Genomic DNA, 144,179 nt, shown 5'->3' with positions numbered 1-144,179 from the left:
TTCGCCATTAGGGGGCGCCATAAACGAGGAAATTGTATATCTTCTAATTGGCCAAAGGAATGTTCTTCAAACTATGAGGGAACCATCACGGGGCAAACCCGAGTCTATATAAAAATTATGGTCAAGAATTATTAATGTGGGCGGGAGTTATTTGGAAAAGGAAAATTGTCTTTGGAAAATTTCGCCACAAGAGGGCGCAAAAAAACGACGAAATAATACATCTCCTAATCGCCAATGGAATGTTCTGAAAACGCGTTTTGGGCTATAACTCCCACACCGAAGCTCCCACAGTCAAAACCTTTATATCCACATGTTGTTCACGGTAGCGTTTTGAATACTTGCTTTGCGTTGTGCCGGCGAAATGCACATTTCTTGTCACGTTGTGCCGGCGAAATGCACACTTCTTGGACCCCTGCATAACTGCTTGCAGTTCTAGTTAGGGGTCCAAGCCAACAGGTTGGATCCCTATTGTTTTTGTAAGGATTTTTCCTATTATTAGGGGTCCAAGCCAACAGGTTGGATCCCTATTGTTTTTGTAGTGTTTATTATTATTATTATTATACTTACCTCCCTGAAACTGTGCCCACAGCCCAAACCGTAAATGGTGCCGACACGCCAATTGCATGACTAGATCCAGATCCGTGGGGACTACGCAGACGACAAAATCCAGACATGCCGGCCACTAGGTGGCGCTATACCAAGGAATACGCGTTTGGGGCTATAACTCCCACACCGAACCTCCCACAGTCAAAAACTTGTACGCACATATTCACTGGAGTCTGCTGCATCTTTTGGCATAGGCCACGCCCATTTGCGTCTATAATTTTTTTTCGCAAAATCGCGAAAACCGCAAAACTGTTTTTTCGCTACTCCTCCCATATTTCTTGACCAATCAACACCAAACTTTGCACACGGCATCTTCAGACGCACACGCAAAGAAATGATAGACACTTTTTTGATCCGACCCTCGACGACGAAATGGTAGCGTTTTGAATATTGGTTTATGAGCTAAATTAGACGTGGAAAATCAAAAATCCAAAGAAATCCAAAATTAGACATCGGAACGAGTCCAAATTTTACACACATGTTGGTGCTAACCTTAATGTCGTACGATAAAAAATTCGGAAAATTTCGCCATTAGGGGGCGCCATAAACGAGGAAATTGTATATCTTCTAATTGGCCAAAGGAATGTTCTTCAAACTATGAGGGAACCATCACGGGGCAAACCCGAGTCTATATAAAAATTATGGTCAAGAATTATTAATGTGGGCGGGAGTTATTTGGAAAAGGAAAATTGTCTTTGGAAAATTTCGCCACAAGAGGGCGCAAAAAAACGACAAAATAATACATCTCCTAATCGCCAATGGAATGTTCTGAAAACGCGTTTTGGGCTATAACTCCCACACCGAAGCTCCCACAGTCAAAACCTTTATATCCACATGTTGTTCACGGTAGCGTTTTGAATACTTGCTTTGCGTTGTGCCGGCGAAATGCACATTTCTTGTCGCGTTGTGCCGGCGAAATGCACACTTCTTGGACCCCTGCATAACTGCTTGCAGTTCTAGTTATACTTCCCCCCGTACTTGTGGGACCACAGCCCAAACCGTAAATGGTGCGGACATGCCAATAGCATGACTGGATCCAGGTCCGGCACCGCTACTCAGATAACAAAATCCAGACACGCCGGTCACTAGGTGGCGCTATACCAAGGAATACGCGTTTGGGGCTATAACTCCCACACCGAACCTCCCAGAGTCCAAAAACTTGTACACACAGATGCACTGGAGTCTGCTGCATCTTTTGGCCTAGGCCACGCCCATTTGCGTCCATAATTTTTTTTCGCAAAATCGCGAAAACCGCTAAACAGTTTTTTCCCTACTCCTCCCACATTTCTTGACCAATCGACACCAAACTTTGCACACAAGATTTTCAGACGCACACGCATAGAATTGATAGACACTTTTTTGATCGGACCTTCGACGACGAAACGGTAGCGTTTTGAATATTGGTTTATGAGCTAAATTAGACGTGGAAAATCAAAAATCCAAAGAAATCCAAAATTAGACATCTGAACGAGTCCAAATTTTACAGACATGTTGGTGCTAACCTTAATGACGTTCGATAAAAATTTCGGAAAATTTCGCCATTAGGGGGCGCAATAAACGAGGAAATTGTATATCTTCTAATTGGCCAAAGGAATGTTCTTCAAACTCAAGGGAAACCATCAAGGGGCAAACCCGAGTCTATATAGAAAATATGGCCAAGAATTATTAATGTGGGCGGGAGTTATTTGGCAAAGGAAAATTGTCTTTGGAAAATTTCGCCACAGGGCGGCGCCAAAAAACGACGACATTGTCTATCTCCTATTTGGCCAATGGAATGTTCTGAAAACGCGTTTCAGGCTATAACTCCCACACCGAAGCTCCCACAGTCAAAACCCTTATATCCACATGTTGTTCACGGTAGCGTTTTGAATACTTGCTTCGCGTTGTGCCGGCGAAATGCACATTTCTTATAGCGTTGTGCCGGCGAAATGCACACTTCTTGGACCCCTGCATAACTGCTTGCAGTTCTAGTTATTATTATTATTCCCGGCTAGAAGTGGTACCACAGCCCAGACCGTAAATGGTGCCGACACGCCAATTGCATGACTAGATCCAGGTCCGTGAGGTGACGGGAGACGACAAAATCCAGACACGCCGGCCACTAGGTGGCGCTATACCAAGGGAAAACGCGTTTGGGGCTATAACTCCCACACCGAACCTCCCACAGTCAAAAACTTGTACGCACATATTCACTGGAGTCTGCTGCATCTTTTGGCATAGGCCACGCCCATTTGCGTCTATAATTTTTTTTCGCAAAATCGCGAAAACCGCAAAACTGTTTTTTCGCTTCTCCTCCCATATTTCTTGACCAATCAACACCAAACTTTGCACACGGCATCTTAAGACGCACACGCAAAGAAATGATAGACACTTTTTTGATCCGACCCTCGACGACGAAACGGTAGCGTTTTGAATATTGGTTTATGAGCTAAATTAGACGTGGAAAATCAAAAATCCAAAGAAATCCAAAATTAGACATCGGAACGAGTCCAAATTTTACACACATGTTGGTGCTAACCTTAATGTCGTACGATAAAAAATTCGGAAAATTTCGCCATTAGGGGGCGCCATAAACGAGGAAATTGTATATCTTCTAATTGGCCAAAGGAATGTTCTTCAAACTATGAGGGAACCATCACGGGGCAAACCCGAGTCTATATAAAAATTATGGTCAAGAATTATTAATGTGGGCGGGAGTTATTTGGAAAAGGAAAATTGTCTTTGGAAAATTTCGCCACAAGAGGGCGCAAAAAAACGACGAAATAATACATCTCCTAATCGCCAATGGAATGTTCTGAAAACGCGTTTTGGGCTATAACTCCCACACCGAAGCTCCCACAGTCAAAACCTTTATATCCACATGTTGTTCACGGTAGCGTTTTGAATACTTGCTTTGCGTTGTGCCGGCGAAATGCACATTTCTTGTCGCGTTGTGCCGGCGAAATGCACACTTCTTGGACCCCTGCATAACTGCTTGCAGTTCTAGTTATTAGGGGTCCAAGCCAACAGGTTGGATCCCTATTGTTTTTGTAAGGATTTTTCCTATTATTATTAGGGGTCCAAGCCAACAGGTTGGATCCCTATTGTTTTTGTAAGGATTTTTAGGGGTCCAAGCCAACAGGTTGGATCCCTATTGTTTTTGTAAGGATTTTTCCTATTATTATTATTCTTCCCCCCGTACTTGTGGGACTACAGACCAAACCGTAAATGCTGCACACGCGCCAATTGCATGACTAGATCCAGGTACGGCACCGCTACTCAGATAACCAAATCCAGACACGCCGGCCACTAGGTGGCGCTATACCAAGGACAGACGCGTTTGGGGCTATAACTCCCGCACCGAATCTCCCACATTCAAAAACTTGTACGCACTTATTCACTGGAGTCTGCTGCATCTTTTGGCATAGGCCACGCCCATTTGCGTCTAAATTTTTTTTTCGCAAAATCGCGAAAACTGCAAAACAGTTTTTTCGCTACTCCTCCCACAATTCTTGACCAATTGACACAAAACTTTGCACACGGCATCTTCAGACACACACGCAAATAAATGATAGAGAGTTTTTTGATCCGACCTTCGACGACGAAACGGTATCGTTTTTAATATTTGTTTATTAGCTAAATTAGACGTGAAATATCAAAAATCCAAAGAAATCCAAAATTAGACATCGGATCGAGTCCAAATTTTACACACATGTTGGTGTTTACCTTAATGTCGTTCGATAAAAAATTCGGGAAATTTCGCCATTAGGGGGCGCAATAAACGAGGAAATTGTACATCTTCTACAAAATATCGCTGCGAAAACGCTACACTGACTTCTCGCTACTCCTACCACAGTCAATCCACAGGTTCAGGGTAGCGTTTTGAACACATGCTCCGCGTTGTGCCGGCGAAACGCACATTACTTGTCGCGTTGTGCCGGCGAAATGCACACTTCTTGGACCCCTGCATAACTGCTTGCAGTTCTAGTTATACTTCCCCCCGTACTTGTGGGACTACAGCCCAAACCGTAAATGGTGCACACGCGCCAATTACATGACTAGAACCAGGTCCGGCACCGCTACTCAGATTACCAAATCCAGACACGCCAGCCACTAGGTGGCGCTATACCAAGGAAAGACGCGTTTGGGGCTATAACTCCCACACCGAACCTCCCACAGTCAAAAACTTGTACGCACATATTCACTGGAGTCTGCTGGATCTTTTGGCATAGGCCACGCCCATTTCCGTCTATAATTTTTTTTCGCAAAATCGCGAAAACCGCAAAACTGTTTTTTCCCTACTCCTTCCACATTTCTCGCCCGATCAACACCAAACTTTGCACACGACATCTTCAGACGCACATGCAAAGAATGCATGAAACACTTTTTTGATGCGACCTTTGACGACGAAACGGTAGCGTTTTGAATATTGGTTTATTAGCTAAATTAGACGTGAAATATCAAAAATCCAAAGAAATCCAAAATTAGACATCGGATCGAGTCCAAATTTTACACACATGTTCGTGTTAACGTTAATGTCGTTCGATAAAAAATTCGGAAAATTTCGCCATTAGGGGGCGCAATAAACGAGGAAATTGTATATCTCCTACACAATTTCGCCGCGAAAACGCCACACTGACTTCTCGCTACTCCTACCACAGTCAAATCCTTTGTATCCACAGGTTCAGGGTAGCGTTTTGAACACATGCTTCGCGTCGTGCCGGCGAAACGCACATTTCTTGTCGCGTTGTGCCGGCGAAATGCACACTTCTTGGACCCCTGCATAACTGCTTGCAGTTCTAGTTATTATTTTTAGGGGTCCAAGCCAACAGGTTGGATCCCTATTGTTTTTGTAAGGATTTTTCCTATTATACTTACCTCCCTAAAAGTGGGACCACAGCCCAAACCGTAAATGGTGCCGACACGCCAATTGCATGACTAGATCCAGATCTCTTCGGACTATGCAGACGACAAAATCCAGACACGCCGGTCACTAGGTGGCGCTATACCAAGGAATACGCGTTTGGGGCTATAACTCCCACACTGAACCTCCCACATTCAAAACCTTGTACACACAGATTCACTGGAGTCTGCTGCATCTTTTGGCATAGGCCACGCCCATTTGCGTCTAGAATTTTTTTTCGCAAAATCGCGAAAACCGCAAAACTGTTTTTTCGCTACTCCTCCCACATTTCTCGACCAATCAACACCAAACTTTGCAAACGGCATCTTCAGACGCACACGCAAAGAAACCCTCAGACAGTTTTTTGATCCGACTTTCGACGACGAAACGGTAGCGTTTTGAATATTGGTTTATTAGCTAAATTTGACGTGGAAAATCAAAAATCCCCAAAAAAACAAAATTAGACATCGGATCGAGTCCACATTTGACACACATGTCGGGGCTAGCCTTAATGTCGTTCGATAAAAAATTCAGAAAATTTCGCCATTAGGGGGCGCAATAAACGAGGAAATTGTATATCTTCTACAAAATTTCGCCGCGAAAACGCTACACTGACTTCTCGCCACTCCTACCACAGTCAAATCCTTTGTATCCACAGGTTCAGGGTAGCGTTTTGAACACATGCTTCGCGTTGTGCCGGCGAAATGCACATTTCTTGTTGCGTTGTGCCGGCGAAATGCACATTTCTTGGACCCCTGCATAACTGCTTGCAGTTCTAGTTATTATACTTCCCGCGCTAAAAGTGGGCCCACAGCCCAAACCGTAAATGGTGCCGACACGCCAATTGCATGACTTGATCCAGGTCCGGCACCGCTACTCAGATAACAAAATCCAGACACGCCGGCCACTAGGTGGCGCTATACCAAGGAAAGACGCGTTTGGGGCTATAACTCCCACACCGAACCTCCCACATTCAAAACCTTGTACACACATATTCACTGGAGTCTGCTGCATCTTTTGGCATAGGCCACGCCCATTTGCGTCTGGAATTTTTTTTCGCAAAATCGCGAAAACCGCAAAACTGTTTTTTCCCTACTCCTCCCACATTTCTTGACCAATCGACACCAAACTTTGCACACGACATCTTCAGACGCACACGCAAAGAATGCAGGAAACACTTTTTTGATGCGACCTTTGACGACGAAACGGTAGCGTTTTGAATATTGGTTTATTAGCTAAATTAGACGTGGAATATCCAAAATCCCGAAAAATTCAAAATTACACGTCGGATCGACTCCAAGTTTTACACACATGTTGGTGCTAACCTTAATGTCGTTCGATAAAAATTTCGGAAAATTTCGCCATTAGGGGGCGCAATAAACGAGGAAATTGTATATCTTCTACAAAATTTCGCTTCGAAAAACGCCACACTGACTTCTCGCTACTCCTACCACAGTCAAATGATTTGTATCCACAGGTTCAGGGTAGCGTTTTGAACACATGCTTCGCGTTGTGCCGGCGAAACGCACATTTCTTGTCGCGTTGTGCCGGCGAAATGCACACTTCTTGGACCCCTGCATAACTGCTTGCAGTTCTAGTTATTCTTCCCCCCGTACTTGTGGGACTACAGACCAAACCGTAAATGCTGCACACGCGCCAATTGCATGACTAGATCCAGGTACGGCACCGCTACTCAGATAACCAAATCCAGACACGCCGGCCACTAGGTGGCGCTATACCAAGGAATACGCGTTTGGGGCTATAACTCCCACACCGAACCTCCCACAGTCAAAAACTTGTACCCACATATGCACTGGAGTCTGCTGCATCTTTTGGCATAGGCCACGCCCATTTGCGTCTAGAATTTTTTTTCGCAAAATCGCGAAAACCGCAAAACTGTATTTTCCCTACTCCTCCCACATTTCTTGACCAATCGACACCAAACTTTGCACACGACATCTTCAGACACTCACGCAAAGAATGCATGAAACACTTTTTTGATCCGAACTTCGACGACGAAACGGTAGAGTTTTGAATATTTGTTTATTAGCTAAATTAGACGTGGAAAATTAAAAATCCAAAAAAATCCAAAATTAGACATCGGATCGAGTCCAAATTCTACACGCATGTTGGTGCTAACCTTAATGACGTTCGATAAAAATTTCGGAAAAATTCGCCGTTAGGGGGCGCAATAAACGAGGAAATTGTATATCTTCTAATTGGCCAAAGGAATGTTCTTCAAACTCAAAGGAAACCATCAAGGGGCAAACCCGAGTCTATATAGAAAATATGGCCAAGAATTATTAATGTGGGCGGGAGTTATTTGGCAAAGGAAAATTGTCTTTGGAAAATTTCGCCACAGGGCGGCGCCAAAAAACGACGACATTTTCTATTTCCTATTTGGCCAATGGAATGTTCTGAAAACGCGTTTTAGACTATAACTCCGACACCGAAGCTCCCACAGTCAAAACCTTTATATCCACATGTTGTTCACGGTAGTGTTTTGAATACTTGCTTCGCGTTGGGCCGGCGAAATGCACATTTCTTGTCGCGTTGTGCCGGCGAAATGCACACTTCTTGGACCCCTGCATAACTGCTTGCAGTTCTAGTTAGGGGTCCAAGCCAACAGGTTGGATCCCTATTGTTTTTGTTTTTGGATTTTTATTATACTACCTCCCCGTGAAAGTGGAACTACAGCCCAAACCGTAAATGGTGCACACGCGCCAATTGCATGACTAGATCCAGAATTGGCACCGCTACTCAGATAACAAAATCCAGACACGCCGGTCCCTAGGTGGCGCTATACCAAGGAATACGCGTTTGGGGCTATAACTCCCACACCGAACCTCCCACAGTCCAAAAACTTGTACGCACATATTCACTGGAGTCTGCTGCATCTTTTGGCATAGGCCACGCCCATTTGCGTCTGGAATTTTTTTTCGCAAAATCGCGAAAACCGCAAAACTGTTTTTTCCCTACTCCTCCCACATTTCTTGACCAATAAACACCAAACTTTGCACACGGCATCTTCAGACGCACACGCATAGAAATGATAGACACTTTTTTGATCGGACCTTCGACGACGAAACGGTAGCGTTTTGAATATTGGTTTATTAGCTAAATTTGACGTGGAAAATCAAAAATCAAAAAAAATCCAAAATTAGACATCGGATCGAGTCCACATTTTACACACATGTCGGGGCTAGCCTTAATGTCGTTCGATAAAAAAATCGGAAAATTTCGCCATTAGGGGGCGCAATAAACGAGGAAATTGTATATCTTCTACAAAATTTTGCCGCGAAAACGCTACACTGACTTCTCGCTACTCCTACCACAGTCAAACCCTTTGTATCCACAGGTTCAGGGTAGCGTTTTGAACACATGCTTCGCGTTGTGCCGGCGAAACGCACATTTCTTGTCGCGTTGTGCCGGCGAAATGCACACTTCTTGGACCCCTGCATAACTGCTTGCAGTTCTAGTTAGGGGTCCAAGCCAACAGGTTGGATCCCTATTGTTTTTGTAGTGTTTATTATTATTCCCCCCTAGAAGTGGGTCCACAGCCCAAACCGTAAATGGTGCCGACACGCCAATTGCATGACTAGATCCAGGTCCCTGAGTTCTAAGCATACGACCAAATCCAGACACGCCGGCCACTAGGTGGCGCTATACCAAGGAATACGCGTTTGGGGCTATAACTCCCACACCGAACCTCCCACAGTCCAAAAACTTGTACACACAGATGCACTGGAGTCTGCTGCATCTTTTGGCCTAGGCCACGCCCATTTGCGTCTAGGAATATTTTTCGCTAAATCGCGAAAACCGCAAAACTGTTTTTTCGCTACTCCTCCCACATTTCTTGACCAATCGACACCAAACTTTGCACACGACATCTTCAGACGCACACGCAAAGAAATGATAGACAGTTTTTTGATCCGACCTTCGACGACGAAACGGTAGAGTTTTGAATATTTGTTTATTAGCTAAATTAGACGTGGAAAATTAAAAATCCAGAAAAATCCAAAATTAGACATCGGATCGAGTCCAAATTGTACACACATGTTGGTGCTAACCCTAATGACGTTCGATAAAAATTTCGGAAAATTACGCCCTAAGGGGGCGCTATAAACGAGGAAATTGTATATCTTCTAATTGGCCGAAGGAATGTTCTTCAAACTCAAGGGAAACCATCAAGGGGCAAACCCGAGTCTATATAGAAAATATGGCCAAGAATTATTAATATGGGCGGGAGTTATTTGGCAAAGGAAAATTGTCTTTGGAAAATTTCGCCACAGGGCGGCGCCAAAAAACGACGACATTGTCTATCTCCTATTTGGCCAATGGAATGTTCTGAAAACGCGTTTTAGGCTATAACTCCCACACCGAAGCTCCCACAGTCAAAACCTTTATATCCACATGTTGTTCACGGTAGCGTTTTGAATACTTGCTTCGCGTTGTGCCGGCGAAATGCACATTTCTTGTCGCGTTGTGCCGGCGAAATGCACACTTCTTGGACCCCTGCATAACTGCTTGCAGTTCTAGGGGTCCAAGCCAACAGGTTGGATCCCTATTGTTTTTGTAAGGATTTTTTAGGGGTCCAAGCCAACAGGTTGGATCCCTATTGTTTTTGTAAGGATTTTTCCTATTATTATTATTATTAGGGGTCCAAGCCAACAGGTTGGATCCCTATTGTTTTTGTAGTGTTTATTAGGGGTCCAAGCCAACAGGTTGGATCCCTATTGTTTTTGTAAGGATTTTTAGGGGTCCAAGCCAACAGGTTGGATCCCTATTGTTTTTGTAAGGATTTTTCCTATTATTATTATTCTTCCCCCCGTACTTGTGGGACTACAGACCAAACCGTAAATGCTGCACACGCGCCAATTGCATGACTAGATCCAGGTACGGCACCGCTACTCAGATAACCAAATCCAGACACGCCGGCCACTAGGTGGCGCTATACCAAGGACAGACGCGTTTGGGGCTATAACTCCCGCACCGAATCTCCCACATTCAAAAACTTGTACGCACTTATTCACTGGAGTCTGCTGCATCTTTTGGCATAGGCCACGCCCATTTGCGTCTAAATTTTTTTTTCGCAAAATCGCGAAAACTGCAAAACAGTTTTTTCGCTACTCCTCCCACAATTCTTGACCAATTGACACAAAACTTTGCACACGGCATCTTCAGACACACACGCAAATAAATGATAGAGAGTTTTTTGATCCGACCTTCGACGACGAAACGGTATCGTTTTTAATATTTGTTTATTAGCTAAATTAGACGTGAAATATCAAAAATCCAAAGAAATCCAAAATTAGACATCGGATCGAGTCCAAATTTTACACACATGTTGGTGTTTACCTTAATGTCGTTCGATAAAAAATTCGGGAAATTTCGCCATTAGGGGGCGCAATAAACGAGGAAATTGTACATCTTCTACAAAATATCGCTGCGAAAACGCTACACTGACTTCTCGCTACTCCTACCACAGTCAATCCACAGGTTCAGGGTAGCGTTTTGAACACATGCTCCGCGTTGTGCCGGCGAAACGCACATTACTTGTCGCGTTGTGCCGGCGAAATGCACACTTCTTGGACCCCTGCATAACTGCTTGCAGTTCTAGTTATACTTCCCCCCGTACTTGTGGGACTACAGCCCAAACCGTAAATGGTGCACACGCGCCAATTACATGACTAGAACCAGGTCCGGCACCGCTACTCAGATTACCAAATCCAGACACGCCAGCCACTAGGTGGCGCTATACCAAGGAAAGACGCGTTTGGGGCTATAACTCCCACACCGAACCTCCCACAGTCAAAAACTTGTACGCACATATTCACTGGAGTCTGCTGGATCTTTTGGCATAGGCCACGCCCATTTCCGTCTATAATTTTTTTTCGCAAAATCGCGAAAACCGCAAAACTGTTTTTTCCCTACTCCTTCCACATTTCTCGCCCGATCAACACCAAACTTTGCACACGACATCTTCAGACGCACATGCAAAGAATGCATGAAACACTTTTTTGATGCGACCTTTGACGACGAAACGGTAGCGTTTTGAATATTGGTTTATTAGCTAAATTAGACGTGAAATATCAAAAATCCAAAGAAATCCAAAATTAGACATCGGATCGAGTCCAAATTTTACACACATGTTCGTGTTAACGTTAATGTCGTTCGATAAAAAATTCGGAAAATTTCGCCATTAGGGGGCGCAATAAACGAGGAAATTGTATATCTCCTACACAATTTCGCCGCGAAAACGCCACACTGACTTCTCGCTACTCCTACCACAGTCAAATCCTTTGTATCCACAGGTTCAGGGTAGCGTTTTGAACACATGCTTCGCGTCGTGCCGGCGAAACGCACATTTCTTGTCGCGTTGTGCCGGCGAAATGCACACTTCTTGGACCCCTGCATAACTGCTTGCAGTTCTAGTTAGGGGTCCAAGCCAACAGGTTGGATCCCTATTGTTTTTGTAAGGATTATTATTATTATACTTCCCATCTAGAAGTGGTACCACAGCCCAAACAGTAAATGGTGCACACGCGCCAATTGCATCACTAGATCCAGGTACGTGAATACTACGCAGACGACCAAATCCAGACACGCCGGCCACTAGGTGGCGCTATACCAAGGAAAGACGCGTTTGGGGCTATAACTCCCACACCGAACCTCCCACAGTCAAAAACTTGTACCCACTTATTCACTGGAGTCTGCTGCATCTTTTGGCATAGGCCACGCCCATTTGCGTCTGGAATTTTTTTTCGCAAAATCGCGAAAACCGCAAAAGTGTTTTTTCCATACTCCTCCCACATTTCTCGACCAATCAACACCAAACTTTGCACACGACATCTTCAGACGCACACGAAAAGAAAAACTCAAACACTTTTTGATCCGACCTTCGATTACGAAACGGTAGCGTTTTGAATATTTGTTTATAAGCTAAATTAGACGTGGAATATCAAAAATCCAAAGAAATCCAAAATTAGACATCGGATCAAGTCCAATTTTTTGAGACATGTCGATGCTCCACTTAATGGCGTTCGATAAAAAAATCGGAAATTTTCGCCATAAGGGGGCGCAATAAACGAGGAAATTGTATATCTTCTCATTTGCCAGAGGAATGTTCTTCAAACTCAAGGGAAACCATCAAGGGGCAATCCCTAGTCTATATAGACAATATGGCCAAGAATTATTAATGTGGGCGGGAGTTATTTGGAAAAGGAAAATTGTCTTTGGAAAAATTCGCCACAAGGGGGTGCAAAAAAACGACGACATTGTCTATCTCCTATTTGGCCAATGGAATGTTCTGAAAACGCGTTTCAGGCTATAACTCCCACACCGAAGCTCCCACAGTCAAAACCTTTATATCCACATGTTGTTCACGGTAGCGTTTTGAATACTTGCTTCGCGTTGTGCCGGCGAAACGCACATTTCTTGTCGCGTTGTGCCGGCGAAATGCACACTTCTTGTTATTCTTACCCCCCTAAAAGTGGGCCCACACCCCAAACTGTAAATGGTGCCGACACGCAAATTGCATGACTAGGTCCAGATCTGTTCGGACTAAGCAGACGACAAAATCCAGACATGCCGGCCACTAGGTGGCGCTATACCAAGGAATACGCGTTTGGGGCTATAACTCCCACACCGAACCTCCCACATTCAAAACCTTGTACACACAGATTCACTGGAGACTGATGCATCTTTTGGCATAGGCCACGCCCATTTGCGTCTGCAATTTTTTTTCGCAAAATCGCGAAAACCGCAAAACTGTTTTTTCCCTACTCCTCCCACATTTCTTGACCAATCGACACCAAACTTTGCACACGAAATCTTCAGACGCACACGCAAAGGAATCCTGAGACAGTTTTTTGATCCGACCTTCGACGACGAAACGGTTGCGTTTTGAATATTGGTTTATTAGCTAAATTAGACGTGAAAAATCAAAAATCCAAAAAAATCCAAAATTAGGCATCGGCTCGAGTCCAAATTTTACACACATGTTGGTGCTAACCATAATGACGTTAGATAAAATTTTTGGAAAATGTCACCATTAGGGGGCGCAATAAACGAGGAAATTGTATATCTTCTAATTGGCCAAAGGAATGTTCTTCAAACTATGAGGGAACCATCAAGGGGCAAACCCGAGTCTATATAAAAATTATGGTCAAGAATTATTAATGTGGGCGGGAGTTATTTGGAAAAGGAAAATTGTCTTTGGAAAATTTCGCCACAAGAGGGCGCAAAAAAACGACGAAATAATACATCTCCTAATTGGCCAATGGAATGTTCTGAAAACGCGTTTTGGGCTATAACTCCCACACCGAACCTCCCACAGTCAAAACCTTTATATCCACAGATTCACTGGAGTCAGCTGCATCTTTTGGCATACGCCGTTTCTCAATTTCGAACACATGCTTCGCGTTGTGCCGGCGAAATGCACACTTCTTGGACCCCTGCATAACTGCTTGCAGTTCTAGTTATTATACTTCCTACCAAGAAAGTGCTACTACAGCCCAAACCGTAAATGGTGCACACACGCCAATTACATGACTAGATCAAGGTACGTGAAGACTATGCAGACGACAAAATCCAGACACGCCGGCCACTAGGTGGCGCTATACCAAGGAACGACGCGTTTGGGGCTATAACTCCCACACCGAACCTCCCACAGTCAAAAACTTGTACGCACATATTCACTGGAGTCTGCTGCATCTTTTGGCATAGGCCACGCCCATTTGCGTCTAAATTTTTTTTTCACAAAATCGCGAAAACCGCAAAACTGTTTTTTCCCTACTCCTCCCACATTTCTTGACCAATCGACACCAAACTTTGCACACGACATCTTCAGACACACACGCAAAGAATGCACGAAAGACTTTTTTGATCCGACCTTCGACGACGAAACGGTAGCGTTTTGAATATTGGTTTATTAGCTAAATTAGACGTGGAATAGCAAAAATCCAAAGAAATCCAAAATTAGACATCGGATCGAGTCCAAGTTATACAGGCATGTTGGTGTTAACCTTAATGTCGTTTGATAAAAAAATCGGAAAATTTCGCCATTAGGGGGCGCAATAAACGAGGAAATTGTATATCTTCTACAAATTTTCGCCGCAAAAACGCTACACTGACTTCTCGCTACTCCTACCACAGTCAAATCCTTTGTATCCACAGGTTCAGGGTAGCGTTTTGAACACATGCTTCGCGGTTGTGCCGGCGAAATGCACATTTCTTGTCGCGTTGTGCCGGCGAAATGCACACTTCTTGGACCCCTGCATAACTGCTTGCAGTTCTAGTTAGGGGTCCAAGCCAACAGGTTGGATCCCTATTGTTTTTGTAAGGATTTTTCTTATTATTAGGGGTCCAAGCCAACAGGTTGGATCCCTATTGTTTTTGTAAGGATTTTTATTTTTATTATACTTCCCGCGCTAAAAGTGGGCCCACAGCCCAAACCGTAAATGGTGCGGACATGCCAATAGCATGACTAGATTCAGGTCCGGCACCGCTACTCAGATAACAAAATCCAGACACGCCGGTCACTAGGTGGCGCTATACCAAGGAATACGCGTTTGGGGCTATAACTCCCACACCGAACCTCCCACAGTCAAAAACTTGTACGCACATATTCACTGGAGTCTGCTGCATCTTTTGGCATAGGCCACGCCCATTTGCGTCCATAATTTTTTTTCGCAAAATCGCGAAAACCGCAAAAATGTTTTTTCGCTACTCCTCCCACATTTCCCGACCAATTGACACAAAACTTTACACACGTCATCTTCAGACCTACACGAAAAGAATTCCTGCATTACTTTTTTGATCCGACCTTCGACGACGAAACGGTTGCGTTTTGAATTTTGGTTTATTAGCTAAATTAGACGTGGAAAATCCAAAATCCCAAAAAAATCAAAATTACACATCGGATCGACTCCAAATTTTACACACATGTTGGTGCTAACCTTACTGTCGTACGACAAAAACTTCGGAAAATTTCGCCATTAGGGGGCGCCATAAACGAGGAAATTGTATATCTTCTACAAAATTTCGCCGCGAAAACGCTACACTGACTTCTCGCTACTCCTACCACAGTCAAATCCTTTGTATCCACAGGTTCAGGGTAGCGTTTTGAACACATGCTTCGCGTTGTGCCGGCGAAACGCACATTTCTTGTCGCGTTGTGCCGGCGAAATGCACACTTCTTGGACCCCTGCATAACTGCTTGCAGTTCTAGTTAGGGGTCCAAGCCAACAGGTTGGATCCCTATTGTTTTTGTAAGGATTTTTTTTATTATTATTTTTATACTTCCCGCCATAGAAGTGGTACCACAGCCCAAACCGTAAATGGTGCACACGCGCCAATTGCATCACTAGATCCAGGTACGGCACCGCTACTCAGATAACCAAATCCAGACACGCCGGCCACTAGGTGGCGCTATACCAAGGACAGACGCGTTTGGGGCTATAACTCCCGCACCGAATCTCCCACATTCAAAAACTTGTACGCACTTATTCACTGGAGTCTGCTGCATCTTTTGGCATAGGCCACGCCCATTTGCGTCTAGAATTTTTTTTCGCAAAATCGCGAAAACCGCAAAACTGTATTTTCGCTACTCCTCCCACAATTCTTGACCAATTGACACAAAACTTTGCACACGGCATCTTCAGACCTATACGAAAAGAATTCCTTCATTACTTTTTTGATCCGTCCTTCGATAACGAAACGGTAGCGTTTTGAATATTGGTTTATTAGCTAAATTAGACGTGGAATATCGAAAATCCAAAGAAATCCAAAATTAGACATCGGATCGAGTCCACATTTTACACACATGTTGGTGCTAACCTTAACGTCGTTCGATAAAAATTTCGGAAAATTTCGCCATTAGGGGGCGCAATAAACGGGGAAATTGTATATCGTCTGCAAAATTTTGCCGCGAAAACGCTACACTGACTTCTCGCTACTCCTACCACAGTCAAATCCTTTGTATCCACAGGTTCACGGTAGCGTTTTGAACACATGCTTCGCGTTGTGCCGGCGAAACGCACATTTCTTGTCGCGTTGTGCCGGCGAAATGCACACTTCTTGGACCCCTGCATAACTGCTTGCAGTTCTAGTTATTATACTTCCCATCTAGAAGTGGTACCACAGCCCAAACCGTAAATGGTGCACACGCGCCAATTGCATCACTAGATCCAGGTCCGTGAACACTACGCAGACGACAAAATCCAGACATGCCGGCCACTAGGTGGCGCTATACCAAGGAATACGCGTTTTGGGCTATAACTCCCACACAGAACCTCCAAGAGTCCAAAAACTTGTACACACAGATGCACTGGAGTCTGCTGCATCTTTTGGCCTAGGCCACGCCCATTTGCGTCTGGAAATATTTTTCGCAAAATCGCGAAAACCGCAAAACTGTTTTTTCGCTACTCCTCCCACATTTCTTGACCAATCGACACCAAACTTTGCACACGACATCTTCAGACGCACACGCAAAGAATGCATGAAACACTTTTTTGATGCGACCTTTGACGACGAAACTGTAGCGTTTTGAATATTGGTTTATGAGCTAAATTAGACGTGGAAAATCAAAAATCCAAAGAAATCCAAAATTAGACATCGGAACGAGTCCAAATTGTGCACACATGTTGGTGCTAACCTTAATGTCGTACGATAAAAATTTCGGAAAATTTCGCCATTAGGGGGCGCAATAAACGAGGAAATTGTATATCTTCTACAAAATTTCGCCGCGAAAACGCTACACTGACTTCTCGCTACTCCTACCACAGTCAAATCCTTTGTATCCACAGGTTCAGGGAAGCGTTTTGAACACATGCTTCGCGTTGTGCCGAAGAAATGCACATTTCTTGTCGCGTTGTGCCGGCGAAATGCACACTTCTTGGACCCCTGCATAACTGCTTGCAGTTCTAGTTAGGGGTCCAAGCCAACAGGTTGGATCCCTATTGTTTTTGTAGTGTTTGTTATTATTCCCCCGTAGAAGTGGGACCACAGCCCAAACCGTAAATGGTGCACACAAGCCAATTGCATGACTAGATCCAGGTACGTGAGATGACGGCAGACGACCAAATCCAGACACGCCGGCCCCTAGGTGGCGCTATACCAAAGAATACGCGTTTGGGGCTATAACTCCCACACCGAACCTCCCACAGTCAAAAACTTGTACCCACATATTCACTGGAGTCTGCTGCATCTTTTGGCATAGGCCACGCCCATTTGCGTCTAGAATTTTTTTTCGCAAAATCGCGAAAACCGCAAAACTGTTTTTTCCCTACTCCTCCCACATTTCTTGACCAATCGACACCAAACTTTGCACACGACATCTTCAGACGCACCCGCAAAGAATGCACGAAACACTTTTTTGATGCGACCTTTGACGTCGAAACGGTAGCGTTTTGAATATTGGTTTATGAGCTAAATTAGACGTGGAATATCAAAAATCCAAAGAAATCCAAAATTAGACATCGGATCGAGTCCAAGTTTTACACGCATGTTGGTGTTAACCTTAATGTCGTTCGATAAAAAATTCGGAAAATTTCGCCATTAGGGGGCGCAATAAACGAGGAAATTGTATATCTTCTACAAAATTTCGCCGCGAAAACGCTACACTGACTTCTCGCCACTCCTACCACAGTCAAATCCTTTGTATCCACAGGTTCAGGGTAGCGTTTTGAACACATGCTTCGCGTTGTGCCGGCGAAACGCACATTTCTTGTCGCGTTGTGCCGGCGAAATGCACACTTCTTGGACCCCTGCATAACTGCTTGCAGTTCTAGTTAGGGGTCCAAGCCAACAGGTTGGATCCCTATTGTTTTTGTAAGGATTTTTAGGGGTCCAAGCCAACAGGTTGGATCCCTATTGTTTTTGTAAGGATTATTATTATTCTTATACTTCCTACCAAGAAAGTGGTACCACAGCCCTGACCGTAAATGGTGCCGACATGCCAATTGCATGACTAGATCCAGGTCCGTGAAGACTATTCAGACGACAAAATCCAGACACGCCGGCCACTAGGTGGCGCTATACCAAGGAATACGCGTTTGCGGCTATAACTCCCACACCGAACCTCCCAGAGTCCAAAAACTTGTACACACAGATGCACTGGAGTCTGCTGCATCTTTTGGCCTAGGCCACGCCCATTTGCGTCTAGGAATATTTTTTGCTAAATCGCGAAAACCCCAAAACTTTTTTTTCGCTACTCCTCCCACATTTCTTGACCAATCGACACCAAACTTTGCACACGACATCTTCAGACACACACACAAAGAATGCATGAAAACACTTTTTTGATCCGACCTTCGACGACGAAACGGTAGCGTTTTGAATATTGGTTTATTAGCTAAATTAGACGTGGAATAGCAAAAATCCAAAGAAATCCAAAATGAGACATCGGATCGAGTCCAAATTTTACAAACATGTTGGTACTAACCTTAATGTCGTCCGATAAAAAATTCGGAAAAATTCGCCATTAGGGGGCGCAATAAACGAGGAAATTGTATATCTTCTAATTGGCAGAAGGAATGTTCTTCAAACTCAAGGGAAACCATCAAGGGGCAAACCCGAGTCTACATAGAAAATATGGCCAAGAATTATTAATGTGGGCGGGAGTTATTTGGCAAAGGAAAATTGTCTTTGGAAAATTTCGCCGCAGGGCGGCGCCAAAAAACCACGACATTGTCTATCTCCTATTTGGCCAATGTTCTGAAAACGCGTTTTAGGTTATAACTCCCACACCGAAGCTCCCACAGTCAAAACCTTTATATCCACATGTTGTTCACGGTAGCGTTTTGAATACTTGCTTCGCGTTGTGCCGGCGAAATGCACATTTCTTGTCGCGTTGTGCCGGCGAAATGCACACTTCTTGGACCCCTGCATAACTGCTTGCAGTTCTAGTTATTATTCTTCACGCCTTGAAAGTGGAACCACAGCCCAAACCGTAAATGGTGCACACGCGCCAATTGCATGACTACATCCAGAATCGGCACCGCTACTCAGATAACAAAATCCAGACACGCCGGCCACTAGGTGGCGCTATACCAAGGAATACGCGTTTGTGGCTATAACTCCCACACCGAACCTCCCAGAGTCCAAAAACTTGTACACACAGATGCACTGGAGTCTGCTGCATCTTTTGGCCTAGGCCACGCCCATTTGCGTCTAGGAATATTTTTCGCTAAATCGCAAAAACCGCAAAACTGTTTTTTCGCTACTCCTCCCACATTTCTCGACCAATCAACACCAAACTTTGCACACGACATCTTCAGACGCACACGCAAAGAATGCACGAAACACTTTTTTGATGCGACCTTTGACGACGAAACGGTAGCGTTTTGAATATTGGTTTATTAGCTAAATTAGACGTGGAATATCAAAAATCCAAAGAAATCCAAAATTAGACATCGGATCGAGTCCAATTTTTACACACATGTTGGTGTTAACCTTAACGTCGTTCGATAAAAAATTCGGAAAAATTCGCCATTAGGGGGCGCAATAAACGAGGAAATTGTATATCGTCTGCAAAATTTCGCCGCGAAAACGCTACACTGACTTCTCGCTACTCCTACCACAGTCAAATCCTTTGTATCCACAGGTTCAGGGTAGCGTTTTCAACACATGCTTCGCGTTGTGCCGGCGAAACGCACATTTCTTGTCGCGTTGTGCCGGCGAAATGCACACTTCTTGGACCCCTGCATAACTGCTTGCAGTTCTAGTTATTATTATTCCCGGCTAGAAGTGGTACCACAGCCCAGACCGTAAATGGTGCCGACAAGCCAATTGCATGACTAGATCCAGGTCCGTGAGGTGACGGGAGACGACAAAATCCAGACACGCCGGCCACTAGGTGGCGCTATACCAAGGGAAAACGCGTTTGGGGCTATAACTCCCACACCGAACCTCCCACAGTCAAAAACTTGTACGCACATATTCACTGGAGTCTGCTGCATCTTTTGGCATAGGCCACGCCCATTTGCGTCCATAATTTTTTTTCGCAAAATCGCGAAAACCGCAAAACTGTTTTTTCGCTACTCCTCCCACATTTCTTGACCAATCAACACCAAACTTTGCACACGGCATCTTCAGACGCACACGCAAAGAAATGATAGACACTTTTTTGATCCGACCCTCGCCGACGAAACGGTAGCGTTTTGAATATTGGTTTATTAGCTAAATTAGACGTGGAAAATTAAAAATCCAAAAAAATCAAAAATTAGACATCGGATCGAGTCCAAATTTTACACACATGTTGGTGTTAACCTTAACGTCGTTCGATAAAAATTTCGCCATTAGGGGGCGCAATAAACGAGGAAATTGTATATCGTCTACAAAATTTCGCCGCGAAAACGCTACACTGACTTCTCGCTACTCCTACCACAGTCAAATCCTTTGTATCCACAGGTTCAGGGTAGCGTTTTGAACACATACTTCACGTTGTGCCGGCGAAACGCACATTTCTTGTCGCGTTGTGCCGGCGAAATGCACACTTCTTGGACCCCTGCATAACTGCTTGCAGTTCTAGTTCTTATTATACTTCCTACCAAGAAAGTGGTACTACAGCCCAAACCGTAAATGGTGCACACACGCCAATTACATGACTACATCCAGGTACGTGAAGACTATGCAGACGACAAAATCCAGACCTGCCGGCCACTAGGTGGCGCTATACCAAGGAATACGCGTTTGGGGCTATAACTCCCACACCGAACCTCCCACATTCAAAAACTTGTACCCACATATTCACTGGAGTCTGCTGCATCTTTTGGCCTAGGCCACGCCCATTTGCGTCTAGAATTTTTTTTCGCAAAATCGCGAAAACCGCAAAACTGTTTTTTCGCTACTCCTCCCACATTTCTTGACCAATCGACACCAAACTTTGCACACGGCATCTTCAGACGCACACGCATAGAAATGATAGACACTTTTTTGATCGGACCTTCGACGACGAAACGGTAGCGTTTTGAATATTGGTTTATGAGCTAAATTAGACGTGGAAAATCAAAAATCCAAAGAAATCCAAAATTAGACATCGGAACGAGTCCAAATTTTACACACATGTTGGTGCTAACCTTAATGTCGTTCGACAAAAATTTCGGAAAATTTCGCCATTAGGGGGCGCCATAAACGACGAAATTGTTTATCTTCTACAAAATTTCGCTTATTATACTTCCCGCCTTGAAAGTGGGTCCACAGCCCAAACCGTAAATGGTGCACACGCGCCAATTACATGACTAGAACCAGGTCCGGCACCGCTACTCAGATAACCAAATCCAGACATGCCGGCCTCTAGGTGGCGCTATACCAAGGAGAAACACGTTTGGGGCTATAGCTCCCACACCGAACCTCCCACAGTCAAAAACTTGTACCCACATATTCACTGGAGTCTGCTGCATCTTTTGGCATGGGCCACGCCCATTTGCGTCTATAATTTTTTTTCGCAAAATCGCGAAAACCGCTAAACTGTTTTTTCGCTACTGCTCCCACATTTCTTGACCAATCGACACCAAACTTTGCACACGACATCGTCAGACGCACACAAAAAAGCACATTTCTTGTCGCGTTGTGCCGGCGAAATGCACACTTCTTGGACCCCTGCATAACTGCTTGCAGTTCTAGTTAGGGGTCCAAGCCAACAGGTTGGATCCCTATTGTTTTTGTAAGGATTTTTCCTATTATTATTCCCCCGTAAAAGTGGGAATACAGCCCAAACCGTAAATGTTGCACACACGCCAATTGCATGACTAGATCCAGGTCCGTGAGGACTACGCAGACGACAAAATCCAGACACGCCGGCCCCTAGGTGGCGCTATACCAAGGAATACGCGTTTGGGGCTATAACTCCCACACCGAACCTCCCACAGTCAAAAACTTGTACGCACATATTCACTGGAGTCTGCTGCATCTTTTGGCATAGGCCACGCCCATTTGCGTCAATAATTTTTTTTCGCAAAATCGCGAAAACCGCAAAACTGTTTTTTCCCTACTCCTCCCACATTTCTCGACCAATCAACACCAAACTTTGCACACGACATCTTCAGACGCACACGAAAAGAAAAACTCAAACACTTTTTGATCCGACCTTAGATTACGAAACGGTAGCATTTTGAATATTTGTTTATTAGCTACGTTTTACGTTGAAAATCAAAAATCCAGAAAAATACCAAAATTAGACATCGGATCAAGTCCAAATTTTACACACATGTCGGTGTTACCCTTAGTGACGTTCGAAAAAGATTTCGGAAAGTTTCGCCATTAGGGGGCGCAATAAACGAGGAAATTGTATATCTTCTACAAAATTTCGCCGCGAAAACGCTACACTGACTTCTCGCTACTCCTACCACAGTCAAATCCTTTGTATCCACAGGTTCAGGGTAGCGTTTTGAACACATGCTTCACTTTGTGCCGGCGAAACGCACATTTCTTGTCGCGTTGTGCCGGCGAAATGCACACTTCTTGGACCCCTGCATAACTGCTTGCAGTTCTAGTTATTATACTTACCTCCTTGAAAGTGGTACCGCAGCCCAAACCGTAAATGGTGCCGACACGCCAATTGCATGACTAGATCCAGATCCGTGGGGACTACGCAGACGCCAAAATCCAGACATGCCGGCCACTAGGTGGCGCTATACCTAGGAAAACACGTTCGGGGCTATAACTCCCACACCGAACCTTCCAGAGTCCAAAAACTTGTACCCAAAGATGCACTGGAGTCTGCTGCATCTTTTGACCTAGGCCACGCCCATTTGCGTCTATGAATATTTTTCGCTAAATCGCGAAAACCGCAAAAATGTTTTTTCGCTACTCCTCCCACATTTCCCGACCAATTGACACAAAACTTTACACACGTCATCTTCAGACCTACACGAAAAGAATTCCTTCATTACTTTTTTGATCCGACCTTCGACGACGAAACGGTTGCGTTTTGAATTTTGGTTTATTAGCTAAATTAGACGTGGAAAATCCAAAATCCCAAAAAAAAAAAAACATCGGAACAAGTCCAAATTTTACACACATGTTGGTGCTAACCTTAATGTCGTTTGATAAAAATTCCGGAATTTTTCGCCATTAGGGGGCGCAATAAACGAGGAAATTGTATATCTTTTAATTGGCCTGAGGAATGTTCTTCAAACCCGAGGGAAACCATCAAGGGGCAATCCCGAGTCTATATAGAAAATATGGCCAAGAAATATTAATGTGGGCGGGAGTTATTTGAAAAAGGAAAATTGTCTTTGGAAAATTTCGCCACAGGGCGGCGCCAAAAAACGACGACATTGTCTATCTCCTATTTGGCCAATGGAATGTTCTGAAAACGCGTTTTAGGCTATAACTCCCACACCGAAGCTCCCACAGTCAAAACCTTTATATCCACATGTTGTTCACGGTAGCATTTTGAATACTTGCTTCGCGTTTTGCCGGCGAAATGCACATTTCTTGTTAGGGGTCCAAGCCAACAGGTTGGATCCCTATTGTTTTTGTAAGGTTTTTTTTTCCTATTATTAGGGGTCCAAGCCAACAGGTTGGATCCCTATTGTTTTTGTAAGGATTTTTCCTATTATTATACTTACCTCCCTGAAACTGTGCCCACAGCCCAAACCGTAAATGGTGCCGACACGCCAATTGCATGACTAGATCCAGGTCTCTTCGGACTATGCAGACGACAAAATCCAGACACGCCGGTCACTAGGTGGCGCTATACCAAGGAATACGCGTTTGGGGCTATAACTCCCACACTGAACCTCCCACAGTCAAAAACTTGTACCCACATATTCACTGGAGTCTGCTGCATCTTTTGGCATAGGCCACGCCCATTTGCGTCCATAATTTTTTTTCGCAAAATCGCGAAAACCGCAAAACTGTTTTTTCCCTACTCCTCCCACATTTCGACCAATCGACACCAAACTTTGCACACGACATCTTCAGACGCACACGCAAAGGAATCGTGAGACAGTTTTTTGATCCGACCTTCGACGACGAAACGGTAGCGTTTTGAATATTGGTTTATGAGCTAAATTAGACGTGGAAAATCAAAAATCCAAAGAAATCCAAAATTAGACATCGGAACGAGTCCAAATTTTACACACATTTTGGTGCTAACCTAACTGTCGTTCGATAAAAATTCCGGAATTTTTCGCCATTAGGGGGCGCAATAAACGAGGAAATTGTATATGTTCTAATTGGCCCAGGGAATGTTCTTCAAACTATAAGGAAACCATCAAGGGGCAAACCCGAGTCTATATAAAAAATATGGCCAAGAATTATTAATGTGGGCGGGAGTTATTTGGCAAAGGAAAATTGTCTTTGGAAAATCTCGCCACAAGGGGGCGCAAATAAACGACGAAATAATATATCTCCTAACTGGCCAATGGAATGTTCTGAAAACGCGTTTTGGGCTATAACTCCCACACCGAAGCTCCCACAGTCAAAAACGTTATATGCACAGATTCACTGGAGTCAGTGGCATATTTTGGCATAGGCCACGCCAATTGGTTTTGAACACATGCTTCGCGTTGTGCCGGCGAAATGCACATTTCTTGGACCCCTGCATAACTGCTTGCAGTTCTAGTTATTATTGTTATTCTTTGAATATTGGTATTATATGATGGAAAATTAGTTTAATTAGTAAAAGTGGTAGATTTACTGTTATTTTGAAATATAAATGTCTATAGCATGTAACAATGTCTTACTATTATTAGTGTAGTTGAAACGTGATCAGGATCACGTATTTTCAAAATGTTCGTGTTTTAAAGCACAAATTTCAAACCCATGTATTTCAATTGGAAGTGTTTGTCGTGTCACCAGCACGACTTCCAAACTAAGGTTCTGTGCGGGAGCGTTCTCCCTAATGTCCCTTAAGGAGCTCCGTACAGAACATTTATTGTTAAAAATTGTCTGTGATGATAACTAACAATATGACAGCTTTTGGCCACCCATTTCGACTTAAACTTGTCTGTGAACAATATGACAGCTTTAGGCCACCCGTTTCTACTTTCACCTTTGATTCTGAGAAATTGTGACAATTCACGGATATATTAAATGCAGGTGCGCTGTATGTCTTGATGTTTATTTTATCTAGCCATCTACTGTCTTGTTTTTGGTTATGTGAATGAAAGTCCGCGTCGACGCCTCGCAAGTCCAGTGTCGCGAGCGGACGTTGCCATGGCATCTAGAAATCATATCGTATTTAATGGGTTGTCACTAATATTGATGTGTTGGGCTTGATTATAACTCTTGAATAATATTGTTTGCACCACGGCCTGGGGGGAATACTCGTATTCTGATACCTGCTGAGTAGTTCCAGTCAGCGTTTGGATTCTCTGCCCGAACCCGAGCCCGACCAGACCCGACCCGCGGGCCGGGTCTGGCCGATATTTCCCACCACTATCCTCGGGCCGGGCCTTTGATCGCCTCCCTAAAAGTGTGCCCACAGCCCAAACCGTAAATGGTGCAGACACGCCAATTGCATGACTAGATCCAGATCCGTGGGGACTACGCAGACGACCAAATCCAGACATGCCGGCCACTAGGTGGCGCTATACCAAGGAATACGCGTTTGGGGCTATAACTCCCACACCGAACCTCCCAGAGTCCAAAAACTTGTACACACAGATGCACTGGAGTCTGCTGCATCTTTTGGCCTAGGCCACGCCCATTTGCGTCTAGGAATATTTTTCGCTAAATCGCGAAAACCGCAAAACTGTTTCATCGCTACTCCTCCCACATTTCTCGCCCGATCAACACCAAACTTTGCACACGGCATCTTCAGACCTACACGAAAAGAATTCCTGCATTACTTTTTTGATCCGACCTTCGACGACGAAACGGTAGCGTTTTTAATATTTGTTTATTAGCTAAATTAGACGTGGAAAATTAAAAATCCAAAAAAATCCAAAATTAGACATCGGATCGAGTCCAAAATCTACACACATGTTGGTGCTAACCTTAATGACGTTCGATAAAAATGTCGAAAAATTTCGCCATTAGGGGGCGCAATAAACGAGGAAATTGTATATCTTCTAATTGGCAAAAGGAATGTTCTTCAAACTCAAGGGAAACCATCAAGGGGCAAACCCGAGTCTATATAGAAAATATGGCCAAGAATTATTAATATGGGCGGGAGTTATTTGGCAAAGGAAAATTGTCTTTGGAAAATTTCGCCACAGGGCGGCGCCAAAAAACGACGACATTGTCTATCTCCTATTTGGCCAATGGAATGTTCTGAAAACGCGTTTTAGGCTATAACTCCCACACCGAAGCTCCCACAGTCAAAACCTTTATATCCACATGTTGTTCACGGTAGCGTTTTCAATACTTGCTTCGCGTTGTGCCGGCGAAATGCACATTTCTTGTCGCGTTGTGCCGGCGAAATGCACACTTCTTGGACCCCTGCATAACTGCTTGCAGTTCTAGTTTATTTTTATTTTATCATTGGTTTATTGGCCTAATCTGAGGAGTAATCTATGCCATAAACGGGAACGTTATAGGCCTTTATTACACGGGTCTTCTCAATGCCGTGGCCCGTGGAACACTCCGTTCACACGTTTGTTGAGGGGGGGGGGACACACGATTGTAGGGGGGGGGGGGGGACACGTTAGTTGAAGGGGGGGGGGGGGGGGACACGTTTGTTGAGGGGGGGGAGACACGTTTGTAGGGGGGGGGCACGCTCGACAACGAGAGTTGGTTTTTATTGAACGCTCGACAACGAGAGTTGGTTTTTATTGAACGAGACTTCAACACGGAACAGCTGCACGAAACGATGGTCACGTCACTCTCGGTGACGGTGTCGACAATAATGAACACACGAACAATGTTAATAGAACACCACACAACCACATAACATCCCGAACCCATTAACCCCACTTAATCCTAACAACAAAACAAGTTAAAAAAAGCCCCATTTGTCAACTGAGAACCCCAATTTCCAGAATCCCCCGCGGCTCCGGAACACGGCGTAGCTTATATTAATCTTTATTATCTGAATGGGAAATGCAATATTTTAGGACAGATACACCATTAAACGCGTTTCTAATGATATTTCTAGCGAGAAATGTACATTTTCCTTACATAATCTTCAGTCAGTGAATGTGTATGATCTTTATTAATCTTTATTATCTGAATGGGAAATGCAATATTTTAGGACCGATTCACCGTTAAACGTGTTTCTAATAACATTTCTAGCGAGAAATGTACTTTTTACTTGCATAATCTTCAGTCAGTGATTGTGTCTGATCTTTAGTTTTATGGTTATTAGGATTTGATCGGCTCGCTCGCATGTTTCAACGACGTCAGGTTGCTTTCGCTAAACTAGCAGCTCACGTGCTTCCTGCGTTTGTGTTATTAAACTGTTACTTTATGTAACTTTTAATGATATCATCTTGTTAGAAACACGTATATCTGAGAGCCAACCCAGTCGCCAGAAGCATACCTACGTTGACAGTGTACGTTTCGTGAACACTGGATTACGTCGCATTTCAACATAAAATAGCGTGTTATACACACACACACACGCACGCACACGCACAGACACACACACACAAGCACACACAAGCACACACACGCACGCACAGACACACAGAGACAGACAGACACACACACACACACACACACACACAAACACACACACACACGCACACGGTGCATTTCGCTGCTAAAACAACAACAAAAAAATATTCCCTCAAATATTATTACTTTCAAAACGTTGGCCAAAATGGCCAATAATATCATTTTTTATTTGGGATGCTTCTAGGACATTTTGGGTGGATTTTGAACGGTATGTGGGGGGCACGTTTTTTGCAGGACCTGGCAACCCTGCGCTGTTGCCCGAGATCTGGATCCACCCCGGCGTGGTGCCGTCTCCTTTTGACCTTTTGACCCCAGACTTCTGGGGGAATAGCTGAATCAATTCATTAGTCAATCAGAAGCATGTAAATATCTTCCCGGTGGCGTAAGAGGACGAACAAGGTGTCCTTCAACATCTACGCTTCCAGGCGATTGCAACGGTGCCACACATGAGCATATTCGAACATGTTTAATGGTAGTAATTAGCTGTCGAAATTGGAGGCCTTAATCAATACTGAGCAGCTATTGATTTGCTTCCCGGTAAAGATTTGTCACAAATGACATGTTATTTAGCATCTACACGTTGAGCTGAGTCCAATGACACCAAGAACGACACTAGCTAATGGTAACATGTATTTTACATGGTACACCTAGGTCTAGGACATGATCTCGGTGTAGCAAGAGGCCGAGCTTGATCTCATTGGACTCAGCTTAACGTGTAGATGCTAATTAACATGTAATTTGTCAAAAATCTCCATCGGGAAGCAAATCTATAGCTGGTCATTATTGATAAAGGCCTCCAAAATCGACAGCTAATTACTACCCCGAAACATATTCAAATATGATCATGTGTGTCACTGTTGCAATCGTCTCGAAACGTAGATGTCAAAGGACACCTTGTTTGCTCTGTTGCACCACCGGGAAGATATTTTCATACTTCTAATGAATTGATTCATATTTTAAGGTTCTCGGATTGAGACTTTAAGCGGCTGCAGCAGAAGTGTTGAGACGAAAGATGATATCAAGAGATTTATAGAATATTCCCATTCACATTATGATTCTTCGTCATAACATCCGACCAAACATCCTTTACAGTCACCAAGCGAGGATTATGAAAGTCCAGGCTCCCCCTTCCGGCACTCGGGGTCCGACTGGGCCAAGTTTCGGGCAGGAAGGGCCCCCCATTCCGGCCCTCGGGGTCCGACCGGGCCAAGTTTCAGTGCCGGGGTCCCAGTTAGGCCTTAGAATAAGGTATTCAAATTTCAGGGCGGTAGGACCTTCCTATCTCAAAAACTGTTTTTCCACCACATTCTGAACCATTAGGTCTTGCAGGTAACACTTCTGAGGGGCTTTGTCCTTTAGGCCGAAGCCCTAAAGGAATTGATGCAATAGGTGACTGGGTCGACAACATTTAAGTATGCTTTACTTTGAGGTCTCTTATGTATATCAAAGGGGGTCTCAAAGGACACATACGCTTCAACCTGTGGCTCCAGCCCTACAGGAAATGACTCAGCAAGTGCTCCATCTCGTTGCACCTGCACCCAGCGGCCAAGATTTTGGCCTGAAGTTCTTCCCAGACCTACACCCATAGCCATCCAACACGCATATCTTAGAATCAGGCTTCTCTTTAATAATGACAAAAAGCTATTAGAGAAATACACATTCACTTTTTGTTATCTCATAAGCGGCATGGTGCCGGCTCCTTTTGACCTTTTGACCCCGGACTTCAAAAACGTGGTCACAGGCCAGCTGTGACTACACACCTTAAGCCACAAATGTACACCTCCATCCCACAAAAAATGGGGACTAGAAACTAACCTCTGTCTTATGTACATTTACTGTACTGTGGGAGGTCACGCCCCTTTTCCGGCCTTTTCGAGATAGCTAGGGATGCTAAAATGTTTACACACATTTCCCGGGGCCCCGAGAACGACGAGATCGGAGATCGGAGAATATCCGAGATTTGGAGTTCTAGCCCATAGAGAAAAAAAGTTTTCCCAAATGGACTGTCATTTGGACAAAGCCCCTTCAGAAGTGTTGCCTGCGAGACCTAATGGTTCAGAATGTGGTGGAAAAAAAGTTTTTGAGATAAGAAGGTCCTACCGGCCTGAAATTTGAATACCATATTCTAGGGCCTAACTGGGACCCCCGCACCGAAACTTGGCCCGGTCGGACCCTGAGTGCAGGAAGGGGGGGCCTGGACTTTCATAATCTTCGCTCTGTGAATGTAAAGGATGTTTGGTCGGATGTTACGACGAAGAATCATAATGTGAATGGGAATATTCTATAAATCTCTTGATATCATCTTTCGTCTCAACACTTCTGCTGCAGCCACTTAAAGTCTCACTCCGAGAACCTTAAAATATGAATCAATCCATTAGAAGTATGAAAATATCTTCCCGGTGGTGCAACAGAGCAAACAAGGTGTCCTTTGACAATCTACGTTTCGAGACGATTGCAACAGTGCCACACATGATCATATTTTAATATGTTTCGGGGTAGTAATTAGCTGTCGATTTTGGAGGCCTTTATCAATAATGACCAGCTATAGATTTGCTTCCCGATGGAGATTTTTGACAAATTACATGTTAATTAGCATCTACACGTTAAGCTGAGTCCAATGAGATCAAGCTCGGCCTCTTGCTACACCGAGATCATGTCCTAGACCTAGGTGTACCATGTAAAATACATGTTACCATTAGCTAGAGTGTCGTTCTTGGTGTCATTGGACTCAGCTCAATGTGTAGATGCTAAATAACATGTCATTTGTGACAAATCTTTACCGGGAAGCAAATCAATAGCTGCTCAGTATTGATTAAGGCCTCCAATTTCGACAGCTAATTACTACCATTAAACATGTTCGAATATGCTCATGTGTGGCACCGTTGAAGCGTAGATGTTGAAGGACACCTTGTTCGTCCTCTTACGCCACCGGGAAGATATTTACATGCTTCTGATTGACTAATGAATTGATTCAGCTATTCCCCCAGAAGTCTGGGGTCAAAAGGTCAAAAGGAGACGGCACCACGCCGGGGTGGATCCAGATCTCGGGCAACAGCGCAGGGTTGCCAGGTCCTGCAAAAAACGTGCCCCCCACATACCGTTCAAAATCCACCCAAAATGTCCTTGAAGCATCCCAAATAAAAAATGATATTATTGGCCATTTTGGCCAACGTTTTGAAAGTAATAATATTTGAGGGAATATTTTTTTGTCGTTGTTTTAGCAGCGAAATGCACCGTGTGCGTGTGTGTGTGTGTTTGTGTGTGTGTGTGTGTGTGTGTGTCTGTCTGTCTGTCTCTGTGTGTCTGTGCGTGCGTGTGTGTGCTTGTGTGTGCTTGTGTGTGTGTATCTGTGCGTGTGCGTGCGTGTGTGTGTGTGTATAACACGCTATTTTATGTTGAAATGCGACGTAATCCAGTGTTCACGAAACGTACACTGTCAACGTAGGTATGCTTTTGGCGACTGGGTTGGCTCTCAGATATACGTGTTTCTAACAAGATGATATCATTAAAAGTTACATAAAGTAACAGTTTAATAACACAAACGCAGGAAGCACGTGAGCTGCTAGTTTAGCGAAAGCAACCTGACGTCGTTGAAACATGCGAGCGAGCCGATCAAATCCTAATAACCATAAAGCTAAAGATCAGACACAATCACTGACTGAAGATTATGCAAGTAAAAAGTACATTTCTCGCTAGAAATGTTATTAGAAACACGTTTAACGGTGAATCGGTCCTAAAATATTGCATTTCCCATTCAGATAATAAAGATTAATAAAGATCATACACATTCACTGACTGAAGATTATGTAAGGAAAATGTACATTTCTCGCTAGAAATATCATTAGAAACGCGTTTAATGGTGTATCTGTCCTAAAATATTGCATTTCCCATTCAGATAATAAAGATTAATATAAGCTACGCCGTGTTCCGGAGCCGCGGGGGATTCTGGGAATTGGGGTTCTCAGTTGACAAATGGGGCTTTTTTTAACTTGTTTTGTTGTTAGGATTAGGTGGGGTTAATGGGTTCGGGATGTTATGTGGTTGTGTGTTGTTCTATTAACATTGTTCGTGTGTTCATTATTGTCGACACCGTCACCGAGAGTGACGTGACCATCGTTTCGTGCAGCTGTTCCGTGTTGAAGTCTCGTTCAATAAAAACCAACTCTCGTTGTCGAGCGTTCAATAAAAACCAACTCTCGTTGTCGAGCGTGCCCCCCCCCTACAAACGTGTCTCCCCCCCCTCAACAAACGTGTCCCCCCCCCCCCCCCTTCAACTAACGTGTGTCCCCCCCCCCCCCCCCCCCCCCCCCCCCCTACAATCGTGTGTCCCCCCCCCCTCAACAAACGTGTGAACGGAGTGTTCCACGGGCCACGGCATTGAGAAGACCCGTGTAATAAAGGCCTATAACGTTCCTGTTTATGGCATAGATTACTCCTCAGATTAGGCCAATAAACCAATGATAAAATAAAAATAAAAAAGCTCGATCAAAGGCCCGGCCCGAGGATAGTGGTGGGAAATATCGGGCTCGGGTTCGGGCAGAGAATCCAAACGCTGACTGGAACTACTCAGCAGGTATCAGAATACGAGTATTCCCCCCAGGCCGTGGTGCAAACAATATTATTCAAGAGTTATAATCAAGCCCAACACATCAATATTAGTGAAAACCCATTAAATACGATATGATTTCTAGATGTCATGGCAACGTCCGTTCGCGACACTGGACTTGCGAGGCGTCGACGCGGACTTTCATTCACATAACCAAAAACAAGACAGTAGATAGCTAGATAAAATAAACATCAAGACATACAGCGCACCTGCATTTAATATATCCGTGAATTGTCACAATTTCTCAGAATCAAAGGTGAAAGTAGAAACGGGTGGCCTAAAGCTGTCATATTGTTCACAGACAAGTTTAAGTAGAAACGGGTGGCCAAAAGCTGTCATATTGTTAGTTATCATCACAGACAATTTTAAACAATAAATGTTCTGTACGGAGCTCCTTAAGGGACATTAGGGAGAACGCTCCCGCACATAACCTTAGTTTGGAAGTCGTGCTGGTGACACGACAAATACTTCCAATTGAAATACATGGGTTTGAAATTTGTGCTTTAAAACACGAAAATTTTGAAAATACGTGATCCTGATCACGTTTCAATAGATTAAATAACGTGACAGTGTCACGACTTTTCGTGAGACCGGGTTGGATATTAAGTGTAGTACAGAAGGTAATGAGATTTTTGCATTTCTCCTGATGAAGTTCTGGAGGAGAATATGACTGGATCCTGGAGACTATTTCTGCTCTGTAGTCTCCTGCAAGGTAAACATCTCAACACTCCCTGATGTTACCTTTAATAGGTACCATATTAATACCTGTAGCACTGAAGTTATCTCTGTAGTACACTCTCTAATACCTTTGATACTCTATTTTTACCCTCTGTAGTACTATAATAATACTTGCTCTGTTAATGCATAGATTAATCTCATAATACCTGCAGTACTCTCTGTGGTCCTCTGTTAATACCTAAATCACTCTCTTACTACCTGTAGTGTCCTCTGTAGTACTCTTTTAATGCCTATTGTACTCTCTTAATCGCTGTGGTACCCTCTGTAGTCCCCTTGTTAATACCTTGAGTATTCACTGTAATCCTCTGTCAATACTGGTAGTTCTCTCTGTTGTCCTCTCTCATTACCGGACGTACTCTGCTCATACTTTTTAAATACTCATTGATTATTTAACCTTTAGATTTTAAACTTCGAATTTTGAAATGTACCATCCAAATCAAACACAATAAATGATAATAACAATAATAATAATAATAATAATAATAATGGTAAATATAATAATAACTGATAACTTAGCAACTAATATTACTAATTTATTATAATCGTAGGATATATTATCTTGTTTTGTTAGGAAATGCAATGTTGCATTTAAATATTTTGTCAGTTTGTGCATCGATTGAGCCTTTGGATTTGTCAACCTCTTGTTTTAAAGGTGCTGGGTGCATTGGAAGATTTGAGGTCCTAATGCCAGCAAGTGTGACGACACTCAGTGGATCGTGTGTTACCGTTCCTTGTTCCTTCACCATGCCAGACCAGTATAAAGCCCATCTACATCCTGGATGTATACCAATATGGCAAAAAGATAAAATAACTATCAGTGCTACAACATTCAGGGGAAATCTAACAGCGTACAACTGTACTACAACAATCAATAACGTACATGAAGACAATGTTCCATATTATTTTAGAATTGACTGCGGAAATCAATTAAAATATATTTTTTCAGTAAACCTAGCGACCATCCAGATCAAGGGTAAGTGCAATGTCTGTCCGCCTGAAACAAACATGTATCACAAGTCCTATTGGTCTTACTGTGGTTCAGATGATGCTGAATGCTGGTAATGCTTGGGTCTCCATAGTAACCGCTCTAAATTGGTTTGGTACCCAGGGCTCCCTGATGCACCTCGTTTGACCACCCCCAAGGAGCAGGTGGTGGAGGGGACTCCTGTGGAGCTGGGGTGCTCTGCCCCGTCCTACTGTGACACCCACCCCCCCACTGTGACGTGGACCCCCGCCCTGGGGCTCAGCACCCAGCTCCAGCAGAACGATACCTTGACCTCCACTCTGACCTTCAACGCCTCCCACCTCCACCATGGAAACAATGTCTCCTGCACTGCGGCCTACTACATACCATCTGGGAACAAAACTGTGACGTCTACAAGATACCAACTCAGTATCTCATGTGAGTCAATGTACTACCTTTTCAATAAAGAGTACATTTTATTATTTGTTTACTTTTTTATATTGATCTTCTCTGTAATATACCTTTTTTTTTCATGATCTTAGAAGACAAAGCAGTGGGTTGATAAACAACAACTTTTGATGCTTCTCCTTTTTTTCATTTCATTTACTTTATTTTATTGTATTCAGAACAGTTTTCTTAAACTCACAACATCTGACCAACATGACAGTGGAGCTGAGGGCTAGGCTCTGATTGGTGGGTTCTCTCTCAGATGCCCCCAGGAACACCTCTGCTGTCGGCAGCCCGTGTCTTCCAGCCAGAGAGAGAGGCTGCCTCAACCTGACCTGCACCAGTCATGCTAACCCTGCTGTCAGCGAGGTCACCTGGTACCGAATACACGGAGAACAGATCCTTGAGATCGGGACTGGATCTTCTCTCTCCATCCAGGTGTGGAACGCCAATAACGTTTTCTTCTGTGAGGTCCGGAATGACTATGGCAGCGAAAAGTCTAATGTCTACAAGATTTACATTCAAAGTAAGTTGATTCAAAACAGGAAACCACCCTGAGCTTGGTGATGTACCTTAAGGTTTCCTCGATCTAAGACAGAAGACAAAGCAGTGTGTTGATCAATAATTCAAAGTAAGATTGACTCAAAACCATTCAGCAAATGAAAAGGTTATTTTACTCAAACCTGAATACGTTTTTTACCTATTCATTTCAGTTTTTGCTCTGCTTTTCTGTTCACTCTGACTGCTTATTGTAAGATCGACATTCAAAGTTAGATTAACTAAAAAACAGGATCAACCCTGAGTTTGGTGATGTAGTAACAATGTTTTTTGTTAAACAGGAAGTAAGATGACTGTCTTTCCCCTTCCCTGTATTCACAGTTCCTTCACAGATCTTTAATATTCCAGACTTGGTGCTATGCATTGGCAAATCTGCTGTGATAATCGTGGGCTTAGTATGCGTGGTTGTGTGTATTATAAGGTAAGTCCACTTGAATTCGTACACATCACTGTGTCATTTAGAAGCAGATGCCTACAAGCAGACTGAGGAGAAGGAGAACTGAACCCCAGTTGAGCGTTGAGAGTGTAGTGTGTAATGACGGTTCCCAACTACTCCTCAAGTACCAACTATACACTTATTATGCCCTGCTGTTCAATAACTGAAAACATTTAAGGCAAGATATATCCATCATATTTGCAAAACATCTTTTTTTATTGAGGGCTATTTAAAGAAACCATAAAGAGATTCAGCAGGATTAACAGCGCTGCCAGGTGCTCGTCACGCTGTGTAGCTTCACTGCTGGAGCTTCTGATCTAAAAAGGTTTATCACACATTAATCGTGTGTGGGACAAATCGTATTATTTACAATAAGCCGCGGATTATTATCTACGTAGCAGCGATTCAGAAATAGACAGATTCTAGTTGTAGGCCTACTATATCTACTCAGTCCACCCCATGCATTATACACTGTCTAGTCTGTCCCCCTGGTGCTCATTATTTTTCCGGGTGTATTCCGGTCAACGGGAGTGGGACAGCGCTCTCTCTATGGTAGCTCTGCCAGAACCTTTCAACTGGTTACCAAACCCCCTGACCAATAGACCATCCCACCCCCTCTGATATACAGTTTGCCCTACTGTGTATTCTTTTGATTTCAGAACTCGGAAAGTGGGTGAGGAGACGCGGTCCTTTAACGCTGCCACTGTGAAGCGAGCCCCCCCAGACGAGGAGGAGTCCCAGGTAACGTGGATACAAGCTCCACACTGACCTCTGGGATATTTGTGGAGCTCTGTTGTGTTTGAAGACCCATTCTGTGTCTCAGGTCGTCATCAGAAGTGAGGAGGACGTCTACGTTAACAGCGGGATGCAGATGAACCCGGTTGGGCCGAGAGAGGAGCCGGTTGGACCGAGAGAGGACGCTGTTCTGAGGGCCGGTTCCCCAGTCTCAACGCACCGTGATGCAGCCTCCTCCCGCCATATAGGCCCTGCAGGCTCCCACCCAGGATGACCGGTCTCTAGGGAGCTCACTGAAGATACTCAGTAAACAGTTCATGATGACCAAGTATTTCCTCCAGGGAGATATTTTCATAGTTAGTATATCGCTTAATAGTTTCACTGTTGATCAAAATAACATCTTGTTTTTCTCTATGTTTTTCTTTCCTTATTTTTTTCTTTTTCTTATTGGTTACGATGAATATAAAGGTGATATCCTATGGTGTTTAGCCTACTTGCTATTATACGGCCCTGGTAAACCCTGAGAACAACGTTTGCCCCTGGTAGGCCTTAGTACCAACGCGTGAACCTGGTAAGCACGAGTTCCCTGGTCGCCCCTGGTAACCACCTGTGTCCATGGTGACCACTAGCATCGCTGCTAAGTTGGTAACCATCAGTGTCAGTGGCGGCCCGCCCTATACGCTCAGTATGCAATTGTGTGGACCAGCTAAGACAATACACATTTAAAGAATTCACTAATTCAAGATCCATTCGGAGGGGTTATGTTGCCCTCTTGTGGTGATTTGCATCCACAGCCCAGGTAGAGAAGGCTTGTAGTTGTCCAGAGTGAATTTTAATGCAATATATACTGTTTCATACATTGTGTGAAACATGACAGCAAATCTATTGCATTTAATGAATGTTTTAATTGTAATTCTATCCCTTTGGCTAATTAAACATAGGTCATGTATCTTCTAGGTTTTACAGCAATGTCTAATGTTAATTAAAATGTGTAACCATCTCTTTTAAACAAATGCAGTCTTCTGTTTGTTTTTTTTAAAGTCACAGTTCTCAGCTCAAGGTACGGAGCGGCCCCAAAGAAAGTCTTGCCTAGGGCCCCTAACTGCCTAGAGCCAACACTGACCAGTGTTCCTGGTACCCCACTAGTGTCCCTGGTAACATCTAGATTCCTAGGCAATAACTAGCATACCTTGGGGCCCATGGTACCAACCAGTCTTCCTGATCAGTATTAACCAAGAGAAGTGTTCACAGTATCAAGAGAGAACAATATAAACATTGTTAACAGATGACCGTACCAACAGAAAGCATTTTCGGAAGGGAACAGTATAAACAGGTAGCAATATTAAAAGTATTTGTATTGACAGAGTACATTAATAACAGTATTAAGGGCAGCATCAATAGTATGAACACTGAACACTTTACAGTAACAGAACAGTATTATCTGTGTTCAAGTGGAAATCCTGAAGATTTATTTATTTCACAACATTCATAGTACTGCAAAAGCAATCGATTTCATCAGTCTAAGGCACTATTGTGTTACCTTATTCGGCGATAAATTGTCAAGATTGCCATGGCAAATGTGTTATATGCAACACACCTACTGAACTGCATCATACATTGACCATGATAAGTCATCAGAGTTTAAAGGGGACCTATTATGCTTTTCGACTTTTATGACCTATAAAGGTTGTTATAATGATTGATAGTCATGTTTAACCATAAACAAAAAACTATGTAGATTTTCGGGAAACTCTTCCCCTCATCTGGGCGCTTTCAGCATTCTCTGTCAACAGTCCGTTTCGTCCTTCTCCGCCCCCTCAACCCCCTCCTGCCAACCCAACTCCGTTGTGATTGGTTAGCTTCCTTGAAGCGCGCGCGGGCAGATTTGACCAGGCACATGGGGGCGTGGCAGGAGTACGTCTACGTAGATGTTTCCCGGAAATGTGAACAAGTGAATCGCAAACGTTGCCCCGAGTGTTTAGCGCTCTGCACAGCCACCCCAGACTGTCAGCAGGGAATACGTCGAAATGCATGTACGTCATTATTTGACACTTTAGTATGGTTAAACATGACTATCAATCATTATAACAACGTTTATAGGTTATAAAAGTCGAAAAAGCATAATAGGTCCCCTTTTATGCCACTGTGGCAGTGTGTGTGTGGGTGATAGCTGGTTTAAGCAGCCTCAGCAGGCGGAGTCTGATTGGACTCTGGTGCTGGGTGAGGCTGCACACCTGTTGCACATTGAGTAATCAGTGAGCACAGGTTAGACCAGCCGTCTGCACTCGGCAGCGGAGCACCCTTGCCGTGTTCATTATCACACTTTGTGCCATAAACCATATTTTTAAAAAGTTAATGTAAGGGTGTTATCTTTTGTTTCCCTGTTTATATCTCTGTCTAAACTTCTCTAGAGTTGAACATTTCCAAATGTTATCTTTAAAGTATTAAGTATTAACAGAGATTAGTATCAACATTATTAACAGAGCAGTAATAACAGTATTAACAGTATTAACAGAGCAGTATTAACAGTACTAACAATTGTGCCGACCCTGCGTCTCGAGGAGACTGGGGGCGGGTCCCCTGCTCATGTGTTGGAGGTCATGGGAGGAGCCAGTGGCTCATTACGGAGAGGTGGAAGCACCTGTGTCATGTGATCTCAGAAGCTGCCATTTTGAATGACGCAGTCTTCAAGCCCTCGACTCCAGTGCACTCGCTTTCCGTTGTGCAGGCTGCTCAACTTCCCGTTTTCTGTTCCATTACCCTGCTTTGTCGACTCTACACCACTACATAACATATATCCATCATCCACTTACTGTGTTACTGATGCTGCTGATCTACACATGTCATTACTTCAATTTAGCGGTCGTCCTTCATTCAATTATGTTAAGTTTACGCTTTCAATCATCACCCTCTCCAATAGTTTATTACGGCCGAGAGCTGGGTCTATACATGGTATTAACAGAACAGTATCATCAGTATTAACAGTAATAACAAAGAACATTATCAACAGTATCAACAGTGAGAATAATTAAGAGAACTGTATCAACGAGATTAACCGAACAGTATCAACAGTGAGAATAATTAAGAGAACTGTATCAACGAGATTAACCGAACAGTATCAACAGTGTTACCACTGAACAGTGTGAACGGCTTTAACAGTGTTTATAATAGTAACAGTATTAAAAGAGACCAGTATTAATAGTATTAATAGAGCACAGTATTAGCTGCATTAACACTGTTAACATTATTAACAATGATAACAGACCAGTTTTAACGGAGAACAGCAACAACAGTATTAACAGTATTTACTAATCAGTGCAGTATTAATATTGGTTGATGTGGGTTTTTTTTAACCTTTAATCTCTAACTATATCTTCTTCCTGTATGTTGGCTCAGCTCTAGGTTATATCTCTGCTCGTGTACATTTTAATAAGTTCCTCATTCACTCATCTCACCAAGGCGTAGACAGAAAGATGAAGTAAAGCTTTTACTCTTCAGGAACTTCATATCAAGTCCTTCACCTCTATCACGTAAGTCAACTCTATGTCTGGTTGATAAAACAAAGGAACATAATTACTGTTGTATTACATGTCTAATGTCTATTACATGTATTGATGTATATTATTTTTTGTTTTATTGAAGCAATACCTGTTTTAGTTAATGTAAGGGTGTTATCTTTTGTTTTCCTGTTTATATCTCTGTCTAAACTTCTCAAGAGTTGAACATTTCCAAATGTTATCTTTAAAGGTAATACATCACATATGCATAGTTATTATCATTGTTCTTCTTCGAATATTGGTATTATATGATGAAAAATTAGTTTAATTAGTCATGGTAAAAGTGGTAGATTTACTGGTATTTTGAAATAGACATTTCAATAGCATTTAACAATGTCTTATTATTATAAGTGTAGTACTGAATACCTTAAGGGTAGTACGATATTAAGTGTAGTACAGAAGTTAATGAGATTTTTGTATTTCTCCTGATGAAGTTCTGGAGGAGAACATGACTGGATCCTGGAGACTATTTCTGCTCTGTAGTCTCCTGCAAGGTAAACATCTCAACACTCTGTTGAAACCTGTAGTTACCTTCTTAATACCTGTAGCACTGAAGTTCTCCCTGTAGTCTCTGTTTTTACCCTCTGTAGTACTCTAATAATACCTGTAGTACTTGCTCTGTCAATGCATATATATTAAAAAGTAAGATTTTGAAACTAATTAGAAGCATACCATACAAATCAAACATAATAATGACAATAATAATGATAATAATAATGATAATAATAATAATAAATAATAACTTAGTAAATAATATAACTTACTAATAATAATTTAATTGATTCAGATAAATAATCTTGTTTTTTAGGAAGTTCAATGTTGCCTTAAAATATATTGTCAAAGTTTGTGCATCGATTGAGCCTTTGGATTTGTCAACCTCTTGTTTTAAAGGTGCTGGGTGCAACACTGCAGAATTTAAGGTCCTAGTGCCAGCAAGTGTGATGACATTCAGTGGATCCTGTGTTACCGTTCCTTGTTCCTTCATCTTGAGGGACGGGTATGATGCCTGGCTAAACCCTGAATGTGGAAAATATTGGTATAAAACTACATATCAACCTATAAGTTCTACAACATTCAGGGGGGACCTTACCGCACACAACTGTACCACAACATTCAATGACGTACATGAAGACAATGTTCAATATTATTTTAGAATTGAATGTGCTGGAAGTTTAAAATATAATTTTTATGAAAACCCAGTGACCATCAGGATCAAGGGTAAGTGCAATGTGTGTCCGTCTGAAACAAACATCTCTCACAAGTCCTATTGGTCTCACTGTGGTTCAAATTATGCTTGGGTCTCCATAGTAACCGCTCTAAATTGGTTTGGTACCCAGGGCTCCCTGATGCACCTCGTTTGACCACCCCCAAGGAGCCGGTGGTGGAGGGGACTCCTGTGGAGCTGGGGTGCTCTGCCCCGTCCTACTGTGACACCCACCCCCCCACTGTGACGTGGACCCCCGCCCTGGGGCTCAGCACCCAGCTCCAGCAGAACGATACCGTGACCTCCACTCTGACCTTCAACGCCTCCCACCTCCACCATGGAAACAATGTCTCCTGCACTGCGACCTACTACATACCATCTGGGAACAAAACTGTGACGTCTACGAGATACCAACTCAGTATCTCATGTGAGTCAATGTACTACCTTCTCAATGAAAAGTACATTTTATTATTTGTTTACTTTTTTATATTCATCTTCTCTGTAATATACCTTTATTTTACTTGATCTTAGAAGACAAAGCAGTGGGTTGATAAACAAGAACTTTTGATGCTTCTCCTGTTTTTCATTTCATTTACTATATTTTACTGTATTCAGAACAGTTTTGTTAAATTCACAACATCTGACCAACATGACGCCGGAGCTGAGGGCTAGGCTCTGATTGGTGGGTTCTCTCTCAGATGCCCCCAGGAACACCTCTGCTGTCGGCAGCCCGTGTCTTCCAGCCAGAGAGGGAGGCTGCCTCAACCTGACCTGCACCAGTCATGCTAACCCTGCTGTCAGCGAGTTCACCTGGTACCGAATACACGGAGAACACATCCTTAAGATCGGGACTGGATCTTCTCTGTCCATCCAGCTGTGGAACGCCAATAACGTTTTCTTCTGTGAGGTCCGGAATGACTTTGGCACAGAAAAGTCTAATGTCTACAAGATTGACATTCAAAGTAAGTTGATTCAAAACAGGAAGCCACCCTGAGCTTGGTGATGTATCTAAAGGTTTCCTCGATCTAAGACAGAAGACAAAGCAGTGTGTTGATCAATAATTCAAAGTAAGATTGACTCAAAACCATTGAGCAATTGTAAGGTTATTTTATTCAAACCTGATTACGTTTCTTATCTATTCATTTCAGTTTTTGCTTTGCTTTTCTGTTCACTCTGACAGCTTATTGTAAGGTCGACATTCAAAGTAAGATTGACTCAAAACCAGGAACAACCCTGAGTTTGGTGATGTAGTGATAACAATGTTTTTTGTTAAACCGGAAGTAAGATGACTTCTCCAAATTCTCTCTTCTTGTTGTCTTCCCTCTTCCCTGTATTCACAGCTCCTCCCAGGATCCTGCCCTCTTCAAACTGCAGCACAATTGCAGCCTGGGTGCGATGTTCCTGCTACAGCGTGGGCAGACCATCACCGTCTCTGGAGTGGAGGTTGGATGGGAAACTGGTGTTGGGTTCTGAAGACGTGTCTGTTAGCCAGTTCAACCTGGAGAACGCCACGTTGAGAAGCTCCCTCACAATGAGGGCCCCTGCTGGTCTGACAGCCTTGACCTGCCACAGCTCCAACGCTGCCGGGAACACCAGCCAGAAGTTTCCTGTCCCCCACCTGGATACACAGCCAAACCTGACAGGTCTGTCCTCAAGGAGATAAAGCACAACCAATGCACATATATCAATGCACAACCAGCTGTGAGTCTGAAGAGCCTCGGGGTCTTTAAAAATGTATTGACCTGTTCAATCACAGCCAATCACAAAACCATAAACAAAACCTCCTGACAACACATTATAAATCTTTCCCCTTCCCTGTATTCACAGTTCCTTCACAGATCTTTAATATTCCAGACTTGGTGCTGTGCATTGTCAAATCTGCTGTGATATTCGTGGGATTAGTGTGCGTGGTTGTGTGTATTATAAGGTAAGTCCACTTGAAATCGTACACATTCTCTGTGTTTAGAAATTCACAACTATCTCTGTTGAAATCAGATAGATGTCATTTAGTAGCAGAAGCCTACAAGCAGACTGAGGACATGGGGAACTGAACCCCAGGGGCGCAGTTGAGCGTTGACAGTGTAGAGTGTAATGACGGTTTCCAACTACCCCTCAAGTACAAGTTACGTACACTTATTATGCATTTTTGTCCAATAAATTTGAAAACGTTTAAGGCAAGATGTATGCATCTTATTTGCTAAATATATATACTTATCATTTTAATTCAGATGAGGGCTATTTAAAAAAAAAACTATGAAGAGATTCAGCAGGATTAGCAGCGCTCGCTGCCAGGTGCTCGTCACGTCGTGTAGCTTCACTGCTGGAGCTTCTGATCTAAAAAGGTTTATCACACATCAGTTGTGTGTGGGACAAATCAAATTATTTACAATAACCCGTGGATTATTATCTATGTAGCAGCGAATCAGGAATAGACAGAGATTCTAATTGTACTATATTTAGCTCAGTCCACCCCATGCATTATACACTGTCTAGTCTGTCCCCCTGGTGCTCATTATTTTTCCGGTTGTATTCCGGTCAACGGGAGTGGGACAGCGCACTCTCTATGACAGCTCTGCCAGAACCTTTCAACTGGTTTCCAAACCCCCTGGCCAATAGACCATCCCACCCCCTCTGATATACAGTTTGCCCTACTGTGTATTCTTTTGGTTTCAGAACCCGGAAAGTGGGTGAGGAGACGCGGTCCTTTAACGCTGCCACTGTGAAGCGAGCCCCCCCAGACGAGGAGGAGTCCCAGGTAACGTGGATACAAGCTCCACACTGACCTTTGGGATATTTGTGGAGCTCTGTTGTGTTTGAAGACCAATTCTGTGTCTCAGGTCGTCTTCGGAGGTGAGGGGGACATATACGTTAACAACGGGATGCAGATGAACCCGGTTGGGCCGAGAGAGGAGCCTGTTGGACCGAGAGAGGAGGCTGTTCTGAGAGCCGGTTCCCAAGTCTCAACGCACCATGATGCAGCCTCCTCCGGCCGGATAGGCCCTGCAGGCTCCCACACAGGACGACCGGTCTCTAGGGAGCTGACTGAAGATACTCAGTAAACAGTTCATGATGACCAAGTATTTCCTCCAGGTAGATATTTTAAAAAGTTAGTATATAGCTTTTCTTAAATTAGTTGAAAACCATCGGTGTCAGTGGCAGCCTGCCCTATACGCTGAATATGCAGTTGTGTGGACCAGTCTAGCCAGTTCACAAAAGTTAATTAATTCTCTAATTCAAGATCCATTCGGAGGGGTTATGTTGCCCTCTGGTGGTGATTTGCATTCACAGCCCAGGTAGAGAATGCTTGTAGTTGTCCAGAGTGAATTTTAACGCACTATATACTGTTTCATACATTGTGTGCAGCATGACAGCAAATCTATTGAAATTAATAAATGTCTTAATAGTAATTCTATAATTTTGGCAAAATAAACATTGGTCAAGTTTCTACTAGGTTTTATAGCAATGTCTAATTTTGATTAAAATGTGTAACCATCTCTTTTAAACAATTGCAGTCCTTTGTTTTTATTTAAAGTCACAGTTTTCAGCTCAAGGTAGGGAGCATAAAAATTATACCCTACTGCCTAGAGCCAACACTGACCAGTGTCCCTGGTAACATCTAGCGTCCTAGGTAACATCTAGTGTCCCTGGTAACATCTAGCGTCCTAGGTAACATCTAGCGTCCTAGGTAACAACTAGCATACCTTGGTTCCCTGGTACCAACCAGTCTTCCTGGTCAGTATTAACCAAGAGCAGTGTTTAAAGTATCAAGAGAGAACAATATAAACCGTGTTATCAGATGACCGTATCAACAGTAAGCATTTTCAGAAGGGAACAGTATAAATAGATAGCAATATTAAAAGTATTCGTATTGACAGAGTACATTATTAACAGTATTAAGAGCAGCATCAATAGTATGAACACTGAACACTTTACAGTAACAGAACAGTATTATCAGTGTTCAAGTGGAAGTCCTGAAGATTTATTTATTTCACAACATTCATCAGTCTCAAGCACTATCGTGTAACCTAATTTGGCGATAGATTGTCAAGACTGCCAACGCAAATGTGTTATATGTAACACACTTACTGAACTACATCATACATTGACCATGATAAGTAATCAGAGATTAAGGCTACGTTTACACGATGACGGTCTGAACAGCAGACGCAAAAGTGGCGTTGCGTCTTCACTTTTTATTCCGCATTTAGACAAGCGTTTTCGGGAGGAAATCTGCGTGCATACGGTGACGCAAAAGTGTGTGGAATTCAATTGGGTATGCATGCCAGGCGGCTAGTTGGTGCTGTGATACACCATCACACAACACCGCCATGTCTGAGCGCATGCGTAGAATCTTCCTTCTTCTCTTATCCGTGCCGCAAAAACCAAAAGATCCGTCTCTGTTCAGTAACACTTTCTGTACAGAATCTGTACATTTCGTGGAAAGACTCCTGTACGCTTGTTAGAGCCGTCAGAGCAGCTTGAGGGTCCGACGCATGGAAATAATCTGACATGTTTGTTTATTTCCTTGTACTGGCACATGTATGTGACGTAAACGCGTACGCGACGTGAGCAGATCTGAGCAGTGATCTTGTGCGTCTTGGCAGTGTAGACGGGAACGCTACGGTGGAGCGTATTCAACTTTTCCACTCTGGAGGGTGGTTTCAGATTTATGCGTTTTCATGCCCCAAAAACGCCGTCAACGTCTAAACGAAAGGCACTTCCGATAAAATATTTTGTCGTTTTTACCTGAAAGCGTCCTCGTGTAAACGGGGCCAGTAGTTAATAATAACCACTCCCTGGGCATGTTTATGAAAATAGGAACTTCCGGTTGGGGGGAGGGGGGGGGGGGTGGTGGGGGTGTTTATGACGGCACTTCCGGTTGGTGTTGTCATGTATAATGTCTGCGTTGCGCCTGTAGGGGTCGCAGGGTGCAGGGATCTGTAAGGGCCTAGTGTGCACTTAGGGGGCTTGTGAGATTGTATTGTGGGTGTGTACCTCAAATAGTTTAAAAGGGGTGAGACGCCTGCTGTAGGGTCATAGCATTCAGCAGATTGTCGTCAGTGTTCTTTTCGTTCAAACATGGACTGCTCATCAGAAGATACCCAAGGATCAAACAGCGCTAACTGGATGTATAGGGACCCTCGCACCCTGTCGCCCCTGTCTTCTCCCGCCAAGGACTACTCGGCATCGAGCATTGTGGACGGTGAAAGCCAGTTGTCTGAGGGTATGTCCGGCTTTAGTACACCTGTGTCTAACTATGTCGATAGGGGTAATGATGAGGCACTGCTAAATGCTCCGCTCAAAAAGACGAGGCCTGTTCCAGGCATGAGAGACCGGACTGCTGGGGATTCATTCACACACGTTGGCGAATACGGATTGGAGTACGTAATATCATGGGTCGATGGATGGATCATTTTGAAAGTTAAAGATTGTGCTACAGAGTGGCGGTTGAACGTTCATGAGTGGAATTTTTTCTTTGAGATATTATGCCCCATGCTAGACGGTGTCAGGGGCACTTGGCATGTAGGAACCCATGTATTCCAATGGACTTTTCAGCATGAATTGAGGCTTCATCGCATGGATGCAAACCATCATACAAAGAGACCCCAGGAGTTCATTTTTTTCAGACGCAGTGTTGATACAGACGAGCTACCACAGTGCTATGATAAGCATTGCATCGGTAGCTCTCCTCTACGCAACAGTGCTTTAAAAGCTGCTGATTATTTTGATAATGTCTTTTTCATACAGTGGGCTGATTTGTCAACCCTACGTGGAATTTTTGCAGAGATTGATTCATTGGTTAAGACGAATGAAGAGCCAGGGCACACATCTGATGAATACAGAATGCGCCTGTTTGAGCCGACTGAAGATGATGAGGGGGTATATGGTGTGTTTGAGTATGTTTAGGGCTATGTTAGCATTAGAAAATGTCACAGAGGTATAAGAAAGTGGGCTACATGCTAGTATTACTAAGTGTGTTTTGATAGGTTGTGTATAATATGTGCGTGGTGTGTTTTGTTTTTGTTCATATTCTAATGGTATATTCTGATACGCTATGCAGCACAGGACAATGATGAACATGTACAAAGTGGGGGCGTGGCTATGGAGGCTGGTGATTTAAAGGCCGTACAACCCGTACACCACTGGCTTCAGGAGTATGCTGTCTATCTGGCCGGATTGAATCTGTCCTTCCTACAAATCGGAGAGGACAGTGAGCTGGAGGTGGACACTGCTATGAGAGATGACGGATGGCCTGTATCAACACAGATCCGTTTAAACCCTGCGGCGCTGGGTGTTCTGCGATTTACCGCTGGTATCTGCGTGGCAGCCATCATCACACATCAGAAGCAAGCGGACTGCTGGGGGTGCCAAAGTGATTGCCCAAGTCAGCGACGCCATTGCTGCATGCAAGGATCGACACATCATCACTATGAATCCCATTACGATACCATATGTGATATATTGGATAGACCCCCATTCCTGCTACTTTTAGAAACTGTTTTATAGAAGACTATAGGGTTGACTGTGTCCCCAGGAAAAATCTATGGTGTGGTCGATTCTTTTCTATGTGATTTATTGGGCAACACCTATGATACCGAAAAACTGGATTTAATAACCAGCGAAGGGGTGCCCGATGAACAGCTGCTTTTGATATATGAAGCCACACAAATGTGGCGTAATACATTGTCATTCGGTAATACAAGGCCTGGTGTCAAGCGTCGTTTATAATGGGGGTGTTGTTTTCTTATGCATATGATGCGGATAGCAAGTATGTATCAGATAGACTAGCCGTTTTGATGTATGCTGCCATAGAAAATGATACGTTTGTCCAACATAATGCTTATATCAAATGTATGTATAAGGATTGGAATGATTTGGTCATGAAATTCTTGTATGATAAACCTACTGATCAAATGATAGCTGAAATATTTACCCATTTCCCCGATGGGGACTGTTTTACCGTCGGACATGTCATGTGTATATGTGCTTTTGTATCGGATGTCTTGAAGTTGAATAATCCCTCAAACGCAGAGGGTATTAGAACTGCTCGCATGATGTCTTGTAAAATGGTGCAGAGAAATAAAACTGCCTGTAAAATATATCTGCGCATTGTATCGAGGGGCCAGACATTTTAAATAAAAGGATGGATAACTCTGATCGGTGTTTCAGTATTCATTTTTTGTTGCAGTCATACGACATGGATAAACTGATGCATAAGACTTATTATGACCCCGCTGGACCAGGGGGTTACGGAGGTATCAATAAGCTACGAACAGCCCTTGCACATAGTGAGGGTGCAGTAACTCCTCTGAAATATATCAAGAAATGGCTGTTGAAGCAGGATCCCTACACTCTGCATGTACCTGCACCGATACATTTCCGCAGAAATAGAGTATTGGTTAGTGGGGTAGATAGACAGTTCCAGGCTGATTTAGTGGATATGTCAGAGTACGCACCCGAAAATGATGGTGTGTATTTTCTGTTGACGTGCATCGATGTATTCTCAAAACATGCATGGGTTCGTCCATTACCGTCCAAGAGGGCTATCGACGTTGCTAAAGCTTTTGGTGATATTCTCAGCGAAGGGCGTATCCCCGATAAATTGCAGACTGACGCTGGTAAAGAATTTTATAACAAGATCTTTCAGCGTTTGATGGAGCGGCACAACGTCAAACATTTCTCTACATCTAACGAGACCAAGGCCAGCATAGTGGAGCGCTTCAACAGGACTCTGAAAACCCGCATGTGGAGATATTTAACAGCTGCCAACTCCAAACGATATGTGGATAAACTACAGGATATGGTCCATGCTTATAACCATTCATACCATAGATCGATAAAAATGACCCCGGTCAGTGTTGATAAAAATAATGAGAAAACTGTGTTTAATACGCTATACAAAACCACTCAAGAGCCGTTGGTGGTGTTTAGATATGATGTTGGTGACACGGTTAGAATTTCAAAAGCCAGAGCTACATTTCGAAAAGGATATGAGCAGACATTTACAGATGAATATTTTGTAATATCACAACGCATAGCAAGGTGTCCTCCAGTCTATAAGCTGCAAGACTATGCAGGCGCCCCTGTCCATGGAACATTTTATGAGAAAGAGCTACAAAAAGTTATAGTGTCTAAAAACAAAGTGTATAAAATAGAAAAGATTATAGATAGAAAAAGGGCGGGGTCTAAGAATCTATTATATGCCAAATGGCTGGGATGGCCGGATGCCTTCAATTCATGGGTAGCTGAAAAGACACTAGTCGACGCGTAAGAGACATACAACCCAGTATATCCAGAGTGTACTATGGATAAGGAGGTGTCTGGGGGTTTCTATGTGACTCTGGCAAGTAATGCGTCGGCAGGGATCTACCCACAAAATAAGATATGGAATTTTAGAACTAAATTAGCAAAATCTATACACACCAAGCAGCCCTATGAAGTAGGCCTAATTGAAGCTCAGTACCCATGCAGCTGGCATAGTTTTCCTACCGAGGACGCTACGATGACCGTTCACGATGGTAAAACGGGTCATAGGACATCATGTCTATTAGTTGGTGGGCTTTATGAGAGTATCGGATCGTTATTACTACAAATCAACAAGACTTGGGCCAAATATGATCCTGGCTGTAGAGTTATACTACATCATGAAGGTATTAGAAACCGCATATATGTAGAAGGAGACGATCACCTATCGCTCGTCTTTAGAGGAAAACTGGCTGCCATGCTGGGTTTCGATGCAGGGGTCAAGCTACCAGCCAATAAAACGTCTGCAACATACGCCCCCCATCCCACCGATATTCATGGGGGGTGTTACAACATGTTCATATATAGCGACATTGTCGACCATCAGTTGGTCGGAGATAGTTATGTCCCCCTGCTAAGGAGTATTAATATAACCGACACCAGCAGGAGACACTGCATTCACATGTTCGACAAGCCGCATTACGTACACGTAGCCCGAGACCCTCTTGGAGATATTGAAATTGATCTAAAGTCTGACCAGAATACAAATATAAAATTCACGTATGGTAAAGTGATACTCAAGCTGCATTTTAGACCTGTAAAACAGTAGAATTCATAGTTCTATCTAGGGATGAGGGGGTATAGACCGCCTTACGACGAGAACAAATATGTTCAGTATTATTTAAACCAAGCAGGGAGTGGGCTACCTGGCTATGAGGGTAGCAGCACACAATATGGAGCCGGCATCGGAGGGATGTTCCGTAGCCTCTTTAGAATGGCTATTCCGTTATTTAGGCGAGGGGTTAGCATAGCAAAGCCTCATCTGAAGACTGCTGCTAAACATATTATAGGCGACGTTATGACCAACATAGCCCATGCTGCATCTACGCCCAAACAGCAGGGGTCAGGCATGAGGGTATATGCCAGAAGAGCAACAAAGTATCCTCCTATAGGGGCTGGGCGTACCCGTGCACCGGCACGACGTCGTAAACAGAATAAAAGATTGGCATCTATCAAAAAGAGAGCCAAACCTAAAAGGATCAGGAAGGTGTCAAACCGTCGTTTTAGAGGGGCGGCTAACGATATATTCATCTAGTATAGCAGGGGCTGAATAACAATGGCGTTGCTACATAACATGTCAGACGAATGCATTAAGAGCGAACTGGATCTCTTCTCCCTGCCGATGACGCAGACTTCGATAGAAAAAAGTACATATATTGAAATACCCCCGCTATCGGCGCTAACAGATGGTGGACCCATAGAGTTCTTTGTATCGGCCAGTAGCGAAGACTATATAGACCTAAACAATACGTATTTACACCTGAGGATCAAGATTACTAATCCTGATGGAACAGACTTGGCTCCGGCGGCACCCGTGGGACTGATTAACTATCCAGGATGTACGTTATTCTCCCAAGTAGATATTACTCTGGGTGATAGGCTTATCACCCAGTCGTCAAACACCTATCCGTACAGAGGCATTATAGAATGCCTGCTAAACTATGGAAACGGGACATTAGACACCCAATTTGGCTGTGGTCTATTCCAGAAAGACACCCACGGTCATATGGACGATATTCTTCCTGGAGGCCTCAATCTAGGCTTAACGACTAGGAGCGAATATACGGGTCGGAGTCGTATCGTTGAACTGATATCCCCTATACACGTCGATATGTTTTTTCAGGAGAAACTGTTGATTAACGGAGTTGATCTACGCATGAGATTCATTAGAGCAAAAAATAATTTCTGTCTGATGTCCGATGGTGCTGCGGAATACCGTGTATCTATAGTGTCTGCAAATGTTTTCATTAAAAAGGTAGCGATAGCACCAGGCATCAAGCTGGCCCATGCCCGGGCGTTAAACCAAGCTAACGTCAAATACCCCGTTGATAGGGTGTGTCTAAAGAATGTATCCATCGCTGCTGGCAGCAGAATATGCACACAGGATAATCTATTTCTAGGACAAATACCCAAGATGGTTATTATAGGTTTTGTGAATAACGAAGCATTCACAGGGAGTTACGCTAGGAATCCTTTCAGAATCCAGCATTTCGGCATTGAGTTTTTATCCCTATACTGCGACGGTCAGGCCTATCCTGCTAAACCCTTCCAGCCTGACTTTAGAAATGGCCTCTATACCCGCGAATATTTTCAACTCATTCAGGCTACAGGTCGTCAGCTCAAAGATAGAGAAATAGCTATTAATCATAAGGAATTTGGAGATGGGTATGCATTATTTTGTTTCAACCTTGAGGCGGACGAGGGTTGTGGACAACATGTATCGCTAGTCCGAACAGGGAATGTGAGGCTAGAAGCACGATTCAGAGCAGCACTGGCTACAACGGTCAATTTGATATGTTATGCAGTTTATGATTCTGTTATAGAGATATCAAATAGACGGCAGGTGTTGTTGGACTATTACTGAAAAGACATTGCGATATGAATACTATAGAGCTGACAGCAGTGTGTCAGAAAATGGCACACAAGGCTTATTTTCTTGGTGCGTTGCCGTGTAATCATCTACCCCGGGAAATTCGTCAGAGGCCTGCAATGCTGGTGATCAACACCGAACCTTCACACATGGCCGGGGCCCATTGGCTAGCTATATATATTACGGCTGAGAGCCAGGGATACTTTTTCGACTCCTACGGCAACCCTTCCTCATACTCTGAGTTTCCTGAGACCGTACAGCGTTTTCTCGATCAGCACTGTATAGATGTAGTTCATTCTACACAACAGGTCCAAGATCGATCAAGTACCGCATGTGGGCACCACTGTGTTTTTTTCTTGTTTAATATGCAAAAAGGTGTATCCTATCAAAAGTTTTTGAAAATGTACGGAGATAATCTACCCCGTAATGATGAAAAGGTTTATGACTTTGTTGGCCGTGTACAACCTAGTGTCTGTAATGAACATGATATGTCATGTGTGCAGTCATGTATATGCGGATGTAACATGTAACATGTGTTGTTTTTGGTATGATAATAAAAAATAAAACAATGATTTGATTACATTTTCAGTCGTACTGTTTTTATTTTTAAGGCTATAACATATACATAAAGATACATAAGAAATTCAAAATGGTATCCACAAGGCCATAGGCATTCCAGGGGAGGTAATAGACGGCATTGTCTGATTACGTTTCCTCCTTTTACCAGATGAGACAGGCATAGCGGCCGCCGCATAGTCACCCTTAGTTGAGGGCGTATACTTATACATGTCTACAGTTTGTCTGAGCTGTTTATTAGGGATAGCCGATAGCGGTATATTATTACTGGCTAAAAATTTCAGAAATACATTCCATCCCTGTGGTCTGACAGATTCGACAACATGGTATGGGGCGGTAACATTCTTTAACAGATCAAACATATGGGACCCCTTAATAGTTTCGCCTTGTAAAACGAGCTCCCCCTTGTCCGTCCATGAGACATTTTTAGATTTCTTTAAAGAGTCCAGGATATGTCTGGTGTTGCTCTTGCTTCTGACGGGTATATGTTTCATTATATCCTTATAAATATGATCGCCGTTGCCATCATCGTCATCAACACCATGCTGTTCCGCCACAGGTGTATGAACTGGGCCCCCATCCGCAAGTGACAGAGTTAATTCTCCATGCTCACGCTGTCCTTGTTTCACCATGGATAGATAACGCTGCAGGACCGCTCCGTACCTGGCAGCTTTTTCATATAGGTCTGTATCGGGAGTGTTCAACACCATCGCAATGGCCTTATCCAGCTCATTTTCAGCAGTCTGTCTAACAGAATCCCTGGGATGGGTATGCTTCAAGGCATCGAGTTGATGTTGAGGAACTAGATACATCTTGTGCGTATGTTCCATTATAATCACCCTCCTCTTGAGAACAGGCTTGTAAACAACGGTACGGCCACAGACAGCAGGGGTAGAAGAAATCCACCAGTCTGATTGATTAGTCTTTTCTTTCTAGATAATAGTACATTTTTATTGGCGAGTATTCTGAGGTCCTTCTTTCGTCTACGCAATTTCGTATGCTGACGGGGGGTTAGTGGTATTTTGCCTTGTAAAATGTTCAAGGCTATTTCACACAGTGAGTTGATAAAGTCGGTGTTGGCTGTCCTGAGGATAGCTTTACGCTGTGCTGGAGGTGCTTTATATAGTTGCTTAAGACGTTCACGATTTCTGCTTATACGTGAGGACATGGTCTTTTGGGGCTAATCACTTTACTCTCTGAGTGTATACAACATGCCGGTCCGCCAATATATCTGTTCTAAGTCTCATGTTGTCTGGGGTCATGGCTTTAAAGTCTACAAGCAGATACCCATAAGGCATCTCGGTAGCGTCGTTAAAGGCTTCTAGAAAATATTTTGTCTTACACGGAAACATCTGTTTGGCTATCAGCATAATCTGATATTTGTCACGTGGGTTCTTAAACAAAACCATGTAATTGGTATTTAGACTGATTGTACGGCTGGTTTTACCCTGCATGAATAAATTCTGAACCAGATACATACAACTGAGATTACGATGGTGTACATATTTGGTAAAAAAGTACTGAACCTCTAAATTATTGCATGCGTCGTTCATCAAGTCGTCAATAATGAGCAGATTTCTAGTATGGACTGGTAAGACTGTATCATCGCATAGAGATTTGGGGATCCCTTCTATAAAGTGAATGTTCCTTATTTTAAGCAGATCATCGTATATGGGCTGCCAGCATGAATAAATATATACTATATTTTCAATCTTTTCTGAGAATAACCGATCCATATTTTCAATGACTGTTTTGACAAAGTAGGTTTTGCCGCTGTTTGACGGTCCCGATACTACCATGCTGAACGGGTGCTGTAGCCTAGGATCAAACGTAGCGTGTGCAACAGCCATCTCTGCGGTCTGTGTGCATCCCCTCTGACGGACGGCTGCCTTGTGACCATAGAACCGTGAAACATGTGACGGTTAACATTCTTTATTAACACATGCATGATTATTAACACAGTCATTCATCATTAATGCATGACGCATATAAAAGTATATACAGATACATTATGACACATATACATTTAACATGTGAATCCTGTATATATACCCCCTAAAATACAGAATGATTCAAATAAAAAGATTAAAAGGAGAAGAACACATGGATCAATTTGAAAACAATAAATCAAAACAAAATAGTTAATAACATGATTATAGTATAGTATGAACTGATTTTCTTAACACAATATGCATACCACCTCAAAATACAAAATGAATAATATAAAAAGTTATAAAAACACTATAAACACTATAAACAAAATGGTTAATAGCCGTAAGGAAGCGTAGTGTAGTCGGGAAAAACCCTGCGTTTGTTGTAAACCACCCTAAGTCGTTTAACCACAGTAGCGTTTTTAAGCAGAAGCTTATTCTTATTCCTTTGAATGGTATCTACCGTGGTGGTGATGTCGCGGGTTTGCGGCCGATTGTTGACAAAATCATCTATTAGACATTTCAGTGTCTGCTGGGTGACCACTTTAGCATTTGCTGCATTTAAAGTCACCCCTTTGCATTTGACTACAGACTTGTGCTGACGTGTGTGGTAGGCATAGCTTTTAGGACCTGTTGAGACTTATTCGCTAATGTAATCCTCCTGCTCGGTACCATACCGATCGCCATCATTTATCTCGTCGGTCAAGTCGCCCAGATAAGGACCTAAAGGGGGTACCCAATCACCCTCCTTAGAAACAAAAATGATGCTGTCTGTGTCACAATAGAGGATACGCTCCTGTAATTTGTCTAGAAGGTCATAGAGCATGAGCCTGGCATGGGCCGTAGTCACAGCCCCCACAATCACGTTAACATCCCGAGCCCTTTCGAGACGGGCATCTTTGTGTTTCCATTGTACAAGGGCCGCCTCATCAGAAACAAAACAAAAGTGGCTTATGTGATAGCTGTCGCTGAACATGAGCTGGGTGAACCTTTCAGGTTCAGCAATGAGCTCACAAGTGGGTAGGTCTGGGCGTAGCGAAAAGCGACCCCACAGGCTGTTGAGAATCAACTTGTTGCAATTACACATGGCTTTGTTAACGATCATGTTGTCGTGATCCAGCTGTATGCCTTCCTTAACCAGATAGTTTTGCACATACGCCTGCTGTTTCTCCACAGTATCCACTGTGCTGGGGTATCCTGAAGCCTCCTGTTTACGCTTGAGAAACGTTTTGACATACCCTTTAAACAGAGACTTTGACCGCTTGGGGTAGTGCCATACTTCATGCATCTGTATTATCACGTACCCCTTTTCTACGGCCTTTTGTACCTCTAAAGTCACCCATGTACCTGTCAGAGCCCTTTCATCGTCGCCGTGATGACATGCGTCTGTCTGATTGAGCTCAGTGGCGCATGTACCACAGAGGGGAAACATCAGCTTCCCATGACACCTGTAAGGGAGCACAGGATGGTAAAGACCTCTGGGGGGCAACACAGTGCATTTGACGATGCCGAAATACCCAGCCAAAGGACCAAAATTCCTGAAAATGATCTTGGGGTGTCCTATAGGATATGGACAGCGGGCCTGTACTGTGGGGTAGAGAGAGGTAAAGTCATAGTAGCGTATTTTTTCACCGGGCTCGGCCTTGTGGTACATTTTGATGGCATTGGTGCGACCCCCATAGAGAGAGTCGCGAGGATCAATCCTGGGTTGTATCTTCAGAGTAGCCAAGAATGCATGCACTGCAGCATCTGTCTTTTTCAGTCTGTGCCACTCACACTCCCACATGACCACAACTCTTAAACCATGATCTCTTTTGAGGGCCGTGACTTTGAGGTGAAACTGCAACCATAATTCACCATAGGTCTTTTTGACGACAGGATTCTTATGACCGGCGTTGTAGCAACGTACACACCCATGATAAAAGCATCCTGCAAATTCATAGGCTGTGTTTATAGCAGGTGCATATCCATCTAGGAAGAATGGACCATATTCAGCCTCCCCATGCTTGAGAGCGTGCTGAATCTCCAGGTTATTGGAGTGGGATAGATATTCAAGCCACTGGATGGATGCACATGAGAACGACTTTTGCTTTTTCCTGTAGACCCCCTCGTAGGTCAATGCCAAGACGTTTTTTTTCAAGAACGACTTTTTGAAGGTGGCCATGCACGCCGAAGCCAGAGTGGCATATGCAAAGGGGTCTATAGTTACACACTCTATGAAATTTGCCCTGTAGATCCCACACGCCGTGTGCAGGATCCTCACATCGTTGACACAGTAGCGGCGCAGCTGTTTCTGAATGTCAAATTTTTTGTGCCTTACAGATCTGTACCATATAGCGAAATCTGTCTTTTGATCGCTAGTCATGGAATCATAACCATAATATGAGATCTCAGGGTATGCACCGACATAAGAATCGTTGGCCCGTGTGTTAAATTTATGAGGAAAATGACCTTTCGCCATATCTTCAAAATCCAACGCCTCCGGTGCTTTAGCCAACCGCATGGGCAAAAAGCTAAATGAGTCGACCCATCTCTGGCTGTAGGCATCATCGCGCATCATAACGACTCTGCTACCCTTCATGACTATAAAGGGTATAATACCCTGCTTGGTCATGTATTCCAGAACGAGATAGCTGTCGAAGCCCGATGCGTTGTGTGCAATGAATGTAAACAACCTATAAGCCCCTGTTCTGTAGCGTCTCACAAACTCTCCCACGCAATCTGTACCGCTAGCATACCATTCCTCGCCTTCAGAAGTCTTAGCAGCCACAAAGTTTGCTTCGTGTCGACCCTCATGCACGCGCGTTTCGAAATCATAAAATATGTAATCATCAGATAAACGGCTATTATCAGCATCATCATCATCTACAGGTGCAGCCGTCGTATAACGGTTCCCCCTCACCTTGGCGTCGACCCTTGCGCTTGCGTTTCTTAAGGCGGTCGTACGGCTGAATAAAACATTCATGCACAGTGTCGCTGAGTATCGGTTCACCGCAGTGATGACACTTTGACACGCTGCATACATGCCCCTTATAGGCCTTCTCCTCCTCCTCCCCCTCCTCCTCCCCCCCCTCCTCCTCCTCCTCCTCCTCCTCCCCCCTCTTCTTTTTCTTCTTTTTCTTCTGCGGTATGATATACTGTCTACAACACCGATTACAGTATTTGATCTTTTCACATGGTATCATTTTATGTACGGCAGAATGTTGCTTATGTATGGCGTAGCAGACCTGCGAGCGGCATATACGACTACAGTCCGTGCACTTTATAGTACGACCTGCCAGGCTATCGCACACTGTCAGACACACATTGCAATGGACCGGGCATTTGTGGAATAGAATTCCCTCGTGGGCCTTGTAGCAATATTCACACACATGTCGCGTACCAAAGAAAGCCGTGCGGTTCACTATACGATGATAATGGTTATCATGTAGGTACAACCATATTGTTTTAGGATGTTGGCCCGTATGCGTCTGGAACATCTCCAGCTTCTTGAATGCATCATTATGATGAAATATCAAGATTTTAACATCTAGATGTCTCTCAAATTTGAAAACATCCGAGAAACCCACAGAGTGATCTGGACCGTACCCCAGCTCGCTATGTAATTTGCGAGCCGCCTCCAAATTAGTCTCGTCGGGCACTGTACTGCCTCCGGTTACCCCCTCCTGCAGAAAATGTATCATGCATAGTGAGAAACACAAATTGTTATGCGTGTTACTAGGTGTGTAGAGATTTAATTTCTTCTTGTTTATGATCTCATCATAGGGAATTGTTTTTAACTTCAGACGCCCACCACCCCGTTTGTTATGGACCCCTGTGACCACCAGCTCTAACACATCATCCGTCAGACCTGTGTCGTTACTCTGTATGACTTGGCTGATATGATCCATAAACAAATCTGCATTGTAATCATCACCTGCCACAAGCACAGCCTGCACATCAGCTGCCAATGAAGGCCCTCTCAAAACAACGTTTAAGACACTACCGTCGGCTGTACTCTGTGAGCAGTTTGTTATGACCCCCGACAGCCTCTCCCTGATCAAATCAGGGACCTCTTGCACGTTTACAAGGGATATACTTCTCAGATCAATGGTCTGTCTAACCTCAAAACCGTTAAAGCGGGGAAATAATCTAGTATGCAACTCGTCATCATCATCACCGGCCTCCATAGGCGCAGGTGTACCATCATCACCACCATCATCATCACCACAGCCAACAACATCAGCACCGCCATCGTCACCATCAACATCAACAACACCGCCACCACCACCACCACCACCGCCACCGCCCTGTATATTCGACTCTATAGAGTCACCAGTCCTACCCCCTGCAGCAGCCAGGGGTTCCTGAAAACCCTCACCATCCCCTTCGTCACGTTGCGACACATGCGATACATCTATCGACGATGTTATGTCTATCTGAGCGGCTATGTCTAGCCTCTCTTGTGCACTAGCCAGCCACCCATCGACAGTGTTAAGCACATCTCTGGTGTATGCCGCCGCATACAACACATCCCGTGTGTCTAAATCCCCGGGGACATCTAACCCCACACACACCTCCCCGCCATCTACACATGGATCGTTCGAAACATTTATCATAGCAGCCCTGTCTAGTGCATCCGTCATTCTACCCCCCCATGCATCAGCAGCAATTAACACACGTCTAGTTCTAGCTATGTCGGCGCGTATTTCCCGCATGTCTAAACCACCTTCAGCACTCATGCCCCCACCCCCCACACGTCCTACAGCCAGCAAATGAGACGTATCGCCGGTTGCATCATACCTCATTGCCATCTCTTCAAGTTCTACATCCATAATGCTACCCCCGCTATCAGATCTACGCCGTCTCTTGGGATTTACATCTACAGATTTGAATTTCCTTTTCCTGGGGCTAATAGCTTTATGCATTGTGTTCAGCTATAGTTTTTATGCCGATAGATAAAAAAAAAAAAAAAAAGTTAGTCAGATATTAAAAGAAAAAAGTTTTATTGCGTTCAGTTTAAAACAAAAAAAATTACCCCCTCCACAGAATAAACGCAAAAAGCAAACAAACAAAAAATAAAAAGAACACCCCAAAACCACAAATCAAATACTAACGATTCATCGTAAGCTTATCCAGTGCATTATTCATAACAGTCATCCGGGCAGACAGGGCCTTGTAGGCCCTGATGTTATCCTGCGCCGGATCTTCAATTAGCCATATTTTCCGAGCTATATTAGATATCTTAGGCCCCCTATCCAAAGCCAGAGTGTTAACACGCACTGCTGCCTCGACTGCCAAATTCTTCTGCTGTATTGATTCTATAGCCAGACCATAACGCACTAGCGCGGCTTTCTGGGATGCAATAGCACGACGATCACGCGCTATCTCGGCCTTGATGGCCCCGAGTGTCTTGAGTGACTGCTTCGTTTGCTCTTCGATAGCCTGAAATCTGATGTCATTACGTTTCACAGACAATGCACCCAGTTTACACTGACGACCAATGGTTAAGGCATTTACATCAGCCGCTGTAGTTACCACGGTTAATTTATCAGCACAATCCTTACAACATTTGGTACATGGCCCACCCGCAATGTATTCACCAGCAACCGCTGCACCGACAGGTAGGAGCGTAGCCACTGCCCCGTAGGCGTAGGGACTCACAGTGCCTGGCGGATCGTGAATAGAGGCCTGGATGATGGGTCGTGATCCAGAGGCGGGGGCTGCAGGCTGATGGTTTACAGGTTCTGCCCTGGCGGTACCCCCTACGGAAGTAGCTGGAGGGTCTATCCACTGAGCTGGAGTGAAGTCGAGCTGTTCCAACAGCGCCTGAGGGCCACAACGGAATGTCGGCGAGAGCCTCGATATCCTCATCGGTCAGTTCTGGTAGTGGTGCATACTGAGGGTCACCAAGGACTGTTTGTAATAGAAAAAAGAAATAGACATAATCATTATCACACCCCGCATGTTCATCCCACCTCTATAGCATATACATTTTTCTTTAATTTCCTACCATGCTGAATGCATCCATCCGGCTGTACAGTAACGGTCTCTGCAGGCGGCGCAGACACATGCACATCCACCGCCCCGACCACTTGTTGTTTGGACTCAGACCATACGGTCACTGGCTGCGCGATTTGTGGGTTTATAACTGCCTGGAGAACCAAGTTATAATTCTCTGGAGCTAAAACACTATCAGCGGTGTCCTTGCGTCCCTTTTTATACGGGATCTGCTGTTGCACCACTGTTAGCGGCGAGCAGGGTAGAGGCAGAGCACGGTTCGGTCTTTTAAGGTTTTTCTTGGTTAGACGGTTTGATCCAGGGGTCCACTGTTTCACACTATTCACGATAGGCACTATACGTAAACCAATAAAAAAACAGAAAATACAAAAGTATACAGGGGTTAGGGATGGCTGGTCTTTTTTATTATTCATTATTAAATGCACAATAAAATAGATGTAATACATGTATGAAAATAGTGTGTGTACTAATAACTCACCATAACTACCACAGGCCTCCACATTGGTCCGATCTCCGAGTATTGTTCTTTGATTATTCAACCGAATATCATATGCACCTGCTACACCACAGAAACATACGATTTAGCGGTTATTCTATGCATATATTATAGCCGATAATAATAATAATGATAGAGTGAGAGGGATCTATATATTATACGCTGCTATAAAATCATCTTACGTGCGCGTGGACCCTGATGCCTTTTCACGCTCTCATAGCCGACGTCAGAAATCACTGCGGAAAAACTATGTATAAATCAGATATGGGCCGCGTATACACATGGTCATAGTCATGATATAATAATAATAATAATAATAATATATTACACTCATATGAATACTTACAGTCAGTAGGCATAGTTGCGCAGGTTGGAGTAGCTGTTTTTTTTTTTTTCTTCTCTTTTTTCTGCAGCCGCTATGACGAGTCTACTAGCTTAGCCTAGCTCTCAGACGTTTGGAGGATCAGGGCTATGTTCATTCTGCACTGGGTCGATATATACCCCCGATAGATAATCACCAGTATACCCGACCCTCCTACCCCCGGTGTCATGACCTCCTGACCAATAGACACACCGTTAGTGCGCATGCCTAGATACCAATGGCCTACGCCTACTCATTCGCACAATAGACTATATACTATTGATAAGTGGTTAATACATATATCTTATAATAAACGAAATTAATAGAACATCATTTAATAGTATCATGATAACTCCTAATATGTTTTCTAAGTGACCCACAAACGGAACCCGCATATGGTGAACACCTCTTTTTAACCCTGATATATCACATTATGAATACCCCCTATAATACGATGACCTCTATACACATATATATATATATATATATATATATATATATATATATATATATATATATATATGTATGTATTAAGAGGTTACATATAATAATATTCAACGCATTATTACATCAAACACACACACACACACACACACACACACACACACACACACACACACACACACACACACACACAAATTCACTTAGGCTGGCTTATGGAGGATGTGGTTGTCTACCAGATGGTAAACATGTAGCCCTAAGGCTATTGGCGACACTAGCCCTAGGGCCGAAGAACAACGCCATACACCCAACACAATGCCTGGAATCTGATTACAGCACACGCAAAGAGAGGAAGCGACATGGCCATACAACGCTTCACATGACCCCTAGCAGGCTCGCACTCTAGATGACCCATAAGTAGAGGAGAACGTAGGCCCTATATTAAACCACACAGAATAGCAATAAGTCACACACAAATTCACTTAGGTATGCTTATGGTGGATGTGGTTGTTTACCAGATGGTAAACATGCAACCCTAAGGCTATTGGCGACGCTAACCAGAGGGTCGCAGACCAAGTCCACACATCATTAGGAGTCGTATACTTACCGTCACCGTGTGTCACGACATCCTGTCCAGTAGACACACTGATAATACACAGTTCCTAGACACCAATGGCCTATGCCTACTCATTCACACACTAGACTATCTACTATTGATAAGTATGGTTAATACATATATCTTATAATAAACGAAATTATTAAAACATCATTTAATAGTATCATGATAACTCCTAATATGTTGTCTAAGTGACCCACAAACGGAACCCGCATATGGTGAACACCTCTTTTTAACCCTGATATATCACATTATGAATACCCCCTATAATACGATGACCTCTATACACATATATATATATATATATATATATATATATATATATATATATATATATATATATATATATATATATATATATATATATATATGTATGTATTAAGAGGTTACATATAATAATATTTAACGCATTTTTCATCAAAACACACACACACACACACTCACACACACACACACACACACACACACACACACCCACACACACACACACACACACACACACACACACACACACACACACACACACACACAAATTCACTTTGGCTGGCTTGTGGAGGATGTGGTTGTCTACCAGATGGTAAACATGTAGCCCTAAGGCTATTGGCGACGCTAGCCAGAGGGGGGAAGAACAACACCATACCCCCAAAACGTTGCCTGGAATCTGATTACAACACACGCAAAGAGAGGAAGAGACATGGCCATACAACGCTTCACATGACCCCTTGCAGGCTCGCACTCTAGATGACCCATAAGGCACAACGCAGACATTATACATAACAACACCAACCGGAAGTGCCGTCATAAACACCCCCACCAGCCCCCCTCCCCCCAACCGGAAGTTCCTATTTTCATAAACATGCCCAGGGAGTGGTTATTATTAACTACTGGGGCCTAAGGCCACTGTGGCAGTGTGTGTGTGTGTGTGTGTGTGTGTGTGTGTGTGTGTGTGTGTGTGTGTGTGTGTGTGTGTGTGTGTGTGTGTGTGTGTGTGTGTGTGTGATGGCTGGTTTAAGCAGCCTCAGCTGGCGGAGTCTGATGGGACTCTGGTGCTGGGTGAGGCTACACACCTGTTGCACATTGAGTAATCAGTGAGCACAGGTTAGACCAGCCGCCTGCAGTCGGCAGCGGAGCCCCCTTGCCTTGTTCATTCTCACACTTGTTCAATAAACAATATTTTTAACACCACCACCCTACGTCCTTTGTCTTGAGGAGCCCAAAATAAGTCACCCAGGTGGGGTGGGGCGGCCTCCTAGTTGGGGTGTAACATGGACCTTTGCTACAGGCAGTATTAACAGAGCAGTATCAACACTATTAACAGAGATTATTATCAAAAGTGTTAACAGGGCAGTATTAACAGAGCAGTATCAATAGTATTAACAGAGCAGTATTAACAGTATTAACAGACTGTTAATACTGTTGATACTGCTCTGTTGCTACCATTCCCTGTTACTTCTGTTGATCCTGCTCTGTTCATACTGCCTGTAGGCTACAGGCAGTATGAATATATCATAATATCATATAATAGCCTACATAGATATCTATATCATATAATACATATTATCACGGCCAAAAGCTGCTTTTGGCCGTGATAATATATCCTCATCATCCTCATCGTCATCCGCTTATCCGGGGTCGGGTCGCGGGGGGAGCAGCTCAAGCAAGGGGCCCCAGACTTCCCTTTCCCGGGCCACATTGACCAGCTCTGACGGGGGGATCCCGAGGCGTTCCCAGGCCAGTGTTGAGATATAATCTCTCCACCTAGTCCTGGGTCTTCCCCGAGGTCTCCTCCCCACTGGACGTGCCTGAAACACCTCCCAAGGAAGGCGCCCAGTCGGCATCCTTACCAGATGCCCGAACCACCTCAGCTGACTCCTTTCTAAGTAAAGGAGCAGCGGCTCTAATCCGAGTTCCTCACGGATGGCTGAGCTTCTCACCCTATCCCTAAGGGAGACGCCAGCCACCCTTCTGAGAAAACTCATCTCGGCCGCTTGTACCCGCGATCTCGTCCTTTCGGTCATCACCCAGCCCTCATGACCATAGGTGAGGATAGGAACGAAGATCGACCGGTAGATCGAGAGCTTTGCCTTGCGGCTCAGCTCTCTTTTCGTTACAACGGTGCGGTAAAGCGAACGCAATACCGCCCCCGCTGCTCCGATTCTCCGGCCAATCTCACGCTCCATAGTACCCTCACTCGCGAACAAGACCCCGAGGTACTTGAACTCCTTCACCTGGGCTAAGGACTCATTTCCTACCCGGAGTAAGCAATCCACCGGTTTCCTGCTAAGAGTCATGGCCTCAGATTTAGCGGTGCTGATCCTCATCCCAGCCGCTTCACACTCGGCCGCCAGCCGATCCAGTGAGTGCTGAAGGTCACAGGCCGATGATCCAATGAGGACCACATCATCTGCAAAAAGCAGTGACGAGATCCTCAGACCACCGAACTGCAACCCCTCCCCACCACGACTACGCCTCGATATCCTGTCCATGTATATCACAAACAGGATTGGTGACAAGGCGCAGCCCTGGCGGAAACCAGCACCCACTGAGAACGAAACTGACTGGCTGCCGAGAACACGAACACAGCTCTCGCTTTGGGAGTACAAAGATTGGATGGCCCTGAGGATAGACCCCCTTACCCCATACTCCCGCAGCACCTCCCACAGTTTCTCCCGGGGGACCCGGTCATACGCCTTCTCCAGATCCACAAAACACATGTAGACCGGATGGGCATACTCCCAGGCCCCCTCCAGGATCCTTGCGAGAGTGAAGAGCTGGTCCGTAGTTCCACGTCCGGGGCGAAAACCGCATTGTTCCTCTTCAATCTGAGGTTCGACGATCGGCCGAACCCTCCTTTCCAGCACCTTGGAGTAGACTTTACCAGGGAGGCTGAGAAGTGTGATACCCCGGTAATTGGCACACACTCTCTGGTCCCCCTTTTTGAACAGGGGAACCACCACCCCGGTTTGCCACTCCTTTGGCACTGTACCCGACTCCCACGCGATGTTGAATAGGCGTGTCAACCATGACAGCCCCTCAACACCCAGAGCCTTTAGCATTTCTGGCTGGATCTCATCAATCCCTGGGGCTTTGCCACTGCGGAGATGTTTGACTACCTCAGTGACCTCCACCAGGGAAATTGACGACGAAACACCATCAACCTCGAGCTCTGCCTCCAACATAGAGGGCGTGTTATTCGGATTCAGGAGTTCCTCAAAGTGTTCCTTCCAACGTCCGACGACCTCCTCAGTTGAGGTCAACAGAGTCCCATCCTTACTGTACACAGCTTGGATGGTTCCCCGTTTCCCCCTCCTGAGGTGCCGGATAGTCTTCCAGAAACACTTTGGTGCCGACCGAAAGTCCTTCTCCATGGCCTCTCCGAACTTCTCCCACACCCGCTGCTTAGCCTCCGACACGGCAGCCGCTGCAGCCCTTCGAGCCTGTCGGTACCCTGCAACCGAGTCAGGAGTCCTCCAGGATATCATATCCCGGAAGGCCTCCTTCTTCAGTCGGACGGCTTCCCTGACCACCGGTGTCCACCACGGTGTCCGAGGGTTACCGCCCCTTGAGGAGCCTAAGACCCTGAGGCCACAGCTAGCCACCGCAGCTTCAGCAATGGAGGCTTTGAACACCGCCCACTCCGGCTCAATGCCCCCAACCTCCACAGGAATGCCAGAAAAGCTCCGCCGGAGGTGTGAGTTGAAGATACCTAGGACGGGGGCCTCCTCCAGACGTTCCCAGTTCACCCGCACTACTCGTTTGGGCTTACCAGGTCTATCCGGAAATTTCCCCCATTCCCTGATCCAACTCACAACCAGATGGTGGTCGGTTGACAGTTCCGCCCCTCTCTTTACCCGAGTGTCCAAAACATGCGGCCTCAGGTCAGATGACACGATCACGAAATCGATCATCGATCTTCGGCCTAGGGTACTCTGGTACCAGGTACACTTATGAGCACCCTTATGTTCGAACATGGTGTTTGTTATGGATAATCCATGACTAGCACAGAAGTCCAATAACAAACGACCGCTCGGGTTTAGATCAGGGAGGCCGTTCCTCCCCACCACGCCTCTCCAGGTGTCTCCATCGTTGCCCACGTGGGCGTTGAAGTCTCCCAGCAGAACTACGGAGTCCCCTACTGGAGCCCCATACAGGACTCCATTCAGGGTCTCCAAGAAGGCCGAGTACTCTGAGCTGCTGTTTGGTGCATATGCACAAACAACAGTCAGAGTTTTCCCCCCTACAACCCTTAGGCGCAGGGAGGCGACCCTCTCGTCTACCGGGGTAAACTCCAACACCGCGGCGCTCAGCCGGGGATTTATGAGTATCCCCACACCCGCCCGGCGCCTCACGCCCTCGGCAACTCCGGAGAAGAATAGAGTCCAACCCTTATCCAGGAGTACGGTACCAGAGCTGAGACTGTGCGTGGAGGTAAGCCCCACCAGATCTAACTGATAGCGCTCCACCTCCCTCACAAGCTCCGGTTCCTTTCCCCACAGCGAGGTGACGTTCCACGTCCCCAGAGCCAGCTTCTGCCGCCCGGGTCTGGTCCGTCGAGACCCCTGACCTTCGCTGCCACCCATGTGGCTGCGCACCCGACCCCAACGGGTCTTCCCACAGGTGGTGGGCCCATGGGATGAAGAGAGGGGGGGTGCCACGTAGTTTGTTCGGGCTGTGCCCGACCGGGCTCCGTGGCAAACCCGGCCACCAGGCGCTCGCCATCGAGCCCTCCGTCTGGGCCTGGCTCCAGACGGGGGCCCCGGGCTTCCTCCGGGCCGGGTCACATCTCCTCTTTTTTCGTTCTTCATTGGAGTTTTTTGAACCATTCTTAGTCTGGCCCCTCACCTAATATATGTGATAATATATATTATATGATATAGATATCTGTGTAGGCTATATGATAATATTTAGATATAGAGCTCCAGGACTCCCGTGTGTTCTAGAATATTTACAGAACACGGCTAAAGGCTGTGTGCGCCTCGCCATTGCGATGCATCCACTGTAAACAGAGCGCATGGTACCGTGGCTGCAAGCTGCTCAGGGCCACACCCCCACCCTCCTCCTTGACCCGCCTCGCTCCTCCTCATTTGCATTATAGCTAGAGACACCAAAACAGCGCATTTGGGGGAAGCTCAATGTGCGACTGGCTCGGAGTGGCTGTAACTCTGCACCACGGCTGAATTTCGGGAATGTCTTTGAATACTGTGTTAGTTGCCCACTAATACCTATATTAAAGAATACATAAAATAGCATGTCATGGGACCTTTAACAGAGCAGCATTAACAGTACTATCAGTTGTGCCGACCCTGCGGCTCGAGGAGACTGGGGGCGGGTCCCCTGCTCATGTGTTGGAGGTCGTGGGAGGAGCCAGTGGCTCATTACGGAGAGGTGGAATCACCAGTGTCATGTGATCTCAGAAGCTGCCATTTTGAATGACGCAGTCTTCAAGCCCTCGACCCCAGTGCACTCGCTTTCCGTTGTGCAGGCTGCTCAACTTCCCGCTTTTTGTTCCATTACCCTGCTTTGTCGACTCTACACCACTACATAACATATATCCATCATCCACTTACTGTGTTACTGATGCTGCTGATCTACACATGTCATTACTTCAATTTAGTGGTCGTCCTTCATTAAATTATGTTAAGTTTACTCTTTCCATCATCACCCTCTCCAATAGTTTATTACGGCCTGGAGCCGGGTCTAAACACAGTATTAACAGAACAGTATCAACAGGATTAACAGTATTAACAAAGAACATTATCAACAGTATCAACAGTGAGAAGAATTAACAGAGAACTGTATCAACAAAACAAAATGAATAGAAGTCAGTATCAACAGTATTACCAGTAAACAGTGTGAACGGCTTTAACAGTGTTTACAATAGTAACAGTACTAAAAGAGACCAGTATCAATAGTATTAAAAGAGAACAGTATTAGCTGCATTAACAGCGTTAACATTATTAACAGTAGTAGCAATTAACAGGATTAAGAGCATTTACTAATCAACAGTCATTGCAGTATTAATATTAGTTGATTATGGTTTTGTTGAACCTTTAATCTCTAACTATATATTCTTCCTGTATGTTGGCTCAGATCTAAGTTATGTCTCTGCTCATGTACATTTTAATGAGTTCCTCATTCACTCACCTGACCAAGGTTATAGAGAGAAAGATGAAGTGTAGCTTTTACTCTTCAGGAACTTCATATCAAGTCCTTCCCCTCTATCACGTAAGTCAACTCTATGCCTGGTTGATAGAACAAAGGAACATAATTACTGTTTACATGTACATATTATTTTTTGTTTTATTCATTCAATACCTGTTTTAGTTAATGTAAGGGTGTTATCTTTTGATTTCCTGTTTATATCCCTGTCTAAACTTCTCAAGAGTTGAACATGTCCAAATGTTACCTTTAAAGGTAATATATTACATATTTATCATTGTTATTCTTTGAATATTGGTATTATGTGATGGGAAAATAGTTTAATTAGTAAAAGTGGTAGATTTACTGTTATTTTGAAATATAAATTTCTATAGCATTTAACATTGTCTTACTATTATTAGTGTAGTCCTGAATACCTTAAGTGTAGTATGATATTAAGTGTAGTACAGAACTTAATGACATTTTTGTATTTCTCCTGATGAAGTTCTGGAGGAGAACATGACTGGATCCTGGAGAGTATTTCTGCTCTGTAGTCTCCTGCAAGGTAAACATCTCAACCCTCCCTGTTGATACCTGAAGTGGGTCCTATCTTAATACCTGTAGCACTGAAGTTATCTCTGTAGTACACTACTTAATACCTTTGATACTCTGTTTTTACCCTCTGTAGTACTCTAATAATACTTGCTCTGTTAATGCATATATTACTCTCATAATACCTGTGGTACTCTCTGTGGTCCTCTGTTAATACCTATAGTACTCTCTAACTACCTGTAGTGCCCTCTGTAGTACTCCACAGTGAATACCTGGAGTATTCACTGTGATCCTCTGTTAATACCGGTAGTTCTCTCTGTTGTCCTCTCTCATTACCGGATCTACTCTGCTCATACTTTTTAAATACTCATTGATCATTTAACCTTTAGATTTTAAACGTTGAATTTGGAAATGTACAATCCAAATCAAACACAATAAATGATAATAACAATAATAATAATAATAATAATAATAATAATAATAATGATAATTATAATAATAACTGATAACTTAGCAACAAATATTGCTAATTAATTATAATCGTAGGATATATTATCTTGTTTTGTTAGGAAATGCATTGTTGCATTTAAATATTTAGTCAGTTTGTGCATCGATTGTGCCTTTGGATCTTTCAACCTCTTGTTTTGAAGGTGCTGGGTGCATTGGAAGATTTGAGGCCCTAATACCAGCAAGTGTTACGACACTCAGTGGATCCTGTGTTACCGTTCCTTGTTCCTTCACCTTGGAGGACAAGTATAAAGACATGCTACATCCTGGATGCATACCAATATGGAAAAAAGGAGAACAATTGATCAGTAATACAACATTCAGGGGAAAACTAACAGCGTACAACTGTACTACAACATTCAATAACGTACTTGAAGACAATGTTCAATATTATTTTAGAATTGACTGTGATGGAAATCCATTAAAATATAGTTTTAAATTAAACCCAGTGACCATCCAGATCAAGGGTAAGTGCAATGTGTGTCCGCCTGAAACAAACACGTCTCTAAGTCCTATTGGTCTTACTGTGGTTCAGATGATGCTGAATGCTGGTAATGCTTGGGTCTCCATAGTAACCGCTCTAAATTGGTTTGGTACCCAGGGCTCCCTGATGCACCTCGTTTGACCACCCCCAAGGAGCCGGTGGTGGAGGGGACTCCTGTGGAGCTGGGGTGCTCTGCCCCGTCCTACTGTGACACCCACCCCCCCACTGTGACGTGGACCCCCGCCCTGGGGCTCAGCACCCAGCTCCAGCAGGACGATACCGTGACCTCCACTCTGACCTTCAACGCCTCCCACCTCCACCATGGAAACAATGTCTCCTGCACTGCGGCCTACTACATACCATCTGGGAACAAAACTGTGACGTCTACAAGATACCAACTCAGTATCTCATGTGAGTCAATGTACTACCTTTTCAATGAAGAGTACATTTTATTATTTGTTTACTTTTTTATATTGATCTTCTCTGTAATCTACCTTTTTTTCATGATCTTAGAAGACAAAGCAGTGGGTTGATAAACAACAACTTTTGATGCTTCTCCTTTTTTTCATTTCATTTACTTTATTTTATTGTATTCAGAACAGTTTTCTTAAACTCACAACATCTGACCAACATGACAGCGGAGCTGAGGGCTCTGATTGGTGGGTTCTCTCTCAGATGCCCCCAGGAACACCTCTGCTGTCGGCAGCCCGTGTCTTCCAGCCGGAGAGAGAGGCTGCCTCAACCTGACCTGCTCCAGTCATGCTAACCCTGCTGTCAGCGAGGTCACCTGGTACCGAATACACGGAGAACACATCCTTAAGATCGGGAGTGGATCTTCTCTGTCCATCCAGCTGTGGAACGCCAATAACGTTTTCTTCTGTGAGGTCAGGAATGACATTGGCACTGAAAAGTCTGATGTCTACAAGATTGACATTCAAAGTAAGTTGATTCAAAACAGGAAACCACCCTGAGCTTGGTGATGTATCTAAAGCTTTCCTCGATCTAAGACAGAAGACAAAGCAGTGTGTTGATCAATAAGTCAAAGTAAGATTGACTCAAAACCATTGAGCAATTGTAAGGTTATTTTATTCAAACCTTAACGTTTCTTATCTATTCATTTCAGTTTTTGCTTTGCTTTTCTGTTCACCCTGACAGCTTATTGTAAGGTCGACATTCAAAGTAAGATTGACTCAAAACCAGGAACAACCCTGAGTTTGGTGATGTAGTGATAACAATGGCTTTTGTTAAACCGGAAGTAAGATGACTTCTCCAAATTCTCTCTTCTTGTTGTCTTCCCCCTTCCCTGTATTCACAGCTCCTCCCAGGATCCTGCCCTCTTCAGGCTGTAGCAGAATTGCAGCCTGGGTGCGATGTTCCTGCTACAGCGTGGGCAGACCATCACCGTCTCTGGAGTGGAGGTTGGATGGGAAACTGGTGTTGGGTTCTAAAGACGTGTCTGTTAGCCAGGTCAACCTGGAGAACGCCACGTTGAGGAGCTCCCTCACAATGAGGGCCCCTGCTGGTCTGACAGCCTTGACCTGCCACAGCTCCAACGCTGCCGGGAACACCAGCCAGGAGCTTCCTGTCCCCCACCTGGATACACAGCAATACCTGACAGGTCTGACCTCAGGGAGATAAAGGGACCCTATTGCAACACCAGCTGATCAGTCATTACAAGGTCTTTAAAAATACTCCCATCACAAATAGGAGTGATGTAGACTACAGATGATGTATGATAATAATTATAATAATTATATTTATTTATATAGCACTTTTCAAAGTTACAAAGTAATTTACATGGTCATACAAACAAAACAAATTACTAAAAGTAGAATCGATAAAGTAATAATGACAAGCAAGATGAATTAGGAGATATTTGAAATAAGAAAAAAAGCTCAAGTTTGTAGACGCTGTAATGAGAGGGACAGTAATACAACGAGTTACAGTAGTCTAAGCAAGAAGAGATGAGAGTGTTGATAACAGTGTCAAGATTTTAACGGGATACAAACAATCTAATTTTATAGATAATACGACACTGCGGAAACACAATTCAAAGACTGATATTATCTTGTGGAAAAAGCTGTTAGAAAAGATGACACCAACATTTCTGCATTGGGGTATGATGCAACAGGATACCATGATTGGATACCAGGAAGTGCTCTCTGGCCTGCCCCTATGGTAATGGCATCCAACTGATCTAAGTTTAGCGGAATGAAGTTTTGGATATACAACAACTTAAAATATTCTGTGTTGTATTCTGTATAAAAAAATAAAAAAATAAATTGAATTGAATTGAATTGAATTGAAAATATAAAAGGGCCATTCCATAGTTAATGGAAGGTTTGGGGAACTAAAGTAACCAATGGCCACGCAAAAGTTCCTAATAGAAAGGATAACATAAGGATAAAATAGAAAACAAATCTGAGACAACACCTGATAAGCCAACCCAATGCCTAAGACGTTCAATAAAATCACATGGTCTACTGATTCAAAAGCAGCAGTAAGGTCTAAAAGCAAAAAAACACATGTTAGGCCGTGTAAGAAAAAATTGAGGGAGTGACTTGTGCATCATAGATCATGGTTCATGAAAGTGAGGTAATAAACAAAATATAGGACGGGTAGATCAACTCCCAGGTCACCTCCCTGATGGACTGCACCAATTGGTAGGTTGGTAAGAAATTTCCTTTTTTTTTAATGGCTTTCGACGACTAATAAGCACAAGGGATTCTTAATATGCCTTGATTGGTCAAATCACAAATTCCTGGTGCCACCTTTTCACACTCAGACCAACTGCCCTGGATAGCTGCTACTGCAGTGCTAGCCGCGGGTCTGCTGTTTGCAACAGTGTGTGCCGTGAGGTACGTGGACTGATAGCCATTGTTTGTACGAATGTCCATTTCTTCACTGATTATTTAATTATTCTCATTATTCAATATTTAGTTTACAGTCACACCGAGTTCATCATCTGAATTGAAACCACTTTCCCTGTCTGGCAGTGGGATCAATTCAGCTAATCACGATGTCAATCAAAAATGGTCAGCTTCTTCTTCTCCATCCTCTTCTTCTTCTTCTTCTTCTTCTTCTTCTTCTTCTTCTTCTTCTTCTTCTTCTTCTTCCCAACTGTTAACATTCCAGAGCTTGGAAGATGGCCAACCAAACAAGACTTGGCAGTGATGCTCTACTCAACAAAGCTCCACCCAACCAAGGGAACTCCAAGGTAAGCCTCCCCTTATTTATACCCAGGATACCCTATCTGAAAACAATCTGTAGCCGGCTGACCCTAACACTATCTTTACCAAGGTAAGCCTAACCTTATCTGCAAACAGGTTACCCTAACCCTATCATTAGCAAGGTAACCATAACTTATCTGTAAACAGGTTACCCTAAACCGACCATATGTTTACCCAGATAATCCTAACCCATCTTTTTCCCACGGTCAACCTAACTTTACCTGTAAACAGGTTACCCTAACCCTATCGTTAGCAGTGTAACCATAACCTTATCGGTAAACAGGTTACCCTAACCCTATGTTTACCAAGGTAACCCTAACCTTATCTGTAAATGGGTTGCCCTAACCCGACCCTATGTTTATACAGGTAACCCTAACCCTATCTCTGTCCCAAGGTCACCCTAAACGTAACCGTTTTTAACACGGGTAACCAGGGTGTGAGTTACATGTGAGACAGTAGGAGTTGAGCTCCCATAAGTCTGAGCTCCCATGAAATAAGTCAAATGTGGAAAAATGTGTGTCTTTGTGTGTGTGTGTGTGGGGGGGGATGTCTTTTTGACATCCCAATCAGTAAATCCATATATATATATATTTTTTTTTAATATATATATATATATATATAATATATATATCTTACTCAGGTGTTCTTCAGAAGTGGGGAGGACATCTATGCTAACATTGATACACTGATGAACACGGTCGGACCGAGACAGGATCCTGTTGGAGCAGGAGAAGAGGCTGCTGGATTGGGAGAAGGGGCTGTTGGACTGGGAGAAGGGGCTGTTGGACTGGGAGAAGGGGCTGTTGGACTGGGAGAAGGGGCCGACTGTGATGTGGTGTACACAACAGTGAAATGGAAGAAGAAGTCCAAGAAAAAAGAGGTCTGAGCTCCTGGGGCAGAGACCCTCTGGGGCCCAGGGCCCCGGAGGCCCCTACACTTCCTCTGGGGTGGATGAGGGATGAGCTAAGGGCTGGAGGGATGAGTTAAGGGCTACATTGATGGGTAAAGGCTAGAGGGATGAGTTAAGGGCTACATTGATGAGTAAAGGCTAGAGGGATGAGTTAAGGGCTACATTGATGGGTAAAGGCTAGAGGGATGAGTTAAGGGCTACAGGGATGAGTTAATGTTAGAGGGCTGAGTTAAGGGCTACATTGATGGGTAAAGGCTTGAGGGAGGAGTTATGGGCTACCTGGATGAGTTAAGGGATGTAGGGATGAGTTAAGGGCTAGAGGGATGAGTACGGGGCTAGGCCAGGGGCCGTATTCCCAAAGAATCGTAGGGTTAATAGTTAGGGTTAGTGGCTGATTTAGGAGAAACCCTTAAGAATAATGGGTGTGTCAGTCTTAAATGTTGGACTCCTAATTGATTTAAATTAGAGCAATTCACAAAGTATTATGGGCCCAAAAGTAGAAACCAAGTCTAGGAGAGCTTAAAAGTCCTCGAGAGGACTCCTAACTCAGTAAGACCTATTCACAAAGAATCAGAAAATGGCTGCAGCGAGACAATTTTTTTTTGAGATAATAGAGGACTTCGAATTGATAAAGAGATATAGGCGTAAGGGTATCAAACTTGTGGTTGAATTTGTGAATAACACCTCAACATTTAGCAACAGGGAAAATGCATCTGTTAAGGGAAACGTATAAATATGTCCTCAGTTGTTGTATATATATGTATATATATAGTGTTGATTCTGTACCCAAGTCCACAGATTATTGAACCACTGTGGGGAGCTGGGTAAATATGCAGGCTTGCGTCATATGTAAATGAAGGTGCGTTCACATCAAGCACATGTTCAGGATGTATAATGCAGTTCTAAGAGAGCTCGGCCGAGCGTAACATGCATAAATGGTATTGAGAAAATATATCATAAACCATGCCCAAGAGCTAAAGAGTTCACCGCCTCCGTCCCAACTATCTCTCAGTGTAGCGTACGGGGAAGCGGCCTTCCTTAACGTCAACAATCGCAACATCAGTGATGGTTAAAACACACGGGGCTGTAAAGCTTAGATCGAGTGGTGACTCTTTGTCGCTGGCGTGGTGGAGTATACGTAGAACGAATAGTATTCACTTCAGCCTTATGACATATTTATTCACCGTTCAGAAGAGCCTACAGCAGGGGTGCCCAACCTTTTCGACCCAAGATCTACTTTTCAAGTAGCCAACCTCCCGAGATCTACCAGCCTAGTGCCAACATTGCAAACCTGCGTAACTACTGTTGACGGCTTTCAACTGTTGTGGACAGCACATGCGCTACCGCGCGTATATGTCCCGCGCAAATTTTATTTTATTTAAAAAAATATATATATATATATATTTTTTTTCTTCTTCTTCACCCCTCGCGGTCTACTTGGGATCTGTCGGCGGTCTACTGGTAGACCGCGAGAGACTGGTTGGGCACCCCTGGCCTACAGAATACACGACTGGATGCCGCTCAGTCATTCAACAACATCGCTCTAGCTTGACTTGACGCACTCATCTGCTAGAGCGTAGTGACATCATCACGTTACCGTAAAACATGTAACACATTGTCAACAGGATTATACTGGTACCCTACTACCACAGTTCATGGAGTAAGGGTGCAATCACATATTAACACTTAACAGGGGAAATGTTACAAATGAATCTATAATCATTCTTATTAATATATTGTATTAAGTTTGTAATCAGCTCAGTAGCAATTGGTCCTGGTACCAGTTGGGCTTTCGCTTGAGTTTCATGTCTTAGGCTTCGCTTTCTTTCACCATGAGAGGAGGACTTGAACAGCAGTATGGGCTGATTTTAAAGTGTTTGAGTTCTGGATATATGCTCAATGGATGAAGTTTGCATGGTGCTTTTAATTACCTCCTTGATATAATGCAATTTGCGTATTTTTATTGTTTGTGTTCTCTCTCTTTAACGTGCATACATTGCATTATCGTGGTCTGCACAAAAGTGTCATCATGTGTGTATTCTGCTAACTGCACTGTCCATAACTATTTGATAGGACTTCATTGTAGCGTATGCAACAGGATGTTTCGGATGAGTTTCACCGAGACCGCCTGCACTCAACAACCAATCACCATACTGACCGCAAAACTTTTGCCCGAGAATCGACGTAAGGGGGTGTCATTCTTATGGCGCATTTCCACTGCAGGGTGCGGAACGGATCGGATCGCAAAGGTGCGGGTCGGATCGCGTTTCCACCGCCAAAAGTGGGCGTGACCCGGACTTTGCCGTACCCGTTCCGACCCCATTTTAGGGACTCCTCCGTTGCGGTACCCAAAACGAGACCAGACGCCTGAAAGGGTACCCTGGAATTCTAGCTACACCCCCCCTCCGTTGATTGGTCGACAGAATCGTCACTTCCGGGTGACGCGGGGATAAAAACAAACAAACGGTAGCCTCGAGGTATTATTCTTTACAATTAACATGTCGCGTAAAAAGCTTGCTTGGGCGAACAAGGAAGTGGAGACGTTCGTCTGCATTCTTGCGGAGGAAGACGTTGTTTACGATGTTTACGTAGCTGCCGCGGCGATCGACATCCGGCCTACCACAAAGGGTACTGTCGGCGGTGGAAACGCGATCTCGGAACTGAGCTGGGCTATACCGCCCCCTCCCTACCGCCCCTTTGCGATCCGATCCGTTCCGCACCCTGCAGTGGAAACGCGGCATTAGTTCACTCTTGTTGATTTATCCTTAGTATGAGTAGGTCTCAGCGGCTTTGTGAATTACTTTAAGAAAAACTCCTACGGAAAAACTTTTAGAGCAAGTATAGGAGCACTCCTTGCGGTAAGATAAAAAGCTTTGTGAATACGGCCCCAGATGTCTAGTAAATCAGAGTTAAAAAAAAGGTTGTGAATAGGTTTTCATTCGAATATTTTTTATATGACTATGATTATTATTATTCTATAGATTGGTTTAACTTTTAAAATATGATTGTTATTGATAAGCAAGTCATAAGTCATCAGTGATGCCAGTAATGCGTAACGCGTTACTGTGTTTCCTGGCAGCGCTGTGTGTCAGTGTTAACAGTGAGCTCTCCCCCTGGCCCAGCCTGCGCCTGCTGGCCTCCGAGAAGACTGAGGCATGACAGCTGCTGGCCACAGGCTGAGCCAGAATAACCCAAAGACGTCACTAGCACCCCCAATCAACAAGAGTGAACTAAGAATGACACCCCCTTACGTCATTCCACTTTTTTCAGTAACGAGTAATCTAACGCGTTACTATTTCCAAACCAGTAATAAAATTAAAATTATGCATCAAAGTCACTGCGTTACTATTTTTTTACCGGATCACCGATTGGCGTTGAGAGCGATGGGGTGGTGTGTGTGTGTCTGTCCGTCTGTCTCCCTATTTGTGTGAGAGTGTGTGTGCGTGTGAAGCGTAAGTCTCCAAAGACTTCAATCTATCAGAGGCGAGTGTCTTCCTTGACTCTCCAGAGTCCGCGCAACCAGTTGTTATAGCGGCGGAATTATTCGCACGGTGCTGCGTGCGTGTTTGTGTGTGTGTTGCGCTGGAGCGGGGGAAGAACATTGTTGACGGGGGGAGGGAGTTAGAATTGGCAAAACTGGTTGTAATTTTTTATTTTGAGGTGGCAGGGGGTGTTGTCGCAGCTAAATGTAACTGATAAAGTAATTTGTAATCTTACTTAGTTACTTTTAAAATCATGTAATCAGTAGAGTAACTAAGTTACTTTTTTAAGGAGTAACTAGTAATCAGTAATCGGATTACTTTTCAAGGTAACTGGCAACACTGTTAGTCATACTGTATGTTTCTGATATTTTGATTACTTTACAGCAGTGGCGGCTCGTCCATAGAGGGCGCTGGGGCGCCGACCTGCCTGCCTCTTTTTATTTTTTTTATTTAATAATAATCGTTCTAGCTTTGAAAAATAATCGGTGTTAATTACATGCTAATAATGATTTTACTTTTTCGCTCTCCAGAATAATATTTGCATTCAGTTTCACGTTCAACGTTTATCGTTTTGGTGTAGTAGCCAATAGGCTGTCATCCCAGGCTCAGCCCTACCTACCTGGAATTTGATCCAATGGTTAATGGTTAAGCCCTGGTTGCTATGCAAAAAATAACATTCCGTCAATCAGCGTCGTCTAATTTTAGAGCTCTATTTGGAGATTTGGAGCTCTAAAAATGTTGCCCTTATGGTGTGTTCCTGAATCCTCGGACGCCAGCCTTCCGAGTTTCACTTTTGACGTCATTTCAGTTCTGGGAGCATTTATAGAGTTCTCGTGCGACTTTGTGATTGTGTCATGAAATTGGCTAGTCATTGTTTATTGTTAGCTACATTAGCCTCTTTAGCAAACCAGCTCGAAAACGAACCACAAAACTTGACATTGTATTGCACGCACAGCAAGACCGTGCAATGCATAAATTGGTGACCGGAATAAAGTAGCAATGTAATCAAGTGTGTAAGAGCATTTAAAAATCAACAATGAAATGACCACATATGCAATTGTGTGGACCCGCTATGCCAATTCAATTCCAGATCCATTCTGAAGGGGTTATTCTGCCCTCTGGTGGTGATTTGAATTCATAGCCCAGGCAGAGAAGGCTTGTAGTTGTCATTAGTGAATTTAATGCAATATATACTTTTTCAGTGTAAAAACGACATTGTGTGAAACATGACAGCAAATCGATTGACATGTATTAATGTATTAGTTGTAATTCTATCCTGTTGGCAAAATAAACATGTCATGTTTCTACTAGGTTTTATACCAATGTTAATTAAAATGTGTAACCATCTCTTTTAAACAATTGCAGTGTTAAGTTTTAAAAGAAAAGTCACCGTTCTCAGCTCAAGGCAAGGTAAGGAGCTGCCCTAAAGAAAGTCTTGCCTAGGCCCCCCTACTGCCTAGAACCAACAATGACCAGTGTCCCTATTAACAAAGTCCTAGGAAACCATAAGCATAGCTTGGGGCCCTCCAGTCTCCCTGGTTAGAATGAACCAAAAGCAGTACAGTATCAAGAGAGAACAGTATAAACAGTCGTTTACATGAAACTAAAGAAAACTGAACTACTGGGTTAGTCCAAGTATTGGATTATTAAGATGCATGTTTACACTTTAGTCGTCGGATTAAGACCCCTAGATTATTAATGTTCACGTTTAATCTAATTGGAATTGGATCTAATTTTCTGCCCATGCTCAAGATCTTTTCTGGTGTCTGAAGTAGAAGGAGATGGTAGTCGTGTTGTTGTCGCCATCGGAAAACGAGAAACGGCGATTTATTTAAAACAGTTGCGCAGAAGATGGAGGAAGCCGGTGTCGTACCAATGTAGCGACCCCCTATAAGTGTATCATCATCGACATGCATTCACTACAAACTATGCTTAGATTTCACCCAAGAAAAGACTGAATTAAAAGTTAATGTTTTTCTAAAGGTTGGTCATCAACGAGGTAGTAAATTAGTATCACCACTAGGTGTCTATAGCGTACTCATTTGAAGCTTTGAGGTCGAACTACTTTGGTGGTTCATCCGGCTGGGAGTCTTTGACGTTTCATGAGGCATCATCTCGACACCCCTATAGGTACGGTGCCACCTATCGTATATGACATGCTTCGGCCAATGAACCGATTTTTTCGACGCCATGTTTAATCGGACAATTGCAGTTGTCCAATTGAGGACCATAGTAGCACTAGCTTTAATCAAATTAAGGTGTGCATATAAACGTACTAACTTAAGTTGTTAACAGATGACCTTATCGACAAAAAACACTTTCGGAAGTGAACAGTATAAACTGGGGGAGTACTTTTACCTTCTTGTACTTTGACCCTGGACTGTTTTTCTACTCTGAGTTTGGGATTACCCTGTTGATTTGTTCGCTATTTCTGGATTGATCTTGTTGCCAACCTTTGCCTGTCTGTTTACCCTGCCTTTTGGATTACCCCTTGGATTTATTGTCAATGTGCTTTGCCTTTTTTGGATCCTGGGACTGAGTTCTTGTGTTTTTTGCTTTTTGGAATTTTTGGACTGAGTTTGTTTTTTGATCTTCTGAGCTTTATTGGATTTGGAACTTTATTTGTCTGAGGAATAAATACCTTAAAACTTATCCTGCTTTGCACTTGAGTCACACTAGCTTTCTGTGTACCATACCCTGACACCCTTGCCATGTTCATTATCACAGTTGTGCAATAAACCATATTTCTAACACCATTCGTACATCCTTTGTCTGAAGGAGCTCAAAATAAGTCACCTAGGTGGGGTGGGGCAGTCACCTAGGTACAGTATAACATGGACATTTGCTACAGGCAGTAAAAACAGCAGGATCAACAGGAGTAACAGAGAATGATAGCAACAGAGCAGTATTAAGTATAGTATAGTATCAACAGTGATTAGTATTAACAGGGAACAGTGTAAACAGAGATTAGCATAAACTGTATTAACAGTGAAAAGTAACAGATTAGAATTAACTATTAACAGGCAACAGTATTAACAGATTAGTATCAACAGAGCAGTATTAACAGTGATTAGTATCAACAGTATTAACAGAGCAGTACTAACAGTTCTGCCGACCCCGTGGCTCGAGGAGACTGGGGGCGGGTCCCCTGCTCATGTGTTGGAGGTTGTGGGAGGAGCCAGTGGCTCATTACGGAGAGGTGGAAGCACCTGTGTCATGTGATCTCAGAAGCTGCCATTTTGAATGACGCAGTCTTCAAGCCCTCGACCCCAGTGCACTCGCTTTCCGTTGTGCAGGCTGCTCAACTTCCCGTTTCTGTTCCATTATCCTGCTTTGTCGACTCTACACCACTACATAACATATATCCATCATCCACTTACTGTGTTACTGATGCTGCTGATCTACACATGTCATTACTTCAATTTAGTGGTCGTCCTTCATTCGATTATGTTAAGTTTACTCTTTCAATCATCACCCTCTCCAATAGTTTATTATGGCCTAGAGCCGGGTCTAAACACAGTATTAACAGAACAGTATCAACAGTATTAACAGTATTAACAAAGAACATTATCAACAGTATCAACAGTGAGAAGAATTAACAGAGAACTGTATCAACGAGATTAACAGAACAGTATCAACAGTGTTAACAGAGAAAAGTATCATCAGAGAACCGCATGAACAGTGTTAACATTATTAACAAAATGAATAGAAGTCAGTATCAACAGTATTACCAGTGAACAGTGTGAACGGCTTTAACAGTGTTTACAATAGTAACAGTATTAAAGAGACCAGTATCAATAGTATTGATAGAGAACAGTATTGGCTGCATAAACAGCGTTAACATTATTAACAGCAATTAACAGTATAAAGAGTATTAACTAATCAACAGTCATACAGTGCAGTACTAATATTGGTTGATAATGGTTTTGTTGAACCTTTAATCTCTAAATATATATTCTTCCGGTATGTTGGCTCAGCTCTAAGTTATGTCTCTGCTCATGTACATTTTAATAAGTTCCTCATTCATTCACCTCACCACGGCGTAAAGAGAAAGATGGAGTGAAGCTTTTACTCTTCAGGAACTTCATATCAAGTCCTTCACCTCTATCACGTAAGTCAACTCTGTGTCTGGTTGATAGAACAAAGGAACATAATAACTGTTTACATGTACTGATATATATTATTTTTGGTTTTATTCAAGCAATACCTGTTTTAGTTAATGTAAGGATGTTATCTTTTGATGTCCTGTTTATATCCCTGTCTAAACTTCTCAAGAGTTGAATATGTCCAAATGTTACCTTTAAAGGTAATACATCACATATGCATGGTTATTATCATTGTTCTTCTTTGAATATTGGTATTATATGATGGAAAATTAGTTTAATTAGTAAAAGTGGTAGATTTACTGTTTTTTTGAAACAGACATTTCTATAGCATTTAATAATGTCTTACTATTATTAGTGTAGTACTGAATACCTTAAGTGTAGTATGATATTAAGTGTAGTACAGAAGTTAATGAGATTTTTGTATTTCTCCTGATGAAGTTGTGGAGGAGAATATGACTGGATCCTGGAGACTATTTCTGCTCTGTAGTCTCCTGCAAGGTAAACATCTCAACCCTCTCTGATGTTACCTTTAATAGCTACTATATTAATACCTGTAGCACTGAAGTTATCTCTGTAGTACACTCTCTAATACCTTTGATACTTTTTTACCCTCTGTAGTACTCTAATAATACCTGGAGAACTAGTTCTTTCTTTTGTCATCTGTCAATACCGATAGTACTCTCTTAATACCTGTAGTACCCTCTCTAGTACTCCCTTAATACCTGTAGTACCCTCTCTAGTACTCCCTTAATACCTGTAGTACCCTCTGTAGTACTCTCTTAATACTTGTAGTACCCTCTGCAGTCCTCTGTCAATACTTGTAGTACTCACTGTTATCCTCTGTAAGTACCTGTAGTTCTCTTTGTGTTCATCTGTCAATCCCGGTTGTACTCTGTTAATATTTTTTAATTACTCAGTGACTTTAACTTTACATTTAGGACTTCGAATTTTGAAATGCACCATCCAAATCAAACATAATAAATGATGATATTAATAATAATAATAAATAACTAATAACTTAGTGACTAATATTACTAATTAATATTAATAGTAGGATATATTATCTTGTTTTGGTAGGAAGTTCAATGTTGCATTTAAATATTTTGTCAGTTTGTGCATCGATTGAGCCTTTGGATTTGTCAACCTCTTGTTTTAAAGGTGCTGGGTGCAACGCTGCAGAATTTGAGGCCCTAGTGCCAGCAAGTGTGACGACACTCAGTGGATCCTGTGTTACCGTTCCTTGTTCCTTCACCGTGAGGGACGGGTTTGAAGACAAGCTACATCCTGGATGTATACCAACATGGCGAAAAGATAAAATAACTTTCAGTACTACAACATTCAAGGGAAATCTAACAGCGTACAACTGTACTACCACATTAAATAACGTACTTGAAGACAATGTTCAATATTATTTTAGAATTGACTGTGGAAATCCATTAAGATATGATTTTTCAGAATACCCAGTGACCATCCAGATCAAGGGTAAGTGCAATGTCTGTCCGCCTGAAACAAACATGTATCACAAGTCCTATTGGTCTCACTGTGGTTCAGATTATGCTTGGGTCTCCATAGTAACCGCTCTAAATTGGTTTGGTACCCAGGGCTCCCTGATGCACCTCGTTTGACCCCCCCCCAAGGAGCCGGTGGTGGAGGGGACTCCTGTGGAGCTGGGGTGCTCTGCCCCGTCCTACTGTGACACCCAGCCCCCCACTGTGACGTGGACCCCCGCCCTGGGGCTCAGCACCCAGCTCCAGCAGAACGATAACGTGACCTCCACTCTGACCTTCAACGCCTCCCACCTCCACCATGGAAACAATGTCTCCTGCACTGCGGCCTACTACATACCATCTGGGAACAGAACTGTGACGTCTACAAGATACCAACTCAGTATCTCATGTGAGTCAATGTACTACCTTTTCAATGAAGAGTACATTTTATTATTTGATTACTTTTTATATTGATCTTCTCTGTAATATACCTTTTTTTTCTCCTTGATCTTAGAAGACAAAGCAGTGGGTTGATCAACAAGAACTTTTGATGCTTCTCCTGTTTTTCACTTCATTTACTTTATTTTATTCAGAACAGTTTTGTTAAATTCACAACATCTAACCAACATGACAGCGGAGCTGAGGGCTAGGCTCTCATTGGTGGGTTCTCTCTCAGATGCCCCCAGGAACACCTCTGCTGTCGGCAGCCCGTGTCTTCCAGCCAGAGAGGGAGGCTGCCTGAACCTGACCTGCACCAGTCATGCTAACCCTGCTGTCAGCGAGTTCACCTGGTACCGAATACACGGAGAACACATCCTTAAGATCGGGACTGGATCTTCTCTGTCCATCCAGCTGTGGAACGCCAATAACGTTTTCTTCTGTGAGGCCAGGAATGACATTGGCACAGAAAAGTCTAATGTCTTCAAGATCGACATTCAAGGTAAGTTGATTCAAAACAGGAAACCACCCCTAGCTTGGTGATGTACCTAAAGGTTTCCTCGATCTAAGACAAAGCAGTGTGTTGATCAATAATTCAAAGTAAGATTGACTCAAAACCATTGAGCAAATGAAAAGGTTACTTTATTCAAACCTAGATATGTTTCTTATGTACTCATTTCAGTTTTTGTTCTGCTTTTTTGTTGACTGACTGCTTATTGTGAGATCAACATTCAATGTAAGATTGACTCAAAACCTGGAACAACCCTGAGTTTGGTGATGTAGTGATAATAATGTTTTTTGTTAAACAGGAAGTAAGATGACTTCTCCAAATTCTCTCTTGATGTTGTCTTCCCCCTTCCCTGTATCCACAGCTCCTCCCAGGATCCTGCCCTCTTCAGGCTGCAGCAGAATTGCAGCCTGGGTGCGATGTTCCTGCTACAGCGTGGGCAGACCATCACCGTCTCTGGAGTGGCGGTTGGATGGGAAACTGGTGTTGGGTTCTGAAGACGTGTCTGTTAGCCAGGTCAACCTGGAGAACGCCACGTTGAGGAGCTCCCTCACAATGAGGGCCCCTGCTGGTCTGACAGCCTTGACCTGCCACAGCTCCAACGCTGCCGGGAACACCAGCCAGGAGCTTCCTGTCCCCCACCTGGATACACAGCAATACCTGACAGGTCTGTCCTCAGGGAGATAAAGCACAACCAATGCACATATATCAATGCACTACCAGCTGTGAGTCTGAAGAGCCTCGGGGTCTTTAAAAATGTATTGACCTGTTCAATCACAGCCAATCACAAAACCATGAACAAAACCACCTGATAACACATTCTAAATCCTGATCTTTAATATTCCAGACGTGGTGCTGTGCATTGTCAAATCTGCTGTGATGTTCGTGGGCTTAGTGTGTGTGGTCGTCTGTATTATAAGGTAAGTCCACTTGAAATCGTACACATTCAATGTGTTTAGAAATTCACAACTATCTCTGTTGAATTCAGATAGGCCCTAGATGTCATTTAGTAGCAGAAGCCTACAAGCAGACTGAGGACATGGGGGACTGAACCCCAGGGGCGCAGTTGAGCGTTGACAGTGTAGAGTGTAACGACGGTTTCCAACTACCCCTCAAGTACAAGTTACGAACACTTATTATGCCCTGCTGTCCAATAAATCTGAAAACGATTGAGGCAAGATACATGCATCTCATTTGCAAAATATAGATAAATATAATTTTTATCCAATGAGGGCTGTTTAAAGAAACATATGAAGAGATTCAGCAGGATTACTAGTGCTGCCAGGTGCTCGTCACGTCGTGTAGCTTCACTGCTGGAGCTTCTGATCTAAAAAGGTTTATCACACATCAGTTGTGTGTGGGACAAATCAAATTATTTACAATAACCCGTGGATTGTTATCTATGTAGCAGCGAATCAGAAATAGACAGAGATTCTCATTGTACTGCATTTAGCTCAGTCATCATACACTGTCTAGTCTGTCCCCCTGTTGCGCATTATTTTTCCGGTTGTATTCCGGTCAACGGGAGTGGGACAGAGCTCTCTCTATGATAGCTCTGCCAGAACCTTTCAACTGGTTTCCAAACCCCCTGACCAATAGACCATCCCACCCCCTCTGATGTACAGTTTGCTCTACTGTGTATTCTTTTGATTTCAGAACTCGGAAAGTGGGTGAGGAGACGCGGTCCTTTAACGCTGCCACTGTGAAGCGAGCCCCCCCAGACGAGGAGGAGTCCCAGGTAACGTGGATACAAGCTCCACACTGACCTTTGGGATATTTGTGGAGCTCTGTTGTGTTTGAAGACCCATTCTGTATCTCAGGTCGTCATCAGAAGTGAGGAGGACGTCTACGTTAACAGCGGGATGCAGATGAACCAGGTTGAGCCGAGAGAGGAGGCTATTTCTGAGAGCCGGTTCCCCAGTCTCAACGCACCGTGATGCAGCCTCCTCCCACCGGATAGGCCCTGCAGGCTCCCACCCAGGACGACCGGTCTCTAGGGAGCTCACTGAAGATACTCAGTAAACAGTTCATGATTACTGTATTTCCTCCTAGTAGATATTTTAAAAAGTTTGCATGTAGCTTTTTTTTAATAAGTTGATAACTACCATCGGTGTCAGTGGCAGCCTGCCCTATACGCTGAATATGCAGTTGTGTTGACCAGCTAAGCCAGTTCACAAAAGTTAATTAATTCTCTAATTCAAGATCCATTCGGAAGGGTTATGTTGCCCTCTTGTGGTGATTTGCATTCACAGCCCAGGTAGAGAAGGCCTGTAGTTGTCCAGAGTGAATTTTAATGCAATATATACTGTTTCATACATTGTGTGCAACATGACAGCATATCTATTGAAATTAATAAATGTATTAATTGCAATTCTATCCTTTTGGCAAATTAAACATAGATCACGTATCTTCTAGGTTTTACAGCAATGTCTAATGTTAATTAAAATTTGTAACCATCTCTTTTAAACAAATGCAGTCTTCTGATTTTTTTTTTAAAGTCACAGTTCTCTGCTCAAGGTAAGGAACGGCCCCAAAGAAAGTCTTGCCTAGGGCCCCTAATTGCCTAGAGCCAACACTGACCAGTGTTCCTGGTACCCCACTAGTGTCCCTGATAACATCTAGATTGCTAGGCAACAACTAGCATACCGTGGGGCCCATGGTACCAACCAGGCTTCCTGGTCAGTATTAACCAAGAGCAGTGTTTAAAGTATCAAGAGAGAACAATATAAACAGTGTTAACAGATGACCGTACCAACAGAAAGCATTTTCGGAAGGGAACAGTATAAACAGGTAGCAATATTAAAAGTATTCGTATTGACAGAGTACATTATTAACAGTATTAAGAGCAGCATCAATAGTATGAACACTGAACACTTTACAGTAACAGAACAGTATGAACGGTGTTCAAGTGGAAATCCTGAAGATTTATTTATTTCACAACATTCATAGTACTGCAAAAGCAATAGATTTCATCAGTCTCAGGCACTATTGTCTTACCTTATTCGGCAATAGATTGTCAAGATTGCCATGGCAAATGTGTTATATGTAACACACCTACTGAACTACATCCTACATTGACCACGATAAGTCATCAGAGATTAAGGCCACTGTCGCAGTGTGTGTGTGTGTGTGATGGCTGGTTTAAGCAGCCTCAGCTGGCGGAGTCTGATTGGACTCTGGTGCTGGGTGAGGCTGCACACCTGTTGCACATTGAGTAATCAGTGTGCACAGGCATATGCGTCGATTACGCCGGGGACGCGTCCCCACCAGATTTCGTCAAGAATAATTTTGTACCGATCACTTTAAAAAAATAAATAATGATAATTTAAAAAAGAATCGAGTTGAATTATTATGGATTATTACACGGGTTTTCTCAATGCCATGGAACGCTCTGTTCACTTGCATGGGCTCTTCACAACTTCGCGGTGAATGCTAGATATAAATTGACCGCTGTCAAGGAAAGCAAAGGACTTTTTGCCTATAATGACGTCTTTGGTATCACTCCTCAAGTAGTCCGGTAACTTTCAACCCCAGCGTCTTCGGTTGCTAGGCGACGTCAACGTCTTTGGCAGACTATTTCTCTGCTGATCAACACTACGAATGCTGGTAACAAATAAATTGTAACAAGCCACAACATGTGAAGTCATTTTTTAGTTTTGGCACGTAGCCGTGTAATAAGCGGGATAATGTATAGAACGTCGCCGGTCGGATTTAAGCCCCTTCAGTGGGAAGCAATTACCCTCGCTGCGCGTCGGTGTCCTGTTCGCCCTGTCGGGGCGTATTTTCCAGATAATGACCGGCATTCTATACATTATCCCTTACTTATTACACAGCTCTTCTCAATGCTGTAGACTTACATTCGTATTCGGTTGCTAAGCGGCGTCATCGACTTTGGCGAACAATTTCTCTGCTGATCAACGCTACGAATGATAACAAATACATTGGAAGAAGACACACTGTGTGAAGTTATTTTTTCGATTTGGCAAGTAGCCATTACTAATAATACCAATACTCTTTGGCTGAGATGATGAGGCATCAGATAATCAAGTCATTTTAGCATGAATACATAGGTAAGAAGCACCACAGCAGTTTGCTAGTACCATGGACAGTATCAGAACGATAACCTGTTGAACTAAATGGATGTGGTAGGCTACACCACGGGATGCATCTGCAGACCACTGCCACATAAATAAAGGTAAGACGCGATATTTATTGCTTAAGATTTGCTGGTGCTGTGGCGAGGTCTTTTGTGTTTTTTGCACTCAAGTGGTCGGCTGTTTTAACTTGCAATTGATAGTCGGTGGAGTCAGTCTCTTGTTGACACAAAGTGACTTTTGGTTATTCATGCTTTGCTTGAATTCTGGAATAATTGAGGGGGGGAGTTCATGAGTTTTGGTCAGAATGCCTGATGTAGACTAGTTTTGATGGAATGCGTGTTGTGAATCGATAACAGCCAGCTCCTGATGTGATACAGCGTTCAGCTGTGCAACAAATATTTTTTTCTTTTTCAATCTTGACGACTTTTGTAGTGCTGTGTGTAGCCACACCTTTGGCCCTTCTGAACTTAAACATGCAGTTAAATTCCTTTCCTAGCTCCTCTTGTTTATGTTGTTAGCTTAGCCATATCATGTCACATTGTCAACATTGGATACATGGAGCAGAACATAGTGGGTCATATGTCCGATGCTTTTTGAAAACGTTTTCTTCATAAAACGTGCCAGACAGAATTTGTGGGGATTACCGCCGCCTGAACGACCCTACCACGCCTGACCGCTACCCAATCCCGCACATCCAGGACTTCTCAGCACACCTGGCGGGCAAGCGGGTCTTCTCGAAGGTGGACCTGGTGCGCGGTTACCACCAGGTGCCGGTGCATCCTTCGGACATCGCCAAGACAGCGGTGGTGACGCCGTTCGGGTTGTTCGAGTTCCTGCGTATGCCGTTCGGGCTCAGGAACGCGGCTCAGACCTTTCAGCGGTTAATGGACTCGGCGCTCAGGGAGATGCCCTTCGTTTTCGTGTATTTGGACGACATCCTGGTCGCCAGCTCCTCCGAAAAGGAGCACCAGGGTCACCTACGCGACCTCTTCATGAGGCTCGACCAGCACGGGCTGATCGTCAACCCGGCGAAGTGCCTGTTCGGGTTGTCCTCCATCCACTTCCTGGGGCATCTCATCAACAAAGAGGGGGCCGCCCCTCTTCCGTCAAAGGTGGAGGCAATTTCTGCTTTCCCCCGCCCACACACGGCTCGGGCGCTCCGGGAATTCCTGGGGATGGTGACGTTTTACCACCGGTTCATCCGCCAGGCGGCTCACGTCATGCGCCCACTGTACGGGGCTCTCAAGGACAAGTCCCCTAACCAGGCTGTCGACTGGACGGCGGAGAGGGAGAAGGCGTTCGAGGCCACGAAGGCCGCCTTGGGCGAAGCCGCCATGTTGGCCCATCCATCGCATGATGCCCCCATCGCCATCACCACCGACGCGTCTGACTACGCCGTCGGCGCGGTGCACGAGCAATGGGTCGATGGTGCCTGGCAGCCGCTCGACTTTTTCAGTCGCCAGTTGACCCCCAGGGAGCGCAAATACAGCGCGTTCGACAGGGAACTCCTTGGACTCTGGCTGGCGATCCGCCATTTCCGATTCCTCCTGGAAGGGCGGGAGTTTGCGGCTTTCGTGGATCACAAGCCTCTGAGGTTCTGCATGTCCAAGGTGGCGGAGCCGTGGTCGGCCCGCCAGCAGCGTCAGCTGGCGTACATCTCCGAGTATCTCCGTTTTTGAGGCGTTGCATGGCCTTTCCCACCCGGCAGGAAGCCGTCTGTGAAATTCGTTTCCCAGAGGTTTGTATGGCAGGGACTGAGAAAGGACGTTAGTGCTTGGGTCAGCTCTTGCGTTGACTGTCAACGATCCAAAGTGCACCGCCATATTAAGGCCCCCCTTGGAGAGTTTACTGTTCCCGAAAGGAGGTTCGACCACGTCAACGTCGACCTGGTGGGACCGCTTCCCTCCTCTCACGGGTTCACCTACCTCTTCACCATGGTCGACAGGACGACCCGCTGGCCTGAAGCTGTTCCCCTCTCCTCGACGTCGGCTTCTGACGTGGCACGCTCGTTCATCGGCACTTGGGTCGCTCGCTTTGGGACTCCTTCAGACCTCTCCTCGGACCGGGGCTCGCAGTTCACCTCGGAACTCTGGAACGCGGTGGCTGAGGGGTTGGGGGTCAAGCTGCACAGCACTACCGCCTATCATCCCCAGGCGAACGGCTTGTGCGAACGTTTCCACCGTTCCATGAAGGCAGCCCTACGGGCCAGCTTGAAGGACGGCGACTGGGTGGATAGGCTGCCATGGGTGATGCTCGGCCTCAGGTGCGCCCCTAAGGAGGACCTGCGGTCCTCTTCGGCGGAGCTGGTCTACGGGCAGGCCCTACGAGTGCCAGGCGATTTTATTCCCGACGCCTCGGTCCCCTGGTCGGCGGCCAAACAACGTTCCTCCCTGCTGGAAACCGCTAAGGTTTTCGCGCCTGTTCCCACGTCGCAACACGGCACTCCCACTTTCCGCATGCCCCCCGATCTGCGCACGGTGGACTATGTTTTCATTCGCCACGACGCCCACCGTGGTCCCCTACGCCCTCCCTACGATGGCCGTTCAGGGTTTTGAGCCATGGAGACAAGTGCCTGGTGGTGGACGTCGGGGGTAGGCCTGAGACCGTTTCCTGGGATAGGGTTAAGCCGGCTAACGTGGACATTTCCAGACCGGTGGAGGTGGCGCAACCCCCACGCCGGGGACGTCCGCCTGCGCCGCGCCCCGCGCTGGCCGTTGAGACTCCAGCGACCTTTGTGACCCCCGGGACCTCCGGGGTGGTGGACGGCGCCGACGTGCCTGCTGCTTCCTCTTCCTCGGCCCCTGTCATCCGCTCGAGACGGGGTCGGGTCGTCGCCCCTTTCCGTCACGAGGACTTTGACTATGGGTGAATTCTGGGGGGGCTTGTGTGGTGGTTATCATAATTCACCCACGGAACTATGGGTGGGGGGGGTGTTTATTCCCGGACCCGTTTAGCGGACGGAACGACCGTCCAGTTTAGTCCGGTTTTGACTTGACGAATGAACGTCTTTTTGTATTGTGTTCATTAAAACTTTGTGCTGGATACTCCGCCTCCGACTCCCGTCTCTCGGCACTACAAAACTGTATTAACAGGGAACAGTATTAACAGGGCAGTATTAACAATATTAACAGAGCAGTATTAACAGAGCAGTATTAACAGTGATTAGTATCAACAGTATTGTTACGTATTTTAAGAACATAAGCTACCCCCACATAGCCTCTAGGAAGCAGATTCAAACGCGCAAGCTGTATTACCCTCACATAGCCACTAGGAAGCAGGACCGAACATATAAGCCGTAAATACTGTACATAGCCACAAGGGGAGCAGGACCTTACCGAAGGCTGCAATAGCTGCTCCATCCACAGAAGGCAGCGCCTTTAGATAGGTGAAGAAGCCGAGGCTAATACGTCACACCGGCCACGCCCACTTCACACAGGCCACGCCCACTTGACCCGATCAATCTCGACAGAGAGGTTGGAGGTCAGAATCTTCCGGTAGCTCAGACTTGTGGGTCAGAGTTTTGATCAGCTGGGAGTCGCTCAGCACGTGTTAGACACACTTCCCCTCCTTTTGCTCCGTAGTTACCATACCGAAATACTTTGACAAATACAGTGAGTTAAAAGCGATCCGGATTGGACTACTTTCTTCGAAGAACTCAGCAGTATTAATAGAGCAGTATTAACAGAGCAGTATCAACAGTATTAACAGAGCAGTATTAACAGAGCAGTATTAACAGTATTAACAGAGCAGTATTAACAGTATTAACAGAGCAGTATTAACAGAGCAGCATTAACAGAGCAGTATTAACAGTATTAACAGAGCAGTATTAACAGTATTAACAGAGCAGTACTAACAGAGCAGTATCAACAGTATTAACAGAGCAGTATTTACAGAGCAGTATCAACAGTATTAACAGAACAGTATCAACAGTGTTAACAGAGAAAAGTATCATCAGAGAACCGCATGAACGGTGTTAACATTATTAACAAAATGAATAGAAGTCAGTATCAACAGTATTACCAGTGAACAGTGTGAACGGCTTTAACAGTGTTTACAATAGTAACAGTATTAACAGAGACCAGTATCAATAGTATTGATAGAGAACAGTATTAGCTGCATTTACAGCGTTAACATTATTAACAGTAGTAGCAATTAACAGTATTAAGAGTATTAACTAATCAACAGTCATACAGTGCAGTACTAATATTGGTTGATAATGGTTTTGTTGAACCTTTAATCTCTAAATATATATTCTTCCGGTATGTTGGCTCAGCTCTAAGTTATGTCTCTGCTCATGTACATTTTAATAAGTTCCTCATTCATTCACCTCACCACGGCGTAGAGAGAAAGATGAAGTAAAGCTTTTACTCTTCAGGAACTTCATATCAAGTCCTTCACCTCTATCAGGTAAGTCAACTCTGTGTCTGGTTGATAGAACAAAGGAACATAATAACTGTTTACATGTACTGATATATATTATTTTTGGTTTTATTCAAGCAATACCTGTTTTAGTTAATGTAAGGATGTTATCTTTTGATGTCCTGTTTATATCCCTGTCTAAACTTCTCAAGAGTTGAATATGTCCAAATGTTACCTTTAAAGGTAATACATCACATATGCATGGTTATTATCATTGTTCTTCTTTGAATATTGGTATTATATGATGGAAAATTAGTTTAATTAGTAAAAGTGGTAGATTTACTGTTTTTTTGAAACAGACATTTCTATAGCATTTAATAATGTCTTACTATTATTAGTGTAGTACTGAATACCTTAAGTGTAGTATGCTATTAAGTGTAGTACAGAAGTTAATGAGATTTTTGTATTTCTCCTGATGAAGTTCTGGAGGAGAACATGACTGGATCCTGGAGAGTATTTCTGCTCTGTTGTCTCCTGCAAGGTAAACATCTCAACCCTCTCTGATATTACCTTTAATAGCTACTATATTAATACCTGTAGCACTGAAGTACTCTCTGTAGTACACTCTCTAATACCTTTGATACTCTATTTTTACCCTCTGTAGTAGTATAATAATACCTGGAGAACTAGTTCTTTCTTTGTCATCTGTTAATACCGATAGTACTCTCTTAATACCTGTAGTACCCTCTCTAGTACTCCCTTAATACCTGTAGTACCCTCTCTAGTACTCCCTTAATACCTGTAGTACCCTCTGTAGTACTCTCTTAATACTTGTAGTACCCTCTGCAGTCCTCTGTCAATACTTGTAGTACTCACTGTTATCCTCTGTAAGTACCTGTAGTTCTCTTTGTGTTCATCTGTCAATCCTGGTTGTACTCTGCTAATATTTTTTAATTACTCAGTGACTTTAACTTTACATTTAGGACTTCGAATTTTGAAATGCACCATCCAAATCAAACATAATAAATGATGATATTAATAATAATAATAAATAACTAATAACTTAGTGACTAATATTACTAATTAATATTAATAGTAGGATATATTATCTTGTATTGGTAGGAAGTTCAATGTTGCATTTAAATATTTTGTCAGTTTGTGCATCGATTGAGCCTTTGGATTTGTCAACCTCTTGTTTTAAAGGTGCTGGGTGCAACGCTGCAGAATTTGAGGCCCTAGTGCCAGCAAGTGTGACGACACTCAGTGGATCCTGTGTTACCGTTCCTTGTTCCTTCACCGTGAGGGACGGGTTTGAAGACAAGCTACATCCTGGATGTATACTAACATGGAAAAAAATAGATAAAATAACTATCAGTACAACATTCAAGGGAAATCTAACAGCGTACAACTGTACTACAACATTAAATAACGTACTTGAAGACAATTTTCAATATTATTTTAGAATTGACTGTGGAAATCCATTAAGATATGATTTTTCAGTATACCCAGTGACCATCAGGATCAAGGGTAAGTGCAATGTCTGTCCGCCTGAAACAAACATCTCTCACAAGTCCTATTGGTCTCACTGTGGTTCAGATTATGCTTGGGTCTCCATAGTAACCGCTCTTAATTGGTTTGGTACCCAGGGCTCCCTGATGCACCTCGTTTGACCCCCCCCAAGGAGCCGGTGGTGGAGGGGACTCCTGTGGAGCTGGGGTGCTCTGCCCCGTCCTACTGTGACACCCACCCCCCCACTGTGACGTGGACCCCCGCCCTGGGGCTCAGCACCCAGCTCCAGCAGAACGATACCGTGACCTCCACTCTGACCTTCAACGCCTCCCACCTCCACCATGGAAACAATGTCTCCTGCACTGCGGCCTACTACATACCATCTGGGAACAAAACTGTGACGTCTACGAGATACCAACTCAGTATCTCATGTGAGTCAATGTACTACCTTTTCAATGAAGAGTACATTTTATTATTTGTTTGATTTTTATATTGATCTTCTCTGTAATATACCTTTTTTTTCTCCTTGATCTTAGAAGACAAAGCAGTGGGTTGATCAACAAGAACTTTTGATGCTTCTCCTGTTTTTCAATTCATTTACTTTATTTTATTGTATTCAGAACAGTTTTGTTAAATTCACAACATCTAACCAACATGACAGCGGAGCTGAGGGCTAGGCTCTGATTGGTGGGTTCTCTCTCAGACGCCCCCAGGAACACCTCTGCTGTCGGCAGCCCGTGTCTTCCAGCCAGAGAGGGAGGCTGCCTCAACCTGACCTGCACCAGTCATGCTAACCCTGCTATCAGCGAGGTCACCTGGTACCGAATGCACGGAGAACACATCCTTAAGATCGGGACTGGATCTTCTCTGTCCATCCAGCTGTGGAACGCCAATAACGTTTTCTTTTGTGAGGTCCGGAATGACTTTGGCACAGAAGAGTCTAATGTCTACAAGATTGACATTCAAAGTAAGTTGATTCAAAACAGGAAGCCACCCTGAGCTTGGTGATGTATCTAAAGGTTTCCTTGATCTAAGACAGAAAACAAAGCAGTGTGTTGATCAATAATTCAAAGTAAGATTGACTCAAAACCATTGAGCAATCGTAAGGTTATTTTATTCAAACCTTAACGTTTCTTATCTCTTCATTTCAGTTTTTGCTTTGCTTTTCTGTTCAACCTGACAGCTTATTGTAAGGTCGACATTCAAAGTAAGATTGACTCAAAACCAGGAACAACCCTGAGTTTGGTGATGTAGTGATAACAATGGTTTTTGTTAAACCGGAAGTAAGAGGACTTCTCCAAATTCTCTCTTGATGTTGTCTTCCCCCTTCCCTGTATTCACAGCTCCTCCCAGGATCCTGCCCTCTTCAGGCTGCAGCAGAATTGCAGCCTGGGTGCGATGTTCCTGCTACAGCGTGGGCAGACCATCACCGTCTCTGGAGTGGCGGTTGGATGGGAAACTGGTGTTGGGTTCTGAAGACGTGTCTGTTAGCCAGGTCAACCTGGAGAACGCCACGTTGAGGAGCTCCCTCACAATGAGGGCCCCTGCTGGTCTGACAGCCTTGACCTGCCACAGCTCCAACGCTGCCGGGAACACCAGCCAGGAGCTTCCTGTCCCCCACCTGGAGACACAGCCAACCCTGACAGGTCTGTCCTCAGGGAGATAAAGGGACCCTATTGCACCACCAGCTGTGAGGCTGATCAGTCATTACAAGGTCTTTAAAAATAGAGTCACTTCTGGACACTCCCATCACAAATAGGAGTGATGTAGTGTACAGATGATGTATGATAATAATTATAATAATTATGTTTATTTATATAGCACTTTTCAAAGTTACAAAGTAATTTACATGGTCATACAAACAAGACAAATTACTAAAAGTAGAATCGATAAAGTAATAATGACAAGCAAGATGAATTGGGAGATATTTGAAATAAGAAAAAAAGCTCAAGTTTGTAGACGCTGTAATGAGAGGGACAGTAATACAACGAGTTACAGTAGTCTAAGCAGGAAGAGATGAGAGCGTTGATAACAGTGTCAAGATTTTAACGGGATAAAAACAATCTAATTTTATAGATAATACGACACTGCAGAAACACAATTCAAAGACTGATATTATCTTGTGGTTAAAGTTAGAAATTATGACACCAACATTTCTGCAGTGGGGTATGATACAACAGGATACCGTGAGGAGAAGTGCTCTCTGGCCTGCCCCTATGGTAATGGCTTCCAATTGATCTGAGTTTAGCGGAAGAAAGTTTTAAATACACAACAACTTAAAATATTCTGTGTTGTACTTTGACCAGTTGTGTTTGCGTTTTATTGTTGTGAAACAATAAATTGGTCCGGCAGTAGTCTGCATATTTATAGAAACTGATGTTCTGATGAACGATTGGACCTAGCGGTAAAATATGGAAAATATAAAAGGGCCAAGGACTGAGCCTTGAGGCATTCCATAGTTAATGGAAGGTTGAGGAACTAAAGTAACCAATGGCCACGCAAAAGTTCCTAATAGAAAGGATAACATAAGGAGAAAATAGAAAACAAATCTGTGGCTGCACCTGATAAGCCAACCCAATGCCTAAGACTTTCAATAAAATCACATGGTCTACTGTTTCAAAAGCAGCAGTAAGACCTAAAAGCAAAAAAACACATTTTAGGCCATGTAAGAAAAAAATTTAGGGAGTGACTTGTGCATCATAGATCATGGTTCTTGAAAATGAGGTAATAAACAAAATATAGGATGTGTAGATCAACTCCCAGGTCACCTCCCTGATGGACTGCAACAATTGGTAGGTTGGTAAGAAATTTCCTTTTGTGATTTTTTTTTTAATGGCTTTTGACGACTAATAAGCACAAGGGATTCTTAATATGCATTGATTGGTCAAATCACAAATTCCTGATGCCACCTTTTCACACTCAGACCAACTGCCCTGGATAGCTGCTACTGCAGTGCTAGCCGCGTGTCTGCTGTTTGCAGCAGTGTGTGCCGTAAGGTACGTGGACTGCTCGCCATTGTTCGTATGAATGTCCATTTCCTCACTGATTATTTAATTATTTTCATTATTGAATATTTAGCTTACAGTCACACCGAGTTCATCATCTGAATTGAAACCACTTTCCCTGTCTGGCAGTGGGATCAATTCAGCTAATCACAATGTCAATCAAAAATGGTCAGCTTCTTCTTCTCCATCCTCTTCTTCTTCTTCTTCTTCTTCTTCTTCTTCTTCTTCTTCTTCTTCTTCTTCTTCTTCTTCTTCTTCTTCTTCTTCTTATTCCCAACTGTTAACATTCCAGAGCTTGGAAAATGGCCACCCGAACAAGACTTAGCAGTGATGGCCTACTCAACAAAGCTCCATCCAACCAAGGGAACTCCAAGGTAAGCCTCCCCTTATTTATACCCAGGATACCTTATCTGAAAACAATCTGTAACCGGCTGACCCTAACACTATCTTTACCAAGGTAAGCCTAACCTTATCTGTAAACAGGTTACCCTAAACCGACCATATGTTTACCCAGATAATCCTAACCCCATCTTTTTCCCACGGTCAACCTAACCTTAACTGTAAACAGGTTACCCTAACCCTATCGTTAGCAGGGTAACCATAACCTTATCTGTAAACAGGTTACCCTAACCCTATGTTTACCAAGGTAACCCTAACCTTATCTGTAAATGGGTTACCCTAACCCGACCCTATGTTTATACAGGTAACCCTAACCCTATCTCTGTCCCAAGGTAACCCAAACCGTAACCGTTTTTAACCCGGGTAACCAGGGTGTGAGTTACATGTGAGCCAGTAGGAGTTGAGCTCCCATAAGTCTGAGCTCCCATGAAATAAGTCAAATGTGTAAAAATGTGTGTCTTTGTGTGTGTGTGTGTGTGTGTGTGTGTGTGTGTGTGTGTGTGTGTGTGTGTGTGTGTGTGTGTGTGTGTGTGTGTGTGTGTGTGTGTGTGTGTGTGTGTGTGTGTGTGTGTGTGGGATGTCTTTTTGACATCCCAATCAGTAAATCCATATATATATTTATATATATATATATATATATATAATATATATATCTCACTCAGGTGTTCTTCAGAAGTGGGGAGGACATCTATGCTAACATTGATACACTGATGAACACGGTCGGACCGAGACAGGATCCTGTTGGAGCAGGAGAAGAGGCTGCTGGACTGGGAGAAGGGGCTGTAGAACTGGGAGAAGGGGCTGTTGGACTGGGAGAAGAGGCTGCTGGACTGGGAGAAGGGGCTGTTGGACTGGGAGAAGAGGCTGCTGGACTGGGAGAAGGGGCTGCTGGACTGGGAGAAGGGGCTGTTGGACTGGGAGAAGGGGCTGTTGGACTGGGAGAAGGGGCTGTTGGACTGGGAGAAGGGGCCGACTGTGATGTGGTGTACACAACAGTGAAATGGAAGAAGAAGTCCTAGAAAAAAGAGGTCTGAGCTCCTGGGGCAAAGACCCTCTGGGGCCCAGGCCCCCGGAGGCCCCTACACTTCCTCTGGGGTGGATGAGGGATGAGCTAAGGGCCGGAGGGATGAGTTAAGGGCTACATTGATGGGTAAAGGCTAGAGGGATGAGTTAAGGGCTACATTGATGAGTAAAGGCTAGAGGGATGAGTTAAGGGCTACATTGATGGGTAAAGGCTAGAGGGATGAGTTAAGGGCTACAGGGATGAGTTAATGCTAGAGGGCTGAGTTAAGGGCTACATTGATGGGTAAAAGCTAGAGGGAGGAGTTATGGGCTACCTGGATGAGTTAAGGGCTACATTGATGAGTTAAGGGCTAGAGGGATGAGTACGGGGCTAGACCAGGGGCCATATTCCCAAAGAATCGTAGGGTTAAAAGTTAGGGTCAGTGGCTGATTTAGGAGAAACCCTTAAAAATAATGGGCGTGTCAGTCTTAAATGTTGGACTCCTAATTGATTTAAATTAGAGCAATTCACAAAGTATTATGGGCCCAAAAGTAGAACCCAAGTCTAGGAGAGCTTAAAAGTCCTCGAGAGGACTCCTAACTCAGTAAGACCTATTCACAAAGAATCAGAAAATGGCTGCAGCGAGACAATTTTTTTTGAGGTAATAGAGGACTTCGAATTGATAAAGAGATATAGGCGTAAGGGTATCAAACTTGTGGTTGAATTTGTGAATAACACCTCGACATTTAGCGACAGGGAAAATGCAACTTTGCAATGCTGACGATTTAGGATTATCGCTGTTAAGGGAAACGTATAAATATGTCCTCAGTTGTTGTATATATATGTATATATATAGTGTTGATTCTGTACCCAAGTCCACAGATTATTGAACCACTGTGGGGAGCTGGGTAAATATGCAGGCTTGCGTCATATGTAAATGAAGGTGCGTTCACATCAAGCACATGTTCAGGATGTATAATGCAGTTCTAAGAGAGCTCGGCCGAGCGTAACATGCATGAATGGTATTGAGAAAATATATCATAAACCATGCCCAAGAGCTAAAGAGTTCACCGCCTCCGTCCCAACTATCTCCCAGAGTGTAGCGTATGGGGAAGCGGCCTTCCTTAAAGGTTGGGTAGGTGATTTGCGAAACGCCAGCAGATTTTGAAAATACACAACTAAAATGGTCCTACCCCCTCTCCTTCAACGCTGACTCTGACTCCACCCATTCCAAGTACCTGGACGCGCAATCATGCACGAGCGCGAACAGAGATGCGCGAGAGCGAGCCAGGCTAGCGTAGGTTTTCGTTTAACAACATGGCACTACATTCAGCTGTAAGTTGCACCCAGTACCACGGGAAGTAGGGGTTTTTGGGGTGCTGCAACACCCCCTGTCCGAGGCCCTGTCTTATCACAGAAAACGATCATTTCTAAAAAACTCCGGCCAAAGTGGAGATTTCTGAAAACGCCGGTTATGTGTTGTTGTGTCAACGGGGAGAAACGGGATTTTAGGTTCTGAAGCGTCACATTATGCACCAGGAAATGCTTAACGTCATGTGAGCGCCCGCTGTACCGTATTGGTCCGAATATAAACACAAACCCCATTGTAAGACGACCTATATTTGGAAAAAAGATTTGAAGACCAGATCCGGTTTTTATGAATAAATAAATTGTATTCATGGAAATAATATACGAAAATAACAAGGCATCGAATAAAACACTGCCTTGCCACTAAACAGTAGTGCAAATAGGCCGTACTGATGTGTACACCAAAGACTATTCCTGACACTCCTCTGCCCCGCTGTGTTCGCTCTGGCTGTGGTCGCTCCGAACTGTTTCGGCCCGTGGCAAAACGAGTCATCCTCGCTGCTGTCCAAGGCATTTTGAGACGCAGCATTTATTTAATGCTCATATGACCTAGTGCTGAAAAAAGGTTATATGAAAAAGTGTGAGGGTAGCGGTGGTGCGCTAAACTTGTTCTGTGAGCAGCTGGATGTGAACGATCGATTTTCAACTGTGCGCGCATGCACTGGTGTAATTGAGCTGCGCTGCTATACATATTTTTTATCAATGTAACGAGTTGCGAGTCTAGTACAGGCTGAGTTTTTTTTTTCCCAGCACCCCCTGCTGAGAATACGTTCTCGCTGCTATGGTTGCACCAGATGTTATAAACATTAAACGGTCAAATAAATCATTACTATTTTTAGTATGTTTGTTTCATATAATTGTATTGGAAGTCCTGGTTTTAGGGTTGCCGCGGTATTACCGAGTATAAACGGTATAAACTTTGAAACTAGGTCAACCGCCACACAAGCATCGGTTTTTAGACCCTTCTCGTCCTTCAGTTGCCGCCAACGTTCGAAAGCAGCGCCTAGGATTATTCTTGATTTCAGTTTTTCTCTTTCAGCGTTTTTATTATCAATTACTCTCTGAAAAAAAGTTTTCCTTCTCTTTGCTGGTGGTGGTGGGGATGGTGGCGTCTTGTCTGCCATGGAAATTGTCTTCTACTGCTAGGTCCAAATGTGAATTAACTAGTTCCAGTAGCTACCGCAGGATAACAACAAACAGGAGCTTGCTCTGGGTCACGAGTACTGCACGAAGGGGTCGCGCGCGGGGCGCGGGGGATGGGGAGTGCAGTACGACCGTTTGATTGACGTACTTACTGTCCAATGCAACTCGGTGGCAATGGAAATGATTGGCTGGAGTTTTTCGAGCCCTGCCGTTCCACAGATGATTGACTTGTTTAATTTTCATGTCAGTACTTCTAACTCAGTGGCTGTAAGCGGGTTATGATAAGGATTTCAAGTAATTTTGCAAAAATGGCCAAAAAAGCGAATCACCTACCCAACCTTTAACGTCAACAATCGCAACATCAGTGATGGTTAAAACACACGGGGCTGTAAAGCTTAGATCGAGTGGTGACTCTTTGTCGCTGGCGTGGTGGAGTATACGTAGAACGAATAGTATTCACTTCAGCCTTATGACATATTTATTCACCGTTCAGAAGAGCCTACAGCAGGGGTGCCCAACCTTTTTTGACCCAAGATCTACTTTTCAAGTAGCTAGCCAACCTCCCGAGATCTACCAGCCTAGTGTCAACATTGCAAACCAACTTAACTACTGTTGACGGCTTTCAACTGTTGTTGACAGCAAATTTTATTTTATTAAAAAAAAAAAAAAAAAAAATTCTGGCCTACAGAATACACGACTGGATGCCGCTCAGTCATTCAACAACATCGCTCTAGCTTGACTTGACGCACTCATCTGCTAGAGCGTAGTGACATCATCACGTTACCGTAAAACATGTGTAATATAGTGAGAATCTAGTTCTATAGTTCTTCCCCAACAGATCTTAAAGGACCCACAAAGACGCTGGTATAGAAAAGATAAATCTTAATTTATTATGGCACAATAAATATAGTAAATTTAAACAAAGAGGTAAGACCTGGTCATGGTTGCGCTACCTGCAACTCAATAGCAACCCACATCAATGTGGCAACGTCACACAAAAACACAGTCGCCCAAAATCATATTCAATCAGTTCAGTTATTGCACAGCACTCCAAAGATGGCGATTCACAGCACAACAAGATGTTTTAAACAAATAGTAATACAAATGACAAACCACAGTAAACTTATTGGCATGAGCTACCATGAACATAGGTTAATGGGGAACACGCGCTCTCGACCAGGCCTTAAAGAAACAAAAAGGAAATGAACTTCAAACCCAAATAGTTATAATAATTAAGTTCCCACAGAAGCTTGGAGGTCAACTATACAGGGGAGAAAGCGGCACAAACACTCAGAAGCACGCCACGTCTGGAACAGACCAAAAGCACACATAATTACACACAGCACACAGATAAAAGCATATCATCTTCAGCTAAACATTCCCTGTATTATACAGTAAGTTAAACATAAAATCAATCATACGTATGGCACACCATTTGCAATACATATGCGGGAAATGTAAACAGTATTGTTAAAGTGCAATTAGACTAAAGAGTGGCTACCTTGCGCAATGAATCCCGACACGCCACGTCTTTGGGCAAGGTACTTGCTCTCTGTAGCCCCAGTTCGCGGCGATGGGCCGATCAGTGTGAATGAACACGCTCGCTCGTCCAATTACGCATTAGATGCAGGTGGTGGGACTTCGGTCCAGCTCTCTAGCCTTAAGCTCCAGTGTGAGACCACGCCCATTCAACACACCACCCCCTCCACACACCATGGTAAAGTAATGTGCAGGTAACCAATGAATATTTAAATGTTTCCTAAGTCTATACTGAAACTAATAATTCACCCCGTCACACCTGTAACACATTGTCAACTGGATTATACTGGTAAATGAATCTATAATCATTCTTATTAATATATTGTATTAAGTTTGTAATCAGCTCAGTAGCAATCGGTCCTGGTACCAGTTGGGCTTTCGTTTGAGTTTCATGTCTTAGGCTTCTCTTTCTTTCATCATGAGAGGAGGACTTGAACAGCAGTATGGGCTGATTTTAAAGTGTTTGAGTTCTGGATATATGCTCAATGGATGAAGTTTGCATGGTGCTTTTAATTACCTCCTTGATATAATGCAATTTGCGTGTTTTTATTGTTTGTGTTCTCTCTCTTTAACGTGCATACATTGCATTATCGGGGTCTGCACAAAAGTGTCATCATGTGTGTATTCTGCTAACTGCACTGTCCATAACTATTTGATAGGACTTCATTGTAGCGTATGTAACAGGATGTTTCGGATGAGTTTCACCGAGACCGCCTGCACTCAACAACCAATCACCATACTGACCGCAAAACTTTTGCCCGAGAATCGACGTAAGGGGGTGTCATTCTTAGTTCACTCTTGTTGATTTATCCTTAGTATGAGTAGGTCTCAGCGTCTTTGTGAATTACTTTAAGAAAAACTCCTACGTAAAAACTTTTAGAGCAAGTTAGGAGCACTCCTAGCGGTAAGATAAAAAGCTTTGTGAATACGGCCCTAGATGTCTTGTAAATCAGAGTTAAAAAAAAAAGGTTGTGAATAGGTTTTAGTTCGAATATTTTTTATATGACTATGATTATTATGATTCTATAGATTGGTTTAACTTTTAAAATATGATTATTATTGATAAGCAAGTCATAAGTCTCCCCCTGGCCCAGCCTGCGCCTGCTGGCCTCCGAGAAGACTGAGGCATGACAGCTGCTGGCCACAGGCTGAGCCAGAATAACCCCAAAGACGTCACTTGCACCCCCAATCAACAAGAGTGAACTAAGAATGACACCCCCTTACGTCAGTCCACTTTTTTCAGTAACGAGTAATCTAACGCGTTACTATTTCCAAACCAGTAATAAAATTTAAATTACTCATCAAAGTCACTGTGCATTACTATTTTTTTACCGGATCACCGATTGGCGTTGAGAGCGATGGGGTGGTGTATGTGTCTGTCCGTCTGTCTCCCTATTTGTGTGAGAGTGTGTGTGCGTGTGAAGCGTAAGTCTCCAAAGACTTCAATCTATCAGAGGCGAGTGTCTTCGTTGACTATCCAGAGTCCGCGCAACCAGTTGTTATAGCGGCGGAATTAGTCGCACGGTGCTGCGTGCGTGTTTGTGTGTGTGTTGCGCTGGAGCGGGGGAAGAACATTGTTGACGGGGGGAGGGAGTTAGAATTGGCAAAACTGGTTGTACTTTTTTATTTTGAGGTGGCAGGGGGTGTTGTCGCAGCTAAATGTAACTGATAAAGTAATTTGTAATCTTACTTAGTTACTTTTAAAATCATGTAATCAGTAGAGTAACTAAGTTACTTTTTTAAGGAGTAACTAGTAATCAGTAATCGGATTACTTTTCAAGGTAACTGGCAACACTGTTAGTCATACTGTATGTTTCTGATATTTTGATTACTTTACAGCAGTGGCGGCTCGTCCATAGAGGGCGCTGGGGCGCCGACCTGCCTGCCTCTTTTTATTTTTTTTATTTAATAATAATCGTTCTAGCTTTGAAAAATAATCGGTGTTAATTACATGCTAATAATGATTTTACCTAAGAAACAGTTTTTCGCTCTCCAGAATAATATTTGCATTCAGTTTCACGTTCAACGTTTATCGTTTTGGTGTAGTAGCCAATAGGCTGTCATCCCAGGCGCAGCCCTACCTACCTGGAATTTAATCCAATGGTTAATGGTTAAGCCCTGGTTGCTATGCAAAAAAAAACATTTCGTCAATCAGCGTCGTCTAATTTTAGAGCTCTATTTGGAGATTTGGAGCTCTAAAAATGTCGCCCTTATGGTGTGTTCCTGAATCCTCGGACGCCAGCCTTCCGAGTTGCACTTTTGACGTCATTTCCGTTCTGGGAGCATTTATAGAGTTCTCGTGCGACTTTGTGATTGTGTCATGAAATTGGCTAGTCGTTGTTTATTGTTAGCTACATTAGCCTCTTTAGCAAACCAGCTCGAAAACGAACCACAAAACTTGACATTGTATTGCACGCACAGCAAGTCTGTGCAATGCATAAATATGTGACCGGAATAAAGTAGCAATGTAATCAAGTGTGTAAGGGCATTTAAAATCAACATTAAAATGACCACGGTGGTACAAATACAAAGAAAATAAATCTCTTCACGAGCGCAACCATTTTATTGCGAGCGTCATCACTGCTCTCGGTCTACTCTCAGAAATCCGAGAGAAGACGACAAAAAGAGGGCGTGCCTCCGAGAAGTGCCGCAGGAAAGCTGGGAGATATTCCGACTTCCGACTCGGAAGGCTGGCTTCCGAGGATTCAGGAACACACCCTTAGTATGGGTTCTCTATGGGTTCCGGGAGGGCTCGCCCCAACACGCTTGCGTCATACGTAACTAAGCAAAGAGAGGGAGGGAGCATGTACGGTCAAGTCACGTTCTACTTTCCAGATTGCAACTTTACGGTGCAATTTACGGTAAGTCAACTAGACTTAATATGCTTCCCCTGTCTTTATGTTGTTTCCGGACATATTTTCTCCTGTTTAGCTAGTTTTCATCATGCAACATAAGATTCATATAAATAATTAACTGTGGAGCTACACCATATTTTTAGATGGAGTTGCAATCTAGTGGACACAAGAATGATCTCTGTATGAGTTAATCATCCAACAACAAATTAATAATGTCTTGCTTAATGCACCCATTGAATGGGTCACCTCAATCATTATAAGAAAAATAGCCCCACATGAGATTTTTTTTCAGGAGCCGCCACTGGCTTAAAGGCCCACTATGCAACTTCGGGCATTTCTTGGCTGTTTTCTTGGTTTTGGCACGCACATTTCTCTACACAGCGCCCCCTACAGCTTCGTAGTAGATATTTCACAACACTGTCGTAACAACTCGTTGACGACCCTTCGCCATGCACTTCTACGCGAGCCATGTGCATTTGTTTTCAAAGAAGCCGGCGAATGCATGGAGCCATGTCCGAAGTAGATGTTCATAAAGTGTAGGCAAGGTTATACATTTTTAAAAAGGTGTATTTGTATTGCAATAAACATAAATCCATCCTTTTTTATAGTTGACGGGGAGAATGTATATCCTAGATTATAATTGTTATATCTTAGGTTGAACAGAACAATCAGTGTAAGAGGTTTGCCCAACATAATAATCTAAATAAACAAGAACCTGGATTCGGGGATTCAGTCTGTATCTGGGGGACGAGACGGACGAACAGCAAAACACCCATGGAAACAAAGGTGTTTATATGGTTGCAACCAAGCAAGCTAGAAACATACAGGGCTCACAACAAAACGGTCGAGAAAACAATTTTTACAGGGCTCACAACAAAATGGTTGAGCAAACACATTTGTACAGAGACTATCAACATCAAGAATACCACGAAGACAAAGTTCACCCAAAGGTACTTTCAATTTCAAAAGCAACACGGCCGAGTCGGCGTCTGATTTGCAGTCTTCTTTTTCTTTTCGCTCAACGAAAGAAGCTTTTCAGCTTCTTTCGTTGAGCAAGCTGAAAAGCTTGCTCAACGTTTACTCGTGTCTGGCCTCTCTGTCGGTCAGTCTCCCTTTTCTCTTCTTCTGTTCCTCCGACATTGGGTTTCTCTGTCTCTTTTTAGTCGGCTGATCTATGATGAATATAACAATCCCTTAGTTACTTGTGTTTATATCGAGCAGGTTCCGCGTTTGGGGGTCTGTGCCGTAAAGCACCAACGCCCGGAGTTCAGAACTTTCAACGCTCCAACGCGTGACGCTTAGCCACGATAGCCAATCAGCGTGGAGCTTGACCCGACATCACCGACAGAGAGTAGTGACCCTTGCACAGAAGCATACGGCCGACAACTTTCTTTATTCTGGGGGTGGAAATAGTAACATTTTTAGCGAGAAATGTGCATTTTACTTTCATAATGTTCGCTCGGTGAATGTGAAGGATGTTTGGTTTGATAGTTATGACGAAGAGTGAACGCTCCGTTCACTTGCATGGACAGAGTCTCTGGTTGCTAAGCAACCTCAACGTCTTGGCGGACTATTTCTCTGCTGATCAACACTACAAATGCTGGAAACACACCAGACACACCATGTGAAGTTATTTAACCCGATTATCGTTATTTATGAGTCCTTAGCCCAAGTGAAGGAGTTCAAGTACCTCGGGGTCTTGTTCTCGAGTGAGGGTACTATGGAGCGTGAGATTGGCCGGAGAATCGGAGCAGCGGGGGCGGTATTGCGTTCGCTTTACCGCACCGTTGTTACGAAAAGAGAGCTGAGCCGCAAGGCAAAGCTCTCGATCTACCGGTCGATCTTCGTTCCTATCCTCACCTATGGTCATGAGGGTTGGGTGATGGCCGAAAGGACGAGATCGCGGGTACAAGCGGCCGAGATGAGTTTTCTCAGAAGGGCGGCTGGCGTCTCGGGATAGGGTGAGAAGCTCAGTCATCCGTGAGGAACTCGGATTAGAGCCGCTGCTCCTTTACTTAGAAAGGAGTCAGCTGAGGTGGTTCGGGCATCTGGCAAGGATGCCCACTGGGCGCCTCCATTGGGAGGTGTTTCAGGCACGTCCAGTGGGGAAGAGACCTCGGGGAAGACCCTGGACTAGGTGGAGACCTCGGGGAAGACCCTGGACTAGGTGGATAGATTATATCTCAACACTGGCCTGGGAATGCCTCGGGATCCCCCCGTCAGAACTGGTCAATGTGGCCAGGGGAAAGGGAAGTCTGGAGCCCCCTGCTTGAGCTGCTCCCCCCGCGACCCGACCCCGGGTAAACGGATGACGATGAGATGAGATCGTTATTTATATCCGAGATTATTTAATCTAACCCGATCTAAACACTATCATGCACCCAAACACGGCGGCGTTTGGGTTTCCTACCTCGGACTCTAGCGCAGCCACAGGTGCGTTGGGCGCGTTGAACCATTTTTGTGACACACAATGATCAAGCGTCAGGTTAGGCGCGTTACTCGCGTTATCCAACGCGAGTAACGCGGTTGGTGTGGCCGTACCATTAGTCGATTGATCCATGATGAATGCAACAATTGCCTCGCAACTGGCTGTTTATATCTAGCCGGTGCCATGTTTGGGTGTGTGTCTGTGCCGTAAAGCATTTTCGAAACCACAATCTGACTACATTTTCGAGGATACTTCCGTTGCGTCACATCCGGATTGTGTCGGTCCGAACAGAGCAAGTTGCATATGCGCTTTTTCACTGGAGAGGCGACATGGGTAAATGACACACCCACCAATCGACCCAGAAATGGATGCAGAACCATCAGCATAACTCTCAACCTGCATACTTAATGTAATTTTGGCTAAAAAAGTTGCATAGTGGGCCTTTAATATGCAATTGTGTGGACCCGCTACGACAATTCAATTCCAGATCCATTCTGAAGGGGTTATTCTGCCCTCTGGTGGTGATTTGAATTCATAGCCCAGGCAGAGAATGCTTGTAGTTGTCAGTAGTGAATTTAATGCAATATATACTTTTTCAGTGTAAAAACGACATCGTGTGAAACATGTCAGCAAATCGATTGAAATTTATAAATGTATTAGTTGTTATTCTATCCTGTCGGCAAAATAAACATGTCAAGTTTCTAGGTTTATAGCAATGTTAATTAAAATGTGTAACCATCTTTTTTAAACATTTGCAGTGTTAAGTTTAAAAAGAAAAGTCACAGTTCTCAGCTCAAGGCAAGGTAAGGTGCTGCCCTAAAGAAAGTCTTGCCTAGGCCCCTACTGCCTAGAACCAACAATGACCAGTGTCCCTACTAACAAAGTTCTAGGTAACCATTAGCATAGCTTGGGGCCCTGCAGTCTCCCTGGTTAGAATTAACCAAAAGCAGTATTTACAGTATCAAGAGAGAACAATATAAACAGTTGTTTACATGAAACTAAAGAAAACTGAATTATTGGGTTAGTCCAACTATGATTGGATTATTAAGATGCATGTTTACACCTTAGTCGTCGGAATAAGACCCCTAGATTATTAATGTTTACGGTTAATCTAATTGGAATTGGATTTAATTTTCTGCCCATACTCAAGATCTTTTCTGGTGTCTGTGAGCCTGAAGTAGAAGGAGATGGTAGTCGTGTTGTTGTCGCCATCGGAAAACGAGAAACAGCGATTTATTTAAAACAGTTGCGCAGAAGATGGAGGAAGCCGGTGTCGTACCAATGTAGTAACCCCCTATAAGTGTATCATCATCGACATGCATTCACTACAAACTATGCTTAGATTTTACCCAAGAAAAGACTGAATTAAAAGTTAATGTTTTTCTAAAGGTTGGTCATCAACAAGGTAATAAATTAGTGATTTCGGGCACATATAAATGCATTCTAATATGTATGTATACATGTACATACACGTATATGAGAATGCATATCTATTCAGACCTGTAATTCATGTCTAGACTTTTTCACATAGCTATAGATTAAAAAAAAATCAATTCTCTATGGTTTCATAATGACTGAGTCACCGTTAAAACAAATGAGTTTCAGCTCATGTAATATGTTTCTATTTAGATTATTTGTCAGGATATTTTGTTATTATTGTCCGAGTCTGGTTTTAACTAATGTGATACCACTTCAATCTATTAATTACTTCAATTTTTATTATTACAATTATTAGTAGGCTCGGCTACTATAGTTGATAGGACATAATTTGCCCGGGATGACTACTTAAAATATTTCCTAAAAATTATTTATTTTCTACCATGAGCTCGGGGAGATATTTATGAACGGCACCCTCACAAACATGTATCACTGAAATGACTTTAAATCTCAAATGTTTTCATGTATCAGCACACGAAGCAAACATCACATTTTGGGCTAGGTTCACTGGAATCTCTTTTTCTTTCATCATTATTTCAATCACCACTAGGTGTCTCTAGCGTACTCATTTGAAGCTTTGAGGTCGGACTACTTTGGTGGTTCATCCGGCTGGATGACGTTTCATGAGGCATCATCTCGACACCACTATAGGTACGGCGCCACCTATCGTACCGGGGTATGACATGCTTCGGCCAATGAACCGGTTTTTCGACGCCATGTATAATCGGACAATTGCAGTTGTCCAATTGAGGACCATAGTCGTACTAGCTTTAATCAAATTAAGCTCTGCATATAAACGCACTAACTTGTTAACAGATGACCTTATCGACAGAAAACATTTTCGGAAGGGAACAGTATAAACTGGCGGAGTCTGATTGGACTCCGGGACTGGGTGAGGCTGCACACCTGTTGCACATTGAGTAATCAGTGAGCACAGGTTAAACCAGCCGTCTCCAATCACACTCGGGGAGATCTCCTGGATGGCAGCGGAGCACCCTTTGTCACAATGTCAGACTTTTGTTATAGACCACTAGATGTCGCCATTTCTGACTTTCTGTTCTTTGTTTTTTCGATCTAATTATTTCTCTTGTTAAAGGCCCACTATGCAACTTTTTTAGCCAAAATTACATTAAGTATGCAGGTTGAGAGTTATGCTGATGGTTCTGCATCCATTTCTGGGTCGATTGGTGGGTGTGTCATTTACCCATGTCGCCTCTCCAGTGAAAAAGCGCATATGCAACTTGCTCTGTTCGGACCGACACAATCCGGATGTGACGCAACGGAAGTATCCTCGAAAATGTAGTCAGATTGTAGTTTCGAAAATGCTTTACGGCACAGACACACACCCAAACATGGCACCGGCTAGATATAAACAGCCAGTTGCGAGGCAATTGTTGCATTCATCATGGATCAATCGACTAATGGTACGGCCACACCAACCGCGTTACTCGCGTTGGATAACGCGAGTAACGCGCCTAACCTGACGCTTGATCATTGTGTGTCACAAAAATGGTTCAACGCGCCCAACGCGCCTGTGGCTGCGCTAGAGTCCGAGGTAGGAAACCCAAACGCCGCCGTGTTTGGGTGCATGATAGAGTTTAGATCGGGTTAGATTAAATAATCTCGGATATAAATAACGATCTCATCTCATCGTCATCCGTTTACCCGGGGTCGGGTCGCGGGGGGAGCAGCTCAAGCAGGGGGCTCCAGACTTCCCTTTCCCGGGCCACATTGACCAGTTCTGACGGGGGGATCCCGAGGCATTCCCAGGCCAGTGTTGAGATATAATCTATCCACCTAGTCCAGGGTCTTCCCCGAGGTCTCCACCTAGTCCAGGGTCTTCCCCGAGGTCTCTTCCCCACTGGACGTGCCTGAAACACCTCCCAATGGAGGCCCCCCGTGGGCATCCTTGCCAGATGCCCGAACCACCTCAGCTGACTCCTTTCTAAGTAAAGGAGCAGCGGCTCTAATCCGAGTTCCTCACGGATGACTGAGCTTCTCACCCTATCCCGAGACGCCAGCCGCCCTTCTGAGAAAACTCATCTCGGCCGCTTGTACCCGCGATCTCGTCCTTTCGGCCATCACCCAACCCTCATGACCATAGGTGAGGATAGGAACGAAGATCGACCGGTAGATCGAGAGCTTTGCCTTGCGGCTCAGCTCTCTTTTCGTAACAACGGTGCGGTAAAGCGAACGCAATACCGCCCCCGCTGCTCCGATTCTCCGGCCAATCTCACGCTCCATAGTACCCTCACTCGAGAACAAGACCCCGAGGTACTTGAACTCCTTCACTTGGGCTAAGGACTCATGAATAACGATAATCGGGTTAAATAACTTCACATGGTGTGTCTGGTGTGTTTCCAGCATTTGTAGTGTTGATCAGCAGAGAAATAGTCCGCCAAGACGTTGAGGTTGCTTAGCAACCAGAGACTCTGTCCATGCAAGTGAACGGAGCGTTCACTCTTCGTCATAACTATCAAACCAAACATCCTTCACATTCACCGAGCGAACATTATGAAAGTAAAATGCACATTTCTCGCTAAAAATGTTACTATTTCCACCCCCAGAATAAAGAAAGTTGTCGGCCGTATGCTTCTGTGCAAGGGTCACTACTCTCTGTCGGTGATGTCGGGTCAAGCTCCACGCTGATTGGCTATCGTGGCTAAGCGTCACGCGTTGGAGCGTTGAAAGTTCTGAACTCCGGGCGTTGGTGCTTTACGGCACAGACCCCCAAACGCGGAACCTGCTCGATATAAACACAAGTAACTAAGGGATTGTTATATTCATCATAGATCAGCCGACTAAAAAGAGACAGAGAAACCCAATGTCGGAGGAACAGAAGAAGAGAAAAGGGAGACTGACCGACAGAGAGGCCAGACACGAGTAAACGTTGAGCAAGCTTTTCAGGAATAGCGTGAACTGAAAGAAAAAGAAGACTGCAAATCAGACGCCGACTCGGCCGTGTTGCTTTTGAAATTGAAAGTACCTTTGGGTGAACTTTGTCTTCGTGGTATTCTTGATGTTGATAGTCTCTGTACAAATGTGTTTGCTCAACCATTTTGTTGTGAGCCCTGTAAAAATTGTTTTCTCGACCGTTTTGTTGTGAGCCCTGTATGTTTCTAGCTTGCTTGGTTGCAACCATATAAACACCTTTGTTTCCATGGGTGTTTTGCTGTTCGTCCGTCTCGTCCCCCAGATACAGACTGAATCCCCGAATCCAGGTTCTTGTTTATTTAGATTATTATGTTGGGCAAACCTCTTACACTGATTGTTCTGTTCAACCTAAGATATAACAATTATAATCTAGGATATTGTGGCGAGCAGCGCGGGAAGGACGAGACGGGAGCCCAGGATTAAATGGCGGCGCAACTCTCGTGCCTCAATACACTGCACGACCCCGAGAGCTGCCTTTATTCAAACACACAACAGAAAACACGGCACACCTGACCAACACACACAACACTCTCACTAATGGTCCCGATCACACTACACATCACAATTAACACACAAACAATAAAGAACCCCAAACCCGTTAACCCCACTTAACCTAATAACATAAACAAGTTATCTAAAGACAATAAAACCCCTTTTCCCCAAACAACATTATGAATACCCCATTACCCAGACTCCCCGGGGGGTAGGAGTCGCCACACAGCCCCCACCTAAGGGGTCAGACGTCCCGACGACCCCAACACCCAATGCACAGTCCCGAGTGTTCAGGGGGCCGGCGCCGCCGCCTTGGCCCCTGCCAGTAGCGGCCCCGTTGCGGTGCAGCCTTCCCCTCAGGTTGGGACGCCCGTCTCCAATTGTCTGCAGAGGTCCTGGGGGTGTGGTCGGGGACCACCTCCATCGCGGCCCCCACCAGGTTCTGCTGTAGGGGGCCTCTGGGGCGCCGTTCGGGCACCCCATCCTCCGCCGCCCTCCGACGGCCACGCCGGCTGCGACGAGGATGAGTGGCACGCTGCCCCGTCCACCCGCAGTCCTCGACCAGCCCCAGCTGCCGACACTGCGCAAGGGAAGCCTCAGCCGTCTCGGTGGCGGGAAGGGTGGCCGTCCGGATCCGGCCCTTCCGCTGCCTGGACTTGACCTCCACATTCTTTGTGCCGGGGGCGGCCGCTGCCACAGCCGCGTCCACGGATGCACGGCGGCAGAGCTCCTCCTCAGCCCGTTCCGCCTGGTCCAGAGCCGCATCGAGGGTATGGGGCTCGGTGAGGCGGACATGCTGCCCCAGACTCTCCGGCTGCAGTCCCCGCAGGAAAGCGTGGAGCGCCAGGGCCTCCCGTGTAGCCGCGGAGAATTCCGGGTAGCTGCGTCGGGTCAAGAGCTGGACGTCAGCAGCGTAGACGCCCAGGCTCTCCTCCTCCCTGCGGCGGTGAGAAGCCAGCAACTGCTTGCTCTCGTTGCGGGAGACCCGTTCACCCAACCGCCGCTCCAGTGCTCGGATCAGGGCCTGAAGGTCTCGCTGGTCCGCTGGGTCCAGGTCAAGCTCGGATCAGGGCCTGAAGGTCTCGCTGGTCCGCTGGGTCCAGGTCAGGTCAAGCACCCTTGCTGCCGTCCCCTCCAACGCCAGAGCCAGGTGGACAACCGCCTCCTCGGCACCCCAGCCGTTGTGCCACGCCGCCAGCCGGAACTGGGCCAGGTATGGCTCCAGCTGCGTTACGCCGGAGAACTTCGGCAGCCTAACCGCTGTCCTTGCCACCAGGGGGCGGTGGGCAGCTGCTGGTTCTCCGGTCCTTCCGGTCGTGGCCACAGGGGGCGCTGCACTCCCATAGCGCAAGGTGCGTTGTTGTCCGTGGGCTCGACCGCGAAGCACAAATCCCTCTGCGCGTGCGCAGGCCACATCCCACTTCTGACACCAATGTGGCGAGCAGCGCGGGAAGGACGAGACGGGAGCCCAGGATTAAATGGCGGCGCAACTCTCGTGCCTCAATACACCGCACGACCCCGAGAGCTGCCTTTATTCAAACACACAACAGAAAACACGGCACACCTGACCAACACACACAACACTCTCACTAATGGTCCCGATCACACTACACATCACAAATAACACACAAACAATAAAGAACCCCAAACCCGTTAACCCCACTTAACCTAATAACATAAACAAGTTATCTAAAGACAATAAAACCCCTTTTCCCCAAACAACATTATGAATACCCCATTACCCAGACTCCCCGGGGGGTAGGAGTCGCCACAATATACATTCTCCCCGTCAACTATAAAAAAGGATGGATTTATGTTTATTGCAATACAAATACACCTTTTTAAAAATGTATAACCTTGCCTACACTTTATGAACATCTACTTCGGACATGGCTCCATGCATTCGCCGGCTTCTTTGAAAACAAATGCACATGGCTCGCGTAGAAGTGCATGGGGAAGGGTCGTCAACGAGTTGTTACGACAGTGTTGTGAAATATCTACTACGAAGCTGTAGGGGGCGCTGTGTAGAGAAATGTGCGTGCCAAAACCAAGAAAACAGCCAAGAAATGCCCGAAGTTGCATAGTGGGCCTTTAAGATGACTGGTGGCAGCGGTGGCGTGGGCGAGGCCACGGACCACCGGCCCTTTTCAGGGCCACTGGAGAGCGCTCCATGTAAGAGCTGGCGGGTTCCCACTGGAGAACAAGACCCCGGACTCGGCTATTGAGCTAGATGGCCGCACTGCCTATCGAGCAGACAGAACAGCTGACATGGCTTTGTTGCCATGGCGGCGGCGCACATAGTTGTAGCGGCCCAGGGCCCCGTTTCCCGAAAGCGTCGTTAGCCTAAGTGGATCGTGAAGTGCGCCGAAAGGGCATCGTAGAGTTTTCACCGCGTTTCCCGAAAGCATCGTTGGTCACGAACGTCTTGAAAACGCTCGTAGCTAACGAGTACTCCAGGGGTGCTCGTAGGTAGGCCTACTCGTAGGACGCGGCCCAATCCCGTTTCTTTGCTCACTGTCTCAACCCTACATCTCAACCCTAACCCTCATTGCTCATGCTAATTGCTACCCCTCATTGCTACCCTAACCGATCCCCTACCAAATGGGACAACCCTACCCTGTGACGTCAACATGGCCTCCCCGTGCCCCCTAGCAGATAACCAGACCCCTGGTAATGTTACAAGAGACAGACTGGCTGCCATTGTCTCGGGCAACGAACAAGACCCATTGTAAAGATGTTTAACCTGAAATGGTATTTATATTTTGTAATTGGCCCGGCCTGGCGAGACTGGCCACACTCACACTGGCAGATTTGAGCACGGTTAGGTGCTAAAACAGCCACGGCCACGGCCAGAAGGCCTAGTGTGAGTGCACCCTTAGATAATAATCGGTTAAGAACAAGAACACTTTAGAAGAAACACTTTATTTAAATAAGAAACACTGAACCACACATCTAAAAATACACACAAACGCACACCTAAAAATACACACACACACACACTCTCTCTCAGCTTTTGAGAGAATGGTGGAGAATCACATCTTCTCCACCATTCCGCCAACTTTGCCTCGCTCTCCTCATGCCTCGCCTGCTCCCTGGCACTCTCCTCTTGGAAGGGGTGTCTGTGGTGGTGGAAGAGGTGCCTGGGGTGGAGGAGCATGAGGGAGAGGTGGGGGGGCTGGTGGCAGTGGACTCAACGATGTCCTGAAAGAAAACGAATAAGAAGGAATTAGGAATTATATGCCAGAACTGGTTGATATGGCCATATGTTACGTACAATATGTAATAGCTATGTACACAATATAGTACTGCCAAAAAATACATTGATTAACCATGTAATATTACTAATATAATATATTAGTATAATAATACTTATAGAATATTACTAATATAATATATATATTAGTATATATAATATTACTTACAGAATATTAATAATTAATAACTAATAATGTTACTAATATTCTAATATTCTATATTAGCTAAGAGTTTATTGTTTACTGTTTACTGTTTTTTGTTTACTTGTTATAGTTAGTTATTTGAAGAGTTTATTGTTTATCTTATATTATAATTATTGTTTACTGTTTACTTTTTATTTTACTTTTTATTGTTATCTTAGAGTGTATTGTTTATCTTATATTGTATATAATTTAATATTGTGTTGTGTTTCTTTCTGTAAGCTACTGGACAATCAATTTCCTTGAGGGAGTCATCCCAAAAGGATCAATAAAGCCTAATCTAATCTAATCTAATCTAATCTAATCTAATCTAATCTAATCTAATATATTAGTATAGTAAAGTTTATTTTTAACCTGGAGTCACTAGAACATGGAAGATCTGGATATCATACGACATGATATCCAGCCCGGTCGTATGCATCCCGGTCTGCAGCCCGGTCTGCAGCACGGTCTGCAGCCCGGTCGACGGCCGGGCTGCAGAGCCCGTGATCGGGCATGCATCCCGGCCGAGAACCGGGGTCGGGCGGCCTGCGAAAGTCGGACGGGGACATTCGCGATCTTCCGCGAAAGTCGGCCGGGGACTTCCGAGAGTCCGCGGCCGGGCTTCGAAGCCCGCGGCCTGGGCTGCAGAGTATAATTAATAAAATAATTACTAGTTAATTACAGAGAAAATACTTACATTTGTGTTTTTCCAATCCTGTCGCATCTTTTCGTCCTCCATCTTGTCTAGGATATTTCTTGATTTTCCGTTTTCTCGCAAGGTATTGTGGGAGCAAGTCAGAACTGAAGCGCTTCGAGGGTGCCCATAGAAAATCTCAATTTTGAGGGGATGTTAGCCCTCCCCCTTACCCCTTAAAGCTACATTAAAGAGGTATTGGGACATTGCTCCACGGTGTGTGCACGCGCAACAGCGAGGGCTAGGGCTGAGATTTTCTTTGGAGCAAAGGAACGATGGATCTACGCTCGTACGATCATTCTCCCGATGGATCTTGCGATCCATCGTCAATTTCTTTGGAGCGTTTCCCGAAACTCCTCTTAACGTGAACGCGCATTCGCTGCACTCACGACGTCGTAGGATTGTAACTGTCTACTGACACGGTGCTGAAATGGGCTCCGTAGGAGAGGGAGACGCAGGAATGTCGCAGGAAAATTGTGTTAAAAAGGGTTAAAATATATCCCCATCAAGGACAACAGCAGAGTAGCCTATAAAAAAATAGACTGCAATTATATGAATGCTAAAGACATTAAAACACAATTGATTAGGCTTAAACCGACATATATCAGTCCTAATCCTGAATGCACTGTGCGTTTCACGGCATTTTCCCCCCTGAAATAATTCCTCTTCACACCTGTGAATAACTCGGGAGACGTCCATGATGAGGAATACAACGATGCCCACCGTCTGGCCCGGTGCATCGTTGAGCGCACGATCGGGAGGTGGAAGTTGCGCTTTAGATGCCTTCACAAGTCAGGCGGAGGGCTCCAGTTTTCGCCGGCCAAGTCATGCGCCGTGATATGTGTGACGGCTATGTTGCACAACATTGCAGCTAAGGCTGGGGTGGCATTGCTTGAACCGGAGGACGTTGAGGACGATGACGATGAGGAAGATCGGTGTGAGGACGGCCTCCCTCATAACTACGCGGCTGGTTTTCATGCGCGTCGAATAGTGATTGAGACTTTTTTTTAACCCCCTCCACCCTCCCTCATGTCACTAAACATTCCCGTCAACGTGACCAATCCCCACCATATCCCAGCCTTTTGCCTGCTTCTTTGCTTGTTTTTTTCATAAAAAAAAATATTTCTTTATTTTTTTTAATTTCTTTAATTTCGTTTTTTTTAATTTGTTTAATTTAATTTTTTTTTACATTATTTTATGCTACGTTTTATGAGTAGCCTATGTCAGTCTGCACAAATCCCCCCACTTTCTCTCACACATTTTGAGTGCCCTGCCTGCGCAAACATTTTCTGGACTGTCCCGTTTTATTTTGGCCATTTTAACATCTTTATTAATAAATTAATTAATAATCTTTATTAATTACCAAACTAAGAACATAAGGCGCAATGCGTTTTAATAAAACGCATCCAATATATACGGAATGTCCGATGGTGACGCCACTGAGGCTATAGCTGACAATGCTCTTAGCGTCCTACGAGTACCTACGAGCACCCCTGGGGCCTGATGTACTAAGACTTGCGTGGATTTCATACTGAAACTTGGCGTACGCCAAAACCCAGAAACTGTCTTACGCACAAATAAATTCAGATGTATGAAAGTGTGCGAACGCATGGATCCAAGCACGTTTCTTTTGTACATCTCGATCAACGTGGAATTGAGCGCACATGCCGAGGTGCCAAACTCCTCCCTGTCCACGCCCTCATTTAAATATGCAATTTCATTTAAATTGGCCTCTGGACCTGAGATTCACCTCGTAATCCGATCACCTGGCACCATGAACAGAGGCAAAAAACGAAACTTCACGGAGTCTGAGCTCGAGATTTTGCTCCACGAGGTAGAAATGCGCAAGCATATGCTATTGGAACCCTGTCAACAGGGATAAATGCAAAACAAAAGAGAAGTGAGTGGGAGTGTGTTTGCGAGGCCGTCAATGCAGTGGGGTCTCAGCAGCGCACACACTCTGAAATTAAAAAAAAGTGGTCAGACCTCAAGGTGGAGGTGAAGCGGAGGGTTTCTGCCCACCGCCGAAGCGTGACCGCAACAGGTGGGGGGACGGGAGTGGGGGAACTCTCCCCCTTCGATTTGAGAGAGGCCGCTTTGATCGGTGACACAGCTCTCACCGGAGTGGTGGGAGCCCATGAAGGGGACGCCGATCATCCCCAAGGTAAATATGCTGAAGTCATAACTGCTGTAATTATACTGGTCATACAATTGGCTGCTTGCAATACACATAAGTCGCGCGTTAAGATGCCAGGATATTAAAGACTTTGACTCGTGTTTATTAACTTAAATTTTTTATTTTTGAATAGACAAGCAAGGAGAGGGCACGCATTCGGATTTGACCATTTGCGATGTCCTCTAACAACGCTAACTCAGCCATTTTTAAAACAATTTTCTTCATCCATTGCGCATGCTTTTATAGCCACCCATATAATTGCAAGGTGTGTTAATTGTTCATTAGTGTGTCTCTGATGTGCAAATCACTCTGAGTCATTGTTTTCACCTTTTTTCCCAGTTTCCCAGCGTCACCTCTAAGTGTCGCCAAAGGGCCTCATGTACTAAGGTTGCGTACGCACAAAAACGTGGCGTACGTCCTTTTCCACGCTCACGTTCAGATGTACAAAACGTGAAATGACCGTAAAAATGTGCGGTCCCCACGCCAGCTCCAGAGCTGTGGTACGCACGTTTCTACAGCTATTGTTCCTTTGGCGACACTTAGAGGTGACGCTGGGAAACTGGGAAAAAAGGGGAAAACAATGACTCAGAGTGATTTGCACATCAGAGACACACTAATGAACAATTAACACACCTTGCAATTATATGGGTGGCTATAAAAGCATGCGCAATGGATGAAGAAAATTGTTTTAAAAATGGCTGCGTTAGCGTTGTTAGAGGACATCGCAAATGGTCAAATCCGAAGGGCGCTGGAGACGGCGGGGCCGACGGAGGAGACGCCGGGGCCGACGGAGGAGACGCCGGGGCCGACGGAGCAATCCGTGCCCTCTCCTTGCTTGTCTATTCAAAAATAAAAAATGTAAGTTAATAAACACGAGTCAAAGTCTTTAATATCCTGGGAACTTTACGCACGACTTATGTGTATTGCAAGCAGCCAATTGTATGACCAGTATAATTACAGCATTTATGACTTCAGCATATTTACCTTGGGGATGATCGGTGTCCCCTTCATGGGCTCCCACCACTCCGGTGAGAGCTGTGTCACCGATCAAAGCGGCCACTCTCAAATCGAAGGGGGAGAGTTCCCCCACTACCGTCCCCCCACCTGTTGCGGTCACGCTTCGGCGGTGGGCAGAAACCCTCCGCTTCACCTCCACCTTGAGGTCTGACCACTTTTTTTTAATTTCAGAGTGTGTGCGCTGCTGAGACCCCACTGCATTGGCGGCCTCGCAAACACACTCCCACTCACTTCTCTTTTGTTTATCCCTGTTGACAGGGTTCCAATAGCATATGCTTGCGCATTTCTACCTCGTGGAGCAAAATCTCGAGCTCAGACTCCGTGAAGTTTCGTTTTTTGCCTCTGTTCATGGTGCCAGGTGATCGGATTAAGAGGTGAATCTCAGGTCCAGAGGCCTATTTAAATGAAATTGCATATTTAAGCATATCTGGGTTTCTGTGTTTGTGCGTCAAATCGTTTTCAAAGCAGGAATACGTTGAATCCACTGCATGCTCGAACTTCGCCAGCAGAGGTCACTGTCACTGAAGCTTCGAGTAATGAACCCATTTTCGAAACATTTGGCTTAACTGGTTCGATGCTTCATAAAAGCTTAATTTGCCCATCACTACACAGGTTAGACCAGCCGTCTGCACTCGGCAGCGGGGCACCCTTGCCGTGTTCATTATCACACTAAACCATATTTTTAACACCACCACCCTACGTCCTTTGTCTTGAGGAGCCCAAAATAAGTCCCCTATAGGGGTGGGGCAGCGTCCTAGGTGGGGTGTAACATGGACATTTGCTAAAGCCAGTATAAACAGAGCAGGATCAACAGTATTAACAAGGAATGGGAGTCAAAGAGCAGTATGAACAGTATTAACAGATTAGTATCAACAGTATTAACAGAGCAGTATTAACAGTATTAGCAGAGCAGTATTAACAGTATTAACAGAGCAGTATTAACAGTACTAACAGAGCAGTATTAACAGTATTAACAGAGCAGTATTAACAGAACTAACAGCAGTATTAACAGTACTAACAGAGCAGTATTAACAGTATTAACAGAGCAGTATTAACAGTATTAACAGAACAGTATTAACAGCAGTATTAACATTACTAACAGTTGTGCAGACCCTGCTCCTGCTCATGTGTTGGAGGTCGTGGGAGGAGCCAGTTGCTCATTACGGAGAGGTGGAAGCACCTGTGTCATGTGATCTCAGAAGCTGCCATTTTGAATGGCGCCGTCTTCAAGCCCTCGACCCCAGTGCACTCGCTTTCCGTTGTGCAGGCTGCTCAACTTCCCGTTTTTTGTTCCATTACCCTGCCTTGTCGACTCTACACCACTACATAACATATATCCATCATCCACTTACTGTGTTACTGATGCTGCTGATCTACACATGTCATTACTTCAATTTAGTGGTCGTCCTTCATTCAGTTATGTTAGGTTTACTCTCTCAATCATCACCCTCTCCAATAGTTTGTTACGGCCTAGAGCTGGGTCTAAACGCAGTATGAACAGAACAGTATCAACAGTATTAACAAAGAACAGTATCAATAGTATTAACAGAACAGTGTCAACAGTATCAACAACAGTATTAACATTATTAACAAAGAACAGTATCAACAGTATTAACAACAGTATTAACATTATTAACAAAGAACAGTATCAACAGTATTAACAAAGAACAGTATCAACAGTATTAACAACAGTATTAACATTATTAACAAAGAACAGTATCAACAGTATTAACAAAGAACATTATCAACAGTATTTACAAAGAACATCAACAGTATTAACAGAACAGTATCAACAGTATTAACAGTATTAACAAAGAACATTATCAACAGTATCAACAGTGAGAAGAATTAACAGAGAACTGTATCAACGAGATTAACAGAGAACAGTATCAACAGTGTTAACACAGAAAAGTATCATCAGAGAACCGCATGAACGGTGTTAACATTATTAACAAAATGAATAAAGTCAGTATCCACAGTATTACCAGTGAACAGTGTGAACGGCTTTAACAGTGTTTACAATAGTAACAGTATTAACAGAGACCAGTATCAATAGTATTAATAGAGAACAGTATTAGCTGCATTAACAGCGTTAACATTATTAACAGTAGTAGCAATTAACAGTATTAAGGGTATTTGCTAATCAACAGTCATACAGTGCAGTATTAATATTGGTTGATTATGGTTTTGTTGAACCTTTAATCTCTAACTATATATTCTTCCTGGATGTTGGCTCAGCTCTAAGTTATGTCTCTGCTCGTGTACATTTGAATAAGTTCCTCATTCACTCACCTCACCAAGGCGTAGAGAGAAAGATGAAGTAAAGCTTTTACTCTTCAGGAACTTCATATCAAGTCCTTCACCTCTATCACGTAAGTCAACTCTATGTCTGGTTGATAGAACAAAGGAACACAATTAATGATTACATGTATTGATATATATTATTTTTGGTTTTATTCAAGCAATACCTGTTTTAGTTAATGTAAGGGTGTTATCTTTTGTTTTCCTGTTTATATCTCTGTCTAAACTTCTCAAGAGTTGAACACGTCCAATTGTTATCTTTAAAGGTAATACATCACAGATGCATGGTTATTATCATTGTTCTTCTTTGAATATTGGTATGATGGAAAATGTGTTTAATTAGTCATGGTAAAAGTGGTCGATTTACCGGTATTTTGAAATGGACATTTCTATAGCATTTAACAATGTCTTTATATTATTACTCTTATCTTTTTAAGTACTCATTATTGAATACTTGCTTTATTGTTTCTTGTTTACTGTTCATACTGTTTGTTAAGATCGTGCACAACGAATACGAATACCAAGACAAATTCCTAATATGTGTAAATGTATTTGGCAATAAACCTTTTCTGATTCTGATTCTGATTCTGATTAGTGTAGTACTGAATACCTTAAGGGTAGTACGATGTTAAGTGTAGTACAGAAGTTAATGAGATCTTTGTATTTCTCCTGATGAAGTTCTGGAGGAGAACATGACTGGATCCTGGAGACTATTTCTGCTCTGTAGTCTCCTGCAAGGTAAACATCTCAACCCTCTCAGTTGATACCTGTAGTGGGTACTATCTTAATACCTGTAGCACTGAAGTAGGCCTACTCTCTGTAGTACTCTGATAATACCTGTAGTACTTGCTTTGTTAATACTTATATTACTCTCTTAATACCTGTAGGTAACGCTCTGTAGTACTCTATTAATACCTGTTCCTCTGTGGTACTCTCTTAATACTTGTAGTGCCCTCTGTAGTACTCTGTTAATACTTGTAGTTCTCTCTCTGGTCCTCTCTCAATACCGGTACTACTCTGCTAATACTTTTTAATTAATCAGGGATTACTTAAATTTAAGATTTTAAACTTCGAATTTTGAAATGTAACTTCCAAATCACACATAATATAATAATAATAATAACAATAATACATTTAATTTAGAGGCGCCTCTCAATATGTGGTAATAATAATAATAATTATTATTATTATAATAATGATGATAATTATAATATAACTGATAAATTAGCAACTAATATTACTAACTAATAACAATAGTAGGATATATTATCTTGTTTTGTTAGGAAGATCAATGTTGCATTTAAATATTTGTCAGTTTGTGCATCGATTGAGCCTTTGGATTTGTCAACCTCTTGTTTTAAAGGTGCTTGGTGCATTGCTGCAGAATTTAAGGTCCTACTGCCAGCGAGGGTGACGACACTCAGTGGATCCTGTGTTACCGTTCCTTGTTCCTTCAACGTGGAGGACAAGCATGAAGCCAATCTACATCCTGGATGTATACCAATATGGAGAAAAGATGCAATAACTATCAGTGCTACAACATTCAGGGGAAATCTAACAGCGTACAACTGTGCTACAACATTCAATAACGTACTTGAAGACAATGTTCAATATTATCTTAGAATTAACTGTGGAAATCCATTAAAATATGATTTTTCAAAATACCCAGTGACCATCCAGATCAAGGGTAAGTGCAATGTGTGTCCGACTGAAACAAACATGTCTCTAAGTCCTATTGGTCTTACTGTGGTTCAGATGATGCTGAATGCTGGTAATGCTTGGGTCTCCATAGTAACCGCTCTAAATTGGTTTGGTACCCAGGGCTCCCTGATGCACCTCGTTTGACCACCCCCAAGGAGCCGGTGGTGGAGGGGACTCCTGTGGAGCTGGGGTGCTCTGCCCCGTCCTACTGTGACACCCACCCCCCCACTGTGACGTGGACCCCCGCCCTGGGGCTCAGCACCCAGCTCCAGCAGAACGATACCGTGACCTCCACTCTGACCTTCAACGCCTCCCACCTCCACCATGGAAACAAAGTCTCCTGCACTGCGGCCTACTACATACCATCTGGGAACAAAACTGTGACGTCTACAAGATACCAACTCAGTATCTCATGTGAGTCAATGTACTACCTTCTCAATGAAGAGTACATTTTATTATTGGTTAACTTTTTTATATTGATCTTCTCTGTAATATATACCTTTTTTTTCCTTGATCTTAGAAGACAAAGCAGTGGGTTGATAAACAACAACTTTTGATGCTTCTCCTGTTTTTAAATTCATTTACTTCATTTTATTGTATTCAGAACAGTTTTGTTAAATTCACAACATCTGACCAACATGACACCGGAGCTGAGGGCTAGGCTCTGATTGGTGGGTTCTCTCTCAGATGCCCCCAGGAACACCTCTGCTGTCGGCAGCCCGTGTCTTCCAGCCAGAGAGGGAGGCTGCCTGAACCTGACCTGCACCAGTCATGCTAACCCTGCTGTCAGCGAGGTCACCTGGTACCGAATACACGGACAACACATCCCTAAGATCGGGACTGGATCTTCTCTGTCCATCCAGCTGTGGAACGCCAATAACGTTTTCTTCTGTGAGGTCATGAATGACTTTGGTACAGAAAAGTCTAATGTCTACAAGATCGACATTCAAAGTAAGTTGATTCAAAACAGGAAACCACCCTGAGCTTGGTGATGTACCTAAAGGTTTCCTCGATCTAAGACCGAAGACAAAGCAGTGTGTTGATCAATAATTCAAAGTAAGATTGACTCAAAACCAGTGAGCAAATGTAAGGTTATTTTATTCAAACCTGAATATGTTTTTTAGGTACTCATTTCAGTTTTAGTTCTGCTTTTTTGATGACACTGCTTATTGTGAGATCGACATTCAAAGTTAGATTGACTAAAAAACAGGAACGATCCTGAGTTTGGGGATGTAGTGATAACAATCTTTTTTGTTGAACAGGAAGGAAGATGCCTTGCTTGATATTCTCTCTTCTTGTTGTCTTTCCCTGTATTCACAGTTCCTTCACAGATCTTTAATATTCCAGACTTGGTGCTATGCATTGGCAAATCTGCTGTGATATTCGTGGGCATAGTGGGCGTGGTCGTGTGTATTATAAGGTAAGTCTACATAAATTCGTACACATTCACTGTGTCATTTAGCAGCCTACAAGCAGACTGAGGCCATGGGGGACTGAACCCCAGGGGCGCAGTGGAGCGTTGACAGTGTAGAGTGTAATGACGGTTGCCAACTAGGCCTACTCCTCAAGTACCAACTATGTACACTTATTATTCCCTGCTGTTCAATAAATCTGAAAACGTTTAAGGCAAGATATATGCATAATATTTGCAAAACATATATTTTTAATCAATGAGGGCTATTTAAAGAAACCATGAAGAGATTCAGCAGCATTAACAGTGCTGCCAGGTGCTCGTCACGTCGTGTAGCTTCACTGCTGGAGCTTCTGATCTAAAAAGGTTTGTCACACATCAATCGTGTGTGGGACAAATCGCATTATTTACAATAACCTGTGGATTATTATCTATGTAGCAGCGAATCAGAAATAGACAGAGATTCTAATTGTACTATATTTAGCTCCGTTCACCCTATGCATAATACACGGTCTAGTCTGTCCCCCTGGAGCTCATTATTTTTCCGGTTGCATTCCGGTCAACGGGAGTGGGACAGCCCTCTCCCTATAATAGCTCTGCCAGAACCTTTCAACTGGTTACCAAACCCCCTGACCAATAGACCATCCCACCCCCTCTGATATACAGTTTGCTCTACTGTGTATTCTTTTGATTTCAGAACTCGGAAAGTGGGTGAGGAGACGCGGTCCTTTAACGCTGCCACTGTGAAGCGAGCCCCCCCAGACGAGGAGGAGTCCCAGGTAACGTGGATACAAGCTCCACACTGACCTCTGGGATATTTGTGGAGCTCTGTTGTGATTGAAGACCCATTCTGTGTCTCAGGTCGTCTTCGGAAGTGAGGAGGACGACTACGTTAACAGCGGGATACAGATGAACCCGGTTGGGCCGAGAGAGGAGCCGGTTGGACCGAGAGAGGAGGCTGTTCTGAGAGCCGGTTCCCCAGTCTCAACGCACCGTGATGCAGCCTCCTCCCGCCATATAGGCCCTGCAGGCTCCCACCCAGGATGACCGGTCTCTAGGGAGCTCACTGAAGATACTCAGTAAACAGTTCATGATGACCAAGTATTTCCTCCAGGGAGATATTTTCATAGTTAGTATATCGCTTAATAGTTTCACTGTTGATCAAAATAACATCTTGTTTTTCTCTATGTTTTTCTTTCCTTATTTTTTTCTTTTTCTTATTGGTTACGATGAATATAAAGGTGATATCCTATGGTGTTTAGCCTACTTGCTATTATACGGCCCTGGTAAACCCTGAGAACAACGTTTGCCCCTGGTAGGCCTTAGTACCAACGCGTGAACCTGGTAAGCACGAGTTCCCTGGTCGCCCCTGGTAACCACCTGTGTCCATGGTGACCACTAGCATCGCTGCTAAGTTGGTAACCATCAGTGTCAGTGGCGGCCCGCCCTATACGCTCAGTATGCAATTGTGTGGACCAGCTAAGACAATACACATTTAAAGAATTCACTAATTCAAGATCCATTCGGAGGGGTTATGTTGCCCTCTTGTGGTGATTTGCATCCACAGCCCAGGTAGAGAAGGCTTGTAGTTGTCCAGAGTGAATTTTAATGCAATATATACTGTTTCATACATTGTGTGAAACATGACAGCAAATCTATTGCATTTAATGAATGTATTAATTGTAATTCTATCCCTTTGGCTAATTAAACATAGGTCATGTATCTTCTAGGTTTTACAGCAATGTCTAATGTTAATTAAAATGTGTAACCATCTCTTTTAAACAAATGCAGTCTTCTGTTTGTTTTTTGTAAAGTCACAGTTCTCAGCTCAAGGTACGGAGCGGCCCCAAAGAAAGTCTTGCCTAGGGCCCCTAACTGCCTAGAGCCAACACTGACCAGTGTTCCTGGTACCCCACTAGTGTCCCTGGTAACATCTAGATTCCTAGGCAATAACTAGCATACCTTGGGGCCCATGGTACCAACCAGTCTTCCTGATCAGTATTAACCAAGAGAAGTGTTTACAGTATCAAGAGAGAACAATATAAACATTGTTAACAGATGACCGTACCAACAGAAAGCATTTTCGGAAGGGAACAGTATAAACAGGTAGCAATATTAAAAGTATTTGTATTGACAGAGTACATTAATAACAGTATTAAGAGCAGCATCAATAGTATGAACACTGAACACTTTACAGTAACAGAACAGTATTATCTGTGTTCAAGTGGAAATCCTGAAGATTTATTTATTTCACAACATTCATAGTACTGCAAAAGCAATCGATTTCATCAGTCTAAGGCACTATTGTGTTACCTTATTCGGCGATAAATTGTCAAGATTGCCATGGCAAATGTGTTATATGTAACACACCTACTGAACTGCATCATACATTGACCATGATAAGTCATCAGAGATTAAAGGGGACCTATTATGCTTTTCGACATTTATGACCTATAAACGTTGTTATAATGATTGATAGTCATGTTTAACTATAAACAAAAAACGATGTAGATTTTCGGGAAACTCTTCCCCTCATCTGGGCGCTTTCAGCATTCTCTGTCAACAGTCCGTTTCGTCCTTCTCCGCCCCCTCAACCCCTTCCTGCCAACCCAACTCCGTTGTGATTGGTTAGCTTCCTTGAAGCGCGCGCGGGCAGATTTGACCAGGCATAAGGGGGCGTGGCAGGAGTACGTCTACGTAGATGTTTCCCGGAAATGTGAACAAGTGAATCGCAAACGTTGCCCCGAGTGTTTAGCGCTCTGCACAACCACCCCAGACTGTCAGCAGGGAATACGTCGAAATGCATGTACGTCATTATTTGACACTTTAGTATGGTTAAACATTACTATCAATCATTATAACAACATTTATAGGTTATAAAAGTCGAAAAAGCATAATAGGTCCCCTTTTATGCCACTGTGGCAGTGTGTGTGTGTGATGGCTGGTTTAAGCAGCCTCAGCTGGCGGAGTCTGATTGGACTCTGGTGCTGGGTGAGGCTGCACACCTGTTGCACATTGAGTAATCAGTGAGCACAGGTTAGACCAGCCGTCTGCACTCGGCAGCGGAGCACCCTTGCCGTGTTCATTATCACACTTTGTGCAATAAACCATATTTTTAACACCACCACCCTACGTCCTTTGTCTTGAGGAGCCCAAAATAAGTCACCTAGGTGGGGTGGGGCAGCGTCCTAGGTGGATAACATGGACATTTGCTACAGGCAGTATGAACAGGGAAGTATCAACAGTATTAACAGGGATTATTATCAAAAGTGTTAACAGGGCAGTATTAACAGTATTAACAGAGCAGTATTAACAGTATTAACAGAGCAGTATTAACAGTACTAACAGTTGTGCCGACCCTGCGGCTCGAGGAGACTGGGGGCGGGTCCCCTGCTCATGTGTTGGAGGTCGTGGGAGGAGCCAGTGGCTCATTACGGAGAGGTGGAAGCACCTGTGTCATGTGATCTCAGAAGCTGCCATTTTGAATGACGCAGTCCTCAAGCCCTCGACCCCAGTGCACTCGCTTTCCGTTGTGCAGGCTGCTCAACTTCCCGTTTTCTGTTCCATTACCCTGCTTTGTGGACTCTACACCACTACATAACATATATCCATCATCCACTTACTGTGTTACTGATGCTGCTGATCTACACATGTCATTACTTCAATTTAGCGGTCGTCCTTCATTCAATTATGTTAAGTTTTCTCTTTCAATCATCACCCTCTCCAATAGTTTATTACGGCCTAGAGCCGGGTCTAAACACAGTATTAACGGAACAGTATCAACAGTATTAACAGTATTAACAGTATTAACAGAACAGTATCATCAGTATTAACAGTATTAACAAAGAACATTATCAACAGTATCAACAGTGAGAAGAATTAACAGAGAACAGTATCAACGAGATTAACCACAATTTTAAGATTACCACTGAACAGTGTGAACAGCTTCAACAGTGTTTACATTAGTTACAGTATTAACAGATACCAGTATCAATAGTATTAATGGAGAACAGTATTAGCTGCATTAACATAGTTAACATTATTAACAATGATAACAGACCAGTGTTAACGGAGAACAGCAACAACAGTATTAACAGTATTTACTAATCAGTGCAGTATTAATATTGGTTGATGTGGTTTTGTTGAACCTTTAATCTCTAAATATATCTTCTTCCTGTGTGTTGGCTCAGCTCTACGTTATGTCTCTGCTCGTGTACATTTTAATAAGTTCCTCATTCAGTCACCTCACCACGGCGTAGAGAGAAAGATGAAGTAAAGCTTTTACTCTTCAGGAACTTCATATCAAGTCCTTCACCTCTATCACGTAAGTCAACTCTATGTCTGGTTGATAGAACAAAGGAACATAATTACTGATGTATTACACGTCTAATGTCTATTACATGTATTGATGTATATTATTTTTTGTTTTATTCAAGCAATACCTGTTTTAGTTAATGTAAGGGTGTTATCTTTTGTTTTCCTGTTTATATCTCTGTCTAAACTTCTCAAGAGTTTAACATTTCCAAATGTTATCTTTAAAGTTAATACATCACATATGCATAGTTATTATCATTGTTCTTCTTCGAATATTGGTATTATATGATGAAAAATTAGTTTAATTAGTCATGGTAAAAGTGGTAGATTTACTGGTATTTTGAAATAGACATTTCAATAGCATTTAACAATGTCTTATTATTATAAGTGTAGTACTGAATAACTTAAGGGGAGTACGATATTAAGTGTAGTACAGAAGTTAATGAGATTTTTGTATTTCTCCTGATGAAGTTCTGGAGGAGAACATGACTGGATCCTGGAGACTATTTCTGCTCTTTAGTCTCCTGCAAGGTAAACATCTCAACCCTCTCAGTTGAAACCTGTAGTTACCTTCTTAATACCTGTAGCACTGAAGTTCTCCCTGTAGTCTGTTTTTACCCTCTGTAGTACTCTAATAATACCTGTAGTACTTGCTCTGTTAATGCATATATATTAAAAAGTAAGATTTGAAAAAAACTAATTAAAAGCATACCATACAAATCAAACATAATAATGACGATAATAATGATAATAATAATAATAACTAATAACTTAGTAAATAATATAACTTACTAATAATAATTTAATTGATTCAGATAAATTATCTTGTTTTTTAGGAAGTTCAATGTTGCCTTAAAATATATTGTCACAGTTTGTGCATCGATTGAGCCTTTGGATTTGTCAACCTCTTGTTTTAAAGGTGCTGGATGCAACGCTGCAGAATTTAAGGTCCTAGTGCCAGCAAGTGTGATGACACTCAGTGGATCCTGTGTTACCGTTCCTTGTTCCTTCATCTTGAGGGACGGGTATGATGCCTGGCTAAACCCTGGATGTGGAAAATATTGGTATAAAATGACATATCAACCTATAAGTTCTACAACATTCAGGGGGGACCTTACCGCATACAACTGTACCACAACATTCAATAACGTACATGAAGACAATGTTAAATATTATTTTAGAATTCAATGTGATGGAAGTGCCTTAAACTATAATTTTTATGAAAACCCAGTGACCATCAGGATCAAGGGTAAGTGCAATGTGTGTCCGTCTGAAACAAACATCTCTCACAAGTCCTATTAGTCTCACTGTGGTTCAGATTATGCTTGGGTCTCCATAGTAACCGCTCTAAATTGGTTTGGTACCCAGGGCTCCCTGATGCACCTCGTTTGACCCCCCCCAAGGAGCCGGTGGTGGAGGGGACTCCTGTGGAGCTGGGGTGCTCTGCCCCGTCCTACTGTGACACCCACCCCCCCACTGTGACGTGGACCCCCGCCCTGGGGCTCAGCACCCAGCTCCAGCAGGACGACACCGTGACCTCCACTCTGACCTTCAACGCCTCCCTCCTCCACCATGGAAACAATGTCTCCTGCACTGCGGCCTACTACATACCATCTGGGAACAAAACTGTGACGTCTACGAGATACCAACTCAGTATCTCATGTGAGTCAATGTACTACCTTCTCAATGAAGAGTACATTTTATTATTAGGGGTCCAAGCCAACAGGTTGGATCCCTATTGTTTTTGTAAGGATTATTATTAGGGGTCCAAGCCAACAGGTTGGATCCCTATTGTTTTTGTAAGGATTTTTCCTATTATACTTACCTCCCTAAAAGTGGGACCACAGCCCAAACCGTAAATGGTGCCGACACGCCAATTGCATGACTAGATCCAGATCTCTTCGGACTATGCAGACGACCAAATCCAGACCCGCCGGCCCCTAGGTGGCGCTATACCAAGGAATACGCGTTTGGGGCTATAACTCCCACACTGAACCTCCCACATTCAAAACCTTGTACACACAGATTCACTGGAGTCTGCTGCATCTTTTGGCATAGGCCACGCCCATTTGCGTCTAGAATTTTTTTTCGCAAAATCGCGAAAACCGCAAAACTGTTTTTTCGCTACTCCTCCCACATTTCTCGACCAATCAACACCAAACTTTGCACACGGCATCTTCAGACGCACACGCAAAGAAACCCTCAGACAGTTTTTTGATCCGACTTTCGACGACGAAATGGTAGCGTTTTGAATATTGGTTTATTTGCTAAATTAGACGTGGAATATCAAAAATCCAAAGAAATCCAAAATTAGACATCGGATCGAGTCCAAATTTTACACACATGTTGGTGTTAACTTTATCGTCGTTCGATAAAAAATTCGGAAAAATTCGCCATTAGGGGGCGCCATAAACGAGGAAATTGTATATCTTCTACAAAATTTCGCCGCGAAAACGCTACACTGACTTCTCGCTACTCATACCACAGTCAAATCCTTTGTATCCACAGGTTCAGGGTAGCGTTTTGAACACATGCTTCGCGTTGTGCCGGCGAAACGCACATTTCTTGTTATTATACTACCTCCCCGTGAAAGTGGAACTACAGCCCAAACCGTAAATGGTGCACACGCGCCAATTGCATGACTAGATCCAGAATCGGCACCGCTACTCAGATAACAAAATCCAGACACGCCGGCCACTAGGTGGCGCTATACCAAGGAAAGACGCGTTTGGGGCTATAACTCCCACACCGAACCTCCCACAGTCAGAAGAGTTAGACACACAGATTCACTGGAGTCTGCCGCATCTTTTGGCATAGGCCACGCCCATTTGCGTCTAGGAATATTTTTCGCAAAATCGCGAAAACCGCAAAACTGTTTTTTCCCTACTCCTCCCACATTTCTTGACCAATCGACACCAAACTTTGCACACGACATCTTCAGACGCACACGCAAAGAATGCATGAAACACTTTTTTGATGCGACCTTTGACGACGAAACGGTAGCGTTTTGAATATTGGTTTATTAGCTAAATTAGACGTGGAATATCAACTAGAACTGCAAGCAGTTATGCAGGGGTCCAAGAAGTGTGCATTTCGCCGGCACAACGCGACAAGAAATGTGCGTTTCGCCGGCACAACGCGAAGCAAGTATTCAAAACGCTACCGTGAACAACATGTGGATATAAAGGTTTTGACTGTGGGAGCTTCGGTGTGGGAGTTATAGCCTAAAACGCGTTTTCAGAACATTGGCCAAATAGGAGATAGACAATGTCGTAGTTTTCTGGCGCCGCCCTGTGGCGAAATCTTCCAAAGACAATTTTCCTTTGCCAAATAACTCCCGCCCACATTAATAATTCTTGGCCATATTTTCTATATAGACTCGGGTTTGCCCCTTGATGGTTTCCCTTGAGTTTGAAGAACATTCCTTCAGCCAATTAGAAGATATACAATTTCCTCGTTTATTGCGCCCCTAATGGCGAAATTTTCCGAAATTTTTATCGAACGACATTAAGGTTAGCACCAACATGTGTGTAAAATTTGGACTCGATCCGATGTCTAATTTTGGATTTCTTTGGATTTTTGATATTCCACGTCTAATTTAGCTAATATACCAATATTCAAAACGCTACCGTTTCGTCGTCAAAGGTCGCATCAAAAGAGTGTTTCGTGCATTCTTTGCGTGTGCGTCTGAAGATGTCGTGTGCAAAGTTTGGTGTTGATTGGTCGAGAAATGTGGGAGGAGTAGCGAAAAAACAGTTTTGCGGTTTTCGCGATTTTGCGAAAAAAAATTCTAGACGCAAATGGGCGTGGCCTATGCCAAAAGATGCAGCAGACTCCAGTGAATATGTGTGTACAAGGTTTTGAATGTGGGAGGTTCGGTGTGGGAGTTATAGCCCCAAACGCGTCTTTCCTTGGTATAGCGCCACCTAGTGGCCGGCGTGTCTGGATTTTGTTATCTGAGTAGCGGTGCCGGACCTGGATCTAGTCATGCAATTGGCGTGTCGGCACCATTTACGGTTTGGGCTGTGGGCCCACTTTTAGCGCGGGAAGTATAATAATAAAAATCCTTACAAAAACAATAGGGATCCAACCTGTTGGCTTGGACCCCTAAAAATCCAAAGAAATCCAAAATTAGACATCGGATCGAGTCCACATTTTACACACATGTTAGTGCTAACCTTAATGTCGTTCGATAAAAATTTCGGAAAATTTCGCCATTAGGGGGCGCAATAAACGAGGAAATTGTATATCTTCTACAAAATTTCGCAGCGAAAACGCTACACTGACTTCTCGCTACTCCTACCACAGTCAAATCCTTTGTATCCACAGGTTCAGGGTAGCGTTTTGAACACATGCTTCGCTTTGTGCCGGCGAAACGCACATTTCTTGTTTTTATACTTCCCGCCATAGAAGTGGTACCACAGCCCAAACCGTAAATGGTGCACACGCGCCAATTGCATCACTAGATCCAGGTACGGCACCGCTACTCAGATAACCAAATCCAGACACGCCGGCCACTAGGTGGCGCTATACCAAGGACAGACGCGTTTGGGGCTATAACTCCCGCACCGAATCTCCCACATTCAAAAACTTGTACGCACTTATTCACTGGAGTCTGCTGCATCTTTTGGCATAGGCCACGCCCATTTGCGTCTATAATTTTTTTTCGCAAAATCGCGAAAACCGCAAAACTGTATTTTCGCTACTCCTCCCACAATTCTTGACCAATTGACACAAAACTTTGCACACGGCATCTTCAGACCTACACGAAAAGAATTCCTGCATTACTTTTTTGATCCGTCCTTCGACAACGAAACGGTAGCGTTTTGAATATTGGTTTATTAGCTAAATTAGACGTGGAATATCAAAAATCCAAAGAAATCCAAAATTACACATCGGATCGACTCCAAGTTTTACACACATGTTGGTGCTAACCTTAATGTCGTACGATAAAAATTTCGGAAAATTTCGCCATTAGGGGGCACCATAAACGAGGAAATTGTATATCTTCTACAAAATTTCGCCGCGAAAACGCTACACTGACTTCTCGCTACTCCTACCACAGTCAAATCCTTTGTATCCACAGGTTCAGGGTAGCGTTTTGAACACATGCTTCGCGTTGTGCCGGCGAAACGCACATTTCTTGTCGCGTTGTGCCGGCGAAATGCACACTTCTTGGACCCCTGCATAACTGCTTGCAGTTCTAGTTCCTATTATTAGGGGTCCAAGCCAACAGGTTGGATCCCTATTGTTTTTGTAAGGATTTTTCCTATTATACTTACCTCCCTAAAAGTGGGACCACAGCCCAAACCGTAAATGGTGCCGACACGCCAATTGCATGACTAGATCCAGATGTCTTCGGACTATGCAGACGACAAAATCCAGACACGCCGGTCACTAGGTGGCGCTATACCAAGGAATACGCGTTTGGGGCTATAACTCCCACACCGAACCTCCCACATTCAAAACCTTGTACACACAGATTCACTGGAGTCTGCTGCATCTTTTGGCATAGGCCACGCCCATTTGCGTCTAGAATTTTTTTTCGCAAAATCGCGAAAACCGCAAAACAGTTTTCTCGCTACTCCTCCCACATTTCTCGACCAATCAACACCAAACTTTGCACACGGCATCTTCAGACGCACACGCAAAGAAACCCTCGGACAGTTTTTTGATCCGACCTTCGACGACGAAACGGTAGCGTTTTCAATATTGGTTTATTAGCTAAATTTGACGTGGAAAATCAAAAATCCCAAAAAAAACAAAATGAGACATCGGATCGAGTCCACATTTGACACACATGTCGGGGCTAGCCTTAAGGTCGTTCGATAAAAAATTCGGAAAATTTCGCCATTAGGGGGCGCAATAAACGAGGAAATTGTATATCTTCTGCAAAATTTCGCCGCGAAAACGCCACACTGACTTCTCGCTACTCCTACCACAATCAAATCCTTTGTATCCACAGGTTCAGGGTAGCGTTTTGAACACATGCTTCGCGTTGTGCCGGCGAAACGCACATTTCTTGTCGCGTTGTGCCGGCGAAATGCACACTTCTTGGACCCCTGCATAACTGCTTGCAGTTCTAGTTATTATTATTCCCAGCTAGAAGTGGTACCACACCCCAAACCGTAAATGGTGCCGACACGCCAATTGCATGACTAGATCCAGGTCTGTGATGTGTACGCAGACGACAAAATCCAGACACGCCGAACACTAGGTGGCGCTATACCAAGGAATACGCGTTTGGGGCTATAACTCCCACACCGAACCTCCCACATTCAAAACCTTGTACACACAGATTCACTGGAGTCTGCTGCATCTTTTGGCATAGGCCACGCCCATTTGCGTCTAGAATTTTTTTTCGCAAAATCGCGAAAACCGCAAAACAGTTTTTTCCCTACTCCGCCCACATTTCTTGACCAATCGACACCAAACTTTGCACACGACATCGTCAGACGCACACGAAAAGAAAAACTATATACTTTTTTGATCCGACCTTCGACTACGAAACGGTAGCGTTTTGAATATTGCTTTATTAGCTACGTTTTACGTCGATACGCAAAAATCCAAAGAAATCCAAAATGAGACATCGGATCGAGTCCAAATTTTAGACACATGTCGGTGCTACCCTTAATGGCGTTCAATAAAGAATTCGGAATATTTCGCCATTAGGGGGCGCAATAAACGACGAAATTGTATATCTTCTAATTGGCCAAAGGAATGTTCTTCAAACTCAAGGGAAACCATCAAGGGGCAAACCCGAATCTATATAGAAAATATGGCCAAGAATTATTAATGTGGGCGGGAGTTTTTGGCAAAGGAAAATTGTCCTTGGAAAATTTCGCCACAGGGCGGCGCCAAAAAACGACGACATTGTCTATGTCCTATTTGGCCAATGTTCTGAAAACGCGTTTTAGGCTATAACTCCCACACCGAAGCTCCCACAGTCAAAACCTTTATATCCACAGGTTCAGGGTAGCGTTTTGAACACATGCTTCGCGTTGTGCCGGCGAAACGCACATTTCTTGTCGCGTTGTGCCGGCGAAATGCACACTTCTTGGACCCCTGCATAACTGCTTGCAGTTCTAGTTATTATTCTTACCCCCCTAAAAGTGGGACCACAGCCCAAACCGTAAATGGTGCCGACACGCGAATTGCATGACTAGATCCAGATCTCTTCGGACTACGCAGACGACAAAATCCAGACACGCCGAACACTAGGTGGCGCTATACCAAGGGAAAACGCGTTTGGGGCTATAACTCCCACACCGAATCGCCCACATTCAAAAACTTGTACGCACAGATTCACTGGAGTCTGCTGCATCTTTTGGCATAGGCCACGCCCATTTGCGTCCATAATTTTTTTTCGCAAAATCGCGAAAACCGCAAAACAGTTTTTTCCCTACTCCTCCCACATTTCTTGACCAATCGACACCAAACTTTGCACACGACATCTTCAGACGCACACGCAAAGGAATCCTGAGACAGTTTTTTGATTTGACCTTCGACGACGAAACGGTAGCGTTTTGAGTATTGGTTTATGAGCTAAATTAGACGTGGAAAATCAAAAATCCAAAGAAATCCAAAATTAGACATCGGAACAAGTCCAAATTTTACACACATGTTGGTGCTAACCTTAATGTCGTTTGATAAAAATTCCGGAATTTTTCGCCATTAGGGGGCGCAATAAACGAGGAAATTGTATATCTTTTAATTGGCCTGAGGAATGTTCTTCAAACCCGAGGGAAACCATCAAGGGGCAATCCCTAGTCTATATAGAAAATATGGCCAAGAATTATTAATGTGGGCGGGAGTTATTTGGAAAAGGAAAATTGTCTTTGGAAAAATTCGCCACAAGGGGGTGCAAAAAAACGACGACACAATATATCTCCTAATTGGCCAATGGAATGTTCTGAAAACGCGTTTTGGGCTATAACTCCCACACCGAACCTCCCACAGTCAAAACCTTTATATCCACATGTTGTTCACGGTAGCGTTTTGAATACTTGCTTCGCGTTGTGCCGGCGAAACGCACAGTTCTTGTCGCGTTGTGCCGGCGAAATGCACACTTCTTGGACCCCTGCATAACTGCTTGCAGTTCTAGTTTGTTTACTTTTTTATATTGATCTTCTCTGTAATATACCTTTTTTTTACTTGATCTTAGAAGACAAAGCAGTGGGTTGATAAACAAGAACTTTTGATGCTTCTTCTGTTTTACATTTCCTTTACTTTATTTTATTGTATTTGGAACAGTTTTGTTAAATTCACAACATCTGACCAACATGACACCGGAGCTGAGGGCTAGGCTCTGATTGGTGGGTTCTCTCTCAGATGCCCCCAGGAACACCTCTGCTGTCGGCAGCCCGTGTCTTCCAGCCAGAGAGGGAGGCTGCCTCAACCTGACCTGCACCAGTCATGCTAACCCTGCTGTCAACAAGTTCACCTGGTACCGAATACAAGGAGAACACATCCTTAAGATCGGGAGTGGATCTTCTCTGTCCATCCAGCTGTGGAACGCCAATAACGTTTTCTTCTGTGAGGTCCGGAATGACTTTGGCACAGAAAAGTCTGATGTCTTCAAGATTGACATTCAAAGTAAGTTGATTCAAAACAGGAAACCACCCTGAGCTTGGTGATGCATCATAAGGTTTCCTCGATCTAAGACAGAAGACAAAGCAGTGTGTTGATCAATAATTCAAAGTAAGATTGACTCAAAACCATTGAGCAATTGTAAGGTTATTTTATTCAAACCTGATTACGTTTCTTATCTATTCATTTCAGTTTTTGCTTTGCTTTTCTGTTCACTCTGACAGCTTATTGTAAGGTTGACATTCAAAGTAAGATTGACTCAAAACCAGGAACAACCCTGAGTTTGGTGATGTAGTGATAACAATGTTTTTTGTTAAACCGGAAGTAAGATGACTTCTCCAAATTCTCTCTTGATGTTGTCTTCCCCCTTCCATGTATTCACAGCTCCTCCCAGGATCCTGCCCTCTTCAGGCTGTAGCAGAATTGCAGCCTGGGTGCGATGTTCCTGCGACAGCGTGGGCAGACCATCACCGTCTCTGGAGTGGAGGTTGGATGGGAAACTGGTGTTGGGTTCTGAAGACGTGTCTGTTAGCCAGGTCAACCTGGAGAACGCCACGTTGAGGAGCTCCCTCACAATGAGGGCCCCTGCTGGTCTGACAGCCTTGACCTGCCACAGCTCCAACGCTGCCGGGAACACCAGCCAGGAGCTTCCTGTCCCCCGCCTGGATACACAGCCAAACCTGACAGGTCTGACCTCAGGCAGATAAAGGGACCCTATTGCAACACCAGCTGATCAGTCATTACAAGGTCTTTAAAAATACTCCCATCACAAATAGGAGTGATGTAGACTACAGATGATGTATGATAATAATTATAATAATTATATTTATTTATATAGCACTTTTCAAAGTTACAAAGTAATTTACATGGTCATACAAACAAAACAAATTACTAAAAGTAGAATCGATAAAGTAATAATGACAAGCAAGATGAATTAGGAGATATTTGAAATAAGAAAAAAAGCTCAAGTTTGTAGACGCTGTAATGAGAGGGACAGTAATACAACGAGTTACAGTAGTCTAAGCAAGAAGAGATGAGAGTGTTGATAACAGTGTCAAGATTTTAACGGGATAAAAACAATCTAATTTTATAGATAATACGACACTGCGGAAACACAATTCAAAGACTGATATTATCTTGTGGAAAAAGTTGTTAGAAAAGATGACACCAACATTTCTGCATTGGGGTATGATGCAACAGGATACCATGATTGGATACCAGGAAGTGCTCTCTGGCCTGCCCCTATGGTAATGGCATCCATCTGATCTAAGTTTAGCGGAAGAAAGTTTTGGATACACAACAACTTAAAATATTCTGTGTTGTATTCTGACCAGTTGTGTTGCGTTTTATTGTAGTCAAACAAGAAATTGGGCTGGCAGTAGTCTGCATATGAATAGAAACTGATTTGCTGATGAAGGATTTGACCTAGCTGTTAAAAATATATGGAAAATATAAAAGGGCCAAGGACTGAGCCTTGAGGCATTCCGTGTAAGAAAAAATTGAGGGAGTGACTTGTGCATCATAGATCATGGTTCATGAAAGTGAGGTAATAAACAAAATATAGGATGTGTAGATCAACTCCCAGGTCACCTCCCTGATGTACTGCACCAATTGGTAGGTTGGTAAGAAATTTCCTTTTTTTTTAATGGCTTTCGACGACTAATAAGCACAAGGGATTCTTAATATGCCTTGATTGGTCAAATCACAAATTCCTGGTGCCACCTTTTCACACTCAGACCAACTGCCCTGGATAGCTGCTACTGCAGTGCTAGCCGTGGGTCTGCTGTTTGCAACAGTGTGTGCCGTAAGGTACGTGGACTGCTAGCCATTGTTCGTACGAATGTCCATTTCTTCACTGATTATTTAATTATTCTCATTATTCAATACTTAGTTTACAGGCACACCGAGTTCATCATCTGAATTGAAACCACTTTCCCTGTCTGGCAGTGGGATCAATTCAGCTAATCACAATGTCAATCAAAAATGGTCAGCTTCTTCTTCTCCATCCTCTTCTTCTTCTTCTTCTTCTTCTTCTTCTTCTTCTTCTTCTTCTTCTTCTTCTTCTTCTTCTTCTTCTTCTTCTTCTTCTTCTTCCCTACTGTGAACATTCCAGAGCTTGGAAAATGGCCACCCGAACAAGACTTGGCAGTGATGGCCTACTCAACAAAGCTCCACCCAACCAAGGGAACTCCAAGGTAAGCCTCCCCTTATTTATACCCAGGATACCTTATCTGAAAACAATCTGTAACCGGCTGACCCTAACACTATCTTTACCAAGGTAAGCCTAACCTTATCTGTAAACAGGTTACCCTAACCCTATCATTAGCAAGGTAACCATAACCTTATCTGTAAACAGGTTACCCTAACCCTATGTTTACCAAGGTAACCCTAACCTTATCTGTAAACAGGTTACCCTAAACCGACCATATGTTTACCCAGATAATCCTAACCCCATCTTTTTCCCACGGTCAACCTAACTTTATCTGTAAACAGGTTACCCTAACCCTATCGTTAGCAGGGTAACCATAACCTTATCGGTAAACAGGCTACCCTAACCCTATGTTTACCAAGGTAACCCTAACCTTATCTGTAAATGGGTTACCCTAACCCGACCCTATGTTTATACAGGTAACCCTAACCCTATCTTTGTCCCAAGGTCACCCTAAACGTAACCGTTTTTAACCCGGGTAACCAGGGTGTGAGTTACATGTGAGACAGTAGGAGTTGAGCTCCCATAAGTCTGAGCTCCCATGAAATAAGTCAAATGTGTAAAAATGTGTGTCTTTGTGTGTGTGTGTGTGTGTGTGTGTGTGTGTGTGTGTGTGTGTGTGTGTGTGTGTGTGTGTGTGTGTGTGTGTGGGATGTCTTTTTGACATCCCAATCAGTAAATCCATATATATATATATATATATATATATATATATATATATATATATATATAATATCTATATCTCACTCAGGTGTTCTTCAGAAGTGGGGAGGACATCTATGCTAACATTGATACACTGATGAACACGGTCGGACCGAGACAGGATCCTGTTGGAGCAGGAGAAGAGGCTGCTGGACTGGGAGAAGGGGCTGTTGGACTGGGAGAAGGGGCTGTTGGACTGGGAGAAGGGGCTGTTGGACTGGGAGAAGGGGCCGACTGTGATGTGGTGTACACAACAGTGAAATGGAAGAAGAAGTCCTAGAAAAAAGAGATCTGAGCTCCTGGGGAAGAGACCCTCTGGGGCCCAGGGCCCTAGAGGCCCCTACACTTCCTCTGGGGTGGATGAGGGATGAGCTAAGGGCCGGAGGGATGAGTTAAGGACTACATTGATGGGTAAAGGCTAGAGGGATGAGTTAAGGGCTACATTGATGAGTAAAGGCTAGAGGGATGAGTTAAGGGCTACATTGATGGGTAAAGGCTAGAGGGATGAGTTAAGGGCTACATTGATGAGTAAAGGCTAGAGGGATGAGTTAAGGGCTACATTGATGAGTAAAGGCTAGAGGGATGAGTTAAGGGCTACATTGATGGGTAAAGGCTAGAGGGATGAGTTAAGGGCTACAGGGATGAGTTAATGCTAGAGGGCTGAGTTAAGGGCTACAGGGATGAGTTAATGCTAGAGGGCTGAGTTAAGGGCTACATTGATGGGTAAAGGCTAGAGGGAGGAGTTATGGGCTACCTGGATGAGTTAAGGGATGTAGGGATGAGTTAAGGGCTAGAGGGATGAGTACGGGGCTAGACCAGGGGCCATATTCCCAAAGAATCTTAGGGTTAAAAGTTAGGGTTAGTGGCTGATTTAGGAGAAACCCTTAAGAATAATGGGCGTGTCAGTCTTAAATGTTGGACTCCTAATTGATTTAAATTAGAGCAATTCACAAAGTATTATGGACCCAAAAGTAGAACCCAAGTCTAGGAGAGCTTAAAAGTCCTCGAGAGGACTCCTAACTCAGTAAGACCTATTCACAAAGAATCAAAAAATGGCTGCAGCGAGACAAAATGTTTTGGAGATAATAGAGGACTTCGAATTGATAAAGAGATATGGGCGTAAGGGTATCAAACTTGTGGTTGAATTTGTGAATAACACCTCGACATTTAGCAACAGGGAAAATGCAACTTTGCAATGCTGACGATTTAGGAATATCGCTGTTAAGGGAAACGTATAAATATGTCCTCAGTTGTTGTATATATATGTATATATATAGTGTTGATTCTGTACCCAATTCCACAGATTATTGAACCACTGTGGGGAGCTGTGTAAATATGCAGGCTTGCGTCATATGTAAATGAAGGTGCGTTCACATCAAGCACATGTTCAGGATGTATAATGCAGTTCTAAGAGAGCTCGGCCGAGCGTAACATGCATAAATGGTATTGAGAAAATATATCATAAACCATGCCCAAGAGCTAAAGAGTTCACCGCCTCCGTCCCAACTATCTCTCAGAGTGTAGCGTACGGGGAAGCAGCCTTCCTTAACGTCAACAATCGCAACATCAGTGATGGTTAAAACACACAGGGCTGTAAAGCTTAGATCGAGTGGTGACTCTTTGTCGCTGGCGTTGTGGAGTATACGTAGAGCGAATAGTATTCACTTCAGCCTTATGACATATTTATTCACCGTTCAGAAGAGCTTACAGAATACACGACTGGATGCCGCTCAGTCATTCAACAACATCGCTCTAGCTTGACTTGACGCACTCATCTGCTAGAGCGTAGTGACATCATCAAGTTACCGTAAAACATGTAACACATTGTCAACAGGATTATACTGGTCCCCTACTACCACAGTTCATGGAGTAAGGGTGCAATCACATATAAACACTTAACAGGGGAAATGTTACAAATGAATCTATAATCATTCTTATTCATATATTGTATTAAGTTTGTAATCAGCTCAGTAGCAATTGGTCCTGGTACCAGTTGGGCTTTCGCTTGAGTTTCATGTCTTAGGCTTCGCTCTCTTTCATCATGAGAGGAGGACTTGAACAGCAGTGTGGGCTGATTTTAAAGTGTTTGAGTTCTGGACAAATGCTCAATGGATGAAGTTTGCATGGTGCTTTTAATTACCTCCTTGATATAATGCAATTTGCGTGTTTTTATTGTTTGTGTTCTCTCTCTTTAACGTGCATACATTGCATTATCGTGGTCTGCACAAAAGTGTCATCATGTGTGTATTCTGCTAACTGCACTGTCCATAACTATTTGATAGGACTTCATTGTAGCGTATGTAACAGGAAGTTTCGGATGAGTTTCACCGAGACCGCCTGCACTCAACAACCAATCACCATACTGACCGCTAAACTTTTGCCCGAGAATCGACGTAAGGGGGTGTCATTCTTAGTTCACTCTTGTTGATTTATCCTTAGTATGAGTAGGTCTTAGCGGCTTTGTGAATTACTTTAAGAAAAACTCCTACGTAAAAACTTTTAGAGCAAGTTAGGAGCACTCCTAGCGGTAAGATAAAAAGCTTTGTGAATACGGCCCCAGATGTCTAGTAAATCAGAGTTAAAAAAAAGGTTGTGAATAGG

The 144,179-nt window shown here is 43.9% G+C and overlaps 3 protein-coding genes and 3 long non-coding RNA genes across 6 annotated transcripts; 5 read left to right on the top strand and 1 right to left on the bottom strand.

Annotated features, from left to right (window-relative positions):
- The first annotated feature begins 39,974 nt into the window (after positions 1-39,974).
- On the top strand, positions 39,975-44,808 carry LOC115545354 (cell adhesion molecule 3-like). The gene is made up of 7 exons (XM_030358403.1): positions 39,975-40,071; positions 40,533-40,592; positions 41,436-41,729; positions 42,001-42,264; positions 43,130-43,229; positions 43,976-44,057; positions 44,140-44,808. Exons 2-7 carry the CDS (start codon positions 40,547-40,549, stop codon positions 44,359-44,361), a joined length of 1,008 nt encoding a protein of 335 aa, XP_030214263.1. The 5' UTR covers positions 39,975-40,071; positions 40,533-40,546; the 3' UTR covers positions 44,362-44,808.
- Positions 44,809-60,808: 16,000 nt separating this feature from the next.
- LOC115545360 (uncharacterized) lies at positions 60,809-61,479 on the bottom strand. Its single transcript, XR_003977078.1, has 3 exons — positions 61,382-61,479; positions 61,182-61,262; positions 60,809-61,037 (listed from the first exon to the last, which is right to left on the bottom strand). It is a non-coding gene; the product is annotated as an uncharacterized LOC115545360 (long non-coding RNA).
- Positions 61,480-68,818: 7,339 nt separating this feature from the next.
- LOC115545353 (sialic acid-binding Ig-like lectin 5) lies at positions 68,819-86,930 on the top strand. Its single transcript, XM_030358401.1, has 8 exons — positions 68,819-68,842; positions 69,261-69,320; positions 70,416-70,709; positions 70,974-71,237; positions 84,824-85,126; positions 85,307-85,379; positions 86,116-86,197; positions 86,280-86,930. The coding sequence occupies exons 2-8, from the start codon at positions 69,275-69,277 to the stop codon at positions 86,394-86,396; spliced, it is 1,179 nt and encodes a 392-aa protein (XP_030214261.1). The 5' UTR covers positions 68,819-68,842; positions 69,261-69,274; the 3' UTR covers positions 86,397-86,930.
- Positions 72,709-75,421, top strand: LOC115545358 (uncharacterized). The gene is made up of 3 exons (XR_003977077.1): positions 72,709-73,156; positions 73,434-73,515; positions 74,169-75,421. It is a non-coding gene; the product is annotated as an uncharacterized LOC115545358 (long non-coding RNA).
- Positions 81,975-83,763, top strand: LOC115545361 (uncharacterized). Its single transcript, XR_003977079.1, has 4 exons — positions 81,975-82,031; positions 82,465-82,524; positions 83,185-83,508; positions 83,628-83,763. It is a non-coding gene; the product is annotated as an uncharacterized LOC115545361 (long non-coding RNA).
- Positions 86,931-92,860: 5,930 nt separating the features above from the next.
- Positions 92,861-142,033, top strand: LOC115545349 (sialic acid-binding Ig-like lectin 14). Its single transcript, XM_030358395.1, has 9 exons — positions 92,861-92,963; positions 93,397-93,456; positions 94,119-94,442; positions 94,562-94,855; positions 95,128-95,391; positions 95,768-96,070; positions 140,404-140,476; positions 140,781-140,862; positions 141,628-142,033. Exons 2-9 carry the CDS (start codon positions 93,411-93,413, stop codon positions 141,856-141,858), a joined length of 1,617 nt encoding a protein of 538 aa, XP_030214255.1. The 5' UTR covers positions 92,861-92,963; positions 93,397-93,410; the 3' UTR covers positions 141,859-142,033.
- The last annotated feature ends 2,146 nt before the right edge of the window (positions 142,034-144,179 follow it).

The sequence above is a fragment of the Gadus morhua genome, chromosome 6 (genome assembly GCF_902167405.1).
Source record: "Gadus morhua chromosome 6, gadMor3.0, whole genome shotgun sequence".
Taxonomy (NCBI): Eukaryota; Metazoa; Chordata; class Actinopteri; order Gadiformes; family Gadidae; genus Gadus; species Gadus morhua.
This window is presented reverse-complemented; position numbering and strand designations above follow the sequence as displayed.

What these genes read in the sequence shown, in the direction of transcription:
- LOC115545354 (XM_030358403.1), top strand. Translation starts at nt 40,547, where the DNA reads ATGACTGGATCCTGGAGACTATTTCTGCTCTGTAGTCTCCTGCAAG. An exon ending in ATACCAACTCAGTATCTCAT is followed by an intron (nt 41,730 to 42,000) that starts GTGAGTCAATGT and finishes GTTCTCTCTCAG; the next exon opens with ATGCCCCCAGGAACACCTCT. An exon ending in CTACAAGATTGACATTCAAA is followed by an intron (nt 42,265 to 43,129) that starts GTAAGTTGATTC and finishes CTGTATTCACAG; the next exon opens with TTCCTTCACAGATCTTTAAT.
- LOC115545353 (XM_030358401.1), top strand. Translation starts at nt 69,275, where the DNA reads ATGACTGGATCCTGGAGAGTATTTCTGCTCTGTAGTCTCCTGCAAG. An exon ending in TACACAGCAATACCTGACAG is followed by an intron (nt 85,127 to 85,306) that starts GTCTGTCCTCAG and finishes TTAATATTCCAG; the next exon opens with ACGTGGTGCTGTGCATTGTC. An exon ending in GTGGTCGTCTGTATTATAAG is followed by an intron (nt 85,380 to 86,115) that starts GTAAGTCCACTT and finishes TTTTGATTTCAG; the next exon opens with AACTCGGAAAGTGGGTGAGG.
- LOC115545349 (XM_030358395.1), top strand. Translation starts at nt 93,411, where the DNA reads ATGACTGGATCCTGGAGAGTATTTCTGCTCTGTTGTCTCCTGCAAG. An exon ending in GCAACAGTGTGTGCCGTAAG is followed by an intron (nt 140,477 to 140,780) that starts GTACGTGGACTG and finishes TGAACATTCCAG; the next exon opens with AGCTTGGAAAATGGCCACCC. An exon ending in CCAACCAAGGGAACTCCAAG is followed by an intron (nt 140,863 to 141,627) that starts GTAAGCCTCCCC and finishes TATCTCACTCAG; the next exon opens with GTGTTCTTCAGAAGTGGGGA.